General features: G+C 53.1%; 11 protein-coding genes across 24 annotated transcripts; 4 read left to right on the top strand and 7 right to left on the bottom strand.

The window, feature by feature from the left end:
* Nucleotides 1-2,299: 2,299 nt before the first annotated feature.
* Nucleotides 2,300-4,238, bottom strand: FOXA2 (forkhead box A2). The gene is made up of 2 exons (XM_071422558.1): nucleotides 4,050-4,238; nucleotides 2,300-3,547 (listed from the first exon to the last, which is right to left on the bottom strand). Exons 1-2 carry the CDS (start codon nucleotides 4,134-4,136, stop codon nucleotides 2,300-2,302), a joined length of 1,335 nt encoding a protein of 444 aa, XP_071278659.1. The 5' UTR covers nucleotides 4,137-4,238.
* Nucleotides 4,239-22,082: 17,844 nt separating this feature from the next.
* SSTR4 (somatostatin receptor 4) lies at nucleotides 22,083-24,587 on the top strand. 3 transcript variants are annotated; one of them, XM_071455023.1, is made up of 3 exons: nucleotides 22,083-22,193; nucleotides 22,572-22,712; nucleotides 23,179-24,587. In XM_071455023.1, exon 3 carries the CDS (start codon nucleotides 23,226-23,228, stop codon nucleotides 24,456-24,458), a length of 1,233 nt encoding a protein of 410 aa, XP_071311124.1. In that variant the 5' UTR covers nucleotides 22,083-22,193; nucleotides 22,572-22,712; nucleotides 23,179-23,225; the 3' UTR covers nucleotides 24,459-24,587. The 3 variants fall into 3 exon arrangements, with proteins under 3 accessions (XP_071311124.1, XP_071311061.1, XP_071311007.1); XM_071454960.1 differs by having other exon boundaries at nucleotides 22,103-22,254; XM_071454906.1 differs by lacking the exon at nucleotides 22,083-22,193 and having other exon boundaries at nucleotides 22,261-22,712.
* A 575-nt stretch (nucleotides 24,588-25,162) lies between these two features.
* On the bottom strand, nucleotides 25,163-28,882 carry THBD (thrombomodulin). The gene has a single exon (XM_071454795.1). The coding sequence runs from the start codon at nucleotides 28,651-28,653 to the stop codon at nucleotides 26,968-26,970; it is 1,686 nt and encodes a 561-aa protein (XP_071310896.1). The 5' UTR covers nucleotides 28,654-28,882; the 3' UTR covers nucleotides 25,163-26,967.
* Nucleotides 28,883-29,471: 589 nt separating this feature from the next.
* Nucleotides 29,472-36,280, bottom strand: CD93 (CD93 molecule). 3 transcript variants are annotated; one of them, XM_071454601.1, is made up of 4 exons: nucleotides 36,218-36,280; nucleotides 35,777-36,097; nucleotides 33,759-35,674; nucleotides 29,472-29,797 (listed from the first exon to the last, which is right to left on the bottom strand). In XM_071454601.1, exons 3-4 carry the CDS (start codon nucleotides 35,495-35,497, stop codon nucleotides 29,734-29,736), a joined length of 1,803 nt encoding a protein of 600 aa, XP_071310702.1. In that variant the 5' UTR covers nucleotides 35,498-35,674; nucleotides 35,777-36,097; nucleotides 36,218-36,280; the 3' UTR covers nucleotides 29,472-29,733. The 3 variants fall into 3 exon arrangements, with proteins under 3 accessions (XP_071310702.1, XP_071310645.1, XP_071310781.1); XM_071454544.1 differs by having other exon boundaries at nucleotides 35,810-36,097; XM_071454680.1 differs by lacking the exon at nucleotides 29,472-29,797 and having other exon boundaries at nucleotides 31,827-35,674; nucleotides 35,810-36,097; nucleotides 36,218-36,275.
* Nucleotides 36,281-53,868: 17,588 nt separating this feature from the next.
* LOC139603270 (GDNF-inducible zinc finger protein 1-like) lies at nucleotides 53,869-62,532 on the top strand. 3 transcript variants are annotated; one of them, XM_071453981.1, is made up of 8 exons: nucleotides 53,869-53,988; nucleotides 54,219-54,402; nucleotides 56,014-56,925; nucleotides 57,548-58,405; nucleotides 59,264-59,358; nucleotides 60,300-60,467; nucleotides 60,987-61,144; nucleotides 61,979-62,532. In XM_071453981.1, the coding sequence occupies exons 3-8, from the start codon at nucleotides 56,015-56,017 to the stop codon at nucleotides 62,219-62,221; spliced, it is 2,433 nt and encodes an 810-aa protein (XP_071310082.1). In that variant the 5' UTR covers nucleotides 53,869-53,988; nucleotides 54,219-54,402; nucleotide 56,014; the 3' UTR covers nucleotides 62,222-62,532. The 3 variants fall into 3 exon arrangements, with proteins under 3 accessions (XP_071310082.1, XP_071310258.1, XP_071310165.1); XM_071454064.1 differs by lacking the exon at nucleotides 53,869-53,988 and adding an exon at nucleotides 54,010-54,146; XM_071454157.1 differs by lacking the exon at nucleotides 53,869-53,988 and having other exon boundaries at nucleotides 54,009-54,402; nucleotides 57,548-58,353; nucleotides 61,979-62,158.
* Nucleotides 62,533-62,611: 79 nt separating this feature from the next.
* On the top strand, nucleotides 62,612-71,460 carry GZF1 (GDNF inducible zinc finger protein 1). Of its 2 annotated transcripts, none has more exons than XM_071454382.1 (6): nucleotides 62,612-62,770; nucleotides 63,930-65,226; nucleotides 67,650-67,744; nucleotides 68,209-68,376; nucleotides 69,025-69,182; nucleotides 69,906-71,460. In XM_071454382.1, exons 2-6 carry the CDS (start codon nucleotides 63,941-63,943, stop codon nucleotides 70,215-70,217), a joined length of 2,019 nt encoding a protein of 672 aa, XP_071310483.1. In that variant the 5' UTR covers nucleotides 62,612-62,770; nucleotides 63,930-63,940; the 3' UTR covers nucleotides 70,218-71,460. The 2 variants fall into 2 exon arrangements, with proteins under 2 accessions (XP_071310483.1, XP_071310385.1); XM_071454284.1 differs by having other exon boundaries at nucleotides 63,927-65,226.
* A 457-nt stretch (nucleotides 71,461-71,917) lies between these two features.
* NAPB (NSF attachment protein beta) lies at nucleotides 71,918-80,286 on the bottom strand. The gene is made up of 11 exons (XM_071454485.1): nucleotides 80,058-80,286; nucleotides 78,132-78,211; nucleotides 77,724-77,840; nucleotides 76,932-76,978; nucleotides 76,777-76,854; nucleotides 76,038-76,093; nucleotides 75,725-75,809; nucleotides 75,045-75,149; nucleotides 74,736-74,804; nucleotides 74,474-74,524; nucleotides 71,918-73,524 (listed from the first exon to the last, which is right to left on the bottom strand). The coding sequence occupies exons 1-11, from the start codon at nucleotides 80,153-80,155 to the stop codon at nucleotides 73,420-73,422; spliced, it is 891 nt and encodes a 296-aa protein (XP_071310586.1). The 5' UTR covers nucleotides 80,156-80,286; the 3' UTR covers nucleotides 71,918-73,419.
* Nucleotides 80,287-80,414: 128 nt separating this feature from the next.
* On the top strand, nucleotides 80,415-89,724 carry LOC139603010 (uncharacterized). The gene is made up of 8 exons (XM_071453420.1): nucleotides 80,415-81,024; nucleotides 81,167-81,382; nucleotides 81,512-81,692; nucleotides 81,834-85,016; nucleotides 85,536-85,778; nucleotides 86,043-86,215; nucleotides 86,459-86,576; nucleotides 87,509-89,724. The coding sequence occupies exons 1-8, from the start codon at nucleotides 80,942-80,944 to the stop codon at nucleotides 87,767-87,769; spliced, it is 4,458 nt and encodes a 1,485-aa protein (XP_071309521.1). The 5' UTR covers nucleotides 80,415-80,941; the 3' UTR covers nucleotides 87,770-89,724.
* Nucleotides 89,502-102,994, bottom strand: ZC3H6 (zinc finger CCCH-type containing 6). 5 transcript variants are annotated; one of them, XM_071453679.1, is made up of 13 exons: nucleotides 102,308-102,395; nucleotides 100,765-100,905; nucleotides 98,505-98,685; nucleotides 98,095-98,220; nucleotides 97,300-97,555; nucleotides 96,960-97,099; nucleotides 96,753-96,869; nucleotides 95,714-95,825; nucleotides 95,083-95,192; nucleotides 94,358-94,611; nucleotides 93,408-93,910; nucleotides 92,791-93,030; nucleotides 89,502-91,919 (listed from the first exon to the last, which is right to left on the bottom strand). In XM_071453679.1, exons 4-13 carry the CDS (start codon nucleotides 98,167-98,169, stop codon nucleotides 90,418-90,420), a joined length of 3,309 nt encoding a protein of 1,102 aa, XP_071309780.1. In that variant the 5' UTR covers nucleotides 98,170-98,220; nucleotides 98,505-98,685; nucleotides 100,765-100,905; nucleotides 102,308-102,395; the 3' UTR covers nucleotides 89,502-90,417. The 5 variants fall into 5 exon arrangements, with proteins under 5 accessions (XP_071309780.1, XP_071309863.1, XP_071309624.1 ...); XM_071453762.1 differs by lacking the exons at nucleotides 100,765-100,905; nucleotides 102,308-102,395 and adding an exon at nucleotides 102,602-102,994; XM_071453523.1 differs by lacking the exon at nucleotides 100,765-100,905 and having other exon boundaries at nucleotides 102,308-102,595.
* Nucleotides 102,995-105,353: 2,359 nt separating this feature from the next.
* FBLN7 (fibulin 7) lies at nucleotides 105,354-110,959 on the bottom strand. Its single transcript, XM_071453286.1, has 8 exons — nucleotides 110,826-110,959; nucleotides 109,471-109,630; nucleotides 109,201-109,371; nucleotides 108,749-108,874; nucleotides 108,528-108,665; nucleotides 108,009-108,146; nucleotides 106,873-107,011; nucleotides 105,354-106,477 (listed from the first exon to the last, which is right to left on the bottom strand). The coding sequence occupies exons 1-8, from the start codon at nucleotides 110,919-110,921 to the stop codon at nucleotides 106,105-106,107; spliced, it is 1,341 nt and encodes a 446-aa protein (XP_071309387.1). The 5' UTR covers nucleotides 110,922-110,959; the 3' UTR covers nucleotides 105,354-106,104.
* Nucleotides 110,960-112,427: 1,468 nt separating this feature from the next.
* On the bottom strand, nucleotides 112,428-129,837 carry MERTK (MER proto-oncogene, tyrosine kinase). Of its 3 annotated transcripts, none has more exons than XM_071453152.1 (19): nucleotides 129,486-129,837; nucleotides 125,577-125,910; nucleotides 125,363-125,463; nucleotides 125,094-125,267; nucleotides 123,854-123,940; nucleotides 123,159-123,274; nucleotides 120,788-120,971; nucleotides 120,191-120,342; nucleotides 117,601-117,754; nucleotides 117,184-117,304; nucleotides 116,003-116,088; nucleotides 115,812-115,907; nucleotides 115,535-115,615; nucleotides 115,330-115,422; nucleotides 115,118-115,236; nucleotides 114,798-114,907; nucleotides 114,497-114,656; nucleotides 114,066-114,202; nucleotides 112,428-112,958 (listed from the first exon to the last, which is right to left on the bottom strand). In XM_071453152.1, the coding sequence occupies exons 1-19, from the start codon at nucleotides 129,553-129,555 to the stop codon at nucleotides 112,484-112,486; spliced, it is 2,850 nt and encodes a 949-aa protein (XP_071309253.1). In that variant the 5' UTR covers nucleotides 129,556-129,837; the 3' UTR covers nucleotides 112,428-112,483. The 3 variants fall into 3 exon arrangements, with proteins under 3 accessions (XP_071309253.1, XP_071309100.1, XP_071309173.1); XM_071452999.1 differs by having other exon boundaries at nucleotides 117,184-117,337; nucleotides 129,486-129,836; XM_071453072.1 differs by having other exon boundaries at nucleotides 117,184-117,337; nucleotides 117,601-117,751; nucleotides 129,486-129,836.
* Between the last annotated feature and the right edge of the window lie 4,289 nt (nucleotides 129,838-134,126).

Raw genomic sequence — 134,126 nt, 5'->3', positions numbered from 1 at the left:
AAAAGGAGAAAATAAGAGGGGGGGTAAAAGGCGGAGGAAAATAAAAGGAAGTAAGGGGGGGGAAAGAGCGAGGAAAGTGAAAGGAGGAGAAGAAATAAAGGAGAAAATAGACAGGGAGAGAATGAAAGGGAGGAGAGGAAAATGAAAGGGCCGAGGGGAAAAAAAATGAAAGGAGAAAAAGTAAAACGGGAGGCAAATGCAAAGGGGTGAGGAAAAAAGAGGGGAAAAAAAACAAAAGGGGGAGAAAAAAAAACGAAAAGGGGAGAAGAAATAAAGGAGGGAAGAAGGAAGAAAAGGGGGGAAGAAGGAAGAAAAGGGGGGAAGAAGGAAGAAAAGGAGGGGAGAAGGAAGAAAAGGAGGGGAGAAGGAAGAAAAGGGGGGGAGTAGGAAGAAAAGGAGGGGAGAAGGAAGGAAAAAGAGGGGGAAAGGACGAAAGTAGAGGGGGAAAGGACGAAAAGAGAGGCGAAAGCTCCGCGGAGGGAGGGAGCGCGATGCGAGCGGACCCGAGCGGGGCCGGGCCGAGGCCGGGAGCGGGGGCGGGGGGGGGGGGGGGTGTCCTTGTCCCCAAAGCGGCGACACCCCCGCGCCCGTGCCCGCTGGCCGCGGGAGCCTTTTATGTGCTAATGCCACCCATTGCACGCCCCGCTTGCCATCGTGTGTGTCCTTGGAGAGATCCCGACACATTTCAGCCCCGTTTTGTTGTTTTTTTTTTTTGGGAAGGATCTTTTTTTTTTTTTTTGTCCCCCCTTCTCCTCTTTCCCCCTGCTCCCCCCTGCCCCCCTCGCCCCGCTCCTCCCCGCTCGTTCCCTTTCTCCCCTTTTCTCTCGCCGCGGACAATGCGGAATTTTAAGAAGGATTTGGATGTTAGTTGGGAAAGCAACATCGCGGCGTGGCCGGCGCCGCGTGGGAAAAACAACAAGTGGTTGGGAAGAGGGGGAAAAGGGAATGGAAGGATGCGGGAGGTGTTGAAAATAAAAAAAAAAATCTGCGCCTTTTCCACCGCCCGCGGAAAAACCGGGATGCTCTCCCGGGAAAGGCAGGGATGCGCTGCCCCTGCGAGTCCCAAATCCCTCCCGGTTAACGCAGCTGGGATGATTTTTCCAGGATCGCGGGGCTTTGGGAAAGGGGTCCCTGATTCCCACCTTGGGCGGGAGGTGCGGATTTTCCCTGCCCGCTGTGTCGGGGTGGGATGGGTGGGAATAGCGGGATCCTGGCGAGGATCCCGCGGGCATGAAGGTGTCGTGGGATCCTGGAAGGAATAGTGGGATCCTGCGGGGATGGGGGGATCCTGGAAGGGATGGAAGGGGTCCGGAGGGGACGGAAGGAGGGCGGCAGGGACATCGCAGATCCCAGCGGGGGCTGGAGGGGTTCCGGCGGGGGATTGGAGCGATCCCAGCCGGGCATGGAGCGATCCCAGCCGCGTTCGGAGCGGTCGCAGCCGGGGCGGCTGGCTCGCGGGGATCCCGGGAATGCCGGCAGGGAGAGCGGCGATGCCAGCCGGGAGCGGCGGGGGTCCCGTCGGGCGGCGGCGGCGGCGGCGGAACAGAGATGCAGGGGGAAAAGCACCGCCAATACGACTTTAATGGAGTTCTGCGGCAGCGGCGGCCGCTCGCTACCAGAATACACAGCTCGAAGCCATAAATAAAGCATACAGAAACGATAAATTAATCAGATCCAAGTAGTTTACTCTCCCGGGAACATCAAGCATTTGCTTCAATTACAACAATCTATCCTGCCTTTTTAAATTTTTTTTTTACGTATTTTTTTTCTTTTCTTTTTTTGCTTTCCCCCCGTTTCCCCCCCCCACCCCTTTTTTTCCTCTTTCTTCTTTTTTTTTTTTTTTTTTTTTTTTTACAACGTTGCAAGACTTTTGGTTCTCGGTTTCCGAACTAGGAGTATTCACAAGGAAGGAGGGGTTGGTTCTGCCTCGGTTGGGGGTTATTTTTCGCCCCCCTCACTCGCACACAAAAAAATAGATATATTTAGACCTCGTGGCGACAACGACAACGAAAAAAATCAAAACAAGCCCCGGAGAAACCCCCCCCCCCCCCATGCCCACCCCGCCAAACCAAACCACCCCACACGGAGGCCCCCCCCCCCGCCCCGGGTGGATTTGGGAAGGGGCCACACGGCTGCAGATTCCCGAATGGATGCAAACATCTGGAGCCAACAGAAAAAAAAATAAAATATATATATATATAGTTATATATATATACCGGATATGTACCGTGCTCAGAGTCCACTGCGAGGGGTATGGGGGGGGGAGGGTTTTCCCCGTTTTCTAGGAGCGTTTTCCTGCTTAGGAGGAGTTCATGATGGGCCGGGAATACACGCCTTGGTAGTAGGAAGTCTCTCCGGCCAAAGGCGAGGCCTCCAGGGTGCTTTTGTTCGTGACGGGCGCCATGGCCAGGCCCGCGGGCACGGGCGAGGCGTAGCCCGAGTAGTGCATCACCTGCTCGTAGGCCTTCAGGTCCATTTTGTGCGGGTGGTGGTGCTGGTGGTGCGGGTGGTGGTGCTGCTGCTCCGAGGAGGACATCAGGTTGTTGATGGAGAACGGGTGGTTGAAGGCGTAGTGGTGCTCGGGCTTCAGGTGCCCCTCGTGGGCCAGCCCGGCGTGCGGCGGCGCCAGCAGGTGCTGCCCCGGCGAGGCCGAAGGCTCCCCGGGGCTCAGCCCTTTGAGGTCAGCCAGGGTGCGCTTGTGGTCCTGGCAGGGCGAGGAGCTGGCCGGGGACTCAGCGCCCGCGGAGCCGTCGGAGCCCCCCGAGGAGCTGCCCTCGCCCAGGGGCTGGCTGGCGGCTTGGCCTGGGCCTTTCTTGCTGCCACCGCCGGCGCCGGCAGAGCCGTCCTTGGCCGCCAGCTGCTTCTCGCACTTGAAGCGCTTCTGGCGGCGCAGGTAGCAGCCGTTCTCGAACATGTTCCCCGAGTCCGGGTGCAGCGTCCAGAAGGAGCCCTTGCCCGGCTTGTCCGGCGAGCGCGGCACCTTGAGGAAGCAGTCGTTGAAGGAGAGCGAGTGGCGGATGCTGTTCTGCCAGCGCTGCTGGTTCTGGCGGTAGAAGGGGAACAGGTCCATGATCCACTGGTAGATCTCGCTGAGGGTCAGCATCTTGTTGGGGGACTGCTGGATGGCCATGGTGATGAGGGAGATGTAGGAGTAGGGCGGCTTGGCATGCGTGTAGCTGCGCCGGTAGGTCTTGGGGTCGCGCGAGCGGTTCAGGTTGGACTGGCCGTAGATGGGGCTCATGGAGTTCATGTTGGAGTAGGGCGCCAGGGCGTTCATGGAGCCCGCCTGGCCGCCCATGGGGCTCATGCTGGGGCTCAGGTGGGCGCCCATGCCCGGCACGCCGGCCGAGCCCATGGCCGGCATGGCCCCCGCGCCCGGGGACATGCCCGTCAGCGAGGGGCTCATGCCCGTGTTGGCGTAGGACATGTTCATGGAGGTGGCCGCCGCCGTCATGTTGGCCGTGCTGCTCATGGCCGACATGGTCATGTAGGTGTTCATGCTGTTCATGCCCAGCCCCGCGTTCATGTTGCTCACCGAGGAGTAGCCCTGCGGGGACAAGCGACACAGGGCACGGGGATGGCGCGGGGGGGAGCGCCAGACCCAGCCAAGCCCAGCCCAGCCAAGCCCAGCCCGGAGCCGGAGGCGCCGCAGCCGCGGGGCTCCGCGGAGGGCACGGGAGGAAAGGGTTAAATCCCGGCGCGGGGTGGTGGTGGGGGAGGCGAGGGGGGGTAGGGGGGGGGGTTGTTTTTCTTCTTAATGAAACCCAAATATATTTTGGTATCTATATTAAAAAAAAACCCGCGGTGGCAGCAGGAGCGGCGGAGCCGTCCCGGGAAGCGGAGTTGCAGAGGAAGGGAAAGGGAAAGGAACATCCCTGCCCGGAGAGAGAAAAATACCTGGAGGGGTGGGAGGGAAAACAGGGAAGAGTCGCCCGCACCCCCACCCGCACCTCGGGACCCCCGCCCGCAGCGCCGAGCCGGTGCCAAAGTTAATCCCGTGCGGGGCCCGGGACACCGCGGTGTTTTGGGGCTCCCGGCTCCGTCCATACCTCGGGCTCCCCGTAGTAGTTGCTCCAGTCCGTGTGCTCATGGCCTTCCATTTTCACCGCTCCCAGCATACTGGAAGTGGAGTGCATGGCAGTTTAAAATTTAACAGCCACAACAAACGACGGCGGAGAGCGACCCAAAAAAAAAAAAAAAAAAAAAAAGGAGGAAAAAAAAAAAAGGAAAAAAAAAAAGTCCCCAACCCTCCCTCCCCTCCGCCGGAGCCTCTGGAGGAGGAGGAAGAGGAGGGAGGGAGGAAGGGGGGGATGGAGCGGCGCTGGGGCTGGGGTGGGTTTGTTCCGCCGCCGCTCCTTGGGTGGGTTTTCGCAGCGCTCCGCGGCGAAGAGGCGCCCGGAGGCGATGGAGGAGCCGGAGGAGGAGGAGGAGGAGGGAGGAGGGAGGAAGAAGAGGAGGAGGAGGAAGAGGAGGACAAGTGCTGCAGTGACGTGGGTGCCCCAGTGATATAGCACGGAGCGGCCGGGCGAGCCTCCAATCCCCAGGTCCTCGGCTGCCCATTTGAATAATCAGCTCACACCTAGGCGGGAGCGGCTCCTCCGCGGCCCCGCGCACCTCTGCGCGCCTCCGCCACCGCCCCGCGCCGGGGGACACCGCTGCCACCCCATCCGCTCCCGGGGGACACCGCTGCCACCCCATCCGCTCCCGGGGGACACCGCTGCCACCCCGCTGCCCGGACAGCCCCGACGGCAGCATTCCCCCGCAGCATTCCCGCTGGGAACGGCCCCGCTGGAGTGGCCGAGTGTCCCCCCGAAGTCCCCGGTGCCCTCCCCACGCACCTTTGCTGCCCGCGGCGAACGGGCCCCGGGGCTCTGCCTGGCCGGCAGGTCGGGACGCGGCTCTTCCCGGCAGGAAAACCGGGAGTGAACGGAGCAGGGAGAGCAGGGAAAGGGGCGGGCAGCGCCGGCGGGGCCGCGGGGGCCGGCCCTGTGCGGATCCCGGTGCGGGTCCCGGTGCGCTCCGTCGGGGCAGCGCCGCTGCCGGAGCGCCCGGGAGCGGGGGAAAGCAGGAAAGGAGGAAAAGAGGGAAAGAGGAAGGAAGGAAGGAAGGACAGACGGGTGACCAAAATCACCCCCCCGCCGTGGGTCTAAATCCGCGGTCCTGGCGGCGGGGGGGGACCAAGGGCGGCAGGGAGGCACCGGGGGGCTTCCCCCCATTCCCACCGCCCCTTCCCGGTGCCCGCCTGGCTCCTCCGGGAGCATCCCCGCCGCTCCCGGGGAGTGTTCCATGAATTCCCACCTCGATCTGCCCACCGTCATTAAAAAAAAAACAAAAAAACAAAAAAAAAAAAAGAAAGAAACCAAAACCCCAAGCCAACCGCAAACCTGATTTATTTGTTTTTTATGATTATTTATTTATTAATCTATTTATTTAATTACTTATTTATTTATGGAGCTTGCGCTCCCCAGGGGGCTCCTCCTGCCCCACATCGCCGAGAGTTTTTAACCCCTCCCCAAAACCCCTCCAGGATTCTTTCCCTGCGCTCCCAAATCCCTCGGGATTCATGGCCAAAGCAAAACAACCCCGCTCGCCTGCTTCTATCGCGATAGCCGCGGCGATAGCCACAGCCCGCCTCCCTCCCAGCCACCCGCCGCCCCTTCCAGGCGTTTTCTGACGGGATTTGGGGGATTTTGGGAGCACGGCCCGGGAGGGAGATGCCCCCCCAGGAGGGGGGACACCCCAAAAAGAGGGAGGGGCGGCCCCAGCGCGGTGGCGGGGCGCCCTCTGTCGCCTGCTGTGCCTGCGGGGGGACGGGAGCGACACCCCGGGGTGGCAGCGAGGGACACCCAGGGACCCCCGTGGGGGCACCCCCTGCCCGCAGCCCCAGAGCGCCCGTCCCGGCTGGGGGGAGGTGCTGGTGCGCCCCAAGTGCCGGATCCCCACTCCCTGCGCTCCCAAGGAGTTTTCTGCTCGCCCGAAGGCTCGGGAAGGGGGGAATTCTGGGAGGATGGGGTGAAATTTGGGATGCGGCTGCCAGGCAAGCTCAAGGATCCTGCTCTCTGCTCCTGGCTGGATTCAGAGGTTTTGGATGAGACCCCTCTGGTTTTCCACCCCCTTTTCCCTCGGACAGTGAGGTTTGTTCTGATGGATTCCGGAGAGGCCGGGATGAGCCTTTCCTGGGCAATTCCCACCCTCAGGCCTGGGCCCTGCAGATGTTGGGGCAGATGTTGGCACAGATGTGAGCACGTCTGGCACCTCCACGTGAGGGTGGCCGGAGGTGACACCATCCCGAGCTCGGCAGCCTTTCCCAATTTCCTGCTTTTTCCTCTTTACCAGGCACCGCTTCCCTGCTTTGGCTCCACAGGACTTGGAATTTTGTCCCCACCAAAGGTGAGGATTTTCATCCAGGTGTGGACTGGGAGCTGTCCTTAATCCTTGGATTTTTGATCCTTCAGGACATTCCTACCATCCCAGACACTTAAATCCCGTTTTCCCTTTGTCTGTCCCACAATTCTCCCATCCTGCTCCACCCATGGAGCACATCCTGCCGGGAATGGTGGTGCCCATCCCATTCCATGTGCCCACAGGGACAACCACAGCCACCACATCCCACTCCTGCTCCTCAGACAAAGCCTTTGTCTCAGGAACACGAGGACACGGAGCAATTCCAACATTTGTATTCAGCAACGCGGGCCTGGAAAAGCGGCTGGATGTGGGATCGACTCCGGAGGCTCTGCTCCCACATCCAACCACTGCCCACTCCCTTCTCGCCTTCCACATGGATAAAATTCATCTCTCCCAAGGAAAAGAAGCAGGAAAATTGATATTTTTCCCATAAAAAAGAACATTTTTAGGAATACCAGGATGGCTAAAAAAGAAAAAATTTCTGTGGTGTCTTATTTAAACATTCCCGGTTGGAAAGAGCGAGTTCCGGGCCATCTCCACCTGATTTCTTCTCTTTAATATTTAACTAATATTTATTTTAAATTTAATTTTGAAATGATGCTCTTATTTGCATTGGGAGCCAAGGCTTGGGAGGCGGCTCCCACTTCCCAAGGGATGGCCAGAGACTGGATGGGCTCTTTCTGCATCCATCCCTTGCGGCAACGCCGGTGCCTTCCCTCCAAGCTGGATAATTATCCCTCTTCTCCTGATAATTATCATCATTAATCCAGGATAATGAACTCTCCCAGTTGTGCTGCTCCACTGAAAGAAAGGCAGGATTGGGTTTTTCCCTTGAAATCAGGAAATTGGGAGACGGTGTCTCCTGAAGAGCCGCCCTTCAGGAGGATTGCTGGAGACAAAAGGCAACTTGTCGGATTTATTGAGACCTTTCCCTGATAAGAGACGGAAATTATGGATGAATCAGTGCCTGGAAGTACTTCAGGAAGAGGTGAAGAGATGGGATTGAGGCGGGAAGAGGGAAGGGTGAAGGTGGAGCGGGATAGGAAAGCTCCCATTGGTCCTGTGCTGTGCTGCCTCTCACTGGGTTTATTCCAAATTTTTCCTGTAGGATCCATCCTTGTAAGGTCAAGAGCTCTGCTGGATTGAGAGCATTCCCAGCAGCTTCCATTCCAACAAGCAGAACAAACCACAGCAAGATGAGGATGAGGATGAGGATGAAGATGATTCACATTCCTGAAGCTGGGAATTAAGCTGAGCATTCCCACCAAAGCTCTCCAGGAAGAGCCAACAGCACATCCCAAGGTCACATCCAGCACCAATTTGGGACCACACGCCAGGATCCCGCTCCCGAGATCCCACGAATTCCATACACTGGGCAAACCTACTTGAAGGACTCAGATGGGGACCACCAAAATTCCCTCTTTTTCCCCACCCACGGAGCCTCAGCTCTGGAACAGGTGCCAGAATTCCACTGAGAATTCCCACAATTACACCGGCCAATATTGACTCAACTATTTGAGGAACTCTTCAACCAAGTCCCTCCTAATTAGATTCCATATTAAACGGGGCTGCTTAATTCCGGGAAAGATTTTCCAAGGCCTTAGGAAGGCTAACAAAGAAAAAGTCGGGAGTGTGCAAAAATTTTGTCTCTTTAATATCCCAAGGATATCCATCCTTTTAACTCTGGAATGATATCCTTCAATCCCAGGGGCAGGCAACTTGGCTTCATCCACAAGGATTCCTGAGGATCCAGACAGTCGGGATACATCCCTATTTCTGGCATTTTCACTCCCTGTTTTAACGCTCCTTCCTGCTCTGTAATTATCCAATGTGTCAATGAAGGGAAGGAACTGCTGGAATAAAATAAAACCCTGGAAAATCCCAATGGGAATAAAGCCTCATTATTAGGAATGGAGCACCAGCAGTTATCCCAATGGGAACAACAACTTCCTGGGACAGCATTCCTAATGCTCCCTGGGGACAACGCCGGCATGAGGTGGGGATCCTGGGATGGTGGGATGGGATCACAGTGGGAATGGGCAAAACCCTCTTGGAAGAACCCAGCAGCCTCTGGAAAAGCTCCGGAGCAAAATCAACAGAGGGCATCTGCCGGCTGTTTGCCGTGGGCCACGTGATGCCCATTCCCGGCTTTCCAGCAGCACGTTTTGCTGGATAAACAAGATGCGCAGGCATCTGGAATGACGGCCGGAGGAGCCGGCTGGCTGCGGAAAACCGGGAGTTAACGGATTCATCCCCAGCTCCCACGGCACAGGGAGAAGGATGGGAGCGGAGGGAGATGCCCAGATCAAGAAAGAAAGGAAAGAAAGTCTCCCTCACATCCCAGGAAAATCCTGCCGTGGATATTTTCTCCCAGCGGGCAGGGGAATTTTCACCTGACTGAAATATCCAGGGTTTGGGTTCATCCCGGGAATTATTTTTTATGTTTAATGATCAGTTGCTGAAAACCGAAATGTCCTTGGGTTCCCAAGAAGAAAACAAACAGGAAGAAAATGGAATCTGGAGCCTCCTCCCAAAACCCTGGGCTTTAATAGCTCCCTGTTATTTCCTAACAAAACCCCTGCGCTGCTGGAGAGCTTCCAGCCTGGCTGAGGTGCTTCCATTCCCACTGGGAATTTGCTGCTCAGGGCAGGGGGATGAGTGACCCCAAGGTCGGTCCAGCACATCATATAAGGAGCAGAATTAAGGGACCCAACTCCCAAATTCCTTACACATCCCACAAAAGCAGAGATGTGCCCAGTTCCACCAGTCCCAGCCATTCGGAATTGACGGGATTTGGAATGGGTGCCGGAGCAGGGAGACAGGAGCGTGTCCCAGCTTTCTCAGCACTCCGGGAGGCTGCTTTTCCAAGGAGATCCATCGGAGACAGCCTCTCCGAGGATTCTGACGGACATTTATAGCCCTGTGAGTCATTCCCGGCCTTGTTTAAACCAGTTAGACCTGGCCAAGACCTTGAAAATAGCTCCATTTATCCCGAGCGGCTCCATTCCCGCGTTCCGGGTATAAATAGCCGGCGGAGCTGCTCCGAGCTCGGCAATGCAGGCACCGCTCATTCCATGTCACCCTCCATGTCCCCTCCTGGCAGTCCGCTGCCAGGGCACCCCGTTTTCCTGGGAATGAGGTGTCCCTGGCAAGAGCCCGCAGCAAAACAGCCGGAGTGGAGATTTCTGCTTCCAAAAAAACCACGGGAGCTTGGGATCGGGCCCTGTCTGGGAGTCTGCGGTTCCGTGACCACTAATAGCAGGCCAGGATCACCCCATAAATCTGTTCGGGGTCGGCACAATCCCGGGTCTGTGCCTCGGGATGAGGCACCGGCGGCGCCGCGGTGACAGCAGGACACTCGGATCCCCCCGCCCTCCGCCCGGCCACGGAGGATCACGGTGGGAATTTCGGAGCCACCCCATCCCAGCACCGCCCTGCAGGTCGCTGCCACCTGCAAGGATGTTTTCATTCAGTTCCACTCTTTTCCAGGGGCAAAAAATATTCCATTTCAACTCAGGCTTTAAAATCCAGGGAAGCTTTGAGGGTGGGATCAGCTTAATTTTGCCAGGCAAATGGAAATCCTTTGTTTCCACCAAAAAAAATGATTTTCAGTTTGAGAAGGAGCCTTTGACACCTGCTCCTAGCCCTGGTAAAGGCAGAAAACAGGGAATTTCAGGCTGCCTGTCCTGAGTGGGATGGTTGTGGCTCCCACGGCCACAATCCAGAATATTTCCAAGACTTCTTCCCCTTCAAAAGATTTTCCCCCTAGATACAGTGATTCTCTCCCAGTAAAATTCAGAATTCCTGTGTCCTTGGGACCCCGTCCCCTGTGCTGGGGGCCCATGGCAGACAGATGAATCCAGAGGCTTTGGATGCTCCAGTGGGTTTGGACTACTAAATCCAGGGATTTTGGCCTTCAAAATCTAGTGGTGTTGGTTACTAAATCCAGTGCCTTTGGATTGGTAAATCCAATGTCTTTGGTTTCTGAATCCATTGCCTTCAGGCAACAAAATCCAGTGTTTTGGACTACAAAATCCAGTGCCTTTGGATTGGTGAATCCATTGCCTTTGGCTTGCTAAACCCGGTGCTTTTGGACTGCTAAATCCAATGCTTTTGAGCCTGCTAATTGCAGTGATTTTGGACTGTTTAATCCACTGGATCTGGCCTGCTTAATCCCATGCCTTTGGGCTCCTAAATCAAATTATTTGGTCTACTAAATCCAGTGATTTGGGCCTATTAAATCCAGTGCCTTTGGCTACCAAATCCAGCATTTCTGGGGCTACCAGATCCAATGCTTTTGGCCTGCTAAACCCACTGTTTTTAGCCTGTCAAATCCAGTGCTTTTGGCCTCTTAAATCCAGTGTCTTTGGGGCTACTGGATCCAGTGGTTTTGGCCTGCTAAATCCAGTGCTTTTGGCTTCTTAAATCCAATGTTTTTAGGGCTACTGGATCCAGTGCTTTTGGCCTGCTAAATCCAGTGCTTTTGGCCTGCTAAATCCAATGTTTTTGGGGCTACTGAATGCAGTGGTTTTGGCCTGCTAAATCCAGTGCTTTTGGCCTCTTAAATCCAGTGTCTTTGGGGCTACTGAATGCAGTGGTTTGGGCCTGCTAAATCTAGTGCTTTTGGCATCTTAAATCCAACATTTTTGGGGCTACTGGGCCGCTAAATCCAGTGCATTTCCAGGGGAGAGCTGTTCTGCAGAGGGATGGAAAAGCTCTGTGATGGCGGCAGCTCTGGCTCTCTCCAAACATTTCTCCCCCCTCACTCTGATTTTTTTTTCCCCTCAGAGGAAACAGTGCCCAAATCAACACCCGCCCCAGGAACGGTTTTCCGCGGATCGGACGGCACTTTCTGTCGGAAAAACTTCCAATCAGCTGCATTCCCGAGCTGGGCTTATTTTTCACAGTTTTCTGAGTGCGTTTTGTTTTGGTGCCAGAGTAAAGAGCTGCAGGGACGGACTCCAGCCCAACCTGCAGCAGCAGCAGCAGCAGCAGCAGCATCCTCGCTGGGTTTTGGGAAGGAGAGTGGGCTCTGACCTACATTCTCCACTTGGAAAAAGACAGGTTATCTCTTAACATCCCAAAGTGCTTCTCTCGGGATGTGAAGCTGTGATTTGGAGGCCGAAGGAAAACCGCCCTCTCCCCCAAAAGCAGCCTCCGGCTGTTTTGCAGCTCCGGCTGTTTTGCAGCTTCCCAATCCCTTTTCCAGAGGGTGGAACAGCCTTAACCAGAGCTTTTTAAAGCTCTCCCACCTTTGCCTCCTCTCTTCCTCCGGCTCGGTGTCCCGGCGGCGGCAGAACAAGACGGCTACAGAGCCCGCTGGAGCTGGTGGCGCGGAATACACTGGGAGGCCTTTTTTTTCCTTGGAAAATATTTCCCTGCCGCAGGCTGCGGTGACAGCAAACATTCCTGCCGGGGCTGGCGCGGGGAGGCATCACCCTGCGGGATGGCTGGGGCTCCCGGGGCGGCTCCAGCCCTTCCCTTCCCAGGGTGCCATCCCGCTGCCGCTCCCCAGGGATCCGGGCACAAAGGCTTTTTATGCTCCGGGCACCGGGGGTTGTTTTTCCAAGGGAGAAAAGAGGAGCTGGCGTGGCCCCCCGGGAATATCCAGGGGAGCCCTGGCCGCTCCGTGTGCCCTCGGCTCACCGGGAAAAAGGGAGGATTGTTAAAAAATAAAACACCTCGGATCCGGAGCAGGGAAGTCAGGGCTGTGGTTGTGAATCAACAGAGCTGCTGCTATTTCCAGCTTTTTGGGAGCAGGGATAGAGCCCCCCCTCCCCTGCCCTCCCTGGGCCAGGTGTGCACCGAGGGATTTCGGGAGCTGCCGGAATGGTGGCATGTGGCACACACGTGGATTTGGTCCTTCCCTGAGCTTCCACGGGCAATTCCGGTCCTATGGGAGAAAAGTCATGGGGCAGGACACCCTGGAATATCCATAAGCTTTTAATTGTATTTTTGTCATGGATCGTGGAATTCCAGAATGGTTTGGGTTGGAAGGGAGATTAAAGCTCCATTCCATTCCATCCTGCCATGGGCAGGGACACCTTCCACTGTCCCAGGGTGCTCCAACCTGGCCTTGGACATTTCCAGGGATAGGGCAGCCACAGGTCCTCTGGGAAAACCGTTCCAGGGCCTCATCACCCTCCCAGGGAAGGATTTTTCCCTCATATCCAACCCGAATCCACCCTCCTCCAGCTTTTCCCCTTGTCCTCTCACTCCATGCCCAAAGTCCCAAATGACCATGGAAAGGAGATATCCCGAAATCCCAGGAACTCTGCTGGTACCAATACAAGGGACTCAGCTGGACCACAGCAGGAGCTCCTGGTTTTCCTTCTCTTTCACGGCAAGGAAAAGCCATTCCCTGGGGCCATGCAATGATTCCAGTCCCACCCAGCCCTCATCCCACCGGGAAGCACCGAGGGCTGAGGGCTCTGCTTATCTGCAGGAGCAGCCTCCCTGTCTCCATTCCCAACATTTCCAGCCCCATATTTCAGCTGATTCAATCTCAGCCGAGGAGACAGCGCTTCCCGAGGTCTCCCACCAGGGATGAAATCCACTCTGGAGAGGACACAGCTCATCAGTCCCGGCTCCACTTGGGAATGGCGGGGCTGCTCCTTATCTCCAGAGATAGCAGCTGAGAGTGACCTCATCCACCGGGATTCACCTGATGGAGCACTCGGATTCTGGTTTATATTTTGGCGTTTATCCCAGCTTTCACTGGGACGCTGCAGGCATATCCCAACTTTCAGGGTGAGGGTGCCAGAGCATCCCAATTTCCACAGTGAGCATCCCAATTTCCGCAGCCAGCATCCCAATTCTCACGGCGAGCCTCCCAATTTCCACACTGAGCATCCCAACTTTCACTGGAGCACACAACTTTCACTCCCGCCCCTTTTCCCCCTCCACTTCCATCACAAAAGACCCCCTAACAGGACAACATTCCCAATCCACAGGCACCACCCCTGGCCCCTGAGGCATCCCTGCATCCCGAACTTCCACTCCACTCTTTGCCCTTTTAGGCTCGGGGCGGGGGGTTTCCCACTGCTTTTCCCAGCTGGCTGGGAAGCCGGGATGCAGCCGTGCCCCCCTGAGTGCCAATCCCAATCCCTGCTCCCATTAACACCTCATCAGCTCCCGGGGATCCCGACAAACACAGCGCCGCTATCCAAGGAAATACCGCGGGCCTTGTGATGCAGGGCCCCCGGAGCGGGAAGAGGATGAGGAGCGGGATATTTCCTGGCCCTTGGATGCGCAGCTGCTCCCAAGGCCAGCACCTCGGTGGGCAAACAGCACCTGGGAGCGCGGGGAAGCCAGGATGTGGATTCAGGAAGCATCCCTGCATCCCGCTGCTCCATGGAGATGTTAATGGGCTCCCCATTATCCCGGCTTCCCGCTGCTCCCGCCGAGGGATGCTCCCGCTGCTGGATTAGGAGCAGCGCGGGGGGCTCGGCTGGCACCCGGCCGCCGGCCTTGGGAAGGGAGGGAAGGAGGGATCCAGGATTTATTCCCGCGGTCAGGAACAAGGCGCTGACAAACAGCCGCCGCTGGCACCTCCTTTGTTGGGAATGCTGCAAGGAGCATCCGGAGGCTGCGGCGGAGATAAAGCAGCCTGGCAGCTCCAGGGAGGTCAGGGCTGGGAATTCAGGGTGCTCATCCATCCCTGCCCACCGGGAATGGGACAAAATTCGGGAGGGAACATCCGTTGGAGCGGCGGGAATGGGGAAAGGTACCCCCAGCTCATCCCGCTGCTGCTGGATCCATCCCGAAGGATTCAATCCCTGCAAACTGCTCCCACTTTCCTGTGCCATCACCTGCAGGGTCTCCCAGAAAATTCTGATCCACAGGGATCCTCAGCTCCCACTTCTGGACACCCCAGAATCCCACCCTGTACCTGAAGGGATTTTCCAAGCATTTCTTAACAGGATTTGCCTGTGGAAAAGCTTTGGTGACCCAAAAAGGGGATTTTTGGCAAGGAAAGTCCATGCCAAGGGCATGAAGCATAGGACACGCTTCCCATGCCAAGCTCCAAAACATCCCTATGGAATTTTATACCTCACTGTGCCAGAGCCTGTTCTATTTGGAAAACATTGGGAAAGGGGAATCAAACCTCAGGCTGGCCAGAGTGGGATGCTCAGAGTCCCTCAGGATTTATCCCTGATGGAGCTTGGGATGGGAGCCAGTGGCATCATTCCCATAATTCCCTAGGGATGTGGGTATTGCTCTCTGGAAGGCAAAAAGTCTGGCTCATGCACAGGACTTATCCAGAGGGAGACGTGGAAGCTCCAAAGGGAAAATCAACCCATTTGGAAGCAAACTGGGAGCAATCCCAGTTATCTCCCAGTGGCTCTGGCTGAGTGATGAAATCAGGGATAATCCTGAGCTTGGGGCAGATAACACCTTCCCAATCCCTCAGAATCAGCTCCCGCTGCTGGATTCTCCATGCTGGAATTTCAACAAAACTCCCAGAGCTGCCTTGTCCAAGAGCAGCTGTTTTTTTTGGGAAGAGCCAGTTTGGGAGCTTTGGGGTATTCCATAAGGTGGCAGGGATGGGAACACTGCCAGGATCAGCCCCATCCCCTCCCTCCTCCCAGGAGGAATTTTGTCATTCCAAATGCTGACATCATCAGGGGCGGCTCCCAGGACAAGGCAAATCCCAAGGCACATCCCAAGGGTTTCCCTGCCATCCCATTCTACGCCAGTCTCCTCCTGCAGCGCCTCCACATGGGAAGAGCGGCTCTGCCTGTGGGCCGGAGACTCCGGGGCTGGAAAACCCACATTCCATCCATCCCAGATCCTTTGGGATTCCAAGTCATGGATGAGCACAGGCCAAACTCCATCTCAAGCTGGGCCCTTCCATAAGGATCATTTTTCAGGAGCTTCCCAGGTTTCAGTTTAAAATATCCAGAAACATTCCCCGACCACAGAATCTGATGTTTCAGGAACAAATGGATGTGAAGCGTCGTTTTCCAAGGAAAATCATGGAATCTCAGCAGAGTAAAGGCTGGAAACATCCAACCATTCCCTCACCGCTAAACCACATTCCCAAGTTTTAAATCCCTCGAGGAACTGGGATACCTGGGCAGCTCTGCCAGGGTTTTCCAACCTTTTCCATGAGGAATTTTTCCCTAAAATCCATGGAAAAGAAAAGGTTGCACCCCATCCCTCCCTTAGACGTGGCCACACCTCCAGCGCTCCCCCACTTCCCCCAGTTTTGCCTCCCAAGGATTTATGCCAGAAAAAGAGATTCATTCCCTTCCCAGCATTCCCATTATCCCAGAATTCCACGCACACCCCGGCAGGCGGGAGCTGCTGGCGGCCGTGTTTGACTGAAATAATTTTATTTGAACACAATTCCCTGTTTCAACATTTTTAAGGAGCAGGGGGTTATTTAAGATGGATTCAGTTTTAATCAGTTTAATGGGATTTTCTGGTTTTTCATGGAAGAGCTTCCAAATGGTCCTGATTAACTTTTCCGAATCAATACGCTTAAGGGCAAAGCATACAATTATCCCAGCAAATGAGCCCCTCCATGGATCCTGCCGGAACTCCGCCTTGGATCTGGCCCTGGATTCCCTTCCCCGACTTGTATTCCATGAGGAAAAGGGGCAGCACCCCATGGATCCCCTTCCCAGCTCATATTCCATGAGGAAAAGGCATGGCACCCCATGGATCCCTTCCCAACTCATATTCCATGAGGAAAAGGGGCAGCATCCCATGGATCCCTTCCCAACTCATATTCCATGAGGAAAAGGGGCAGCACCCCATGGATCCTCTTCCCCAGCTCATTCTCCATGAGGAAAAGGGAGGGTCAGCCCCAGTTCTCCTTCCCCAGCTCACATTCCCTAAGGAAAAGGGGCAGCACAGGTGAGGCTCAGAGCCCGGATGCCCTTCCCCATATTCCCTGAGGAAAAGGAGCACCACAAGCACTGGAACTGGAATTCCAGAGGAAAACATCTGGCTCTTGCCTTCCTTTTCCCATCCCAGTTTTTAATTCCAACACATGAAACACCCCAAAAATGCCCAAACTCCTGGAAAAGCTGGGTTGGGATCAGCACTGGTGCTGGCACTGGGATAACCTCAAACTATCCCACGGGATCCCATATTCCCATTATCCCAATCCAACCACAGATGTGGGATCACATCTGTCTCCCATCCACCCACAGGCCATGGATCACATCCTGCTTCCCATTTACTCCTGCAGGATCCAATATCCCCTGGCTTTTGGCAAGGTGCAACGTTTGACCAAACTTCCCGAGGTGAAGAATTCTTTGGGAAATGTCAGAGTTCCTGGAGGATTAAGTGGGAGCCGGAGCAAACAGGAATGACATTATTGTAATTCCTGCTGTGCCGGGTCATTTTCCTGCAATATCACGGTTCCCATCCCAAATCCCATTCCTTGCATCATCCTTCCCATTCCCTGCTTCAAGGTTTTTATTTGTTCATCCCATAGATGAAAGCAAAGAGGAGAAAAAGAGAAATTCCTTCCTTTTTCCTTCCTTTTTCCTTCCTTTTTCCTTCCTTTTTCCTTCCTTCTTCCTTCTTTTTTCCTTCTTTTTTCCTTCCTTTTTCCTTCCTTTCTCCTTCCCTTTTCCTTCCTTTTTCCTTCCCTTTTCCTTCCTTTCTTCCTTGTATTTGGGCAAATACAAACACCACTGAAATTCAAGGGTTTTTTTAATCTCATTTTAGGAAGGCATTCTCAAACTTCCCCAGCACATCCTGCACTGATATAAAAATCCATGGCAGCGATTCCCAGCCATGGGATACAAGGATCTGAACATGGAATTGATATATGGAAAAGTCAGGCCCCTTGGCAGAGCTGGGACCATCCAATCCCTAAAATCCAGCCCTTCCCACCGCTCCAGGAACAGGGAACAGCCCCTACCAGGAAGGAATGGATTTGCTGCTTATTCAGGAACTTCTGGCTTCTTCCAGGATATTCCCAGCTTCCCTTTGGGGTTTATCCCTCTCCTTGTCCCACCAGCTGCTCCAATCCCCAAAACCAGCAGCAAATCCACCTTTTCCTGTTTTTTTTCTGTGGGATCAACCAGCTCACAGAGGACTCCACAGGTTTGGGATCCATCCCTCACATTCCCTCTTCCCACCGGTATCAGGTTTGGGGCTTGCAGGAACCACATTCCGGGGAATCAAAAGCTTGGGAATTGCTGCCCTTCCTGAGCCTCTGGCAGAGGATGATCACAGGGACACAGGAGGAAAATGCTCCTGGGCTGAATTCCATGGGATATCCAACAGGAGAGCGCCTCCTGAGGGACACTGGGATCCTGGGAAGGGACTGGGAGCACCGGGACATTTCCTTGGGAATGCTGCTCCAGCCCAGTTTGCACCAGGGAATTCTTTCCCACCCTGCGGGTGCAGGGGCAGAGCCAAGCGGGAAAAGCCAGATTTAAGGGAAAATCTCTCCTGAAAAAGTGGGGAAACCATGGAATGAGACAATTAGGAGCTGCTGCCAGGAAAAGGAATCGATTTTCCATGTTTTCCAGTGGTTTTTCCAGCTGTTTGCAGATGGGTTTGAGGAGGCCTTGGTGCCAGAATTTGGGAAGCACAGTGGGGGTTTCCTCATGGGATGAGCAGCTAGGGTTCCTGGGAAAAGCCTCTCCTCCACTCAGGAGCGATCCAGGCTGTGGGAATGGCTGGAAAAGGGCAGAATCCATGGATTTGAGTGGGAAAGGAAATCAATGTCTGAATTAGAAGAAGGAGCAAGTTCCCAGTGAGGGCGTATCTAAGATTTCCAGGTATTCCAGCCCATCCCAATGTCCCCATCCCAACTCTGGGAGCACAGGAAGCTTCCTGGCTCCCTGATTTCCTCCCTCTGGAGCTGCTCCAGCTTTTCTATTTTTGGACTCCATTCAACCCCAGCCGGCTTTCCATAAAAATTCCTGGTGCCTCTGGCCTGGAAGCCAGGAAAACCTCCAGGAGCCCATAGGAAGCAGCAAAGCCTCCGGATCCAGCGCTCCAAAATTATTATGGAATGAGGGAGTGTGTGTGGGGGGGGGTGATGTCAGCCTGGATTTAGGGTGGATAATGCATCCCTCTGTCCCGGCTCCATCCTGCTCTTCCCAAAAATTCACCGCAACCACAGAGGGAGAAACTTGGGAATATTCAGGGATTTCATATGGAGCTGTCGCTGCTTTCCCTCTATTCTGTATTCCCAGTTCTTTCCCTTTCCATCAGTTTTGGGATACAGAGCTCCCAGCAAGGAGAGCTACAGCTACACCTTACACTCAGCCCAAATTCCCATGGAGTTTGCTTCCCAGTGCTCCTTTGGTGTTTCCAAGTTGGAAATCCAAGCTCATCCACTGCTGTTGAATCCAGAAGGATTCAGGCAAATTCCAGGTGCTGTTTCAATGTTAATCAGGATTTCTCATCCCTCCGAATCTGGGAGGAACTTTTCAAGCAGATTTATGGAAAAGAGCCAGTGGGAATTGCCTCACCATCCCCAAATTCCTTGGGAGCTGATGATCTTGAGATTGGGATGAGATTGGAGAGGAACAAGGATAATTCATGGGAAGAGCCACTGGAGCTTCCCTGCATTCCTTGGTCACAGCCCCGCCCCACGGGGGCCGGATCCACTCCTGGTTCCTCTCCACAATCCCGGGATCCCCGAGCTTTGGGACACCACCACGGTTGTCCCCCATCCCTGCATCCCAATCCCCCATCCCACTGGGAATTTTTTGGAGGAGCAGACACAGGAGCATTGAGCGGGGCCTGGAATGTGGCAGCGGCTGCCAGAGCCCAGGAGCTCCCGGGAAAAGCGCCAGGCCGGGAATAAGGAGCTGCAGTGTGGATCCCAGACTGGATAAACACACCCCAGCTCCCACCTGGCATCGGGAATCAGGCTCTGACCTCCGGCTCCACTTCCCGCCGGGATAACGCCACCTCCTCTCCCACCGGGAAAGGGAAACGGAGGCCTTTACACGTTTTCCAGGTTTTCCAGGGAGAAAACAGCAGGGAAACACCCCGAGGAGCTGCCATGGATCCATAGAAGTGACATCCAGGATCCAAACATCACCAAAATTCCAGGCTTCCCAAATTTTTGGGGGATATTCACTTTATAAATTCCCAAAGTGGATAAATCCTTTTTAATTTTTTTTCCCCTTATCATTCATCCTGGGATTCTCCCAAATTTTTTCTCCAATATATTAATGAACTACATAGGAATTTTTGGGAATTCCTTTACTTCCCAAAACAAATTCTGATTCTTTTTTTCCCCAGGAAGGAGCAGAAAGCTCCGAGTTAAGAGGGAAAAAAAAGCTTGGGAAGTTTCAAGGTTCTTTCCTGGGAGACAAGGACAGATTTTGGCCAAGAACCTGTTCCCAATCCAGGTTTTCCCACAATTCCCCCCAAAAAATTGGAGGTTAAGGAGGGGAAAAAAATATTCAAATTTGTTTTTTCTGGAATTTGGGAAGGATCCTGTTGGCACCGTTCTTGTCATTCCTGGGAATACCTTGGAGATTTTAATTTTAAAAGCTTTAAAAAATTACAAACATTTCCAAGCATCCCAAATCCCAGGATTTGGCGGCTCCCAGGAGAGGGCAGCAAATCTCCATGTGTCGGGCTTTCCTCGGGAAAATCGGGAAGGAGGGAGGAGGGGGGGAGGAGGCGGGGAAATTTGGGAGCAGCCCATGGAAGTGGGGCTGGAACATCGTGTCTTTCAGGATCCCTTCCGAATATTCTGGGATTGTGTGGAATTCGTTAATTCCGAATTGTTGGAGGCTCAGGGAAGATCCAAGGGGAGGAAAACGGATTCCATAGGGGATTTACCTGGAAAAGGGGAACGGGACCCTTTAAATGGGAATTTCTCCAGGAAAATTCCACCCCATTCAGGGGTTCATTAATTCCCAGAACCACAGGCTCCTCTCCACTTTTCCCACTTTTCCAAGTCTTTGGGACCCAGCCCCGGTGAGAGAGCGGGACAGGGATCCCTGGACAGGGATAATGGGAAAAAAAAAAGGAAAATTAACTGGATTCCAGGATAAGGAGAGCTGAACAATTCCCTTGGACATCAGGAAAAACACATTCCACTAAACCCCAGGATGGTTTCCCTGGAATTCCTTGACTTAGACGCTCCCTACGAACCCCGGATTTTAAAATCCCAGAACTGCTGATCCCAAGATCCACACATTCCTTGGGATGCACCGAGCAAATTCCGCTTTTCCCTTGCCACCAGAGCAGGCTCCAAGGTTGGGATCTGGGGCAGCTCCTGAGGGTGGGATTGAGGAGAATCCCAGGATTTTTAGGAGTTGGGCTCTTTGTCCCTTCCTACCGGGGATATCCCAGGATTTTATGGATGCTCCTGAAATGGGAAGAAAGCCGAGACTTCCTAATCAGGGCATCCTTATCCCACAGCGAGGCTCCAATCACCTGGAATTGTCCCCCTGGAGCCAAAGTTATTCCTGCTCCTCCCAGTCCAGATCTTTCCATGGAATTCTGGGACCACCTTGTGGCTCAAATCCATGGCGGAGTTTCCTCCTTTACAGTAAAGGAGCATTTAAAGGTTTCCTGTTGCTCCAGGAGGTGGAGGGGGCCCATGGAATCCGTGGCCGCTTCCATTGTTTAATTCCATGTTTTCCGGTCTCCTGCTGCAACGGGAACGCCCAGAGCTCCTGAGCTGGCACCCGGGAATTTCTGTGTCAGCACTGTGGGATCCCATTGCCCTTTATCCCACTGGAACACCCCATGGAATTGGGAGTGGAGATGGGATGCCGGCACTCCCTGGATCCTGGATATTCCCAGCAGGATCAGTGCCAGCTGCACCATTAACCACGGTCACAGATTTAAGCAGTAAGGAGAAAATCCACCTGTTTTCCCAGGATTTCCAGGCACATTCCCAGGAGTATCACATGGACGTTTATCCCTATTTCCATCCTGGCAGTAGGGCCCCAAAATGGGCTCATTCAGCCAGCTCCAAATTCCCAAAAATTCCCAGTGCTGTGATTTTGGGATGACTGAGGCAAGTTTGCTTCATCGCTTCCTGGCCAGGGTTGGGATAAATCAGATAAGGAGGAGCTGAGGGGGAAGGGAATGTTGGAAAAAAGGAGGATCTGGGGGAATTTCATTCCCTACAAGTCTGTGATGGGAATTAGGTGGGAACTGGGCTCTGCTCCCAGGGAACAAAAGATGGGATAAAAGGGAACGGCCTCAGGGGACGTTTAGGTTGGATATCAGGAAAATTTCTCTCCCAGGGCAGTGGTGGACTCCTTATTCCAGGAGGGATCTAAATTCACGTGGATGTGACACTGGGGGACCTGGATCAGTGCTGGGTTAACACTGGATTCCATTATTTTAGAGGGCTTTTCCAACCTCAGTGATCCCTTTATTCCATGACGCTATTACTCTTTGATTCCACAATTCCGTGATTCTATGGAATTCCACGATTCTATGATTCCATGATCTGGGCTGAGCTGATGCCAGGGATAAGATTCCCTGGATCCCTCCCATCCAAAAAAAACCCCAAATCCAGCAACGGATTAAAAAAAAAACCCAAAAAAACAACAACAACAACAAAAAAAAAAAACACCAAAAAAGATGGAATTTCCTCCTATTTTTACTTCTTGCACCCTCAGTTCCAGCACAGACTGCGGAATGGGGTGGAATTCCCGGTGGGTTGGGATGTGGGGCCAGGCCGGGCTGGCCCTCACCTCTCCAAACGCGGAATCCTGGGATGCGGTGCCGCAGGGAAAGGGCTCTCGCGGGAAGGATCCGGGGGCCCTGCAGCGCTGGGAAGGCGGGAATGCGCGGCAGGAATGCGGGATGAGGGATGCGTTGCCAAGGCAACCATTCCTTCTCCATCTCCTGCCTCTCCCCGGAGCCACGGGGGGATGCGAGGGCGGGGTGCGGGATTTGGGATGCGGGATTTGGGATTCGGGATTTGGGATGCGGGCGGAGGGGGGGTTCGGGCTGCGGATCCCGCCCTCCGCAGCGCCGGGAAGGAGCCGCTGGAGCGGGAATGCTCCGGCCGGGAGCCGCAGGACAGCGCAGCCCGGCGGGAGAAGGGCGGAGGGCGCTGCGCTGTTTTCCAGAGGAAATCCTGGAGCAGAAAGTTGCGCCGCGTTTATTTTTTCACGGAAAGCCGATGCCTGCGGCATAGGGATGCGGGAGAGGGGGAAGATCCTGCGGGTCCATCCCTGCTTTGTCTTTCACTTTAAAAGGTCCGGATCTTCCCGGTCATCTGATCCAGGTCAAGTAGGACTTTCCGTTGGCGACGGATCCCACCGGAGCATCTTCCCACAGCGGCTTCTTCCCCACGGCAGGAAGTCGTGAGGCTCCTTCAATCCCTGGAATACTGAAAGGTAAAATATTCCCGGCGGACTTTCTCCTTGGCAGGGTGAATGAAATCCTCGAGATTTGCAGGGGCTCCTTAAGGTGGATGGCGTTGATTCCCAGGCAGGGTTGGGATTGATTCCCAGGCCGAGCTGGGATTGATTCCTAGGCCAGGTTGGGATTGGTTGCCGAGCCTGGTTGGGATTAATTCCTGGGCCAGGTTGGGATTGATTCCTGGACCAGGTTGGGATTCCCAGGCCATCCCACCTGGTTTGAGGAGCCCCACGGAGGGTTAATTCCCACCCCACCCCACAGCCTCTGAGATCCCAAAAAACCAGGATCCTCCGGCCTGAGGAATGACACGGAGGTGTCCAGGCAGGAAGGGGATTGATGGAGGGAGTCAGGGGGTGGTGGATGGAGGTTCCCAATCCAAGGGGAACGTGGCCACTGGGATTTCTGCGCCCCACAGCCCTCACCCCTGTGCCCCGCCCGCAGGTTGACCCCATCGCCGCTGCTCTCCCGTCCATGGATCACCTCCCGCCATGAGCACGGACGGCGAGCAGCTCCTGGCAGCCGGAATCCCCCTCTGGAGCGTTTCCAGCTGGGCCGGCTCTGAGCCGCCCCCCAACAGCAGCACAGTGGCAGCGGCAGTGGGAGATGCCAGCCGGCCCCCGGGAGCGCCGGAGCGTGGCGGGAGCGCGGCGGAGATCGCGGGCATGGTGGTGCTGCAGTGCATCTACGGCCTGGTGTGCCTGCTGGGGCTGCTGGGCAACGCGCTCGTCATCTTCGTCATCCTGCGCTACGCCAAGATGAAGACGGCCACCAACATCTACCTGCTCAACCTGGCCATCGCTGACGAGCTCTTCATGCTCAGCGTGCCCTTCGTGGCCACGGCGGCGGCGCTGCGGCGCTGGCCCTTTGGCCGGGCGCTCTGCCGGACCGTGCTGGGCGTGGACGGCCTCAACATGTTCAGCAGCGTCTTCTGCCTCACTGTGCTCAGCCTGGACCGCTACATCGCCGTGGTGCACCCGCTGCGCGCCGCCTCCTACCGCCGCCCGCGCGTCGCCAAGCTGGTCAATGGCGGCGTGTGGCTGCTGGCGCTGCTGGTGGCCTCGCCCATCCCGGTGTTCGCCGGCACGGCGGTCACCCGCGATGGCCGCGCCGTGGCCTGCGACCTGCTGTGGCCCAGCCCGGCGTGGGCGGCCGCCTTCGTGGTGTACAGCAGCGCGCTGGGCTTCGTGCTGCCCGTGGTGGCCATGGCGCTGTGCTACCTGCTGCTGGCCGGCAAGATGCGCGTGGTGGCGCAGGGCGTGGGCTGGCAGCAGCGGCGGCGCTCCGAGGGCAAGCTGACGCGGCTGGTGGTCACCGTGGTGGCCATGTTCGTGGTGTGCTGGCTGCCCTTCTACGTGGTGCAGCTGCTGGAGCTGCTGCTGCCCGGCCGCCTGGACGCCAGCGCGCACAACGCCTCGCTGCTGCTCAGCTACTCCAACAGCTGCGCCAACCCCATCCTCTATGGATTGCTCTCCGAGAATTTCCGCAACTCCTTCCACGGCGTGCTGCGCCGCTGCCGCGACGCCGGCCTGTGCTGCTGCCGCGCCGCCGACGGGGACGGGGCGGACAGCGAGGACGAGGAGGAGCCGCTGGATTACTGCGCCGCGCCCCGCGGGGACGCCAAGGGCTGCGTGTGTCCCCCCCTGCCCTGCCAGCAGGACCCCCTGCGCCCCCAGCCCTGCTGCGCGCCCGGGGCCCTCCTCCCCAAAACCACCCCCTTCTAGGGGGCCCCAAAATCGGGGGTGAAAGGGGATGCTGGATGGAGAGGGCCCGCGGTGCCGGGTCCGACTGGCGGGTGCGCTGCACCGCTCTCCGAAATAAAAAGCCATAAGACTGGCCTGGGATGGAGCAAATTCCATGGATTGAGTGGTTATTGCTGTTATTCCGGCATCCAGGAGCTTTCAGCAGGGATGGGGAGGATCCCAAAGTGTTAATCAGGAGCACATGGCCCTCCTGATTGATAAATGATAAATTCCCATTTCTTCCCAAGAGACAGGGAGACATCGGGAAAAATCCCAAAGCCCATCAGCTCTGCTGCATCTACAGCAGAATGAGATCCCATCGTACACATCTCCCTACCCAAAATTCCCAGGATTTTATCACACCCAGGACCAGATTTCCACCAAAAAAACCAATAAACCAGGATAACCAGATTTTGGTGGGCTTGGAACCCCAGGGTGAGGAACAGCACATGGAGGGCCCATGGAGTGAGCCACTTCCAGCTTTATTTGGGGTGCAACTTTGTCCTTGGAATGGGATCGGTGTTGTCCATTATTCATGGCTCATTCCTTCCATTTTAATCCCACTGGGGAAGTAACCAGCCGGGAACATTTTCATCCCTGTGCTGCCCTGAATGCTCCTGGGTTTTCCTGGATTTCTGGAGGGATTTTTGGGAAGGGGAGAAAGAACAGGCCCTGAGCAGTTCCTCTAAACCAGACTGGCAAAACTTTATTGGTGTCCACACAGGATCTCCATGAGACAATTCCATCAGACAGGGTAAAATTCCAATAAATAAATAAGGATTTACAAATGGGCCCGGGGAGAGGATAAAACAGGGAGTGCTGGGAATTCAGGACTCCGATGCACGATGCACCGTAAGGAAGGAATTTGTGATAAGATAAAACTCCGCAGTGGGAATATGAGATATGGGGGGAGGAGGAGATTTTGGGGGTGTGGTGGCAAAACCTTGGATCCACCCAGGAACGAGCAGGGGTTTGAGCTGGATAACAAGGAAAGATCCATGGGAAGCAGATCCTGCATATGAGATGATGCCTCAGCAAATTCTTTCCTCTCTCAAACCTTATCCTCTCTTTCCCTTCCTTTTCCTTGGATATTTTCCCAAGTGACACCTTTATATTTTGATATCTCTTTCTGGATAATTATGGATAATCACAACAGCTCCCTCCTTCCCACTGCAGCCAAACTGTCCTAAAATAAACCTGGCACATACACAGACTTACAGCCCTCACTCCATGTGGTTTCACTTTAATCCATCCCCAGGGATTCATGGACCCTCAGTTACGCAGCCTTCAGGATAACGACCTTTTAGGAAAACCACAATTCCTACAAATGCCTCATTTTGATTTTCCTGGGAATTTGCAGTGGAGGTTTAGCATTCCAGGGGGGATGCTGAGTGCTGGGAAGTTCATAGGGTGGGAGGGGGGAATGTGGGGGAACAGAACCCCTCTGTTCTGATCCCAGGCTTCCAAAACTTCTCTGGGATAATATTTCACGGGCATAAAGCTGCCAGTGGCCGCTCGGACAGCAGCCGGAGCAGGACCCCCCCTTTGGCTCCCCAGGGAAGGATGGAGCTGGAAAACCAGATTCTTCTCAGAATTCTCCCCCCAGGCCGTGGCTGGGAATGAGCGGCGCGCTGGAATCCCGCCCCCTGGGAATGTTTTGCCTCGGGCTAGAGTCAGCCCTGCACGAGGGAACAGGGAAAATCCCTGTGGGTAGCAGGGGTCAAATCCAAATCCAAAATCCAACAATCGAGTTTAAAGCAACAACAGCGGAAAGTCATGGAGGGACCTGGATGTGGCTCTGCAGCACCACAAACCTTTCCTACAAAATTCACCCCAGCAGCCTTCGTGTCCCTGTTTAACCTCCACATCCCGCAAAAAAATAAGGAGAGGGAATGGGAATCAGGAATTTCAGTCCCACCGAGCCGGGTCCCTGCTGTCACCAGTGGCTTAAGGTGACAAGTGCTCCCCACATCTTTGCTCCTCCTTCCCTCAGCTTAAAACAAACAAACCCCATCCCAAATAAAAGCAGGAGCTTCCCAGCTCGGGAAAAATATCCAGCCCGGGGGAGGGGGATTTCGGTCAAGGAGTCCTTCCAAAGCCCCCGCCTTGGTCACACCGTGCCCTCATCCCACGGATTTAGAGTCACTTGCACACGGAGCCGTCCCTCCTGGATTTTTCCTTGCGGTTTTCCCGACCGCCGGCTCGGGAAAAGGAGAGCTGAACGCCAAGGAAGCGGGAACAAGGAGCAGGAGCGGAGCAGCCTCGGGGTGTTCTGCTGTCCCCGCTCTCCTACGCCGGCATTCCAAGAGCCGGCTGGGAAGCAGCGGGTATTTCTGGGAGTGATGTGATCACAGCTTTTCCCGAGTTATCATTCAAAAATTCCAGCCGGGGCGCGAAAGGGCGGGGTGGGGGGCAGGGTAGCGGCGGATAAATGTCACCCAGTTCGGCCTCCCAGTGTCCAATGTCTGTCCGTCCGTCCTGCCCGCTGTCCCTACGGCTTCTGTGCGGAGGGGACGGGCTGAAGTCCCAGCTCCTTCTCGTGGGGGCCGCTGTACTTGTAATCCATGGAGCCGTGGGAGCGGCAGCGCTTCCTGGCCAGGTAGAATCCCAGAGCGGCCAGGGCCAGGAGGCTCAGCAGGGCACCCCCGGCGATGCCCACCAGCACCCCGGGGTGCAGCGGCTCCGCTTTCGGCGGGGGCCGGCTGGGGACGGGCGTGTGCGGTTCCAGCTCCAGATCCCCCGAGGACGTTTCGTCGCCATCCCCGTCCAGGAAGGGGATGCAGTCGATGCCGCTCAGGGGGTGGCCGTGGGGACAGTGGCACTGGAAGCTCCCGGGGGTGTTGGTGCAGTTGAACTCGCAGTGGCCGCTGTCGCACTCATCCACGTCGATGCACAGGTTGTCGTCCTCGTCCAGTATGAAGCCCTCGGGACACTTGCACTTCCCGTCGATTTCGCACAGGGCTGGGCACTCGGTGGTGTTACAGTGCGGGAGGCAGCGGGAGGGATCCTGCGGGTGCACGGCGTAGCCGGGGTGGCAGCCGCAGCGGTCGCCGTCGGGCAGCTCCTCGCAGCGCTGCTGGCACGACAGATTCCAGCAGGGCGGCAGGCGCTGGCAGCGCCCGCCCACCATCCTGTAGCCTTTGTGGCACCGGCACTCGAAGCCGCCCTTGGTGTTCTCGCACTTCTGCTCGCACGGGCCGGGCTCGCTGGCGCAGTCGTCGATGTCCTCGCAGCTGACGCCGTCGGCCGCCAGCTGGTACCCGACGGAGCACATGCACACGAAGGAGCCGTCGGCCACCACGCAGTGGTGCTGGCACTGCGCGCCCTCGCACGGCGAGCGGCACCCGCGCCCGTCCGGCGCCAGCACCGCGCCCTCGGAGCAGGAGCAGCGCGGCCGCCCGCGCTCCTCCGCGCACGTCCCCGCGCAGCCCCCGCCGCCCAGCTCGCACGGCCACGCTCCCGGCGTGTCGCGGCCCCAGCGCGGCCCCGCGCCGTCCCCGTCCTCGCAGCGCAGCCGCAGCCCGAGGTCAGCGATGTCCGCCACGCTGCCCGGAGGCAGCGCCAGGAAGTCCGCTCCGCGGGCGCCGAAAGGGGTGGTGTAGGTGACGGGGACGCCGCGCTGGGTGGCCAGGCGGGGACAGCTGCCTCCGTAGCTGTACTGGCAGAGGAAGCCGTCGGCCGGCTCCTCGCAGCTCCGCTCCTCCCAGCGCAGCTCCCGGGACACGGTCACGCAGCGTTCGCCGCAGCGCTGCCCCGACGGCGCCCAGTTGGTGTAATCGGTGCTGCGGTCGCCGGTGACCCAGCGGAAACCGCGGAGCCGCCGGCTGAGGTCGGTGCAGGACAAGGAGGGCGACAGCGACAGCCCGAGCCAGAGCCGCCCCTCGCGGTTCTGGAGCAGCAGCGCGATCGCCTCCTCGGCCACGGTGGAGCGCACGGTCATGAGGTGTCCCCCGCCCCGCTCGCAGCCCTCGCTGGCGGCGGAGAAGGAGCGGGACGCCCAGAACACGGCGAAACACTCGTGCTCCAGGCACTGCGCGCCCGCGGGGGACAGGTCCCGCGGCTGTGCCAGCGCCACCGTCCCCAGCAGCAGCAGCAGCAGCAGCAGCAGCGGCGGCGGCAGCAGCGGCGGCCGCATGTCCCGCGGAGGGGGCGGCCGGCGGCGCCCCGAGCTGAGCATGGCCCGCTCCTCCCGGCCGCCCCCTTTATAGCGGCCCCGGCGGGGGAAGGAAGCGCCCGCGGGGCCGGGAGGGAGCGCGGCGGTGAATCCCGGGCGGGCGCTGCCCCCGCCCCCGCCCCGCCGCCCCGGGCCCCCTCCCGCATCCTCCCGGCGGCTCCGCCCCGGCGGGGCCCGCCCGGCTGCGCGGGGGGAGCGGCAGCGGCCGGGGCGTCCCGCGGGAGCCGGGGAAAACAGGGTGAGCCTCGGGAAAAGGGGGAGACGGCAGCGGGATTTCACATGGCAGGAGAGGGCGTCGGGGTGGGAGCAGCGCCCACCGGGAATTGTCACCCCGCTGGGAATTGTCACCCCGCTGGGAATTGTCAGTCACTCAGTTGCTGTCACAGCGGACTGCGGAGGGCACAGCTCAAGCCCTGCGTCCAGCTCTGGATCCAGCACAGAGCATCTCTGTGTCCAGACATGGGAATGAAGCCGGGAAGGGGCGGCAGCACCAGGAGGGAGCTGGGAGAGGGGCTCAGCCCGGGGAAAAGGAGGCTCCAGGGGGGACCTTCTCCCTCTCGGCAATCCCCGACAGGAGGGTGGAGTCAGGTGGAATCGGGATCTGCTCCCGGGGAATAATGAACGGGATGAAGGGGAGCGGTTTAGGTTTAATTAAGGAAAACTTCTTTAATAGAAAATTAACATATAATTATGTGTTTCTATCTACAGTTATATATAATTTATATAGTTCTACTATTTGGTATTATTATTATTATTATTATTATTAAGCATTATTATGACCTTTCTTCCTATCCCCCCTATTCCCCACAGACACCTCTGAATGGATATCCCATTCCATCAGTTTATCCTTGGGGGATCCCCCTCTGCTGCCAGAACAGAGCCAAGAGCGACCTAAAAATGCAACCTAAATGTTCCAAGCTTCTCCACTCCACAAAAAGGCTGGTTTTTGCATGGAATTCCAACAGCCCCGGGCACTGCAATTGGCCTTTGGGATGAGCAGCAAATCCTAATTTCCTCGGATCATGGCAAGGAAGTTTCTTTATTAAATTCTAGTGAACTTTATTGAACTTTGTTTGTCCTTTCTTAAACCCTCGGGGTTTGTTTTGTCCTCTCACATCCCTGGGTGCTTCCTGTAAATCCCATGAGGCTGTGGGGAAAAGGGAAGTTTGGATTATTATTATTATTATTATTATTATTATTATTATTATTATTATTATTATTATTATTATTATTAAAAATAAACATAGATATAGCCATAGACATAAACATAGACATAAACATAAACATAACATAAACATAAACATAAACGTAAACATAAACATAAACATAAACATAAACAACTATTCTTTAATCCCATTGGACGTTTCGGATCTGCCCCAAATATTGAAAAAAAAATGTCCATGGAATTTAATTCCAGCAGCAGGCATGAACCTCAAGGAGAAAGTGCCCATGGAGGAGCTTGGAACAAAGAATTTATCCAAGCAGGATCATTCCCAGAAATCTCCTGGGAGCTGGATAACTCTGACCTTTACTGGCTTTAGGAACACCTGTTGCTCCCACAATTTTCACTTCACTATTTCCAATTCCTCCTCCACTTCTCCTTTTACTTCTGCTTCTGTTTTCTGGAGAAAACCACCTAGAGAAGGAGGAAAACATCCTGGCAAACCACAGGAAAAGAAGGAAAACAGAACGTGGTGGAGATAAAAAAAAAAACCCAAAACAATAAATTTCTGCTCCTGCTGTTATTTTTTTTTTCAGTAACTGCAAACCCAGATAAAAAATTCCTTGTCAAGGTTTTTTCCAGGAAAAAACAGAGCCTTCCCAAACAATGATCCCACTTCGCTGGCCTTGCCCGACTGACAAGTTTTGTCCCTAAAAGATAATCGGGATGGGGTGGGAGGAATGGGATTAATCACGCTTTCATAATTCCCTTTTATCCCACTGCTCTGCAGGCTGAGTCAGGGTGCCAGCACTGCCCTGCCTGCTGACAGGCTGCTTTTCCTCTTCCCCAGTCCCATTAATCATGTTTTCCCTGCCTTTCCCTTTGGCTCTGACTCATCCCGGCTGTCCCTGTCACTCTGCTCGGAGCGGGCACTTGGAATGCTTGTCCTGACCCCCCGAATCCGGGAGTTTACGTCAACAAGGGGGGGAATTTTTGGCTTCTTTGCAGGGTTTTGGGATGAGGTTGCTCTGTTGGAATGCTGGCAATTGGCCATGAAGGAATGGAAAGCAATGGAATGTAAAATAATATGAAATATCATGGGATAATAGGATCTAAAAGGGGTCTGTCCTATTATTTGATCCCGAAAAAGCCCTCGCGCAGAGAGGTGCTGAAATCAAAGGGACTGCATGTGGATTTGGGATCTTGGTCATGGGATTAGGGCCTTGGTCATGGGATTGGAACCTTGGTTGTGGGATTGGGACCTTGGCCATGGAATTAGGACTATGGCCATGGGATCAGGACCTTGGTCATGGAATCAGGACTTTGGTTATGGGATTGGGACCTTGGCCATGGACTCAGGACCTTGGTTATGGGATTGGGACCTTGGCCATGGACTCAGGACCTTGGTTATGGGATTGGGACCTTGGCCATGGAATTGGAATCTTGGTTGTGGGATTGGGACCTTGGCCATGGAATCAGGACCTTGGTTGTCAGACTGGGACCTTGGCCATGGAATCAGGACCTTGGACGTGGGATTGAGAACATGGTCATGGGATTGGGGCCTTGCTCACAGTTTTAGGAACTTGGTCATGGTCTTGGGACCTTGCCCGTGGGTTGAGGTCCTTCCTCATGGGGCTTCCTTGTGGTTTTAGGAACTTGGTCATGGGACTAGGATCTAGCTCATGGACTTGGGCCCTTCCTCCTGGCTTTAGGGCCTTGCTTGTGGGTTTGGGACCCTGTACATGGATTTAGGGCTTTTCTTGTGGCTTTGGGACCTTTTTTTATGGGTTTAGGACCTTCCTCGTGGATTTAGGACCTTCCTTGTGGTATTGGGATCCAACACAGCCCATCCCAGTGCTCCCACCCCATGGCCTCAGCAGGGATGAAGGGAATGGCCCCTGCCCAGGAGCACAGATCCTGGGAAAGGCTGAGATCATGGAAAAAGCCCTAGGAAAGGATTTGGGATCACCACCCACCCACCGTGGGGAACACAAAGATTAGGAGTACCAGACCATGGATTTTTAGGAATATCTTTATTAAAACCCACTGCAAACACATTTTTATTCAGGTTTTCTTGGAATTTCATCCAGAGAGAGGTGTTGGGATAACTTTATCCTGTAAATCCAAGAGTTTCATTCTGAGAAAGCAAAACACTCATGCACAACAAAAAATTCCAAGGAGCAGGATGAACATCCCATCTCCTGTGGAAGACAGGGCACCAAATTATCCTGCTCCAACTTGTGGGACTCACCAGTCCCTGGACAACTCCCTAAGGAGGCCACGGATCAAGATGTGGCAGGAAAAATGAGAGACATGAGGCTGGATCCAGGTGGAATTGCACCAGGAGGGAGGATGCTACAGCAGGAAATATTCCATTAAGGAGAATCCAATGTAAACCTTGGCACAAATTCCTGTCTTCCCTTAGATCCATCATCATTCCCCAATGGAATACACAAAGGTTGCAACAGAAATCAGGATTTTGATTTTTGGGGAATAAACAACTCACCTCAGGTATTTCCCACCTCTGGTTCCACCCTCACCTTTTCTTTTCTTTTTTTTTATAGCCTTATATCCCATAAAAAACCCCAAGGCTGTCACTTCCCACAGACCCCAATCCAGCATAATTACATGGGATTCCCTTCATTGATCCAGCTATTTCCAATGCTCTGCTGACTTGGGATTTGGGAATTTTCGGCAGGATTTCCGAGAATCCTGCTGCTGCATTCCCTCCCTTTCTCCCAACTCAAGCAGCACATGGAAAACGTTCCTATCAGCTCCATTTTTCCTGTTTGCAGCTCACAATGGAGCCCCAAGACAAGAAAAAAAGCAGGAAAGGGTTTTGCTCAGCACATGGAATGACAGGATGCAGCTCCCTGCCCACCACAAACTCCTTTGTGTTCTATTCCCATTCCTGGAGCAATTCAGCTCCAGGGACAAAATAACTCCAACAGAAACTTCAGGAACCTGCTGGACCCTTCAAATCCCGTGGCTGATCTTTTCCAGCCCTTCATAGCATGGATAAACCATGGAGGAGGTGCTGCTGGGTGTGCCCTTCAGGATTTTGGGCAGAATTCCCGCTGGAAAGGCTGGAAGAGGCTCAAGGAGTTTTGGGAAGTACCTGGGGAGCAACTTGGCCCAGAGAGTTTTTTTGGGAGTTACAAGTTTTACACAGAATAATCAGCAAATATTCCCATTCCAGCGTGTTCCTTACACAGGGAGAGAGGGAAAACATGCTCAGCCTGGAGCCGGGAAGGATCCTTCCCAAAACAAATGATCCAACAGGAAAAGCCCAGCCTCTCATGTGGCTGATGGGAAGGAGAGCATTGTTTTCTCTGTTTAGAAGTGGATTTAGGCAGGATACTCAGGAAATGAGGAGGTGGTTATTCCAAACACAGCTTTTCCTACCTTTATGCCATTCCTTGGCTCCATGATGAGCAGTTTTCCCTGGTTTCAGGTGATAGATTTTTAACATAACCCCAAAACCCCACCCTGGCTGTGCCTGCAGGGGCCTGTTCAAGCTCTGCTGAGGCACATCCCAGTTTCAAACCCTTTTCCATCCTAATTTCAAACCCTTTTCCATCCTAATTTCAAACCCTTTTCCATCCCAGCTTCAAACCCTTTCCCATCCCAATTTCAAACCCTTTTCCATCCCAACTTCAAACCCTTTTCCAGGGGAACGAGGCAAATCCAGAGGGAGCAGTGCACAAGGGGCTGCAGGAGAATTCCAAGTGAGCAGTTTTCCTTTAGGAACGCGATCCAACAATTCCGAATTTGCCTTTTGGAGCAGAGCTGAGGAGACAAATTCCACCCCATTCCCTCTCCCCTCTCGTTAACCCTTGGAGCAGCAGGACTGCAAATCCCACTGGAACAAACAGCCCGAGGAGCTCGCTTTGGGCACAAAGCATTCCCTCCCACCCTTTCATTGGGATTTTTAACCCTCTCCTACCTGCGCTCCCCGCGGCTCTCGGGCTGCTCGGGCACCCAGCAATAATTATCGGCCGCGTTTTTGGCCGGAGGTTTCTCCCTCTTGGCCGCCCTTTTCCTGCAAGCCACGAGCGCCAGGGCGAACGCCAGCAGGAGCAGGATGGCCACCAGGCTGCCCACGATGTAATAGAGCAGCAGCCGCGGGCCGTCGGCGCTGTGCTCGTCCGAGCCGGCCCCCAGTCCCGCGGTGGGCATTCCCAGAGAACGCGGGATGCTCGTGGTCCATGGGATGCGCGTGCTGCGGGGGATGCTGGAGCTCTGTGGGATGCCCGAGCTCTGTGGGATGCTGCCGGAGCTCTGTGTGATGCTGCCGGAGCTCCGCGGGATGACGGTGGAGCTCTCTGGGATGCTGCTGGAGCTGTGTGGGATGCTGGAGCTCTGCGGGATGCTGTTTGGGATCGCCTCTCCGGGGCTGCAGCCGTGGCCATCCGCGTCCCGGAGGGAGCCAGGCGGGCACAGGCACTCGTAGCCGCCGGGGAAGTTGCGGCAGGCGCCGGGACACGGATCCCGCAGGCACTCATCCACATCCAGGCAGGACTCTCCCCCCGGCTGCCGCTGGAAGCCGGGCCGGCAGGCGCAGCGGAAGGAGCCGGGAATGTTGATGCAGAGCTGCGGGCACGCGTGGGGCTGGGCACACTCGTCCACGTCGTGGCAGTGGTGGCCAGCGGGCCCCGCGGGGCGGTAGCCGGGCGGGCAGAGGCACTGGAAGCCGCCGGGAATGTTGTGGCACTGGTGCTGGCACGGCCCCGACTCGCACTCATCCACATCCGAGCACCCGCGGCCGTCGGCTGCCAGGGCGTAGCCGGGCTCGCAGCCGCACTCGAAGCCGCCGGGCAGCGGGCGGCAGGATCCCTGGCAGGGGTTGGGATGGCAGGAATCCTCGGCAAGGCAGGAGGCCATGTCGGCGGCCAGCACGAAGCCGGGGTGGCAGGCGCAGCGCGGGGGCTCGCCGGGCGCGTCCAGGCAGCGCTGCTGGCAGCCCCCGTTGTGGTGCCCGCAGTCCACCGGGCACAGGGGACCCGGCGGGTGCCAGGCGAAGCCACCGCCGGCCAGCGGCCCCTTGCAGACGGCGAAGGCCGAGGCCCGGCCGCTGTCGCACTGCACCTCGGCCAGCGTGCCGAAGGGAGCGGCGGCCAGGCGGGCGCTGCGCACCCCGAACGGCGTGGCGTAGGTGACCTCGCCGCGGCCGGCCAGCGGCAGGAGCCCGCACATTCCCTGGAAGCTGAACTTGCAGAGGAAAGCCGGGAGCGTGCTCCGGCAGGCTCGGTCGGCCCAGCCGCCGGGGCCGTGCGGGCCGGGCGGCCGCAGGGCCACACAGCGGGCGCTCACGCAGGTGACGGCCGGCTCGGATGCCCACTGCGAGAAGTTGCCCGGCTCGCCTCCGGCCACCCAGGAGAAGCCTCGCAGCGGCTCCTGCGGCCTCACGCAGTGACCGCGGGGCAGGGCGAGCCCGAGCCAGGCCGGGCCGGCCCAGCCGGCGCTGGCCAGCAGCTCCCGCAGCCGCTCGGCCTCGCCCGCGCTGCCCACTGGCGCCAGGTTGCCTCCGTTATCCTCGCAGCGCTCCTGGGCGCTTTTCCAGTTGCTCTCATCCCGGTGCAGGGTGTAGCAGGCGCTGTCGGCGCACAGCACCTCCGCGTCCTCCCCTCCGCAGCGCCAGGCCAGCAGCAGCAGCAGCAGCAGGAGCGGCCGGAGCGTGGCCATGCCGCCGGACAAGTGGACAAATGACCAGCGGAGTCACATCCCGCTGTCCCGCCGAGCTCTCCCGAAACACATCCTGTGCTCCAGGCTTTCCTATTTATCACCGGAGGCCGCGGCTTCCTGTAGCGTGCACCCCGTTGTGCTTCCCGGCTTCCCTTTGTAAGAAACACGTTTGCTCTCCTGTGAAAATGCAGAAAGTTTAATAAAGGGCAGCAGGAGACAAAGCAAAGCGAGGATTATGGCTGGGCGCATCCTGGCACTCAGCCAAGGGCACCCCCTCACCTTCGGGGGTATGGAAAACACCTTTTCCATTACCTCGGTCCTTTGCATCTTCACAGAGCCTTGTGCATATCCACAGGGCAGTTTACATATCCCGGGAACTGTTTTGCACGGCCTCTCCTCGGGTCCGCCTCTCCAGAGCACGCGTGTCCCTCGGGTGTGGTTTGGGCTCCTCTTTATCGCTGCCAATGCGGGGCCTTGGTCCGTACTTCCCTCAGGGCGCAGATGCTGATAGCTGGCGTATCAGCAGCGGGGTCCCCATGGCACGTCTGCTGGGTGTTATCCCCGCCAAACAGAGAATTCATTCACTCACAGCCACCGCCACTGCCATGTCCGAGGTTTTGTTAATTGCAGAAATAAAAACAAAGCTATTTTAACATCATACGTACAGCATTCACGCTAATATTTGCAAAAAGCCAACAGTACAATATGTATTTATAGCACCTTTCCCGCCGGCTCCGTGCTCCCATCCCAAAGTTTTGGGTAAGACACGCTGCGTTCCTGCTTTTATGCTCTTATTTTTGTGGTGTTCCTGCTTATTTTTCCCCCCCCCCCCTCCAAGAATTTGATTTATTCCCTCCGGCAGCAGCTGAGTTTTCCAAGCCCTAATAGGGGCCGAGATTTTTCAGGCACGTGTTGCTAAAAGGGGAAGGAAAACATCCCGGCTAAAAAGCCGTGGGATCTGTGGATAGCAGCCTCTAAAAAAGAGGGAATATTTGACGCGGCCTCTCCCGCGCATGCTCAAAGATTCCAGCACATTTTCCCCTTTCCTTAAATAGATGGAAGAGCCCTGAAATAGGAGCTGGGTCGTGGGAAGGTCCTGGGAATACCGGGATGGAGCCAAGCTCGGGCGGGCTCCGGTGCCATCCCAAGCAGCTCTGTCCTGGCATCCCATGGATGAGGATTCCTCACAGAACTCGAGGTGTGGGCTGGAAAAGCTCATCCATGAGCAGGGCAGGGACAATTCCACTGGAATGGGCCGTCCCAGGGCAGGGACAATTCCACTGGAATGGGCCGTTCCAGAGTGATGCTGGGATGCTCTGTGGTAACAACTAGGCTAATCCCAGTTCCCTCCCTGCATTCCCAGGATTTCTCCTGAAGCATCACTTCGGCAGCAGCAGATCCAGGATTTAACCCTGGGAGTCTGGATTTAACCCTGGGAGTCTGGGGAGCCTTTTCCTGCTTGGCACAGCCATGGATCCACTGTCCATTCCAAGATTTCTCAGGTTAGGTGGGTTTGGAATTCCTGAGGGAATGGCTGTGATCCAACAGAGAAATTAAAATCAGGAATCTGCTCCTTCACTTCCCTCCTAAATTAAAAAACTGCCAAAAATCCCAATAAAAACTGTGGGTTATTCCCAGACCTGCTCATGCACAGCATTCCTGGGAAAGCCCTGACTGCTGGGATATCTTCTGGAATCTCCCATCTGAGTGAAGGTTCAGGGAACCACAGCCAATGCTCCCAAACCAGAGCATTGAGGAAAAACAGCTTTCCAAAAAAAAAAAAAAAAAAGGGAGGGAGAAACCCCACCTGGATGCTGTTTCTAATTGGATTTATCCAGAATTCCAGGAGTGGGGGAATTTTTTGGGCTTGGAATGAGAGAGCTCAGCACAGAAGCAGTTCCCTGCTGCCAGCCCAGGACATGGCCCCACTGTTGGAAAAACATGGATCATGGTTTGTCCGCCCAGCTGATCCCACAATTTTCCAACACACAACTTCTTCCCACAGCCCAACCTGGCCTTTTTTATCCAACCAAGTTTTCCTGGACAAAAATCTGTGAGTTTTTAAGTAAAGCTCCTCTGGATATTCCCAAACTGGGGGAAATCCCAAAATATTTGAATATCATATAAATATTAAAAGTCATTCCAGGATAATCAAGGAATTGATGGGAATGTTCTTTCTTAGGGTGTGTAGGATGTCCAATCAGGAATCCTGTCCCAGGGAAGAACTTCCTTTTCAAAACCATGGAATATTCATGGAATGTTTGCAAAAATAAAGCTAAAAACATTTTCCAGTGGTTTGGGTTTGGTGTTTAAAAAAAAAAAAATAAATAAAGGTTTATCCTTGTTTCCAAGAGTTTCATGGATAAGAAAGCTCCCTCCCATCACTTTTGGTAAGATCTCCATGTTCCAAGCTTACGTGGGAATATTTTTGAGAATTTTTGGTGCTTCTTTGATTTTTATTGACTATTCCACACTCCTTAAATTTTCTTGGATGTTCCCATTGAAAATCCAAGTCCTGGCTCCAAACTTTAGAAGGATTTTCTCTCCCAGCCCCCTTTGGCTGAACACATAACCATATCCATAACGCCCCATTTTCCTTAGGAATCCAATCCCAATGATCTCCTGGAGACCGGAACCCCCACCAAAGGGAATATCTAATATGGTTAACTAAAAGCAATAAAAAAAAAAAATCGGGAATTGCTGAAAATTAAGGAATTGGTTTAAAAGTGTCTCTTGGAGGTTAAAGAAGGAAAGGGGCGTGGAATGTGTGACGTCAGCGGCGGCAAATCCCAGGACTGGGATGAGGGACAATGGAGCCGGAGTCGGGGACACCTGGGCGGGGGAAAAGAATTGGAGGAACTCGGCTCCCTCTGGAGACATCACAAGGACACGGAGCCGGGGTTGGGAAACTCCGGGAAGGCTCTTGGAATGGGGGACCTCCTGTTACACTAAATTTTGGGAATTTGGGCAATGTAGAGGAGCAGGAATTAGAAGGGGTTTAATGGGAACAGAATTCCAAGCACCAGGAAAAGGAATTGCTTTGTTTGGGTTTTCACATCCCTTCTCCTGTGCTCCGGGGAAGTCCCACCTGGAATTCTGCATCCAGGTCTGGCTCCCAGCACAGGAAGGACGTGGAGCTGTTGGAGCAAATCCAGAGGAGGCACCGGAATAATCAGAGGGATGGAGCATCTCTGCTGGGAGTAAAAACTAGGAGAATTGGAATTGCTCAGCCTGGCAAAGAACAGCTTCAGGATAATCAAATTGTGGCATCCCAGGAGCTGAAGAAGACGAGGAGGAAAGCAGGGAGAGATTATTCCCAAGGGATAGAGTGACAGGAGAAGGGGAATGGCTTCCCACTGCCAGGGAGCAGGCTTAGATGGAATATTGGGAATAAATCCTTCCCTGGGAGGGTGGGGAGGCCCTGGCACAGACTCCCAGAGAAGCTGTGGCTGCTCCATCCCTGGAAGTCTCCAAGGCCAGCTTGGAGCACCCTGGGATAGTGGGAGGTGTCCCTGCCCATGGAATGAGATGAGGAACTAAGATCCCTTCCCACTGAAACCATTCCATGATTTTTTTCATGGAGTGGCTGAATGCCCACCTAGATGGAAATGAAGAAAGGAAGGAGTAGTTCCCATCCCAAATATTCTGTTCCTTCCAGGCATCTCCCTCCTTTTCATGGAATCAGGGAATTGGTTCCTTGGAGTCCAGACTCCATGCTGGCATTTTTGATTCTTCCCTCCCTTTATCCTGTCCACGATTTTCCAACGTTGGACCAACTTCCAGGAATTCTGTATCTCTCCAGATAAAATCCGAGACAAAACTCCAGGAGCTCCATGGGGTCTCTGCCAGCTGGGAGGGAGCTGCTCCAGGTGTTTTGAGCAGCTCCAAGGAATTTGATGGATGCCAAGTCAGGACATGATTCTTGAATTTTGTCCCATTTTTCCGGCCCACCTTGTGCTTAAAACCAGGAATTCCATTTCTGTTTCCATTTGGAAGCTGTCGCTGCGATTCCAGGGAGGAGAAATCCCACTGGCCCCCAGCAGATCCATGCTTGGAAATTTCTTTGGGATAGAAGTGGGGCACTCTTCCCAAACTCTTTTCTCCTGGAATTGGAAGGAGTGGAGCACAGCTGGAATATTAGGCTGGATAGCAGCTGGAAAAGTGGGAATCTTGCGTCTGGAAGCCTTCCATGCAAGAAGGACAAGATTCTCAGATCCCAGTGGGAACAGGACAAACACCCTGAGGAAAATCCTCACTCCAAGGGATGTTTTCCCTCTTCCTTTGTTATCTGAGGGATCCATTTATTATTCTTGAATTTTTCATGTGTTCAGAGCCTTGGAATTGCTGACTGGACTGTCCTGGGTGGTCCAGGGTGGGAATGTGGGCTGGGAACAACCTCTCCTCCAGATGGAGCCAGTTTAGGAAAAAACAGGAATTCAATCAGAGGCTTCCATGGGGACGGACCCCTCCTCTCACCAGGAGATTCTCCAAGGAATATTTCTGGGGCAGCTCTGGAAAAGCAGGGGGGAAGATGAAGGGGAGGACGGAGATTAAATCCCAACCCAAATTCGCTGCCTTCATTCCAGCGGGAGATTTGGGGATATTAATGTTGGAATGCCACCAGGACACCTGGAGAGCACACACACAAATAAACTCCAGGATTTCTCCAAACAATCCAACCCATCCGGAGGGGCTGCATTGGGATTTGGAGCTCAGACCAGCCAGAGTGGGGGAAATGCTGCAGCTCTGCAAAATTCCCTCTTATTCCCAAATTTCCTGGTCATCCAGAATGAGCCATCAGGGAATTTGTCAGCTCCCGCTGTTCCTGAGGGAATTACAACTCACCTCCCTAAACAGGGATTGCCTAAGGAAAGGAAAATTGGGAAATTTTCTCCCCCAAAATACAAAGAAAGTGGAGAACTCACTAAGGATGGGGAATTCCTGTGTGGTTTTTTCTGGGATTTGTGTGCCTGTTCCTTGTGGGAAACTGGAGGCAAGAGGGAACATCTTTAGGATATTTGGGAGGGGTTTTTTGGCATAAACTGGGGTTTTCTGCTGGGCATTCCCTCTTTTAGCTCATCCCGTTTGGTGGCAGGATTGGTTTTCCAGGTGGAATAATCAAGGATTAAATAAAAATTTAAAAAATTAAAAAACAAACAAAAAAAATTAAAAACAACCTAAAACTAAAACTAAAACTAAAAATAAAATACAAAATAAACTTAAACTAAAACTAAAACTAAAACTAAAATACAAAATAAACTAAAAGTAAAAGTAAAAGTAAAAGTAAAAATAAAAAATAAAAATAAAAATAAAAATAAAAATAAAAAGGAGTGTATCCATAGGCAGGTGCTGCCTGAATAAACATGGAATTACCATGGGAAGGAACCATTCCAGGGGATCCATGAGGAGTTGATTCCTTCTTTTCTCCCCCTCTATCTCACACTTTTTTCCCCATTGAAAACAGGTTTTCCCTGCCCACAAGAGCTCTGGGGAACAGAATTCTCAATTTCCACCTAAAATCAGGATCAGGGGATCCAAGGTGATCCCTGTATTCCCACGTGGTGCCAGAGGGAGAATTCCAAAGGAAGCAGTTTAAGATGCAGCCTCATGATCCCAGAAATGGGGACAGGCAGGTCTGGAAAAGGCACTGGGATCCTGGATGGAGGATTTGGGTAATCCCATTTTTCTTTGGGATGTTTAGGACAACGATCAAGGAAGGTGCATCCATAGATCCATTTTTTTTTTTTCCTGGAGCAGAGGCTGGGCTCTCTTATTACATATTCATTTTCCCCCTTTGCACATCCCACAGAATTCCCTGCCTGTGTTCCCTCCCCCTCTTGTTGGAATTCCCACATTTGTGGCACAATCCAGACTTCCAGTCCTTCCCAAATTCCCGCAAGCAGCAAAGACCAAGGATGGGGTTAAAGCGGGATCTGGGCTGGCTCCGGCTGCTCCAGCTCCACCTTGCGCTGAGCCAATCGGGATTTGCTGCCATTCCCAAATGTCGTTCCCGGCCGGAGAGGCTGGGAGGGCCGGGAATGACTCAGCCCTGGCACGATCCCAGAGTTTCCAACACCCCCAGCTGGATTGCTCCCTGTTTTCCCATTTTCCTCCCGCTTTTTTAACGCTGTCCCAGCCCAGCTGCGCTGAATCGCTTTCCCCGCTGATGTGCCAAATCCTGGGAACGAGGTGGCTCTGGAATGTGAAGGGAAAGGCAGGGTTGGAAACCCACCCGAGGCTCGGGAAGTGCCGGGTGTTGCCCGGCAAGGGCGGCAACAACTGGAAGGAAAAGCAGGGTGGGATTCTCCAAAGGGATGAGCGGCTCCTCCAGACCCTGCCCAGCTTTCCCGGGATCACGGCAGCGGCGTGGGATGGGCTCGGAGAGGGGGATAAAAGTGAAGACATCCCAAAAAAACAGGGATGTGGCTCCACAAAAGGGCAAATCCAACCTGCAGGGGAAGCAGGATAATCAATTCCTTGTTTTCCAATGGGGCTGGGAATGACATGGGCTTTAAAGTCATTCCCAACCCAGCCCAGCCTGGGATTATTGTTCTCCTGATCCCGATCTTTCCAGAATCTTCTCCCCCCAGATGATCCTGTTTGGAATGTGGGATCCCTTTGCTGGATCATGTCGCAGAATAAATTCCATTTAAAAAAGGGAATTATAAATATTGGCATCCACCGGGAAATCCAGAGCCCCCCCACATTGGGATGTGGCCGCTCCAGCCCCTCTCTCCATCCAAGGAGAGATCCCAAAATTCAGAAGGGAGAGGAGCTGAAAGTTCAAATATTCCTTAAAATTGGCAGGAAAATGGCCTGAAGCACCTGAAAACATCGAGGTCATTCCTGGCAGGAGCCGATCCCAGCAAAGCCCAGACTGATCCCGCCAGAAGCGTCACCATTCCTGCTTCCCACACTGGGCTCTTTTCCAGGTTTTTCCTTCTATCCCACAACTCTTCCTCCTTGGAGAGGAGGAGGAAGAGGGACAGGCTCCGGCAGGGCCTTGGATTTGCCCTGGGAATGGGGTAGCACTCATGATTCCAGGGATAGGAGGGGAATCCTGAGGGAAAAATCATCTGTTTTCCTTTCTGCTGATGGAGTTTGTGGCTGGGAGGTGAGGAAAATGGGATATTCCCACTGGAATTTTATGGTTGGATTTAAAGATTATCTCAGCAGGATAATCCCTGTGGCAGGATCAGAAGTATCCCACCTCCTTCTGGGAGGTGCTGGAATGACAGAATTCCCAAAGAATTCCCATTTTACCCTCTTTAAGCCCAGGCAAGTGTGACCTTGGTTCCCACCGTTTGTGTGGAACAGATGGATTGAAAATCCATGGCAAACAGGAGGGAAGAAAAGCCCTCTGCTGTTCCCAGCTGTTGGTGCACCAATTCCATGATTTGGATTGGGAAAAACACCAAAATTCCTTTTTTTCATGGAAAAGATTCCTTGAAAAGTCTTGAGCAAAGCCTGGTGGGATTTCCAGAGCAATTCCAAGATGCTTTTCCTTTTGCTCCAAGTTTTCTTCCCCTTGGTTTTGTCCACTTTAACTCTTTTCACTCTTCCTCCTCCTATTTATCCAAGGAAATGGGGCTGCTTGGGAAATCAATGGGAGGAAGGCAGGAGCTGCTGGCTCCACATCTGGAGGCTGCTGGGGGGATCCTACTTTTTAATGGGATTGAGGAATAATCTCCTATCAACCCCACTGGAAAACTGATAGAAAAACAAGATCCCAAAAGCTGGAGCCAGGGCAAACCAACTGTTAGGGAATTGGGAAGTTTGGGAAAGGGGGAAAACAAAACAAGCTCTACAATTCCCAGGAAAAGTCAAGCAAGGTTTTAATTCCTTGCTTGGGCTCTGGGAAGAAGCAAATCCTGCCCTTTTTGCAGCATCACAGGATCTCAGGTTTTCCTGGAATGGGATGGCCTTTGCTCTGTGCTGGTGATTTATGTGGGAATCAATCCCTGCTCCTGACCTTGGGATATCTGGGGTCACTGAGCTGGGAGTGAGCTGGGAAGTTGGGAAGTGGCTGGGATTCAATCCCAAATGTATTCCCAATCCCTCTGGTGTTGGGACAGGGCTCAGTGGCCCAGGGGAATGTCCCCAGATCTTCCCAGAATCCCAGAATCCCAGACTGGATTCCAGCCAGAGGTCACCACTGCTCGGGCAGCACCTGCAGCTCCCTTTGGATTCACTTCATTTGAACAGAGGCTGGATTAACAGAATTTAGGGATCAAATCCCTGCCTTAAACTGGGTTCTAAACCCCCTCCCAAGGTTTTCTTGGAGCTGCTTTGGGAAGCCAGAGCGTCACTCCATGGGCAAGGCAAGAGCTCCCAGCCCATGGTGGAGCAGGACACGGATCCTGGCAGGATTTGTCCGGAAAACTCCGCGCTCCCAGTACAATGCCCAATTTCCTGCAGGGAGGGTCCCAGCAAGGCAGGAAAACATCAGCACTTTTCCAGGGGCTCCGAGCTCTGCCTCCCTGCTCCCAGCTGCCTTCAGGGCAGGGAGGATCAATCCTATGGTTTTTGCTGGAATTGCACTGCTGTCAATCCTCACCTTGGATCCAGCCCATGGATGCGCCAGAGCTTCTCATAACCTTGGGGATGAGAGCTCTGTAAATAAAACTTGGGATTGTCAGGAATGTGGGCAATAAAGATAAGGGCTGGGAAGGCTGGGCAGAGCTTTCTGGCTGGAGAACGTGTCCCAAGGCTGCTCTTTTCCCTCCTTATCGCGGCTCCACAGGAGGTGGGTGCTACTGCCAAGGGATGTGCCGGAGCTGGGACTGCCTCGGCTGGAATTTCCCTGCCTCAGCAAGGGAAAAAAAAAGGGAATACGAAGTGAAAATTCCCTGGGCTGCTGGGCAGGGAATCACAGCCGGAGGAAAATCTTCCCTTGATTCCACACCAAGCTCTAAGGTGGTTTCTTTAACCCTGAAAACAGGGAAGAAAATGCTTCCTCAGAGTTTTAAAAGGACTTTTCCCTCTTTTCCAGCATTATTTATTGGTGCTTCCACAGGATCCTCCTCCATGTCATGGCTGTGGGCATACAATGCTGGATTTGCCTATGGAAAGGGAATGGATGGAGCAAAGGGAATTCTGAGGCTTTGGTGCAGCGCTGGGAAAATGGAAACAGCCACAAAAAAACATGGATTGGGACCCATTCTCCAGCTCCCGAGATGGGGTTTCACTGGTTAATTACGATCACATTCCCATGTTGGAAAGGAATTAGGGATCATGTTCCAGGTGCTCCCTGCCCTGTTGTGATTCCAAGGGTTTTACCTTTCCCGGGGAGCCAGCCCAGCTTGCCGGGTTATCTATGGCTGCTTCCGGACCTCCCCATGGAATTTGGTGAAGGCCAGCGTGGAAATGGGAAGAGCCCTGTGGATAAGCATCTGGATCCTGCCATTGTTATCCTGAAAGGAGCGGCTGGAGAAAGGTGGGGAGGAACCAGAGATGCTCTGAGGGGGGCTGATGTTTCCAAAGGGATAAAATCCTTGGATTCTTGTCCCTCCCGGCCACCTGCAGGCCAGATCCCAGCTGGAGGCAGCTTTTCACTGACCTCACTGGGTAAACATTCCCTCCTCCCTGGTTTTGCAGGGAATGAGACACTGGATGCAAAAGATTGAAGGAAAAATCCATGGCAAAAAACAGGAGCCTGTTCCTAAAGGCTGAGCCCATTCCCAAATCCTCCTGGGATTTTCTGAGGGCTTCAACTGAAATCCAAGCTGGATGCCTTCAGCTCCAGGAGGTCTTTTTCCCAAGGAATGTGCTGTGCCAAGGCCAAGCTTCCCATTAATTCATCCTGCTGGAGCCGATTCATTTCCCAGCTAAACATCCCAGGTTTGGTGTGGTTTTTCCAAACTTCCCCGGAAAAGCTGGAAAAGCCTTATCAGGCAGCTGAGATATCCCAACAGGGCAGCCAGAGCTGGGTAGAGCCAATATTATCCCTAGGGAAGTGGGAAGCATGAACTGGAAGTGGGGCAACTTGGAAAATAATGGGAATGTCATTCTCATCTTGCAAAGAAACAGAGGGAAAAGAGATGGGATGGATTTGATCCCAAACAAATGGAATTGGTTGGTTTATTGCTGGCATTGCCACAGCATCCATGGCTCCTCTTCCCACTGTGTTACCTTGGATATGGGAATTCCCAGCAGCTAACCAGGATTGCTCCCTTTGAACTATGCCTTGGCAGGATTGGAACCGGGCACAATCTCCAGGATTTTTAACAGGAAGGGATGGAAAAGTGGCATCCACTGGCTCAGCCAATGATTTTAGGAATGTGCAGTGCTGGCACTGCCTTTCCTCAGAGTTTTTCCCTGCCTGATTTCCCAATCTTTATTTCCAAATCTGTAGCATTCCACACTGATCTCCTATGGAATTCAGACTATAAATTTCCCTGTCAGTTCTGGCTCCGAGTGGGAATGCTGATGTTGAAACACTCCCACCTGGATTCCAAATGCCATTCCCTAAAGGTGGAGAATCCACCCTATCCTGGGGTGATCCATCCAGGATCAAACAGCCACGGCTCCAGGGATGAGGAGTGAGTGGTTTCTTTTGGTGGGATCTGTTTTCCCCCCTGGAACTGCTCTCCAGGCATTCCAGCTGTTTCCTGGGAATAGCAGCTAATTGTTCTTCTTAATTCTGTGGGATTTTAGGGATTGTACTTCCCACTTCATTCCCTCCTCCTCTAGAGGTCTTGGTGCCAAACTGGGGAGCCCAAACTCCCCGTGGGAATAGCCTGGAATGTACCCGGAGCAGCTGGAAAAATCCCAAGTTGTGGTCCCAGCTCTGTTGCCATGGAAAGGAGCTCTTGGATTCCATGAGCACAGTGGGGTGGGGTCATTCCCAGTTCTCCTGCTTGCCCCAACCAGGATCCCAGCAAGAACAGGGCTCCTTACCATGAGCTCCACATCCTTATTTTGCTTTTCCAAAGGGAACTGTTCCAGCTTCTGCGGCTGGACACAGCAGGATCTGGCGGTCATTCCCTGCTTGGAATGCCCTGGGATGGCCGGAGCAGTTTCTTGGGAAAGGGGGATTAGAGGGAACAGCCTCTTTCCGTCAGAGCAAACTCTGGCTCCTGCCAACATTTCACTGGGAACAGCGTGAAAGAATTGGAAAAGCCCCAGGGAACACAGATCCCCAGAAGAGATTGGCCTCCTCCGTCACGGCACACGTGATCCACCGTCACTTCCCGCCGGGATGCGAATTTGGGATTACTCAGGGGTGAGGTGATGAATCCATGAGTGTCCCAGATGTGAACCCCCGGGATGGGATGTGTCAGCACACATTCCCAAGAATTCCCAAGAAGTGCTATCCAGCTGGGATGAACTTTACTTTTCCAAAGCCTGGATAAGGAGGGGCTATCCTGGGACACGTGGAGCTGCCAGGCTTGGAATAAGCAGCCCCTGAGGAAGGAGCAAGGTGTGGAGATCCTCTTGGAATTCTGTTCCCAGCAAAATAACCGAAGTGGCTTTTCCACCTTTATTGGGATTGTTGAGAAGAAGGGAGAGGTGCCAAGGCACCCTCCTGTGCTCCATTCCCAGCCGCTCCATGCCAGGGGCAGCTCCTGCCCATTGTCCTTGGAATTCTGGAGTTCTGAGCTTCTACTTCCTTCCCATACACTCCCATTTTCCAGAGGAACAAAGTTCTCCCCTGATCCTTGTGGCTCAGCCCTCAGTGATCTTGTCCCAGCTCTGGGAAAAGGCAGGAAAGCTCAGATGTTGGCATTGCAGTTGGGAATTCTGGGCCTATAAAGGGCTCCCTGCTCCTGTCCCAGCTCCAGGTGCGTGTCCGGAATTCCCAGTTTTTCCTCCGGAAAGGAAAGTGCTTGTGGAGTCACACGGATCCACTCCTGAATTTCTCCACAGCCTGTTCCTTTGGGAAGTTGGAAATGTGCATCCACAGCATCTCCTGGAAGAGCATGGATCCTTGGAACCAGGTCCATGGACCTAAAAATGACGTTTAAGGAATTTGGGATCTTTTTTCCCTTCCTTTTGGCTTCCTTCCCTTGTCTCTCCCACATTTTTCCCTGACACTTTCAGGCTCCAACCTGTTTTCCTATTTTTATATTTTCTAAGGATGGGCTTCCATGCGTTCACATGCCTGGGAGTAGTTAGGCAGTAAAAACACAGATCCATCATATTTTGGGATGTTCTTCCAGCTTCCAATGCAAGCCTAGGCTTGGCAACCCCACTGCAGCCATCCCGCTGCTCCCAGATTTTTGGGATAACCTGGAGCCAACTCTCCAGCTGCTGGTAAACCTCCTGACTCCATGGATCCCTCTGAGCTATAAAAACAGATCCATAAAATCACCAGCCTTTGGAATGTTGGTGGGTACCCAGTATCTGATGTTGTGATTTCCATGTGGAAAAATAAAGGAATTTTAGACAGAATTAGGTGCCACATCATGTCCAGCTCCCAGGTTTTTGTTTGTTATAATTCCCTACGGAATGTGTTTTCCCTGAGGAGAAGGTTCCAGAGGTTTGATCCATCCCTTTCAGTGCTGGAGTTTGCCTTGCCTGTGGGTATCCCAGAAAATTCCTCCGCCTTCTCCGTGCTTGCAGCAACATTTTCCTATTTCCCTGCAATCCCAGTTTATAAGGGATAATGAATCCAGATGGGAAAAATTGGGGCAGGACATTCTGGGGTCTGGAACTCCAGCTCCATCCAAAGGGATACTTTTCCTTTATCCACCTTGGCATTCCTCCATCCCTGGAATTCCTGGCAATCATTAAATATCCCAGAGTAAAAGCAGATGCTTTAACAAAGAGTTCATGGCCTGACCCAAAGCCATTCCTGCTGCTTTTCCAAAGGTTACCCAGCCATTCCCAACCCCACTGCTCCCAATGAATATGAATTTTTTAATCCCAGTTGGGAAAATATTCCTTTAAAGACGAGTGGTCGGTCTGGGAACACTTCTGGAGATGGATTTTTGTATATTTGAAGGCGGACATGGTTCCAAAAGCCATTCCTGAAATTAATTGGGATAATTATTGTGATCCTTATTAGGGATAAGCGCAAAGCTGGGAAATTAGCGGTGGGAAAACTCAGCAAATCCTTCTCCTCCTCCAGAAATCCCTAATCCACACTTTTATCCCGAAGGCTGGCATGACCCTCATGGTCATTCAAGTCTCACTCTGCAGTTTGAAGCTTAGCGACCGTGCCTAATGACCGTGCCGGGGGCGATGGGGATGGATCAGAAGGGATTAATTGGGATTTTAATGATCTTGGACACTTGGCCTGGGATGAGTCCCTGGTGTTCCGTCGGCTTTGCGGGGATGGATCTTGGCATAGACCTTCTCCAGGCGGGAGAGCCGAAACGAGAAAAGATGGAATAAGATGAAGGCAGATGGGAGTTTCTTAATGGAATGGGGTGTTAGCATTGGAGTTGCTCGGGGAATTTTGGAGTTCCTATCCCTGGAGCGTTTCTGGAACGGGATAAAAGCAGATGGGAATTTTGTGATGGAATGGGTTGTCAGGCTTTGGAATTGCCCGGGGAGGTTTGGAAGCTCACTCCTGGAAGTGTCCTTGAATTCCTAGAGATGAAGGAGATGGGAATTTCTTCATGGAATGGGATGTTAGGATTGGAATTACCCAGGGACATTTGGAACCCTGGAACAGTCCTGGATGGAATAAGAGATGAAGGCAGATGGGAATTTCTTCATGGAATGGGTTGTTAAGGATTGGAATAGCGCAGAAAGGAGTGGAATTCCCACCCCTGGAGGAGTCCAAGGAATACCTGGACGTGGCACTCCTGGGCTGGGTGACAGGTTGGACACGATAATCCCGGAGGTCTTTTCCATCCTCAGTAATTCCATGGGATTCTGTGGAACTAAAGGCAACCTCCCGAGCTGCAGCTGGGGCCGAGCTTCCCCAGCAAGGCCCAGGATGACTCATCCTGAAATTCCCCAAAATATTTTGCCAGGTGTTTGTTTCTCCAGGCAGCTGCTCCTTCCATGTTTAGTCATTCCTGTGCCAAGATTCCACACCCAAACTTGGACTAAAAAAGGGCATTTTCTCATCCTTGCAGGAGCACCTGGAGGCAGGAGTACTCTCCCTGAAAACACTCAGGCTCAGGGCGCAGATATAAACTGAGATTCCTGCTTTTCCCCCAAATAATTTGGATTTGCAAACCACGGTGAGCGCTCAGCACCAAGGAAAAATAAACACTGAGGGAAAAATATTATTGCTGGGAAGCCAGATATTTACATTAAAAAAAAAAAAATTGGGATAATTCTGGTGGCTAAAAGTCAAGAGGCTTCTGTAGGAGGACATGAAGTTTGGGATCTTGGGAGGGAATGCTGCTTTCTGGGGAACAGCAGAAAAACACAGCCAGCTGTTGGAAAAACACCACTTAATCTGATGTATTTAGATTTATTTTCCTTATAATTTTCCCTGGTGAACAGCTGTGATCAGCTGGAATTTGTCTGGAATCACCTCCATGAAATCAGCAGCTCTTTTAATCGGAGTCTTGGAACACCAGGAGAGTAAATCTGGCAGGAATTCCCTCTTTTCTTGCCATTAGGAATAACTCTGGGGGTTGTTTTGCTGGATTTCTTCTGGCTGGCAGCAAGGTGCGAATCTGAATTTACTCCCTGGGATCCTCTGCATTCCGTACAGCTTTATCGCAGAACATTGAGTTGGAAGGAACCCTGTGGAGAAGAGGGGGGAGGGAAAAAAGGGATTTTCCTCCCCACCTCCTATTGCTAATGGAATATTTGTTTTATATTGAGCTGTAACTAAACAGGAGGCAGCTCCTTTCCAAGCGGGAAAAGCATTAACATCCTGTCCATTAGCTTGGGACTAAACATTATCCACCTGTTTTCCAGACCCCAGATGGGGAAACGGGATCTTTAGGATATTCCATAACCCCCAGACTCACCTATTTCAAAATTCAACCAGAACTCAGCTATTTAAAGATCAATTAAAACAATTTCAATTTCGGCTTGACTGGGAGTGTTAAGGAGTTAAAAATACATGGATCGGGCCTTCAATATCCATGGAATGTGATGGAAGATCCTTTGCTTCCAGAGGCAACTTCTGGGTTGGATGCCCACGGTTTAGCAGGGGTTAAAATATTTGGGAGAAGAAGGAAAAGCAGTTTGCAAAGTGCCAAGAGCTTAAAAACGTGTGATAAACAAGTAAATGAGCTGTGCCGAGGATTTATTTTGTGCCAGAAGGAAAACATCATAGATACACTCCCAGAGTTTGGATTTCCATCGCCCTAACACATCACTTGTCAGGAGTGTAGGGTCAGGATTGCAGGGAATGAATCCCAAAGCAGCCCCACTCCTTCTTCTCCTGAAGCTGTGGGAATACATCCTATCACAAACACCGCCACACAGGAATGAGCTCCCGAGAAAAATTAGAGGGAACGTCCGGAATTCACAGCCCAGAGCCAAAATCCTGTGTGCCTTCATGCCCAGGGTGCTGCTAAGCTGGCTCCAAGTTCATCCCAGAGAAACCTTCCCAAACTGGGCTCTTGACCTTGGTGGGAGCCCTTCCAGTGACTCCTGGATGTGTCCCCACATCAGGGACACAGAATTGGCATCCAAAGTGTTCGCTCCATAACTCCAGGGAACACAGAAGGGAGAAAAGGGCTTTTAACTGATTTGTTATTTATTTTTTATTTAATTATATTTTATTTAATTCATTTATTGCCTTGATCTGTAAAAGTCATTGGTTTCCCAGAGCTCCAAGTGTTCAGCCTGAAGAAGAGAAGCTTTGGGATGACCCAAATGTGGCATTCCAGGACCTGAAGGAGCTACAAGAAACATGGATTATTTCCACAGGCCTGGAATGACGGGACAAGAGGAAATGGTTTCCCTCTGCCAGACAGCAGGGATAGATGGGATATTGGGAAGAAATCCTTCTCTGTGAGGGTGGGGAGGCCCTGGCAAAGGTTTCCCAAGAGAAACTGTGGCTGCTCCATCCCTGGAAGTGTCCGAGGCCAGGTTAGAGCACCCTGGGATAGTGGAAGGTGTCCCATGGCAGGGGGTGGGACTGGATCATCTTTAATCTGATCCCTTCCAACGCAAACCATTCCATGATCTTGGAATTTGGTGGCTGGACTTGATGATATTAAGTTATTCTCCTATTCCACCTTGGTTTGCTCTGGTGTTCAGGTTTTTTCCCACCAGAACCTTGGTGGGAAATGAACTTTGCTGGTTTTTAGGATTCTAAAATCTTCCTTTTCAGACAAAACACACACAGACTTCCCTCAATTGCCGTGTTTTCCAAGTGACACTGGTATCTTGGAAGCATTCTGCCAGGATATACAGAACTCCTTCTCCATGAGACTGAACATGACGGGGAGAATGCATGGGAGGTTTGATTTGTAGCATGATCCCATGCCAAGATTTCTTATGGAGAACAGGACAAGAGGCTAAGCAGCACTCAATGCTGACACACGGAGAAAGGGCTGCTCTGTGCTTTCCATCAGGATTTTCTCTGGAATTTGCATTTTTAGCCCATGCTGAAAGCTCTGTCCCTGTTTCATGGATGATCTGGAGGTTTGCTTGGCTCCTGAGAAAAGGCTTTTGGAAGCTTTCTCTGCAGTGCCATGGTTGATATCCATGGTCGGATTCCTCTGGATTAAGGGGATGAGCAGGGCTACAGTGCGGGCAGCTCTTTCCGAAGCCTGCAGCATCCTCTGGTGGAGCTGTAAGGAAGGGATATCCACCCAGGGAAAACAGACAAGGATGCTTCATGGGGGGCTCCAAAATGTCCCCCAGTTTTGCTGGGAAGAGCCAAAATTACCAATGCCCCAGCGCCACTTCCTGCTGTATCCGGGGGGAAGGAACGTGGGATTTGGGAACACTTCCATCCCTTGCTTTGCTGGAGATGTCCTGGCTGACCTCGAGCCACAAACACCCCATGGATCAGGAGCAGAACCTGACTGGCAGAGCCAACTCCCAATTTTTCCCCTTTTCCTGGTTTATTCACCATGATCAAAACCCGTGGTATTTCTCCACTCCCAACCAAGGGAAGTGCCCAGATAAAATCTGAGTTCCCAGGCTCCAGTTCTTTCCTGGATTTTGTTGTTTTGGCTTAACAGGTTGTTTTATTTCGCCATCCCAGCGCCTGGAATTCTTCACCCACCACAGGACACCTGGGACTGGCATCTCTCACAGCTGCCTCCCACGTGTTTCATCCCTTCTGTTAAAATTGCAAAATTAGGGATTGGGAAAGAGCAGCTATGATGCTCTTCCTTCTCTCTCCCCACAGGAGAGACATGGAGAATTCCATGGGTTCTAGAGAGCCCATGGAAACACATCCAAGTGCACAGAACATTTGGAGAATCAAATGAATCTCCTGAGAAACAAAACTGGTGGCAAAGAGCAGAGCGAAATCCAGCCTTGGGAAAATCCCTCCTGGGATGGACAGACGGATACAGCCCAGCAGTGTATCCAGAAATTCCCTCCATCCTTGTGGAATTCAGACTAAATTGGCTGGGAGCTTCCCAACTCCTCTGGGTGAGAGCTGCCGAGCACGCCAGTTTTCCGATAAAGGAAAAGCAAACACCATTCCCTCGTGCGAAGATACAGGAATATTATCCTGACATTTTCAACACGGATCACTCATATTGCTGCTCGTTCTTCCCGCTCCGAGAGCTGTGTCTGGACAATAGAAACATTCCCTGGCTACAAACAAAATAATCAGGATTGAAAACGTGGATAACACAGATGTCTGCCTTTCCTGATTTATGTTTTTATGAAGTAATTTATTTTATATTTCCTCAGAGAATTACAGTCATCCAACATTTTTACAAACTGTTTAAATGTGAAGATTTTAAAACGTGCTCTTAAGTGGGGAAAAAATGTTTCGAAAGAGGTATCTATCTTTGAAAAAAGATTGGAAGTGCTTGGTAGCCCACCTCGAAATTATTTTATGTGATAACAGACAGGAATATGGGCTCACCAGTGGGAAGAAACAGGGAGACCCTGTGTTTGTCCTAATCCCAGATTTATCCCGCTAAAGTTCAGAGCTTTATAGTGGTTTATACAAACACCTCTCTTAACTCTGGCATTGTGAAAAAATGTGTATTTTATGATTGGCTCTTTGCAAATATTAAAATGAATATTATATGTGCTATGTTAGAAAGTTATGCGGGCGTTTTTCACAGGCACTGATCTCCCAGTATCCGCAATGGATATCCCAGTACCCTCATGGATATCCCAGTATCCACACTGGGAGAGCCTGAGGAGCTGCCCCAGCAAACTGAGGCACGCATCACTGAGGTCATTTAACCTCATAAAACCCGGCTTTTTGACAGCGTGGAAACAAATTGTTTCTAAAACGGGTCGTTTTAGGAATGGGGTTTTTTTTTGGCGGGGGGATTCGGTTCGATTTAAGGCGCGGTTTAAAGGGTTTTTCCCCAGCTGTGTGGGAACGCCCTGCCCTCACTCAAAATGGCGGCGGCGCTGCGGCGCTGAGGCCGCGGCCGCCATGGTGCTTTCGGGCGAGAGCCGCCGGAGGAGGCGGCGGCGGGGTAAGGGCGGGCCGGGGCCGGGGCCGGGGCCGGGAGGGACCCTCGGGATGGAGCCCGGGAGCGCCGGGAATCACCCCCGGGAGCGGCGGGAGCGATTTGGGCTGCTCGTGCCGGGCGGGAGGCGATTCCCGGCTGCTGCCGCCTCCGGAGGCGCACAGGTGACCCCTCATGTCCCGGAGCGCTGAGCCTGCCGCTGGGATAAACATTCCCTATCTCTGCTTTCCTCGCAGCGCTTCTCAGACATCTACGGATAAAAATCTTGTGGCTGCATTCAAAATCCAGAAAATGATCCCGGCTGTGCCAGTAAGAAAAGGACCAACACGGCACGGCGGCGTTCCCGAAGGATGGTGAGCGCCGGTGCTGGGCCAGCCTTGAATTCCTCGGGGGAGGAGCTTTTCCGGGGGTGTCCCGAAGGTAACGTGGTTAGGGAGAAATCGAAGTGATCTGCCTCAAAAAAAACCCCAAACTTTAGGACTTTTAGAAGAATTTGGCCAGCAGTTTGCTGGAGAGAGAATGGAAATTCTCTGGAGCATAAATGGAGGTTTTTTCTGGAGCGCAAATTGAGTGGTGTTTTTTTTTTGTTGTTGTTGTTTGGTTTTTTTTTTTTTTTTTGTGTGTGTGTGTGGGTTTGGTTTTTTGGTTTGTTTTTTTTGTGTGTGTGTGTGTGTGTGTGTGGTTTTTTTTTTGGTTTGGTTTGATTTCTTTCCTGGAGCATAAATAGGGATTTTCCTGGAGAATAAATAGAGATCGGAGGGTTAAATGGAGATTGATCCTGAACGATAAATAGGGATGCTCTGGAACATCATAAATGAAGATTTATCTTCATAAATGAAGATTTCAGGTGGATAAAATAGAATTTTTTCCAGCAGGTAAATGGAGATTATAAAAATATACAAATATAAATATTTTCTCGGAGATTCAGGCCACTGCTGGGCTTTATTTTTTAAAGGAGTTGTACCAGTTCCAGTTGTGCTGCTTCCAATTCCTCATCAGGAACTCTGTAATTGAATTGAAATATGGTTTGAGTTTTGCATCAGTTCTGATGCAATTAAAGCGTCTTTGCAAATAATCTCTTGGATTAATTATGCTTTCTGCAAATCTTGCACACGTGTGCATATTTTTTAAGTATTTACTCACGAACTGCCAGGGAAAAAACTGGAAAGAAGTTACAAACAAACCCATAAAATGAGGAGGAAATGGGGATTTTGTTTAAATCCTTGGAGTGAGTGTTTTGGAGACTTAAGGATTCAGCAGCACTTTGGAAAACTAAAGATCAGCTTCCAAATGGGAGCAGAAAATACAAATCTCAGGGTTTTTTCTGAAGGAAAAAATGGTGGGAATTGGTGGATTTATGGAAGGATGCCTCAGTTGCTGGGGAGGTTTAATCCAGAAGCAGCTGAACTCAGAGATGATCTTGGAATTCATCTCTCCCATCGGGCTCCATGTCAGATCCTGCTGTTAGAGGAGCTCTCATGGGAGCACGGATCGGGATCTTATCGCAGATGGGAATCTCGCAAAGGAGCAGCAGGAAATTAGCACGTGCTGCTCTCATTGATTTCTCTAAGCACTGCACACACACCAGGATTTCCTGCTGGAAAACACTGAGGCAGCAGATGGGCTGGAAGCTCCTGTGGATTTTGGAGCTGAACCTCGGGATATGCACTGCTTCCAGTGTGCTGGGGTTGTGTCTCCATGTGGGAATGGTTGGCAGGTGTGTTGGGTCGGGAGCATTGCAGAGATCCCTGCTGGCTGTGGGAATTGCCCAGTAGGAATCTGGATGTGAGCAATCCTTTTCCAGCAGCATTTAGGAAGCACTCTTTTGCCCATATTGCTTCAATTTCCTGCTCCTGGGAGATGGTTTAGTTCAGGTGGTGGCGCTCCATCAAAGGTTGGAGGTCTTTTCCAATCTCAGTGGTTCTACAATTCCACCTGTGAAGGGTGAACAAGGAATTAGGGCATGGAATTCCACTGGGCTTGAACGGAAAGATAGGAAGAATCATTCCCTTTTTCTGTTTCTTCTGGCAGGATGGAGAAGAAGAAAATCCTGATGAAGTCCAAGGTTGCTGCTCCCAACCTCCTGAGGGCTCTGCATTCCCTGTACCGGCTCGGGCACCTCTGCGACGTGACAGTCCTCACCCAACATCTGGGAATTCAGGAGGAATTCCTGGCTCATAAAGCCGTCCTGGCAGCTTCCAGCAACTACTTCAAGGGGCTTTTCCTGCACCAGGAGATGCTGGACACCCAGAAGTGCACGGTGACTCTGCAGGACATCTACACAGAGGAGTTCACCTCCTTCCTGGAGTTTGTGTACACAGCAGAGGTGGAGATCGAGGCGGGAAAACTCCAGAGGATGAAGGAAATAGCAGAAAGGCTGGAATGCAAGGATTTGCTTGATATCTGTGAGGAAGTGAAGGCAGAGGGCAGGAAGGGCTTGGATTTGAGCCTCCACCTGAAAGGGCAGAGGGGTGAAAATAGGGGATCGCAGTGGCCTTGTATCCAGCAAGAGGAGAACCCCAGGAACTCTTCCCAGGTCGTGGCAATTCCCATGCAGAGGAGACTTTGGGACAGGCAGAAACATAAGGAGCTGCTGCCGGGCTATGAGCTCATTGGAGGCCAAGGAGGAAGCCTGGAGCAGGAGGCCACAGCTTTTCCAGCCCCAAAATCCAGGCCGGCAAAGCTGCCCGAGTGCAACAAGCCACATTCGCCAGCCAGACTGGGTGTGGATATCACCAGCCTGGAAAGCAAGGATGGCCATTCCCTGCGCGGGGGGCGGGAGCGGAAGCGGGAGTCCCAGGCGTGTCCCTACTGTGACAAGGCCATCAGCTCCAAGTGCGGCCTGGCCGTGCACATCCGGACGCACACCGGGGACGGGCCCTTCCGCTGCCAGCGCTGCCCCGCCAGCTTCGCCCACAGGGCTGCCTACACCTCCCACCTCAGGTACGGCATTCCTGGCAATGCCCTTCCCTGGGATTCCGGGATAGATCATTCCCGGAGTCCTCCCTGCCTCAGTTCCAGAATTCCTTGGATCTGACTCGAAGCGTGTTGAGATAGGGATTTTTCACTTGGCCTTGCGGTGCGGATGAGTGGATTGAGGTCTCCTAGATGGGCAATTTCCCATTGGGAAATTGTGTGTGCAACCAGATTTCCTTGGAAATTCTGTGTGCATTTTCCTTGAAAATTCTGTGTGCAACCAGATTTCCTTGGAATCCTCAGATTTGGGGTTTTAAGTAGGAATTTTGTGTCTCTATCTGGGCATTTAACTTCCATTTCCTTTGATTTAAATCTATAATTTCATGGCCTTGGAGGAAAAGTCCATCCTACATTCCTGGTCAGGTGAGAAATACAGATCTTAAGGCATTTTAATTTTCTTTAATTATCTGGTCCAACTTTTCCCAAAATCTCCCTATTTTTAGGCTTTCCAAACACGCTGGGAATTTCTTAAATGGTGCAAGGAACAATTCAAAGAAAAGGACTCTTCCCCCAAGGCCTGAATTGGAACAATTAAACAATTAATACGTTTCAATTAAACCTAATGGAAGTTGTCCTCCATTTTTAACAGGAAAATCCATGAGTCTGGGCAAGAGAGGAAACTCCTGCCTGTCTATTGGATGGTGGTTCCACCCACACATGGCCCAAACCCCACGAGCCGTGACAAAGATCCCGATGGAGAGACTTGGGATAGGACACCGGAAACCCCAGGGTGTGAGGAAGATGCTGGGAATTCATCCGTTGCTGAAGCAGAAAGGAGCAAGGAGCAAGAGGAATCCCAGGAAGCTGAAGGAGGGAATGAAGATGAAGGTGGAATGAGTGTGAAGGGTGAGGAGCAGGGAGACTATAACACGGGATACTCGGAAGTTGAAGGAAGCAGGGACAACGAGGAATGTTCTGAGGAGGAGGAGGAGGATGAAGCCTCCGCAGAGAAGGACAGCAGAGAACCTGAACCAGGGTTTAAACTAAAGAAGGCCAGCAAAAGTGTGGCCAACAAGAAATCCATCTACGTGATCCAGTGTGACAAGTGCCAGGAGCAGTTTGTCTCCCGGAAGAAATACGTGGATCACTGCCGGGACGTACACCAGAGCCTGCCTGGCAAGGTGTACCACTGCGAGGTGTGCAGCAAGGCCTTCGCCAGCTACACCAGCTGGAAGGAGCACCGCGCCTGCGTGCACAGCGAGGAGAGGAGGTTCTCCTGCAGCCTCTGCCAGGCCACCTTCAAGAGGAAGCGGGATGTGAGGACTCACTCCGTGCGGAAGCACGAGGGCAGGGCCAAGCGGCCGCTGTGCTCCGTGTGCGGCAAGATCCTGAGCTCCCGCACGGCGCTGGTGTTCCACATGCGGACACACACCGGGGAGAAGCCCTACGAGTGTGGTGTGTGTCACTCCAGGTTTGCTCAGCCTTCCCAGCTCAAGATCCATACCAGGTCAGATTCCAGGCATGCACATTCCTTGCCCCTTAGAGCAGGAACAGCGGGATACCGGGTTCAGTGGGGTCCGTGATTAATTCCCTTACGCAAAGGCTTTGGCTCCACATCGCGTCTCCCATGGTCGGGATTTCGACATGGATACCCTGTCCAAACTTGCAGGGAATATCCGTCATTTGGGACAGGCTCTAAAATCGCACGATGGCCCTCAGTGATGAAGAGTGAGTCAGGGATTTTGGAGAAACAGATCCTGAGCCGTGCTTGCTCTCAGAGCAAGGAATTGCCATGGGATTTCATCTCCATGTGCGACTCCAAATCCGCACCGCTCAGCTGGAGCTTGACGGGATGAGTTGCTCCCTGGTGGTGTCTGTGTGGATGTGCCCTTTCCCAGGAGAGGGTGAATCATCCCATGGAATTTCCCATCTTTCTCCAGAGCAAGATTGATGATAATGCTTTGTCCTGACAGCTCAAAATCAGGAATGATTTTGGACATCATACTGTTTGGGTTGGAATAAGTTAAGATTGCACTCAGATTATTCTGATTCTGTGTCATTTTCTGTTATTTTCCCTTTTTTCTCCTTTCCCATGCTCTGAGCTGTCTGGGAAAAAAAAAAAAGATGGATTTTTTAGGGCCTGAAAGCGAGGAAAAGGTAAATTTTAAATGGGAACTTTGAATTTCAAAAGGTAAATTTTAAATGGGAGTTTTACTCCTGGAGTGTACCTGGAAACACTCACTTTTCTGAGGGAGCAGAATTTCCTTTTCCCACTACATTTAAAACCCAAACATTGTTTCAAATCCAGTATTTTAGGCATCGAAACCTAATTAATTACTGATCTTTGGTGTTTTCTCTCCATTAGATCCCACACTGGGGAGAAGCCCTACATTTGTGAGGACTGCGGCGCTTCCTTTGCTGACAAAGGAAAACTCACCGGCCACAAAAGGACGCACACAGGTGGGAATTCAATATTCAGGTGGTTTTCCCATGCCTTTCCTGTTTTATTGCTGAAATATGAAATAAATGCCCTCACCCCCTTTTTTTTTTTTTTGTAACTCATGCAAGAGTGTCCAAGTACCAGGAAGGAATTCTTAGGGATAGAAGGACTTCTAGCCTGGCAAAAAGAACAATCACTCTGGAGGGACTTTGTTGCTTTCCACAATTCCCTGATGGGAGCCAGGGGGAATTTGGCTCTGCTCCCAAAGAACAAGTGATAGGATGAGAGGAATGTCCTTGAGTGGTGCCAGGGGAGGTTCAGGTTGGATATCAGGAAGAATTCCTTCATGGAAAGGGTTATCAGGCATTGGAATGGGATGGAGTCTGTGGTGGTGTTCACAGGGGTCCCAGGACGAGAGAAGAGACAAAAGTCTTGACTCCATGTTTCAGAAGGCTGATTTATTATTTTCGGATATATACGTTATATTAAAATTATACTTAAAGAATAGAAGAAAGGATTTCATCAGAAGGCTTGAAAGCAAAGGAAGGAATGGGATGATAACAAAAGCCTGTGACTCTCGGAGAGTCTGAGACATCTGGACTGTGATTGGCCGTTAATTAGAAACAACTAACATGAGACCAATCACAGATGCACCTGTTGCGTTCCACAGCAGCAGATAACCATTGTTTACATTTTGTTCCTGAGGCCTCTCAGCTTTTCAGGAGATAAATCCTGGCAAAGGGATTTTTCAGAAAATATCATGGCTACAGGAGTCCCCGTGCCTGGATGTGCTCAGGGGACAGCTGGATGTGTCCCTGGTTGCCGAGGTGGGGATTGGGCACAGGTTGGACTCGATGACCTTGGAGGTCTTTTCCAGCCTGGGTTCCGTGATTTGCAGACTGACTCTGAAGGACAAAATTCCACTGGGATGATTCCCAATGTCCAGTTTCTCTTTCCTCAGGAGAGCGGCTGTTCAGGTGTGACGTGTGCGGCAAGCACTTTGCCACCAACGAGTACCTCAAGTGCCACAAGCGCTGTCACCTGGGAGCCAAACCCTACAGGTGTGAGGTCTGTGGCAAAGCCTTCGGACTCAGAGCCTCCCTGGCCCAGCACAGCAACGTCCATGCAGGTAATTCCAAGGCTGGGAAAAGGAATGGTGGCTTTGTGGTGCTTCCCAGTGTGGATGGGGACATTCCAGCCCCTTGCTGAATTAGGGGATCCCAGAATCATTAAGGTTGGAAAAGAGCTCCAAGGTCATCGAGTCCAAGCTGTGCCCAATTCCCACTTTGTCACCAGCCCAGAGCACTGAGTGCAGGCATTCCTTGGACACCTCCAAGGATGGAAATTCCGTTGGGAAGCAGGGCTCATGGGAGCGTTGCGTGGTGTCCTAGAAAACTGAGGCTTGGATTGTACCGCTGAAGGAATTTGGAGTAGAGGATGGAGTAGAGTAGCCTTGGCAGGTATTGGGAAATATTTATCAAGGAATGGTTGGGATTGGTAGGGACCTTAGGGGTCATCTCATTCCACCCGCTGCCATGGACACCTTCCACTCTCCCAGGTTGCTCCAAGCCCCATCCAGCCTTCCAGGGAAGAGCCAGCTGCTCTCTCCTAAGTGCCCCTAACCCTTTGCTGTCACTGTTATTCCCAGAGACCCGTCCCTATTTCTGTGAGCAGTGTGGCAAGGCCTTCACTCAGCAGGGAGCTCTGCGGCGCCACCAGCGCATCCACACCGGCGAGAAGCCCTACAAATGCCGCGCCTGCGACAGGCCCTTCACCGACATGTCCACCCTGCGCCGGCACGTGGCGGTAGGACATCCCCCCACGGCACCTTCCCCGCCCTCAGTGCCACCTCCAGCCTGCCAGTGCCACCCTGGCAGCGGGAATGTCCAGCCCTCCGGCGGGGCTGTGCTAGGGATGAGTTTCAGGGCAGGGCGGGGAGCCGCCATCTTAAAGCCACCATCTTAGAGCCACCATCTTCTGAACTTGGTGGGATTTTGCTCCAACAGCATGGCAGCTCCCACTGCTGGATTGGAGGTCACCAATCCTGTCACTTCCCAGCCCTAGGGGAAGGGTCACCATCCCTGGGAGTGACTGGATACAGCACTTCCTGATGGTCGTCATCTCTGAGATCTTTTCCTCTAAAAGATTCCATTAAAATGTTGCAGGAGGGACTCGGGATTTTAGATTTTTTTATGGATTAACTTCAGAGTCTCCAATGCTTTAACCCTCATTCCAGCCTCATAACACGATGGTTTATTCAACCTCATGCCTCACATTAACAAGAATTCACACATTCCCAGCGTTCCGCTGGAAAACGCTGAGCTCTGCTCTTCCCAGCGACCTCCAGGTCCTGGAAGTGACAGCACAGACAGAACAGGAGGTTCCCTTCCAGCTCCAAGTCAATATTTTGCCTGTGTGCTGAAATTCAGCTGATTTTGGATGTATTCCATGGCAGCAGAGCCAGAAATTCAACACGGATTTGGCAAAAGAGCCTTGTTTGTGTTTGAGTTGAGACTTGGAGCACGGGATCATGGAGTTATCCCAGAATTGTTGGATTTAGCTCTGGATGAAGTTAAACATTTGGCAGTTAAAAATCAGATCTAATTGTTTTCCTGTCCCACTCCCTTTTGTTTTTCCCAGATCCATGACCGGAATGCTCACTGGAGAAGCTTCTTGATCGACCTCACACAAAAAAAAGACCACAACTGGTCCAAAATAGAGACTTTAGTGGAAGCACATCCAGGAGGAGATCCCGTGCCGGAAATTTGGTCGGTTGACCACGGGAAACTTTATAAACCAGGAAGTGCTAAAACAGCAGCAGCACATGTGACACCTGGGCTTGGGAACACCGGGGACACTGACCCCTCCCTTTTGTACTTATAAAGTCAGGTTTAAAACAAAAAACGGTTGGAGGCAGAATGGTGGGAGTTATCCTTTGGAATGCAGGGAATCATTCCCAATGGTCACTGCAGCTGCCTCGTGAGCTGCGTTGCTGGTGGTAAAGGGGTAATTCCTCATGAGGGTATTTATTCCACTGAAATATTTGCATCTGTCCAGAGATTTATTTTCCCCAAAGCGGTGGGATGATCCGATTGGGAATGGGCAGGGCGGGGTGCGTGTTGATACAAACACAGCGCGGTGCCGCCCCTGTAAATCACCAATTCCTCCTTTAATAAAGCTGCCAGAGCCGCCCAGCCCGTCCCTCCTTCATTCGCCCGCATTTCCCAGGGGAAAACGCCGGGATTTGGGAATGCCAAAGCCGGGGTCGGGATATGCCGCGTTGCCTAGCAACACCCGGCGCCCTACGTGACGTCATTTCCGGCGCGCCTCCGCTGGGGTCGTGGCGCGTCAGCGCTTCCGGCCGCGCCCGGGGCTGAGCGGGAGCAGCGGCCGGGAAGGGGCCAGGAACAAACCGGGAACGGGCCGGCAGCCGTGAGTGCAGGGGCCAGGGCGGGTTGGCCCCGCCTGCCTTCTCTTTCCCCCTTATTCCCACCCCCCCTCTTTTTCCCCTTTTTCCCCTCCTCTTTCTCTCCCTTCTTTTCCCTTCCCTTTTCTTCTCCTCGCTTCCCCTCCTTGTTTCCGCCCTTTTCTCATCCCTTTTTCCCCCCGTCTTTTCCCCCACCCCAGCATTCCCATGTGATCCAGGGTCCTTTGCAAATGGGGTTGGAAGTGGGCACTGTGGGCTTCTCCATGACTTCAGCAGCAGCTGCCTGGGAATCCTTTCCCCACTCCCCTTTTTGTCTCTTTCCAGCCAGTTTTGCCTCTGGAAGGGGAAGTATTCCTGAGAAATGGACAGTGCTCAAATGGAATTAGAGGGGTAGTTGTGAAATAACACGAGAAGTAGTTAAAAATCATTTTATTGGGGTAAAAAAGGTGGCACTTTGGTATCACTGATTGTTTATAAAGCATTGGGTGAGACATCACTTAATTCCCAGGTCGTGGAAAGAAATTCCTCAGATTCTGGTAGGAACAGGGTTAGACTCAACAGATTCCTCAGAGCACCTTTAAATCCATAGAGACCTGGTTTGTTCTGGGGTTAGATATTTGGGAAAGCACCCCAAAACTTCCACTCTTTTTACAAGCTTTGGAGCAGCTTCAAACATTCCTGAGAAATAGGGCCTGATGGAAGGTTGGAAATGGGCCTTCAAAATCTGCAGGCTGTGAGTCCATTTTGAGGAATTCCCATCATTTTGGGGATTTTCAGTGTGTGAATACGATTATCCATCACATAAGAGCTTAGAATTTTATGTGGAAGGCATTTTTAGGCAGCTATTTAGGATTGCAGTGAACTTTTTGCTTAATTCTGCCTTCCTTTTATTATTGTCTGGTGAGGCCAAGAATCATTCTGTAATTCCAGGTGCCAGCTCTGCTTGCTCTGTCTCAAAGGGTAGGTTCTGACAGCCCAAAGGGTTTCATGGAAAACTAGGGTTGGGATTGCAGCTCGGATTCACTCCATGGTTTTCCTGAGGAGCTGGACTTGGATTATACAACCTCGGAGTTCTTCCCAACCCCAGTGATTCCACGAAACCCCGACCCCAGCTGCCCCAAACCCTTGGAATCCTGCTGGCTGATGTGGAGGTATCTTTAGCAGGGAGAAGGAAGATGGAAAGCAACCCCGTCCTGCTGGAATCCAAGTCCTCCCCCATCAACCTGCTGAACGAGATGCAGCAGCTGCGGCTGCTGGGCCACCTGTGCGACGTCACCGTCAGCGTGGAGTACCAGGGCGTGCGCGCCGAGTTCCCGGCGCACAAGGCCGTGCTGGCCGCCACCAGCAAGTTCTTCAAGGAGGTTTTCCTCAACGAGGAGCCCGTGGACGGCCCCCACAGCAACGTGTTCCTCAACGAGGTGCAGGTGGCGGATTTCGCCTCCTTCCTGGAGTTCGTCTACACGGCGCGCGTGGAGGTGGAGGAGGACAGGGTGCAGCGCATGCTGGAGATTGCCGAGAAGCTCAAGTGCCTGGATCTCTCCGAGACTTGCTTCCAGCTGAAGAGGCAGATGCTGGAGTCTGTGCTGCTGGAGCTGCAGAACTTCTCGGAGTCGCAGAATTCCGAGGAGGAGAGCGCCGCCCGCCCCAGCGCTGTGCCTGCGGCCAAGGCCGAGCGGGACTCTCCGGAGTGTTCCGTAGCTGCGCCCGGCCGCGGAGCGTCTCCCGAGGGGCCGGCTGCCAAGTCCAAGGAGAAGGTGAACAAAAAGAAGGAAGTGCTGAAGGCTCCTTACACCAAGATCCGCAGGGCGAGCGGGCGGCTGGCCGGCAGGAAGGTGTTCGTGGAGATCCCCAAGAAGAAATACACCCGGAGGCTGCGGGAGCAGCAGCGGAACGCCGAGGAAGAAAAGCAGCCCAAGGACTCTCCCGAGGAGGGAGAGCGGGAGCAGGAGGAGAACTCCGGCAAACCCGAGGGGGCCTCCCCGGAAAACCCCGCCAAGGGCGAGGAGGAGGAGGAGGAGGAGGACAAGAAGAAGCGCGGCGGCGCCTTCAAGTGCGGCACGTGCCAGAAGGAGTTCCTGTACGAGAAGAGCTTCCTGAAGCACATCCAGCAGAGCCACGGGATCGCCTCGGCGCTGGAGTTCCGCTGCGAGACGTGCGCGCAGACCTTCGCCAACCGCTGCAACCTGCGCAGCCACCAGCGGCACGTGCACAGCAGCGAGCGCCGCTTCCCCTGCGAGCTCTGCGCCAAGCGCTTCAAGAGGAAGAAGGACGTCAAGAGGCACGTGCTGCAGGTGCACGAGGGCGGCGGCGAGCGCCACCAGTGCCACCAGTGCGGCAAGGGGCTCAGCTCCCGCACGGCCCTGCGGCTGCACGAGCGGACGCACACGGGGCACAAGCCCTACGGCTGCCCCGAGTGCCAGGCCAAGTTCTCCCAGCCCTCGGCGCTGAAAACGCACATGAGGTAGGAGCGGCTCTCCCCGCGCGCGAGGTGCAGCCCTCGGGACCTCCCAAATCTCCGTTTTCTCCTGATACGGGATCCAGTCCTCAGGGCCTCCCAAATCCCTGTTTCCTCTTTCAGGGCCTCCCAAATCAGTTTTCTCCTCATATGGAGTGCAGCCCTCAGGGCCTCCCAAATCCTCGTTTTCTCTTTCAGGATCTCCCAAATCCCTGTTTTTTCCTCAAATGGGGTGCAGCCCTCAGGGCCTCCCAAATCCCTGTTTTCTCCTCAAATGCAGTCCAGTTCTCAGGGCCTTCTAAATCCCTGTTTTCTCCTGCTATGGGGTGCAGCCCTCAGAGCCTCCCAAATCCCTGTTTTCACTGTAGAGTGCAGGCCTCAGGGCCTTCCAAATCCCTGTCTTCTGCTTCACGGCCTCCCAAATCCCTGTTATGGGGTGTAGCCCTCAGGGCCTCCCAAATCCCTGTTTTCATGTGGGGTGCACCAATCCTTGTTTTTTCTTTTAAGGCCTCCCAAATTCCTGTTTTCTCCTCATACAGGGTTCAGCCCTCAGGGCCTCCCAAATCCCTGTTTTCATGTAGGGTGCAGCCCTCAGAGCCTCCCCAGTCCCTGTTTTCTCTCTCAGGGCCTCCCAAATCTCTGTTTTCGACTCATATGGGGTGCAGCCTTCAGAGCCTCCCAGATCCCCGTTTTGTCCTCAAATAGGGTCCAGTCCTCAGGGCCTTCCAAATCCCTGTTTTCTCCTGATATTGGCTGCAGCCCTCAGGGTCTCCCAAATCCCTGTTTTCACATGGGGTGCAGCCCTCAGAGCCTCCCCAGTCTGTGTTCTCTCTTTCAGGGCCTCCCAAATCCCTGTTTTTTTCTTTAAATGCAGTCCAGTCCTCAGGGCCTCCCAAATCCCTGTTTTCATGTGGGGTGCACCAATCCTTGTTTTTTCTTTCGGGGCCTCCCAAATCCCTGTTTTCTCCTAGTACAGGGTTCAGCCCTCAGGGTCTCCCAAATCCCTGTTTTTTCTTTCAGGGCCTCCCAAATCCTGGTTTTCATGTGGGGTTCAGCCCTGAGGGTCTCCCAAATCCTGGTTTTCATAGGGGGTGCACCTCAAATCCCTGTTTTCTCCTCAAATGGGGTCCAGTCCTCAGGGCCCTCCCAAATCCCTGTTTTCTCCTCATATCCCGCATGGGCCAGGCCTGTGCTGCAGGGAAATCCAGGTGGGATTCCTCCAGCACATCCTCAGACTCAATACAAAGACAAGTGTGGAAATATTTGGGAAGCATTTTGCAGGGTTTTCAATGGGAAAATGACGGATTTGGGGGCGAAGTAGGGAAAACAGTGGATCTGGGAACAGGAGGAGGTGGTGCGTCACCGATGTCACCCACACGGAGCTGATCCGGCACCCGCTGGGTTTTATCTGTCCCAGGCTGTTTTTATCAGGGAAAAAAATCACCTCTGAGGGGTTCTAACCTGATTTTGTCAGTCTTTTATCTACCTCAGGGCATTTTGGTAAGGGAAAAATCATCCCTGAAGGGTTTTAACCCGATTTTATCAATTTTATCTTCTGAGGGCATTTTGCTCAGGGCAGAAGTTGATTCTGAGGGGTTTAACGTAATTTTATCCCTTTTCTTAATCTGTCTCAGGGCAGAGTCCTTTTCATGAGGGCAAAAATAATCTCTGAGGGGGTTAACTTGATTTTCTCTGTTATTTCATCTGTCCCACGGTGTTTTTATCAGGGTAAAAATCATTTCTGAGGGACTTTAACCAGATTTTATCAGTTATTTCATGTGTCTCAGAGCAGACATTTTGATCAGGGCAAAAATTCCTCTCTGAGGGGTTGAGCCTGATTTTATCAGTTTTATTTTCCTGAAGCTGTTTTTATCAGAGCAGAAATTAACTCTGAGGGGCTTGAACCTGATCTTATCAGTCATTTTACCTTGTCTCATGATAGAGACCATTTTATCAGAGTAAGAATCTTCTCTGAGGGGTTTAACCTGATTTTATCAGTCATTTTATCTGTCTTCAGACAGAGACATTTTTATGAGGGAAAAAATCCTCTCTGAGGGTTTAGACCTGATTTTTTTCCGTTCCCAGAGCCCTTTCAGGAATTTTGGACACTGGAAACTCAACGCTGCCTTAATTTGGGTGTGGTGGTAGCCGGTGGTGGGGATTTCTCATCCTTGGGGATGTATTTTGCCACGTGGATGTGCCTCTCCAGGAACAGCAGCCATCCCAACCCCCCAAGAATCTTTCCCTCACATCCCAAAGGATTTGGCACCACAACCTGGAGAGAATTTTCTGAATTTGGCTGCATTTCACCTTGAAAAATTCGCTTTTACCATAACATTTTTGGATGTGTGCGTTTACCCAGCAGTGAGGATCAATGGGAATGAGGGAAAGGCTCATCCTGGAGTTCCAACATTCCTTTTTCCTTGCAGGATCCACACGGGGGAGAAGCCCTTTGTGTGTGACGAGTGTGGGGCCCGCTTCACCCAGAACCACATGCTCATCTACCACAGGCGCTGCCACACAGGTGAGGCTGGAAAACTGGGAAAACCCAATCCCAACCATTCCAGGGAAAATGCTGCCTTCAGAAAATGCTTTTTGTCTGCATTTTTTATGGATAAAACGAGATATTGTCATCTCTTAGGTGGGATTTGCCTGAGAAAGGTTCCCAAGGATATCTCGTGGTTTGAAGCTGAGGGAGGGTTGATTTAAATTGGATTTTGGGAAGAATTTCCTCCCTGTGAGAGTGGTGAGGCCCTGGAACAGTTTTCCTAAAGAAGCTGTGGATTCCCATCCCTGGAATTGTTCCAGGCCAGGTTGTGAGGGGCTTGGAGCAACCTGGGATAGGGGAAGGTGTCCCTGCCCATGGAATGGTTTGGAATTGGCCTTTAAATATCCCCACAGTGAGGACATGCTCCAGAATTTCTGTGGGATTTTAACAGCATTCCCAAAGCTCTGCTGGTTTAATCCTCCTTTTCCCCCCTTTTTTAGGGGAAAGGCCATTCATGTGTGAAACCTGTGGGAAGAGCTTTGCCTCCAAGGAATACTTGAAACACCACAACCGGATCCACACGGGATCCAAGCCCTTCAAATGTGAGGTTTGCTTCCGGACCTTTGCCCAGAGGAATTCCCTGTACCAGCACATCAAAGTCCACACAGGTAGGATGTGTCCCTTTTCTTGGATACACAGGTAGGATGTGCTCCTTTCCTTGCATACACACCCCTCACCGCTGCAATATTCCAGCAAGGAATTCTCAGCCAGGTTTTTCCCCGTGTGCACTGCTTGATGTCTCGTGTTCTCCCCTTCTCCCACTAGTCCTGAGTGACAGCAATTCCCTGGAATGCTTCCACAGGCTGTGGAGATACCTTAATAACCTGCCAGGATCATTGGTGATGGAGAGCTCTGGTATAGCTCCGAAGGTTTATCTAGGGAAGGAGGAAAATGGGATCTCTTTCCAAACAGGGAGTTTGTGGCGTGATCAGTTGTGGCGAGTTCAGGGTGATCCCAGGGCTGGGAGTGGCTCAGGGGTTCTTGCTCAGAGAAGAGTGAACAAGGGGGATGAAATACTTGGATTATGGGCAGGACTTGAGTCTCTAATGGAAAATCCATGGAAAACCAGAGTGGCAGCACATCTGTACGGGCTGGGAGGAGCTTGCTGCCTGCAGACGGGTTGCAGTGTGACATTGGAACCCCCAGGATGTTTTCCCTGAGCACTCCCTGTCAGCCAGGGGTAGCTGGGCACTCCCGGGGCACAGCAGCCGTGCTTTGCCCGTGTTCCCAGCCTGTCTCCCATGCCGCATTCCCAGGGGAGCGGCCGTACTGCTGTGACCAGTGTGGGAAGCAGTTCACGCAGCTGAACGCGCTGCAGCGGCACCACCGCATCCACACCGGAGAGAAGCCCTTCATGTGCAACGCCTGCGGCAGGACCTTCACCGACAAATCCACCCTGCGCCGCCACACCTCGGTACGGCCCGTCCCACAGCTAGGGGGAATGTTGGGGAGGAACTGTTCCCTGGGAGGTTGGGATGGCCCTGGCAAGGTTTTCCCAGAAAAGCTGTGGGTGCAGGACCTTCACCGACAAATCCACCCTCCGCCGCCACACCTCAGTACAATCCCACAGTCCTGGCGTGCCTGGAGCACATTCCAGCTCCTCCGAGCCACGTTCCATGGGACTGGCGGATCAAGCCCAGAGCAGACTTCCAGTTCAAGCGGATGGAAGTTGGGGTTAAGTGGGACGCTGGGAAGGAATTGTTCCCTGGGAGGTTGGGAAGGCCCTGGCAAGGTTTTTCCAGAAAAGCTGTGGGTGCAGGACCTTCACCAACAAATCCACGCTGCGCCGGCACACCTCAGTACAACCTCACAGTCACGGGGGATGTTGGGAAGGAATTGTTCCCTGGGAGGTTGGGAAGGCCCTGGCATGGTTTTCCCAGAAAACCTGTGGGTGCTGCATTCCTAGAACTGTTCAAAACCCAGCTGGACAGGGCTTGGAACAACTGGGATAGGGGAAGGTGTCCGTGTCCATGGCAGCGGGTGGGACTGGATCATCTTCATGATTATCTTTATCTTCCAATCCATAGCATTCCATGACTCCAGAAACCTTTTCTACCAACATCAAATACAAGCTTGATCCAAACTTTTCCTTGTCATCCCGTATCCAGCCTTCTCTGTCCTGGTTATTCCTTTGCAGATCCATGATAAAAACACCCCCTGGAAGTCCTTCCTCGTCATCGTGGAAGGAGCCGCAAAGAATGACGAGGGGCACAAAACGGAGCTTCCTGATGAGGAATACGAGGTGTCCCCCAAAATCCCGGAAAAGCTCCTGTCCTTCCCAGAGAACAGCCCCTACCAGAGCCTGGCAGCAGTCCCGGGAAGTGGGAATTCCAGCACGGACTGTAAGGCCTCTGGAGCACAGGAGTCCCTGCTGGGAGAACTCACCGTGCTCCACACGCAGACGGACTCTGGGCAGCCCCAGCTCCATGCCCTGGTGAACATGGAATAATTTGGGATTGCCTCCTGCTCTTTAGGCTGCACCCCTTGTACAGTCCTTGGCCTGAGGGAGGCTGGTGGTGGGAAGCTGGGAAAGAGTGGGTTTCCAGCTTTCCTCTGGAAATTCCTTCCCCAGCTCCATCTCCTGATGGTCGGGCAGGGTGGCACCACAGCAGGGAATTTGTGGGAGTTGATCCCCTGCGAATTCAGGGGGTGGCTCAGGTACCTTGGTGGTGCAGGTTTGTTTTCCAGGGAATTCAATGCCACATGGACAATCAGGAGAACTGATGTTTCTCTATGACATTTGCTGCGTTTTCCCCAGTGGAATTTCATCCAGGAGAAGTCTGGCTAAATTTGCTTTTCAGGAAATGTTGGTTTCTCTCTGCTTTTGCCAAAGATCCCAACGAGTGGGAGCAGCTTTGGAGTTTCATTCCAGGAGTTTGGAGTCTCTGAGCAGCAAAAAGGGGCAGGTGGCAGCCAAGTGCTACTTCCTTGGTTTTACAGTTGCAGGGAAACTGGAGCAGTCTGGCACTTGGATCCTGTCAGTTCTCACCTTCCAGCTGTTCCAGCTCCCATGGATTTGGGCACTAACTTAGGAGAACAGAACATCTCCTAGAAGAGAGTCTGTGAAAAGGAGCTGTGCTGGAAGGGGTTCAGTTCAGAGGCTTTTCCTGCTCCATTTTTAGTGGAATAGGATTTGAGGGATTTCCCCTGGGCAAGGAGGGAGCCTTGGAGTGTTGTTCCAGCTGAGCTGACTCCTCTTTTTTCACAACAGCAGCTCACTGTGCTATGGTTTAATGCTTCAAACCTTGGGATGGGCTTCCCAGTGTAAAAACCCACAGCTTTTCCCATTCTTTTTCCCATTTCTTTGCCTGTTCTTGTAGTATTCCCACAGCAGTTCCTCAGCTGAAGCTGTGAGCAGAACTTTGGGAAAGGTAAGCACAATCCAGCCTGGTGAGATCCAGCAATAAAGACACCCCCCACCCCCACCTGTGGCACAGAGCTATTTTTTGGGATAAAGGGATGGCGGAGGCGTTCTCATGGAACTTTAAGATAGAAAAAAGGGAATTTTTGTACCAGAGGACATTTCCAAGAGGTTATATTTGAGATATTTATTCCCAATGGAAGGAAAGGGGTTGTAGATATATTTAAGGGCTGAGCACTTGGATCTGGAGCCGGGGAATGTTTTGTACTCTGTGAACACATGGAACTGAGTTACTTGTTTGAGCTGTTCCTATTAAAATATGGAATATGGAGACCTCCCAGTGACTCAGTCGTATCCAGTGGGACACTTTGGGATATTGACAGGCTTGGAAAGTTCACCTGAAGAAGGGAAGGTTCCCTGGAAACCTCAGAAGGGGCCTGCAAGGGAAAGTGTGAGGGATTCTTCATCAGGAATTATAGTGACAGGACAAGAGGGAGGGAATGGCTTCCCAGTGACAGAGGGGGAATTCAGGTGGGTTATTGGGAAGGAATTCTTCCCTGTGAGGATGGGGAGGCCCTGGAAGAGTTTTCCCAGAGAATCTGTGGCTGCCCCATCCCTGGAAGCTGGGATAGCAGGTGTCCCTGGACCAGGATGAGCTTTAAGGTCCCTTCCCACCCATACCATTCCCAGATTCCAAACAGGACCTGAAGGAATCACACCCCCCCAGCCTCCATCATCCCACCATGCTCCACGCTTTTGAGTTTTTCAGAAGAACCACTTCTCCCTCCTTCCATCCATGATTTTCACTTTATTCATGTACAGAGTCACACCAAACATGATATTCTTGCTAAGGCCATTTCCTTAAATAAGTTTTCCAAGTAGAGAGTGATGGAGGTGGGGCGGGAATACAGCGGGAGTGGCGGAATTGTCACCTGGGAACCGTCACAATTCACCATGGATACAGCAGAGGACATGCTGGAGCTACTCACACACAACTACCAGGTGTAGGGATGGAGTAACAGCCCTCCTGCTCCTCCTGTCCTACAACACCGACACGGGGAACGGCAACAGAACCGAAAAAACACCGGGAAAAGTGGAGCCTTCCAAGCTGTGCTTCCCCTCATCCCGGCTCTCACAGTGCTGGACGCCTGATAAAGCCATTCCTAAGGGTGGGAATGGATGAATTCTGTGTGCTTCCAAGCCTGGAGCTGGGAGACCCCACCCCCACTGCCTCCCAACTTATCCATCTGGTTGGGATGTTTGGGATGAACACAAGGACCTGTGGGAAACGGAGATCGGGAAGGGTGGGAAAACACCAAACCAAGGAGAATTTGGCATGGATCAGGATTTTTGGTTTTCAGAACTTTAGAGCCCAACGAGCCAAGCTCCATCCAAAGCCCAACATTCCAACCTGACTTCTTCCAGAGGAAAGAGGGGCTGGGGCTGCCTGGAGCCTCCAGAGCAGCCCTCAATTAATGACTTCACTCTTCCCAAAGAGTGACAAATTGCACAGGCTCCCGACGCCTCCGACGCATCCTGGAAAAACCAGGCAGCTCAATCCTCTCTCCTTAACCACACACCCGTCAATTCCTGCAGGAATTTTTCAACTTTTCCCAAGCAAACTGTGCCCCCCTGCCACCCGAATTCCAGCAAGGCTCCCGTGGGATCCACGTCAGAATTTAGGGATTGTGCCCGGCACACGCAGAGGGTGAGGTACAAAAATAGATCCTTCCTCGGGTGGAATTATTTGGAAGTGGAGGGATGGGATGCACCATGAACTAAAGTGGAAAATCAATCCAAGAAAGATGGAAACCAACCAGGACCTAGGGCCGACATAGATCCTAGGCTCCTGGAATGCCTGTGGCGTGGTGGGGGTGTGCGGGATATTCCCAATTCCCAAAGCCTCTGCCTAGCACCATTTCCAGACCCCCAAATCCAAGTGTATCCAACACTTGAGAACGGGAAAACGGGAACACAACGGGCTGGAAGCGCTTATTGGTACTGTGCTGGCCCGGATGGAATATTTACATGCTGGAATCAACGGAACAGCAGGAAAACCGGGAGCTGCGAGTGCAGGCACCGGGATGGGCGGGACCAAACCCGAGGAGGAGAAGGAGGAATTCCGCTCCAAGGGCTTCTCCCGCCTGGCATCCGCCCGGAGCGTCACCACAGAGCGGGGGCTAAAGAAACACAGTGAGCCATGGGAGTGGGAAGCGACGAAAGAAAGCGCGGGATTGGGTCGGGAATTCCCGAAAAGTCCTCGGCTGGAGGCGGGAAGGGCCCGCGGGCGTCACTTGAGGTCGCCGTCGCCCTCGCCCTGGATGGTTTTCTTGATGCGCAGCAGCATCGTGGTGAGCCACTGATCCAGCCGCGAGATGGAGTCGAATTCCTTCACCTGGCACCGGCAAAAACGTGGATCAGGGAGTGGACGGGAAAGGGAACGAGGCGGGAATGCGACAGGGATGGGAGGGGGGGAGTGGCACACGTGGGCTCGTCCTGGGAATGCCCAAGGGAAGGGGGAAAGGAGAGAAAAGGGAGAGGGGGAATGCAAAGAACAATAAAGGGAAAGGGATGGGGGGAAACAAGGGGAAAGGGAGGGAAAAAATAAGTGGAAAAGGGAATAAAGGCAAACAAAGGCAAAGGGGAAGCAAGGGCAAAGGTGAAACAAGGGCAAAACAAGGAGAAGGGTGGAAAAGGGGAAGAGAGGATAAAGGGGAAGATGAGGAAAAGAGGAAGAGGAGAAAGAGAAAGAACCAAGGGGAAGGGGGGGCAGGAAACGAGGGGGGAAAAAACAAGAGGGAAAAAAACAAGGAGAAAGGGGGGGAAAACGCAAGGGGAAAGTGGGGAAAAACAAGGGAAAGGAAAAACAGTAAGGGGAAAAAGGAAAAGAAAAAAAGGGAAAGGAAAGGAAAGGAAAGGAAAGGAAAGGAAAGGAAAGGGCAGTAGAAAGGAGGAAGGGAAAGAAAGAGGGGAGAGGGAAAAAGGGAAGGGGCTGAAAAAGAGGAAGGGCAAAAAAAAAGAAGTGGGGGGGGAACAATGGAAAGCAGTGGAAGAAAAGGGAATGGAGGAAAAAAAAAAGGGAAAAAGGGAAAAGGCACAGGGCCACAGTCCAGAGAAAAGTCTCTCCAAACCCAACCCGAGCTCTTTAAGCTCCTGTCAAACACCAAGGGAGTCAGACCAAAACCCAGGCAGGATCTGAACTCTCCATGAAAACCCAGGAATGTCACAGGAGGAAGCTGGGACCTTGCTGGAGCAGCTGTCCCCAGCCCCTCTCTGCAGGGCACAGGCATCCCAAAAAAGAGAAGGGAGAAGCAGCATTCCCAAGTGCACCCATGAGTACTCACAGCCTCGGTGTAGGCCTCACTGTTCTGCTCCTCATGAGCTTCCAGCAGTTTCTGGGAAAACACCAGGAAAAATTAGGGAATGCTCTATTACTGCATGTTCCTGCTCTGGCATCTCATCCCAGGGAACAGAGACCCATGAAAAGCACCCACCACAAACAGGAATCTGGGCCAAACCCAGGGAAAAGTGAGGCTGATGTCCTTTAAAATGCTGGGATAAAGGAGAAAACCCCTGGAAAAGTGGGAAATCCCCCTGGATACTCACTTTCAATAGCTTGCATTCCCGGGAATCTGTGAAAGCCGGGAACATTTCTTCGTATTTCTCCAGCGCAAGCTGGAAGAGAGAAGAGGTCCCTTCGCACACCATTCCTATTTTTTTTCCTCAGGATTTGCCTTCCCATCCTCAAACTTAGGAAAGTATCCACCAGAATCCAACCTGACAGTGGCACATCAAGAATTCCAGCCACTGCTGAGGAGGGATCAGGGATTTGGGGGTAATAGCTGTGAGCCCATCAAGCTTCTCCCGGCCAGCTGAGGCTGGTGAGGAGGAATTGGGAATTCTGGGATAACTGACCTTGGCATTCAGCTCATCCACGATGAAGTGGCACAGGGCAGCTTTGAAGAAATATTCTTTGGCGCTGTACTTGAGCAAAGGGTTATCCATGGTGTTTGTTCCCACCTGGACAAAAAAAAGCCATGGAAAAAGGGGGCAGGAAAAGAAAGCCTGGATTAAACCGATTCATATTCCACCCGAGACACAGGGCTGGAAAAAAGGGCATGGAAAAAATGTCAAAAAGCTGTTGGAAAGCAGGGAGGTTTTGAACTCATCCCAAGGGAAGTCAGATCCCACCAGGCTGATCCTTGGTTGATGAGGAAATGGAAAAACAAATCCATCTGGGAAAAAGGTGCTCCAGGATTAACCCTCTGGATGCACCAAGCAGCACTGTTGGTATTTGCAGGTAAATATCCAACAAAAGACAGAGTTGATAAATCCAGGAGGGAATTTTCTGCCAAAGGGAGTTGAAAATACATTCAAAGGGAAATTTTTAGGGATTTCTCCCAACCTTTTCCTGGAAACACTGAAAATCATGGATGTGGCACATAGGGACACTTGGCCATGCGGAGGGAACAGTGGGACTCTGACCTCAGAGAGCTTCTCCAGCCTAAACAATTCCCTGATTCTGGCACTTTTGCCAACCCCTGGGCCCTTTTCCTTGGGAAGAGGTGCAATTCCCATGGGATTTGGCTCCTGACCTGCTCGTAGATCTCGATGGCTTTCTGGTACTGCTCCAGCTGCGCCGCGTAGGCCGCCACCTTCAGCAGACACTTGTTGGCTGAGCTGCAACCACATCCCAAAAATCAGGCCCTGAATCCCAGGAATTCACCAGCCCATGCCCCCAGCACCCCTTCCCAGAGAGAGAAGTGGGAACCCACAGCTGGGATATAGAGGAATTCTCTTGTAACAGCCCAAATTAGAAGTGTGCTGGTTGTGGGAGTGTCTGGGATGGATCCCTGTTCCAGGGATGGATCCCTGTTCCAGCCCTTCCCGCTGATCCCAAGGACTTGCCTGTTGGATTCCTCTCCCTTGTAGTAATCCGCAGCCTGCTCGTAGTGTGCAATGGCCTGGGGACAGAAATGTGGGATCAGTCACCCCGGGATAAAGCAGCCCAGGGAACAGCACCAACATTCAGGGAGAGAGATGGGATCCAATGGAGCGGAGCTGAGGAAGGAAATCCTTGCCTGGAAAATAACCCCTAAATCTCATCCAGTTTTATCCCGCGAAATTCCAGCTGGAGATCCGCAGCGGGATTCCTGCTCAGGGAGTTTGGAAGTGGGAACGAGGGATCAGTGCTGATGTGGGAACTAAAAGTGACTAAAATGGCTCCATGACACTCCCAAAGAGCTTTTCCAGTGGGAAACACCAAGATGGATTCTCACTGGCGCGTTCGGCCAGTGCTGCTGGCACAGGGACACACCAGAGACTTGGGATTGCTCCATGAAAGCCTCCAGGCTGGGAAAACCACTAACTCCAACTCAGGGCTGGACTGCACCTACCCCAAGAATTCTAGTGCTGGATGGGAGAAGGGAATTGTTGAGCTCAGAGCAAGGAAATCCCAGAGTGGTTTGGGCTGGAAGTGACCTCAACTGTGATCTCCTTCCACTGGGGGGAACGACTTCCACCATCCCAGCCTGCTCCAGCTTGGCCTTGGACACTTCCCCGGATGTGGCAACCACAAGTTTTCTGGGAAAGCCGTGCCAGGGCCGCCGGTGACGTCACTGATGCTGTCACCACCGTGTCCCCTCACCTTCTCAATGTCCACCAGCTCGGCCTCGTAGATCTCAGCGATGGTGATGTGGTGCTTGGCGGCGATGGTGAAGCGGCCCTGGGGATGGGAGGGGAGCGGGATGAGGCGCGGCGTTCCCGGGAAGCCGCGCGGCGTTCCCGGGAGCGGGGCCTTACCATGTCCGTGTAGATATCGATGGCTGCGTTTAAGCAGTTGATGGCCTCTGCAGCGTGTGTGAGAGACAACAGCGTCAGCCACCTCCCGTTCCCAAACCCACCCGGCACCTGCTCCAGGGAATAGCTGCCCACAGAGCAGGGCTCTGCAGTGACCTCAGCCCCAGCACCCCCAGAAATTCCCAAAGGGAACAAACACCAGGATGACCCAACCCCGAGTTTGCTGTCTGCATCACCCAGTGGAGCAAACTTGAAGGGATCAACTCCAAAACGCTGCTGTTTTCCAGGGAATTTGGGAGTTTCGCCACTCTAAAAGGGTGTTATCCAGCCTGAGTTTGTTCCCATGTGTCCTGGGATAATGCTGGTGGGAGGTGGGGGGTTTGCTTCCAGACCTAGCTAGGGAAAAGTGGATTGGAGACCTTCCCAAAAATCACAGCCTGGTTGAAAGAATCCCAAATCCTTTATTCTCATCCCAACAAAGGCCAGGACTGGGGAAAGCCTCGGAAACATGGCAGGGCTCCTCCTGCAATCCAGCCCAGTGAGTGCCTGAAGCCATTCCTCAGGAAGCCATTCCCTAAAGCCAAGCCAAACCAGGATGGAAGCTGCCAAAAGTCCCAACACCCTGCAGCATCCCAAATCCCAACAAACACCAAGAGGAGACGCCAGGCTAGCGCTGACCTCCTGCATCATCCCAAAGCACCTTCTGGAAAAGCAGGAATGCGGCTGTGCCAGCAGCGAGCGTTTGGCTGGGAGCAATCCCGCATCCCTGGCTGCTGCCGGGTCCCGCTGCCTTACCTTGCGGATCTGCTTTTTTGTAGGCATTCCCAGCATCCACAAAGCTGGTGGCTGAGTCGTGCTTGCTCTGGAGCTGCATGTGCAGCTTGGCTGCCTGGCAAAAGGCATTTCCTGCCGCTGGAAAAGAGGGAATACCCATCCCGTGAATCCCAAGAGTGAGCGGGAATGCGCTGCTTCCAGGACCTGGGGAGACTCAGGGATGAGGGCTTCCCTCAGGAAGCAGGATCACCAGCTGGCACCTTAAAATTCCTCCAAGATCCTTCAGCTCATTCCCTTTGCCCACTCTCCCAGTATTTAAATAGGAGTTGCATGGACACAGAGATCATTCCCCATGGAAAAATTCACAGGAAGACGTTTGGGCGCTCTGGGATCACCCACGCCCCCCAGATCCCAGGATTTGGGACTCACCACTCCAGTTTTTGGCGATCTTGAACATGTTGGCAGCCCTGGTGTACATCTCACAGGCCTCCTCCACCCGGGTGTTGCCCCTGGAATGCAGCGGGAATGCTCCTGAGGCCAGGCGGGGAGGGAATGGCTCCAGAGCCAAAACTGGGATTGGGAATTGGGAATCTTGGCCTCTTCAGGCTCTGTGAGGCTGATCCCATCCCTATGTGAGAACACTGAAAGGGGAATGCTGGATTTGGGGGCTCTCCCAGAATTCCAAGATGCCAAAGGTCAGATTTTTGGAAAGGAAATGCAGATTTTTCATGGAAACTCTGGGGGAAAAATTAAGCTCTGGGGAGATCTCCTTGGTCTCCATAACTCCCTGACAGGAGCCAGGTGGGATCAGGCTCTGCTCCCACAGAAAAAAAGGAATCCCAGAATCCTTAAGGTTGGAAAATCCCTCAAGCCCATGAGTCCAACATTCCCCCAAATCCATGTCCCCAGGTGCCACACTGCTCTTAAATCGACCCCACAACAGGGATTATTCAATATTCTTTTCCATCCCCTGGGAATTCTGGCACTTTTCTCCCCTCACTCTCTCTCTCTGGCAGCCAAGCACGGTCAGTTTGGAAGCACAGGAGGGATTTTTGGATCCCTCCTCGCCCTTGGAAGGCACCTCTGGCATGAGCCAAAGCCAATGGAGGCAGCACTGAGGAATGCTACACTCGGAAAGGCCCCTGGAACAGGGCAGGTCCCAGCCTTTTAATCCCAAAAAATTAGAAATAAAGGAGTAACAGCTCTTGTGCAAGGTGATGGAGCAATTCCAGGAAGAGCCCAAGTGGGAAGAAGGCATTTGGCCGGCACTGGGAATCCTGGACATCCCGTTTGCAGGGAAGATGCCAAGAGCCGAGTCACCCCCACCCCCTGACCTTTCCTTCCTCTTTTTTTTCCCTCCATCTGTTTTTAGCCCTGAAAATTAAAAATTCCTCTCTCAAAATCTCTGCCTGTTCCCTCCAAGGATTTTCAGGAATTTGCCACCCGGATTACGCTCCTGGAGCAGGCCCTGACTGATTAATCTGCCGGAGGCCAGAGAGAAATTTCTATTTAAAACTTGTGGATTTTCGGGCGGCTGCAGCCGATTTTTCCGGGCTGATGGATAAAAACCTCCCGGCCTCCACAGAGCATCGCTCCGGGAATGTTCTTTCCTTAAAAAAAAAAAAAAATAAACGGAAGAAAAGCAGGAGCGAGGTGGCCAAACCACCCCGTTTCCAGGCACACCCCCAGGAACAGCGAGCCCGGAGCAGCCAGGCCCAGGGAAAAGGACGCTCTGCCATTTTCTGGGATAACGCCGGCCGTAGTATTGGGGTTCCGGGGTTCCCTGGGGTTTCGGGAGAGCCCATCCGTGCCAGGGCGAGCCCCGGGGATGCCGGGAGATGATTCCCCCCGGGATAAGGCCGGGATGAGCGCGGGGAGGGGACAGGAGCCGCAGAGGCCGAGCGCGCCCGTCACATCCCTGTGGCCAGGAATGGCCAGGAGGGGCTGATCCAGGGGAATCCGCGTTTGGATCGGGATGGGAGCGCTCCGTGTGCCCCCGCTCCGTGCTCTGGCAGGGATAAGGAAGACTCTCACCCACAGTGGGGGGCAGGAGTTGGGAAAAAGGAGGAAGAAGTCGGGAAGGGGAGGATGGAGGAGAAGGGAAAGGGGGGCAGGAAATAGGGAAGGGGGCGGATGTAGGAGACGGGGAAGGAAGGGATGCAGGAGATGGGAGGGGGGCCGGGGGCTCAGGGGGTGATTCAGGAGCTGGGAATGGGGGTGTGAAGGGGGGCAAGAGCTGGAGAGGGGGATCCAGAGCCGGGGAAGGGGGGGGAGATGCAGGAGGTGGGAAGGGGAATGCAGGAGGTGGGAAAGGGAATGCGGGATCCGGGCGGGGGGGGATGCGGGGCCGCTCACCCGAAGAGCCCCCGCAGGAAGGAGTGCGAGCCCTTGACCCGCTTCTCGGCCTCCGCCATGAGCTGCACGGCCTCCCGCTCCTTGCCGGCGCTGTCCATCGCTCCCGCTTTTCCTGCTCTCCTTCCTTCCTCCTCCTCCTCCTCCTCCGCCGCGGCACCGGGAGCGCGCCGGGCGCGTACGCGGGGCGGGGCGCGCGCAGGATGCGGGATGCGGGATCCGGCCGGGATCGGGGATGAGCGGCTCCTCCCGGCGGGTGGGACCCGCGCAGCCGCGGCCCTCGGGCTGTTCCCAAAGCGGGATTCCTTCGGGAGCCAACTCGAAAGATGGCTGTGGGAATGGGAGCGGGATCCCAGCTGGAGGTGGGATCTGTGGCAGCAGATCAGTCCTTATCCTGAAGGTCATTTATGTCACTCTCCGAGTTTCCAGGGAATTACCTCACCTGTAAACTCAGATTCCCGGGAGGGAGGCTACACTTTCCTGGGAATATTCCACACTAAGGATAATCAGAAGAAGGGTCACCTGTGTCCTGCCCCCCCTTACATGAGCGCACATTTGAGTTGTTCAAAAAGGCTCCTGGAAGGAGTGAGCCCTGTACGGGGAAAACTGGGATGGATATTCCTGCCTGATCCCTGCCCTGCGCACCCGGGTCGAGGGAATCCCGTAACGCCAACAACCGGTCGAACTACAACTCCCGGCGTGCCCCGCGGCCGGCGCGCAGCGTGACGACATCGCCCCGCGCCCGCTGTCTCCATGGCGACACTGGCGCATCCCGGCGTCGCTCCCATGGGAACGTCTCGCATGGCGTCCCGGAACCGCGGGAACTGGCCAGGAAAGACCTCGCGCTCTCCCCGGCTCCGCTGTCCCGAATCCCTCCCTGTGAGGGAATGCCGGCTCTGCAGTGCCGGGAACAACCTGTGATGCTCCCCCGGGAAAGGAAATCCCGGTTCCGGTGTCCCAGGAATTCCAGGTGAGTGACCTGGTTTCAGGGCTGAGCGAAATTAAAGCCGGGAGCGTTTCCCAAGCCAGGAACTGCCATCCCCATCCAAGCTTGCTGGAAAACTGTTCCACGCTGGATCCAAATTAACCCCAGGTTTTTTTCCCTTTTCCAGGCAGGACGACATGGAACCTTTTTCTCTCTCTGAGCTTGGGCTCCCAACAGAAAACAAAGCTATCCAGGGAATTCTCTGCCCCATGGCTGTGGAGCTCTGCCACCTCCTCCTCGCCCTGCAACGGGAAGATGGGCTTTGTCCGACCTTTCCCACTTTGGGGGAAAAGGCAGGAAAATTAGCCAAAGCTATGGAAGAACTCGCTGCTGTGGCAAGGAGGTGAGCTGGATGGGAGTCTCCCGGGTGGATTTGGGGGCTGGGAAGAGGTGGAAAGAGGGAGCCTGCATCCTCCTGGAGAGGCAGGATTGGGAGTGGGGATTAGTGCTGAGCCCAGTCCTTTTATTCCAGGCTGTCCGAGGATTCCAGCGAGGAAGGGAGCACGGAGATGTGTCCTGTGGGTGAATCCCTGTTCCAGGCTGGGAGGGACGTGGTGCTGGCAGCATTCCAGCTCCAGGAGCATCCGGACAGCCCTCGGCACCGAGAGCACCTGGCAGCGGCCGCCAGGAGGAGTCTGATGGAGACAGCAAAGGTGAGGGGACACCGGGAAGGGACACGAGCAGGGGGAAGCTCCAGCAGATCCATGGAGCAAACCACTCCTTCCCCCTCCAGGAATGGAAAGGGAATGAGAATTCCTGACCTGAGCGTCTTTTCTGCCTTGTTTCCTGGTTAGATCCTTCAGCTGGAAGAGGCTGCAGGGATGAGGAGGATCAGTGGTGCTGCCAGCTGGCTCCTGGAATGCCTGAGCATGCTGCGGGATGCCCGGGACACTCCAGGGCTGCTGGCTGCATTCCAGCCCTTTTCTGAGGCCGTGCTCCTGCTGAGCTGCCTGACAGCCAAGCGCCTCCAGGAACTCGGGGATTGTCCTGCAGGGAAGAGCTTGGCCCAGACCCTGCAGCTGCTCCACAAGTGCGTCTCACTCATCCACACGGCCCTGACACGTTCCAGGGATAGCCAAGCTGACCTCTCCCAGGATTCTGTTTTCCAGCTGACGGAGAGGACCATCAGGGAGCTCCTCTCCATGCTCACGGAGCCCCAGGACAGGAGTGGGATCTTCTCCCAGCAGGTGAGCAGGCTCCAGGCTCTCCTCTCCCACCCTGACCCCCTGAGCCTCTCTGAGGGCCGGTTCAGCTCCCACTTGGAAGTGGTCATTCTCCATGGAATGCTGCTGGCAGAGTTATCCAGGCCGGATCTGCAGCTGGAGCTGGTGGAACATTGCTGGGCCCTGCTGCAGCTGAGGAGGAGCATCTGCAGCCACCTGAGCCAGAGGGAGGGCAAGGGAGAACAGGCACTGGAGCGGGAATGTCACAGCTTGAGGGAGGAGCTGGAAAACCTGGACCGAGCAGTGCTCAGGGCCACGCTGTGCCAAATCCTGGATGGATTCTTCGAGGAGAAGGAGCCCCTGAGGCAGCTGGTTGAAGGTGCCCTTAGCCTTGCCCATTCAGGATGTTGTCCAGCAGGACCAGGAGGAATTTTAAGGAAGCTCCAGCCCCTCATTGCCGCCTTCTTCGCTCAGGCCCAGCGGATACTCCGAGCGGCCGATCTGCTCCTGGCCAGGTGTGCCAAGGCCCAAACTGCCAGGGAAATCCGGGAGGGCGTGGAGCACTTGCGGAGCCTCCTGGCCAGTCTCCCTTCCCTGCTCATGGAAACAAGTGGGAATACCAAGGAGCAACTCCAGGCCCTGTGCTATGCCTGGGCCAGAGCCACCAACAGCCTCCTGTGCTGCTTTGAGGAGACCATCGGCATGAGGGAATTCCTTGAGTTATCCATCCTGGAGCTGGCCAAGCAAAAGGAATGGTGTGAGGCAGCACTGGAACGCTGGGATCCCGAGGGATTCTCCTGGCACAGCGCTCGCCTCATGGGCTGGGCGCGCTGGGTGGTGGGAGCCTCCACCCGGCACGTGGACAGGACCACAGATCCCATCTTCAGGAATGGTTTGCTGGTGTGGGTGGAGCAATTGGCCAAATCCATCCTGGAGCTGGGAGCAGTCACGGCCCTCATCCCAGGAAGGTTTTCCTGCCTCCAAAGCCGGGGTGCTTTTTCCCAGGCAGCCAGCTCCCTGATGGACTCTGCTCTCTGTGTCCAAGCAGGGCTGGATGGGTCCAACCACCCGGAGATCCTCAGCCCGCTCCGGGAGCAAGTGCGGAGCACCAGGGTGGAAAAGGGGCTGGAGCTCAGCCCATCCCACGCTGGGACACGAACCAGCACGGATGAGGCAGCGTTCCAAGGAGATATCCAAAGTCATCCATCTTCACCACCAGCTAACCTCCACCTGGATCCATGGAAAGGGGATACACACCCTGTCATCACAGCTCTCCTGGGAGCATCCCAGGCTGGTGACATGGACACTGTCCGTGCTGCCTGCTCCATCCTGCTGGAGCTCTCCGATGGATATGTGGAAGCAGCACGGGAAGCGCTGCCTGTGGCTGAACCCCCCCAGCTCCAGGTGCTGGAGCAGCACTGGGATATCAAGGCACTTACCCCAAGGATCATCAGCCTGGCCACAGAAACAGCCCCTGGGCAGCTCCCTGCTCCAGGCAGGCTTCTCCAAATGGCACTCAGGCTCTCGGGAAGGATCCAGGAGACTCGGGAGTGCCTGGCAGCTGTGGCAGGCTCTTGGAATGGTCTGGCCCAGCAAGTGCTTGGATTTATCCTGTCAGGTGACTTTCCAAGAGGGAAGCAGGCTTTGGATGAGACCCTGCTGGGTTTAGCGGGAGCAGTGCAGGCGGCAGGAGGCATTGCAGGCACAGCCTGCAGTAGGGGAAATCCCAATCCCTCTCGTGTCCCGGAGAGCTTTCTGCAGCTCCAAGCCAAGTTTTCCCATGCTCAGCTGAACACCAAAGGGTTTCTGGAGAAGTCAGTGTCCTTTGGGGAATCCTGTGGGATGGAAAAGGCCATCCTGGAGCTGCATGGTGTCCGGTGGGCCATTGGCATGCGTGTCCTGCTGGATGCCATGGATCAGTTCGTGGGCAGGGATGTCCTGTTCCTGAGGGAGCTGAGCAGGGCCGTGAGGAACAAGGCTGGCCCACGGAGCCTCCTGGCTGCTGTGGCTGAGAATTCCCTCAGGTTGCAGGAGGCTGCCCGACTCTCCTACTTATCCTGCCCTGGAGATCACGGTGCCAGAGAAATCCTGGTGCTCCGGGAGGAGATCCAGGTGCTCATGGAAGCGCTGCTGGATGTGTCCAACACCCTCCTGCTCTCCCCACTGCCTACTGCCAGCTTGGCCACACGCTTCGAGCTCCTGCAGAGGGATGTGGCCCTCAGGGCCAAGGCGTTGTTGCTCCACATGGAAAGGGTCAACAAGGAACAGCTGCAGCTCATCCAAGATGTGGTTGGAGCAGCTCTGTCCAACCTCCCCCAAGAGGAGAGGCAGAGGAGCAAAGAAGGTTTTGAGGAGAAGGCAAATCAGCTCATGGCTCATGTCCAGAGGGTCAGAAACACCCTCCAGGGTGCTCTGGGGTCCGGTGCTCAACTGGCATCACAGCCCGACCTGCTATCCATGGCTGACCACCTCCTGCTCCTCACGGCTGACGTGGTGGGAAGTGCCTGGCAGCACTTCCAGAGCCACCAGGACACTGGGGACCCCTGCCAGGACCATGGGGATCCCCACCTGGAAGGCATGGTGTGGTACTGGTCGGCCAAGGCACACTACCTTGTCACACAGCTCTGGGTTATCCCTGGAATTGACAGGGACATCCTGAGGTGCCTCACAGAATGCCTGCAGCAGGAACGCTTCCCAGGATCACCCAGCAGCACAGCTGGACTCTCCCCAGCCCCAGAGCCCCCTGAGGCAGCAGGAATTCATCCATGCAGGAGCAGAGGAGCAAGTGGAGCCGTGCGGGAAGCGCATGAACTGGTACGGGAGCTCTTTTCCCTGGCAGGGTGTTGGTCTGGGCTGTCCATCATTCCTGGTGCTCCCAACATGGAGCAGGAATGCAGGCAGGGCCTCTGGAGGTCAGCAGGCTGACCCTGGGCCACTCAGGCAGCTCAGGTTGCTGGCAGCCCTGGATTCCTGGATATCTGATCGGCCAGGCTCTCCTACATCCATCCCAGTCCATTACAGAGGCAGAGAGGCTGTAACACTCTCCCTCACGTCCACACATTCCCTCTGGGAATACCAACAGCTCCATTCCCATGGGTGTCAGGAGCTGGGAAAGGCTTTGGCACAGACCCAGGTCCCTCAGCAAAGTGCTTTAGAGCTCTCATTGTGCTGGGAATTAATTACAAACTGTCAGCTTGCAGGACACCCCATTCCCATTTTGAGATGGCTCCAAGGGCTTTGGATTTAGGGAGAAGGGCTGGTGGGAAGGTAGAGTGGACCCAGAAGGGGGTAGGCAGCTCTCCCACCAACCTTACTCACCAAAATCTCCTTCAGAAACATCCAGGTGGAGGAGACCACTCGGCATCGCTGTGTCCACGCATTCCAGGTCTGGAATCTGCTCCATTACTGCCCCGACAGCACCAGGATGGCCCTTCCAGCACCTCCCCTGCAAAGCAGGAGAGAGGAAACTGTGACAAGTGGCAAGGTGGCCCCAGCAAGGTGTCCCAGGTGACCCAGGACATGGCCACAAGGAGGCTCCACATGGCTCAGTTCCTGCGGAGGAAGGGCCCCATTGCGGTAAGGCAGCTTTTCATCCCTCCAGTTTTCCCTTAGGATCATGGCAACTCCATCCCAAATCCCTGTGTCACCCAGCTCTTGGCAGAGTGGCACCAGTTCTATTTATGCAAAATACTCCAAATTCCTTCCTCCTGGTTGGATGTGAGCTTGGCATCCTGTCCTTTCCTCAGGATGTATCTGAGCCTCCTGGACCTTCCCTGTTCTGCAGGAAAAGCTTTTTTTTCCCTTCTCTCCCCAATCCCATTGATTTTTATCCCATTCCAGAGCAAGGAGCAGTTTGTTGCCTGTGCCAGGCAAATGGTTTCCGATGGGCAGGTGGTTGTTAAGTTTGGGAACATCCTCGCCAAGCACTGCCTGGACCAGAGGTGCTCCATGGAGCTGCTCCGTGCCACTGAGCACACCCAATCCATCAGCAGCCAGCTCGGCATCGTGGCCAGGTGAGCTGCCAGCAGCTGGGATCACCTCTCCCAAGGTCATCCAAGAGGGATCCCTTCTCCAAGGAATGTGGGTGGTGGTCCCCAGAGGTCCTAGGGGTGGTGGGTATTGTCCAAGAGTTGAGAACAATTTGGAGGCCTCCCTTCCCTCCATGGGTTTCCCTGGGAACAAGCTGGGTTTGGAATAACAACACTGTCAGGATGTCCAATGTCCTTCCAATGAAATCCTTTGGAATGTCTTTGAAGGGTGAAAGCAGTGACTGGGGAGAGCAGGGCCTCCTCTGAGCTGCTGCTCAGCAACGTGCAGAACCTCATTCAAGCAGTCCAGCACGTCCTGAGGGCGGCCGAGGCGGCGTGTGTCAAAGTGAGTCCATCGTGGAATCCATCCTGGAATTGCTTGGGTGGGAAGGGCTGCTCCAAGCCCCATCCAGCTTTGAGCAGTTCCAGGGATGGGGCAGCCACAGCTTCTCTGTGCCAGGGCAATTCCATGCTGTGGGAGTTTCTCATCCAGGTCCTTCTATGGGAGCTGGGATCTGGCTGCTGTGGGGCTCCAGCTGGAGCAAATATTCCTCATGGAATACTTTCATTCATCCCAGGCATTGACTGTCCTTGAAGTCACCTTTACCTGGTCCATTCCCCACTTAAATTTTGGATCATAGAGCACCCTTATTTGGAATTAGTCCATGCTATCCTCTTTATTCCCAAAAGCCAAGTTCCCAAGAGTTTCCCATCCAGCTGCCATCTACAGCCACCTGGTCTGACTGTAAAGTCCATGGGAGCAGATTTCTCCTGAAAACAACTGGAAAACAAGTGCAAACATCACCAGCCTCTCCCTGAGGCAGCATTTCCATCTGGATCCCATCCTCCTCTATAATCCTACTGCTTTTCCTGGGATCAGCATCTCTTTTTGAAGGAAACACAGATTTTTCAGAATCACATTTGCTGAACAATCAGCCCCAAGGGTGACAAAGCTCCTCCTGTGCTTAATTAAACTTAGCACTTCCTCTATTTGCCCATTTTTCACTTTGCTGATGCTGAATTAATTAATTCATTAATTTTGACTATGCAGATCCCAAAGCCCTTATGACCTGGAAATTTCCCTTTGGAAAATTCCCAGCTTATCAACAAACTGCCCTCCTTTCCTCTCCCTGTAAGAAGCTTTTGAAGCATTCTGAAGCATTCTGAAGCATTAAGAGATAGCGATGCCATGTGGATCATGCACACATTGGCACATCCAGACTTTTCCATAATTTAGGATGCACAGGGATATATTAAACCAATTCCTTCGTCCAACAGGGTTTGGGACAACCCCCAGCAGACCCTGAAGAAGAAGAAGTTGCTGCTTTCTGCCAGCAGTGGAGGAAAACCCTGACACAGCACAGAGCCAAGGAGGCTTTAAATTCCGCCCGGGATGAATTGGGGCTCCGGAAAACTCGAGGGGCAAAGGCTGAGCCCACCCTGATGTCTCTGGTGCAAGAGCAACCCCCTTGGAGCAGGAATATCCCAAAGCATCCCAATCCTAGGAAAGGACACACAGTTATGGACAGACATCTGTAAATCCAGAGGGGCTCCTTGTCCCAGTGCTGTTGGAAGCAGAGGGATACTTTGCAGTGTGAAGGATTCATGCTGGAGTTTTTCATTGTGGCAGGAAAATCTTGGAACAGGCTCCGTGGGGAGGCCAGGAATCTTCTGGTGAGTGTTTTACCCCCAGGTGGTGAGATGGGATGGATGGGGCTCTGGAGAATCCTGATCCAGTGGGAGGTGTTGGAGGTATCCCTGCCCATGGCAGGGGTTGGAATGGGATGAGTTTAAGGTCCCTTCCCACCCAAACTATTCCAGGATTCTATGATCCAGGGATGCTCAGGCTTTGTGCCATCTTTCAGCCTTTCCTCTTTCACATATCCAGGGATACAGCAGTGGGGAGTGCTTTGTCTCACCTGCTGCCCCTGAGCCTGCAGATTTCTTCCCAAAATCCCACTCAGCCCCAGGATTCTCTCCTATCCAGAGTAAACATTCAATCCCCAGGATCACCTACCTCACAGCTTCCAGAGCATCCTAGACTGGTGACACTGCTGCTTCTGTATCCTGGCTCTCCACATCCATCCTTCCGGTCTCAGGATCGTGAATTGTCCGATGGAAACACTGCTCCATGTTGGAATTCTGCAGGAGAGGTGGAAGGGAGCCTCCTCTGTGGAATACACAATCCAACACCACAGCAGATCACAACTGGCTCCATGGTGGCTGCAGCCCATTCCAGCCCACCTTGGTGTCCCACCTGCATCCCAACCACCTTCCTCAGACCAGGAATTCCATTACGGGCATGGCAGCGAGGAATCTCCTCCATATTGCAAGAAAAAGCAGCAGCAGGCACACTGGAGACTCTGGGAAGCTATCTGCAATGGATAAAGCAGGGGAGGGAAGGAGGGAGGAAGGCAGGAAGGAAATACACATGGAGACAACAGGCTGTGAGGACTCACAGGCCTTTGTATCCATGCCCTATTTCCACACTATTTTTCCCTGCTGGCTTGGTTTTTTGAGGAAAACCTCAACCAGCCACACCAGTGAGTAGATGAAGAAACAACAGATTACTAATAAGGACTAATGGGTTACTCCAAAATCACAACCCAGTGCCATGTCTATTCTCTACTTCTGCTACACAAAAAAAAAAATCATAAAATTAATGGAATTCATGCTCTGGCAAACCAGGAAGACAAAATGAAACCACGACTGTCTTCGGAGATGCCTCCTCTGCTGTGCAAGAATCACAAGCTTCCCTTGGCTCACCCATGCAAGGCAAAACCTCAGAATCTGGGATAAACACTCTGTTGTCCCAATGGAAACACCACTTGGCCAACAAAAAAAGAGGAAAAGGTCCATGACCATCACTTGGCCAAGGGAAAAACAAGAGGAAAAGGTCCACCAAGGAAGAGACTTAAAGCAGAGAAAGCTTCCAAAGGGGTGGGAAGCAGATGATTGACTGAGAGGCTGGCACATTTTGATTGGAAAAGCAGCTGCCTAGGAATGACTGCACTCCCTCTGGAGAAAAAGCAGCCCCAAAGGCTGGACGGGAGGTCTGGAGGACACAGTTGTGCTCTCCCATACAAAACCTGGGGAACTGATGACATGCAGGATGTTCCATGATGGAAAATGGCAACTCTCTCTCCATGAGACCTAGGGATCAGGTACAAGGTTATGTTAAAACCCCACGAACCATCCCAAAAAAAAAAGCCCAGCTTTGGTCCCCCTCCTCCCAGCTGCCACCATATGTGCACGGAGTCATCACCAGGAATTAACTGTACCCTTTTTAATTGTTTTGTTAAAAATGTCGTCGAGACACCATGAATACAAGTACTGCAGTTACAGCCATACAAAAAAAGCAATACAAATTAAGCAGCTGAATACAAAAATACGTTGAAATACATGAACACCACAATGGAACTCGGAGCACTAAATCCCAATCGTGTAGGCGTGGAAAAAAATTAAATAAAAACCTTTTTTTTCGTATTAGACAATGTAGTTTTCTCCACTTTGAACAGTTACTTTTGCTAGTTATGTACTTCACAATTTCTTCTATGTACAGCATAGAATAAAATACTTTTAAAAGATATGACATTTTTCATCCTCAATATGTGATATAGTCTCTTTTACACTAATATTGACTGCAGGAATAAAAACTGTCCGTGTCTTACATCAACTCATTGGAAAAGGAGGAGCGACGCTTTCCTTTGAAATCATTTCCGTGAGGTTTTCCATCAGTTCAGGGGTTTGGCAGTCCTGGAACGGCATCTCTCCCGGGAATTCATGTACATAATATTGCTTGGATCTATACAAATGTGGCAATCGGATCTAAGTGGTGGTTGGGAAAGAGGCAGCTCACACATATACAGCTCTGGGAATTTTCCATGACTTATTTACAATGAAAGTGCTTTTCTCAGCTCTAACACGATCCGGGGGGATTGGTTTCCTTTCTACAGGTCAATTATTAGTCTCCCTGAAATTGGAAAGAAAAAAGGATTCTCTAGAAAATACCACAGCTTTGCAAACACTCGAGCGTACTGGAGAACTGCGTGTGGTTCGGAGATTAGCAGCTGAAAAGTGGTGGGAATTATAATTTAAAAATAAATAAAGCCAAAAGAGGTAACCCAGGTACAAAACAGCAGAGAACTGCAATACCCACAACGGTAAAAAGACTCCAAAGCCATCTGCTAACAAAACGGGGAAGCAGTTGGATCAAAAGTCTTGAAAACATCTTTTAAGGATTTATCATCCGACTCCCCGTTGGGATCGCTCTCCGGGGCCTGCGTTACCTGTCCGGGCTGCCTCACCTGCCTGGGGTCGCTGTACTGTGGCCGGATTAACCCCGACAGAGCCTGGATTGGGAGATTATGGACGGCAGGGGCAGCGCTGGAGTGTTTAGCCTGAGATTTACTGGTGCTGTTTGCCTTGTCTGAAGCAGCTTCCGCTGATCCTTCCGTGGGTTTTTCCGTGTTGGAGGCAGCCTTCTGCTGGGACGCATCTTCCGCAAGACTCGGCTCATTTTTACTGGAATTTTTCAAAATGCTTTTTTTCTGGTTCTCTCCATTCTCTCCCGAACTGGCTGGAGCCATGTCCGAGGATGAGCTGTGTTCCCTGGGATCGTACAAACTGATCCCGCTCAGGATGGAGCCGGGAGTTCCCAGCCTAACACCACTGGATGATAATTTGGGTGCATAGGGAGGCAGAGCATCGGGGTCGGATTTTGGAGTCGTGGCTTCTGAGGGCTGGGATGAGCTGGCAGCAGCTCTGGCAAGCCGGGGGTCAAACTTGGGAGGGTGGGAATCCTTCCCGACTCCGTGGTGAGTGTCTGCACTTGACAGTCTGTGGAGTCTGGGATCAACGTTCTTTTGCAAGCGAGGATCCCCCAGTTTGCTGGAGCTACTGGCATGGGAATCTGTGGATGGATCCAAGTAGCCACCCCGGCCCACAAGGCTGTTTTTGGCCTTGGCAGCGAGCCGAGGATCAGCTGGCATCGCGTTGGGGTGTGGATCGTTCTTCAAATTCCGCAGTTTATTCAGTCTCTGGTCAGCAATGAGTGGAGGGAGAGGTAAATTGATGGAAGAGACGGGGTCGGGTTTAGGCAGAGGGATTGGGAGCAAGTCCTCAGGGGCCCACACAATGTGCTTGGCAAAGTTGGGTTTCATCAGGGTCACATCCATCTTAATGTGGCTGAACTGCCGCAGCTGGGAGCGGGGATCCCGTAACGTGACGCCCGGCAGCGGCTCCAAGGGAATGAGGAAAGCTCGTTCCCTCAGCTCCCTCTCCGAGTCCTCCTCATCATCATCCAGCCCTTTCTGCTTGACCTTCACTCCGGCGTGGGCGTGGTGCAAATCCAGCTTGGCCCCGGGCAGGGAGGGGCCGGGATGGCCGCCCTCGCTGACCTTGTGCATCCGCGGATCGCGGGCCAGCCGGGGATCCAGGGACGCCGACTCCGAAGGTTTCCTGGGATTGGGCCTTGGAGACGCCCGGAGTCTCGGGTCAGCAGCCTGAGGCCCCACACCTTTGTCTTTTGCCAGCCTGGGATCTGTCGGCATCCCAAGCATGTGCTGCTCCGTGGAATGTTGTTGCCGATTCCTAAAGTTTTCGCTTTGTTTCTTTAAGGTTTTGAGGATTGATTTAACACTGCTCCCCTCTTCCTCCTCACTACTGGAATACCAGTTGACATTGTCATCTAAAAATCAAAGAAATGCCACAAAATTTAGATTATTCCAGCAAATAATTCTTAGAGAATCCAACACCCCTTATGGGAGTAAATTCAAACTGAAAAGATCTGATATGAAATCACTCCCAGTGTCATAAAAATCACAACCTCAAATGACCAAAATCCATGTAATTAAAGAAATGCCATTACACAAAAACCTGGAGATAGTGGAGGTAGAATACAACACAGCCTGGGAGTGTCTCCATATCCATCAATATTAATTTGGGAAAGTAACCTGCTTTCAAACAATCCTTACGGGTACTAGTAAAAAAAAACATATCTAAAATCTGAGTCTTGACAGGAGAAGGAAAAGTAAAATGGCTCCTTGCAGTGGTCTTTAATCCAATTACAAATTTAATTACAAATTTGCTGCCTTACTTAATCCAAATCCCAAAGTTTGTAGGAGAGGTTGAGATTCAGGAAGGGAAGAAATTACAGTATTTTATTTTAAAGGATATCAGAGAAGGAAAAATGCTGCTCTAGAGAAAACAGATCAAGAAGGGCACCTGAAGAAACAGGACAGAGAATGCACTTCCAGTCCTGGCAGCGAGAAACAGCCCCTCTGGTGCAACAAGGGATTTTCTTGTAATTACCAACCAAAAGTAATTATCAACCAAAAGGCCTTTTAAAAGTGCAACTAGATTCAGAAATTATTCACTGGAGCCAGGATGGACTGAAGCTACACTAAGATCCTCGAGCAAGCTGGGAAGAAGAGCTGAAGACACTGAGCTGCTGCTGCTTCCAATAACAGTGAGCAGTGACATGAGGCGAGCCAACGCCAGCCGACCTGCTGACCACCAGCCTTTCGGTATGATGAGAATTCCACCCAAACCCTGCTCACCCTCATCTTTGCTCATGGCCCGCTGGCCCTGGCTGCTGGCAGAGTCTCCATCCCGCTGGTGCTTCTGGCTGAGCCTCGCATACAGGGCCTTCTGCATGGCCGGCAGGAAGTCGGGCACGTTGATGCCCTGGTTGTGGCCCATGTGCCCACCCATGCAGTCCGACTCGCTCCCACCCGGATGCGACTCTGGAGCCATGAGGTGAGCCTGGTGATCCGTAAATTCTCCGTGCCATGCTCCGTCTGCAAGACAAAACTCCAGTTAGCAGTTATCCTAGAGAAATGTTGATAGCTATAAACATGGAATCATGAAATGGACTGGGTTGGAAAGGAGCTTAAAGGACATCCAGTTCCATGCCATGGCAGGGACACCTTCCCCTATCCCAAGCTGTTCCAAGCCACATCCAGCCTGGCCTGGAACACTTCCAGGGATGGGGCAGCCACAGCTTCTCTGGGAAAACTCTGCCAGGGCCTCCCCACCCTCACAGGGAAGGATTTCTTCCCAATATCCCGTTTTACCCTAAAGCATAACATGACTTAACAACACAACCGAGAAAGCCAGAACACTGAAGACATTCCTGGAAGCTTCTATCCAAAATTCATCCAGCAGATGTCCTTACCTCCAGAATTATTGGCTGGCTGGAAGTTGTGTACAGCTTGGTGGGAATAATAGTTGTCATAGAAGTCAGCCGGGTTCTGCATGGGCTCGTACTCGCCGGGCATCTGCTGGTACTGTGGCCCCGGGGGGCAGTGATTGTCCCTTGGCATGTTCACCATGTGTCCCTGCACTCCAGGGGAATTGTAGGATCCTCCCATCCCTGGCGGGGTGAGGGGTGGCCCACCCTGCTGCCCCTGCATGGGCATTCCAGTCTGGTTCTGCGGGCCCATGTACCCCGGGGGAACGCCCTGCATGGGGGGGCTCTGCGGCATTCCCGGCCCTTGGGGGCCTCCGCAGGGATGGTGCCCAGGAGAACCGGGGTGCATGGGGGGCCCGTTGTGTCCCTGGGACATGCCAGGACCTGGCCCTGGACTCGAGCCTGGATTGTACATGTGCTGGGAATGGGGGTCGTTGCCCTGGAACGGCGGCCGCGGGGGGGACGCGCTGTTGTAGAAGGTCGGTGGCCTGGAAGCAGAAGAAAATCAAGGAATCAAATTTTGGACCTACAAACACCAACAGTTGGCTCTCTTCACCCCCTCCCACTCTTAATTGATCTGACATTGGATAAAATTCCCAAAGGAGCATTAATTTCCAACTACACCCATTCCACATTCCTTAACTTGGCCAAAACCACATTTTTTCCAATATTTGCTCATCTCCATCAGTTCTGCCCAAAAAAAAGCCAACTACAAAAAGACTGGAGCAGGGAACAAACTGCTCCACCTGCAGATGGAGATGCAAACCAAGAGTCAACTTCTGGAAGGTCAGGCCTAAGCTCCTTTCTATGGAAAACATGAAATAATCCTGGTATCAACTATCTGGCAGATCCTCAACTTAGCCCAGAATCCTGACAGGAACAATGATTAAATGATAAATATCCAGGAGAGTTCTCCCCAGAATTCCAACACCTACTTCTTCCCAATTTTGTGTGCCAGATCCACAGTGGGCTTCACAACGATTTCAAAAAGCGATGGGATTTTCTTATAATCTCCTGAAGGATCTTGGTAATTTTCCATGTCGGACTCGGAGAAGGGATATTGCTCTGGGGGGGTTGGCAGGAGGCCGACCCCCGGCGGAGGTTTGGGAAGGGGAACAATGCCCCGCTTCCGGAGTTCCTCCAGCTCCTTCTCATCTTCATTCTGGGGCTCCTCCTCATTATTCAAAACCTGGAACAAAGCCACGTGGCAAACATTTAATCACTTTTTCAGTATTCCAGTTCAATTTAGTCTCGTGCCTTTTATTGAAATATTATTTCCATATTTAGATAAACAACTTTCCTGTTATTTGCTACAATACTGCTGGATATTGACATCCAATTCAAAGGAATTCTAAACCCATTTTGGGAGTTGTTTTTCAGGGTACCAAATCCCAGCCAAGAAAATACTTCTCTATTTCAGGAAGGAACAATTTCCCACAAGTCCACTTAGTTCAAACAGGAGCGGAAGGAGTTATCCCTCATATTTTTAGTGTTGGATTTACACCCCTTTTCTTTTAAGGCCTGGTGGGCAGTGACTGGAGAGGGAGTATCCCAATAAACCAGAGCTCAGGGTCTCCCAGAGCACAAGGAAAAGGCTCCTCCATCCCTTCCCCACTCTGAGTGTAGCAATCCCAATATTCCCAGTATCTGGATCACTCACCTTGTCCAACAGCTCCTTGGTTTCTGCAGTCAGGGGCGCATGAGAGAATTTGCATTTATCTCCTTGATAACACTTTGCTCCTGTGTGGTAGAACTTGCAGGGGAATTCATGTGAGGAAGGAATTAAGGATTTATAACAGTTTGGGAAGGTTGGAAAATCCAGCTGGCAGCTATCCCTCAATTCTTCATCAGGAAGTCATCATTATGGTAGGAATTTTGGAACCTAACAACCAACTTACCGCTTACTTCCATTTAAAATTCTCCTAAAAATGGCATTTCTGTGGCCTTCAGATTTAATTTTCCAATTGTGATTAAAAAGGGAAAGGTCTCAATTTTAGAGGAAAACACCAAAATAATGAGAAATAGGAAGAGATCAGGATCTTAAAAGTGTGGATAAATGTATCTAAAATTCCTGAGATTTTATTTTCAAAAATGTTACAAATCAGTAATTTTGTATTTATTTTTTCCTCTGAAGTATTTGAGAAAAAGAATCTTGTAATTAATCTATACAGTAGATAGTAGAGTCTCTTAAAAAACATTCACCTTTACAAATCCTTTATATCAAAATAAATAGAAATAAAAGAATAGAAATTAACATTTCAGATAAATTTAGAAGTACTTTTAAAGGATATTGTGCAAATAAATGCAGTTCTCTCCTTTGGTGCAGTAACCCTGGATGTAAAACTTACAGATTTCCTTTTTCTTTTCAATCTCTGCATCATGATCAAATTTACACTGTTCTCCCTATAAATAAATTGGAAAAAAAACAAAACAAGGAAAAACCATTATCCATCTGAAATGCTGAGTAATTTAATTCCATAGTAAAAAGAACATCCTCCTCAGCTGAATTTAGATTTTTCATCGTTACCAACATTAAATTCCATTATAAATGGTAAAAACTGTAAATAGAGGGGATCTGAACATAGAGAAAACTCCTGGATTGGAATTCAAAGGAATAGATGGAATGGTGACAGAAAACAATCCCTGTTCCCTGCTTTCACCTAGGAATTTGCATTAAAAAGGCACTGGAATAATATTTTACTGAATTACTTTAATATATTCTGTTATTCTTTAGAAATATTTTGCCGGATGGAGGTTTGTGTATTTTTTTAGGATTTATTTTCCTGAAAAAGACACCAAGTGCTCTTTCAGTCCCTTCTAAAACTGAAGGTGGCAGCAAATAGTCATCTGAGCCAAAGGTACTGAAAGACAGCAAGAAACACAACATTTCACTTTTATTTTTACCATTTGGGTTAGAAACAGAAAATTCCACTGCTAAATCCCAGGGAACCAAATAAAAATGAAAAGCATTCAGTGGTTGTGTTTTCTACCAATCCCACTTTTTAAAGTTTAGCACCACAAAGCAATTCCTTCAAAGTTCCCAAATCAGCAGGAAATAATTTAATATATTCAGGAATTGTTGCCTATTTAGATTCCAGACCTGTGAGAAATGATGTCAGTAGTACCTTATCATTCTCAGGGTAAGTTTAGGATGCTTTTATTAATAAAAATATTAATTTTTATTAGAATTTAAATCAAAGTGTGTAATGGAAGGGGATGTTTTTCCACAAATAATTCCATCTAGAAATCTTCAGCACATCAGAAATCAAAATACTGAGTTTCAACACCCAAGTTTGCTAAAAATTTATTTTAAAAAAGAATTACATTTACCTTAATGCACCTCCCTTCGAGGAAGTATTTACAGATCTGTTTGCCCTTGTGCTCCACTGTGTGCTGGTTGATGAACTCCTGGCTCATATTAACCCATTTCTTCACTGGTTTGCCATCCTGGGAAAAAAAAAAATCCACATTTCATCAGCTCCTTTTTGGAGCACTGGTGATGCAGACACTGGGAATAAGGACTGGAATTGCAGGTACCTCGTGGAAGCCATCGGATCCTTTATTGCCGCCTCTGCCCCTGCCACGATCTTTGCGCTTCAGTTTCTTTTGCATTCCACGCCCTCTTCCGACGTTGTAGTTGTTCCCTCGTTGGGAAATGCCTGGAAAACAGGAATAACCTCTTAAAAGGATCACAGAAATTAAGGGAAAATGGTTCTTTCATGGCATCAAAGAAAGACAAATGGAATAAGTTAAATCACTCTCTTTTTACTATTGGAAATGTTATTTCTGACCAGCCAGAATATCCCAGGAAAACCATTCCTGGCAGCTTCCCTCATCCAGGTCTCCACCCCAAAAATGCCACCAAAACTCCCCTTACCTTTCTGGATCCCTTTCATGCCCTGTTTCTTCACTGGTTCCTTTGAGAACGGAGGTCCCAAATCCCCACTGGAAGTCTCTTTAGCTTGTCTGTACTGTTTGAGCTGGTCAGCAAAATCCTCATCCTTTTCCTCCTCATTGTAGTTGCCAAAGTTTTCATCACTGTAATGACTGTAGTTGTCATATTCCTTACTTTTGACATTTTTTTTATGCTGCATTTTCTGGGAACTCATGTAATTCCCTGACACGTGTCCATGCTGTAAGGAAAGGGATTGCATTAGGAAGAAATTCCATATTTCCAAACCCCAGCCCTCCAAACTGCTCTAAAAATCTATTTATGGGGCTGTTTTATCATTAGCAGATTTGCCAAAAAAAAGCATCAGTAAGTATTCAGGAAAAATTAATAATTTTAATTCACCAGCTGAGAAAAGCCAAGAAGATTGGGCTCCCAAAAAGCAGAATCAACTTTAGATACTGAAAAGTGGCTTTTCAAGAGTGTTTTTCTTTGAGGCCAGCCTAAATCCAGTGCAGGGAATAAAAAGATTCCTTAATAATAAAGATTCCTTAATTCCTGATGCCTGATGGAAGAAAAATTTGTATCAGGCTTATTTTCTACCACAGATCCTGCTTTACATCTGGGAATCTCCTCAGGGAGATGAGAACTGGATGTGCTTCCAGAAATCCAGGAGAACAGGCACAGGGATGGAGCCAAACTTCCAAACCCACACTGTTTATATTTGTATTTTTGGAATGTCACCTCAATAAGCACATGAGGAATGAGTTTGAAACTTCCTACCTGACTGAAGGAGGAATCATAATCCCTGTAGGAAGAGCTGCTGCTTTTTTTGTGGGGCCTTTCCGTGCGCTCCATGTCAGAGTCGTGGCTGTAGTCGGAGCTGTCATCGCTGGAAGGGGAGTTATGCTAGAAAACAGAATTAAAAAGCTGGGAATTTTGAAGAAATCATCTTCTTCCCATTAATATAATGAGCACAAAAGTGATACATTTACATTGTGCATCTTATCCTAAAAACTCTCCAATCCCTCTGGTTCAGCTTCCAAGTCCTGTGCTTAACTTGAACATTTAAGACCAGTTTAAGTCTTAATGGTAATAAAACCATTTTAATTCCTTTGCCAATTTCTTGGATCCTTGTCCTGGACACCCATGAATCAAATCAGAACTTCCAAAATGTTGGGTTTTTTCCTAACCTTATGCTTGTCCCGTCTTCTCCTTTTGGATTTTTTCTTTTCCTTCTCTTTTTTGCGTTTTTTCCGGGATTTCCGGTGGCCTTTCTCATTTTTCTGTTTATCATCCCCTTTTGAGCCGTGTTCCTTCACATCTTCATAGGCTGCATCATCTATTTCCCCATCTTCCAGCTCTCCATCTTCCCTGAAAGAGGGATACCAGGAAGACAATAAAATTCCATGTTATCATCCAGCTCACCTGTCACTGGAAAAAAACAGTTAAAAAGTCTGAAGTAACCCAAAGCTGTGATTTTTGGGATAAATGGATATGCCAGGGAGAAGACATGACTACTTTATGACCTGGAATTTCTTGGAATTACATTAATGAAATAAAACTGGAACATTATTATCCCTGAAACACCTGCAGCTATCCCAAAAATCCAATTATGTTTTGATTATATCAGTTAAACTCATTCCCTCAAGGATCAATTAAAATATCCTCTTCCATGAAATACCTATGGGAAAATGCTCCTTGGGAACAAAGTTGCTCCCATGTCTCAATTCCTATGGGAATTAAACTCATGGATTTCCAATTTTGGGATGCATCCAGGACTGGAATAACTTTCCAGGTAAACCAGTCTCAGTAACACAATCCCTTGGATTGCATGGCAGAGGGAAGATTATAAAAGCCCTCTAATCTCTAAATTCTTTCCACAACATCCAAGCATTTTCCAAGGACTGAGCTTCAAGAGTGTAAAAAAGGGGATGGGGAAAGGAAAAAGAAGGAAAAATCCAACAACTGGATAAATATGGATTGAAAAGATAATGGTCAAATAGACCATTTCTTGGAAATTAAGTTATTTTTCAAGGAAGTGCCAAGGCAGGAATGCTTTTCTGGTTCAGCTGCTTTTATTCCCATTTAAATCCCAAACTGGAGCTGTGTAGAAGGTTCTACAAAGGAAGGGAGAGCAGAACCTCCTTTTCAGGAGTTCTCCCCTCTCCCACAGCCTCCAGATACTTGGAGCTAGATGTGAAAACAATCCCAGAAAACATTCCCACTGTCTGAGTGCATTCCTAGAGCAGCCCTCAAATGGATCAGAAAGGCACAGAAGCCAAATGACCTTCCAGGGAAAAGCAACCTGATGAAATCCCTGAGCAGTTCACAAATATTTGAGAAGGGAGAATCAAAAAAACCTAATTCTGGTATTTTAATTTCATTTCTAACCTTTAAACCTGGATTTTAGCACCCCTTCCTTGACCTTATTTCGGGTCATCCTTAAAAATAGACTTCTTTATGCCCAAAGCAGATTTACTCCAGAAGCTCCTTAAGTCCAAGATCCAAACCCAGAATGCATTTTCTGAAATATTCTGGGAATCTTTACCCTCAAACATTATTGAGGATTTCATTCCCCATCATTTCATCTAAAAAATTTACTTTAGGTTAAAATTCCCTGATGGCTAAAATTCCCCAAATGTTGATACTAAGGTGCTGCTTAAGAAATTAGGAATTAATACGGAAAATAACTCCAAATAGCAGAGAATTTTCACTGGGAAAATCAAATAAAAGCAGAGGGTGGCTGGGAGCAGTAAAAAGTGAAAGTAAATTAATTTCAAGCTATTTTCTGGGAAATCTGGCATTGATTTGAGTGTAAATAAACTTGCCTCCAATTTATTCCTTACCCTGCCATGGATTTACCCACACAGAACCAGGAAATCCTCACAAAATCCTTGCAGGAAAAATCTGTCCAGGACCCCTGTGCTGGAAGGCTCAGACCCTTCATCACCAAAATATTGTCAACAACAGGAATTAAACTAATTAAAGGACATTCCTGTCTTGAGAAAACTGCATTAAAACCTTCCAAATTGGAATATTCAAAGTGTGGACAGACAGGGTTTTTAAAATTATTTTTTACTAATTAGTAAAAGTAATTACTTTATCATTCAACAGAGCAGCTCAAATCAAACTATTAACAGAATTCCTGCTGCACAAATTGATTGGGAATCATGAGGTTGCCAGTATGGGTGTTCCCTGCACTAGACTGGTTTTACTGGTCCTACAGTTGCACACCTGATGTAACACAAAAACTTTGAAGTTGGGCCTTTTTTTAAGTGAATGAACTCATTTTACAGAGCTGAAGTTTTAGAAAAAGTACAAGTTATGATCTCCCAGGTCGCGTGTATTGTTGCTCTTCACCTCATAAATTAAAACATTATAAAGCAACACTTGTAAATTAAAATTAATTAGGTTGTTAGGTGGCACTTATTGGCTCTATTTCACAATTACCAGTGTCACAACTGGTTGTACTGGTGGGAACAGCTGGTGAGAGGATGAGAACTCCAAGCTGGAAAAACTCTGCTCCCAGCACTACCCGGAGTCACTCGGGCTTGTCCTCAAGGATTTGAGAACTCCAGATATTTTCAATCCCTGAAACAGTGAAAAGTCACAGCCTGATTGCAGGAACTCCACAGCACAGCTCTGCCCCAGCTCCAGAGATCCCAGTGGATTCCTGGTGTGCACTCCGCTCGGAAAACAGAGCATGACACAACTTCCACCCTTGCCCAAGGACAAGCAGGAAGGGGAAAACAAGAACGGGGAGCTCTGGGCTCTGCCTTGGACTTGCACTAAAGCCCAGGCCCATTTTAGGGATCACTTCCCGAGGACAAGCAGGAAGTGGAAAACAAGCACCAGCAGCTCTGGGCTCTGCCCTGACCCTTGCACTCAATCCCAGGAGCATTTCCCAAGGACAAGCAGAAAGGGGAAAACAAGAACCAGCAGCTCTGGGCTCTGCCCTGACCCTTGCACTAAACCCGAGGAGCATTTTGGGACCATTTCCCAATTTATAACACAGAACTCGGGACTCTTTTCTCCAACAAGGAAACAGTTTTGCATTTACCCACAAGCCTTTTTTTTGTTTGTTTTTTTGTCTGTTTGTTTTTTTTCCCAGTGTTTCCTGGTCCTCTGAAGTACCACAAATGGTTGTGGAGGTGTGTGGGGGGAGGCCAAGCTCTGGGAATGGCAAAACCTCGGCGTTTTTAACTCCTGCAGCTTTGTCAGGAACGCTCAGAGTAGGTGTAGGCTCAAGCACTGGTAACTGCCACCCTGGCACAGTATTTTTGGAACTAGTTAGGAAGGCCAGAGCTGCCTGGAGAAAGGATTTGAATTTCCAGCAGCTGCAGGAGAGAAAAGGAGGGAGGGAAGGAGGGAGGGAGCAACAGAGGTCCTTTCACCAGGAACAGGACTCTGGGTTTCTGCGCATGGGGATTGAGAGGTGGCAAAGATAACGTCAGTCAGCCCTTAATCTGCATAAAAAAGATCCAGTTAAATGTGTAAGGTGGAATCTGGCAAGAAAATGACGTTAAATATGGCTCTAGTGAGAGATTGTGGTATCAACAAAAACAGCCAAAAATAAAAAACCCGCCCAACTCGGAGCACCCTTTCCTGCCTGAGACAGAGAACAATGGTGACATTCAACAGACACCCCCTGGAAAGTGCAATTTATGGAAAGAATGGCAAACAGCCCCCCTTCCCAGCCAGAATAAATCAATGAAGATGTAAAAACGCATGCATTCCAAAAGGAAAAATTAAAACCTTGCTAAAGAAATGCACTTTTAATGCAGTGACACCCCCCCTCCCCAATTTGCATTCCCCACCACCACCACCCCGCTCCAGCCTGAAGGTGACCTGCCCCCCAAAAACATCGTTAACCCCCTCAGGCACATTAACAGAGCATCATCATCATCAGCATCATCATCATCATCATTACCAGCATCACCCCACTAAGTACCACCATTATGAGAAGCGGAGAGAGAGAAGAATGTTACTCGACCTTTCGTCCCCTGCATGTTGCCTGTCAGAGTCGGGCATGTTTGGGTCAAGAACTGGGTTTGGGGGTTTGGAGAACAGGCTTTCAAAGGCCATTGTGCCTGGCTGTGGTGTGGTGAGGAGGAGGAGGAGGAGGGAGGTGGAGGAAGGCAGGGCCCCGCCGCTGCCCGCGGTGCGGAGCGGCGGGAGGAGGCGGCGGCGGCGGCGGCGCGCACGGCCGCGCTGGGGGCGGCTCGGTGAGGAGGAGGAGGAGGGCCGGGCCCCTCAGTGAGGAGAGATGATGAAGGTTTGCACTCACGGTTACTTAGTGAGACACTAACGGGCACTCAGCGCCCGGGCCCGGCCGCCCCGCGCGGGCGCTGCGGGGAGGCGGTGGCGGCGGCGGCGGCTCGAGCGGCAGCCCCGGGGCACAGGAGAGCGGGAGGACACACACACGGGGGGAGGGAGGTGCTGCTGGCCGGAGATGGCGGCCCTAATTCTTCCTTACAAACATGGCGCCCGCGCGAGGCACTCGCACAAAATGGCGGCGGCGGCTGAGGGAAGAGAAGGAGGAGGAGGAGAACGGCGGCAGCAGCAGCGGCGGCAGCGGCCCCCGGCGCTTTGCCGCACACGCTCGCTCAGCGCCCGCGGCCCGCACGCGCCGCCGCCGCCGCCACAGCGTCTTCCGCGCCCGCCGGGGCCGCGATGTCGTCGCGTCCCCTCACGCCGCCGCCGCCGCCCGCCGCGCTCCTCCTCCTCCTCCGCCGCGGTTCTGGGCCCGCCCTCCCCGCGCGCCGCCATTGGCCGCGGCCGCCGCGTCTCGCGCGCCCATTGGCTTTTCGCCACGCCCGTCAAGCTCTCAGTGACGTCACGAGCGGGCCCCGCCCTCCTCCGCTTCCCCTCGGCCGCCGCCGCCGCCGTGCGCGCGCTAAGGGGGCGGGGCCTCGCCGCGCGTGCTGTCACGTGCCCCGCGCCCGTCACGTGGCGGTGGCGTCCCCCCGGGAATGGTGGGGAAAAAGGGGGGAAAAGGGAGGGAAAGGGGGAAAAGGGCGGTGGCTTCCGCCTGGCGAGAACCGGGACGGGCACCGGGAGCGGGAACGGGCCTCCCCTCCCGCCGCTGCGTCATTGCCGCCGCCCACCCCCACCTCCTCACGCAGTGTGGGCAGCGCCCCCTGGCGGCCGGTGCGTGTGAGGGGAACCGGCCCGTGCGTCATTAATTAGTGACGCTCGTAATTAAACAGAGAGTGTGTGGCCCCAGGGCGGCACAGAAGCGGTGCCTGGAGTCGCTCTCGGGGTCAGGGCGTGACAAAACCCGGGATAAAGCGGTTCCAAGACAGTCACTTAATAAAAATGTGGTGGGCGAAGGGAAGACGTGTTTGTCAGAGGCACTTCAATAACGTTTAATCAAACGTTCCCGGGAAAAGTTATATTTGTATCCTGTCCAGCTGCCTCCCTGCCTTTCAGGGCTTTTCAGGACGCGGGACTCGGCTTTTTTCAGTGCTAGCAACCGAATAAATTTTATAAAAACAAAGCAGAACACTCGCATGGATTCCCATGGGATGCTGAGCGGGAGGAGCCTCAGATCCTTCAGGGAAGAATCATTTCCCTTGGGCGTCACACACCTGAGCAAGGCAAGCAGGACCCAGGGTCCTGATCATCGGGGAAATCAGGCAAATCCAAGGAAAAGGCTGGAAAACAGCATTCCTACAGGGGATAAGGTAGTGGTGGCTGGGGAGCGTCATTAGAACTACTTAGGACTAATTAGCCCCATTGGCACAGATGGAGCCCCCCATCATCTCCCTAGGCCGTAGGCAAGGAAAAAAGGGATTCTAAATCTGAACTCGAAGGAAGAATCCTAAATTTTTGGTTAAATATTCTGGGGGTGAGAAATGGTGGTTTTGGGACAGCACATCTGGGGCCAGCTATGCCCACCAAAGGGAAGCAGAAGCATTCCTGCTATTTTTTCAGCTCCCAAATATTATTATCCCAAATGAAAGTTGTATTTCAAGACCGGAAGAGCCTCTCTCTTCAAATTCCAACCTCAGGAAGTCTGAAAGATGCCGGAGCGGCTGCTCTGGGAAGGGAAAAAAAATCTCCTTTAGTCAACTGGAATGGCAGCCAGAGGTTGAGAAAGGCAAAGAGCCGAACTTAAACTTTTCCAGGGCTGGAAGGGAGAAACCAGCTCACCCTGGCCTCGGGAATTAGGAAAATGTTGTCAGTTTGGGATGGTGCCGCAAGGAAAAGCCTCCGGAGCGTGGTCCAGGCGCCCGTCTCCAGCTGTGTTATCCGGAGAAAGCAGCAGATGGAAACTATTCTGCCCTGTCAGGAGCTTGTCCTCTCCCAAATTCCTGGTGTTCAGCTCCCAGATTTTGTTATCATCCCAAAATAGGGTCATGGCCTGTTGGAGGAGCATGGCCAGCCAGGCTGGGAAGCGGCAGGGAGAGGAGCAGCCGTGCTTCTAGAAAAGCATTTTCTCCTAATTTTTGGGGGTATTTTTGAAGCACTCTGGAGTTTTCCCTTCCCTCCCCCAGCACAACCCTGGGATGCATTTCCCTGCCCAGCTCCACGTCCAGCCGGAGCTCCTGCCAATCCAAACATCCTCCATCCGCCGACAACAGCCCTGAATGTCCCTTCTTGTTCTGCTGGAGAGATCCAACCCCTTCCCAGGCTCCTATAGCCCCCAAAAATCCAGGAGCTCGATCCCCCAGAGGAGACAGATCCATCTTGGGGAGTCTCTTTCCCTGGGACAAGGAGTGGGAATGGTTTTAGTGGGTGCAGCTCAGCAGGATGTAAGGGAGCGAGGGTTCCCAAGGGAAAGGATGCTCAGGGATGAGGATTCCCAGGGTGAGGATTCCTTGGGGGGAAGGATGCTGCAGGCTGAAAATGCTCAGGGATGCTCTGGTGGGAATGAGCCCCCTGCTATCAGCCAGCCCCTCCCAAACAAAACAAAGCAGGAAAATAAAACCATGGATAATGGGTTCTTGCCCTCCCAGACCCCGATTCCCCTTGGACTGCTCCAGGTGAGCATTCCCCCCATCCACACATCCATCAGATGTTTCACTCCCGTGACATCCTTTACATCATCCTTTAATTGTACTAAATCCAGTGGGATGAGGGAACATGCAGAACATGCATAAGCAGGAGGGTGAATCCCTCTGGGAAAAGCCGAATCCCTGCTCTTCCCAGCGTTCCTATGCCAGGATGGAGGCTCTGACTGATGGAGCAGGGAATATTCTCACCTCCACATGCAGCTGAAGCTCTGCTGTGAGGAGGATCCATGGGGGATCCCCATTTGAGAGGTTAAAGGAGCAGGGATAGCCCTGGAATTCCTCCTTTGCCCCATTTGCCAAGGAGGGCACCCAAGTGGATGTTCATGGAGTGTTCCAGCCCTGATCAATCCCAGGGGATAGAGGCACCAGACCTCAATCCCTACAGGCTGCCAGGGGGATTCTCAGCATCCAGAGGGAAGTGGAGGAGTGTTTTTAGGGAGCAGGACCGGGCGCAACAAGGGAGGGGAGCAGGAAAGGCCATGAGCCTCCCTCTTCCCACACACTTGGCTTCACTGCTTCCTAAAGGAAAAATCAGGAATTCAAAGGAAATCAGGGCTGTGGTTTCCATCTGCTGTTGCAGGACATCATCTCTCTGGAGCTGGGATGAGGATGGGGATGAGGATGAGCTTGTCCACCTCATTTGGTGGCGTAAATCCACATGGGAAGAAGAACTTTGGGACAGAGCAGGGGGAGGCCGGATGTCTGCAGAGCAGCTCCAGCCCGGACATTCCCTGTGAGCCATGGGATGCCGAGCAGGGAGCAGGATCCACCCCTAAAACTCATAAGCCGAGACAAAGAGAGTGATTTTGGACAGGTGCTTGGCCTGGAACGCCCGGTCCAGGTACTCGGCCATGTCCACGTCCACGTGGACGGTGCGGGGCCCGCGCAGGCTCTGCAGCAGCAGCAGCTCCCCGGTGTGCCGGTCCGAGCGCTGCACCACAAAGTGCCCGCGCTCATTGCCGCCCGCGATGCCGAAGCGGAGGCTGTCAGGGCCCGGCCGGCCCGGAGCCGCCGCCGTGGCCATGCGGAACAGCGGCGCCGGGGTCTGCAGCTTGGAGGGAAGGGGCAGGTAGTGGAAGGAGATGGTTTTGGGCGCCTGGTGGCACGAGCGGCTCTCCATGGGGCACGGGTTGCGCTCGCACTGGCTGCGGAAGGAAAAGCAACGGGAGGTTTCTGGGGGGATGCGGCATCCACGCACCCCGCCTCGTTGGATCCATAGGGATGCCATGCCGTGGATTCTGTGCCCTGCACTTTCAAGGAGGAGGTTTTGGATTCTGTGCCCCTCACTTACAAGGGGGAGGTTTTGGATTCTGTGCCCCGCACTTACAAGGGGGAGGTTTTGGATTCTGTGCCCCGCACTTACAAGGGGGAGGTTTTGGATTTTGTGCCCTGCACTTACAAGGGGGAGGTTTTGGATTTTGTGCCCTGCACTTACAAGGGGAGGTTTGGATTTTGTGCCCCGCACTTTCAAGGGGGAGGTTTGGATTCTGTGCCCCACACTTACAAGGGGGAGGTTTTGGATTCTGTGCCCCACACTTACAAGGGGGAGGTTTTGACGTAGGAGACGTTGCCGGCGGCCGGGGGACACTGAGGGGTGACGCACTGGAATCCCCCCCCGGTGTTGATGCAGGTGCTCCCGCTTGTGCAGTTATCCTGGGATAGGGAGCACTCGTCAATATCTGGAAAACAAGTGGGGAGGAAAGCAGCGTCAGGGTCTGGAAGCCTCCAACTGAGCTCACCTTTCCATCAGAAAATAGGCTAAACCACAGGTTAAACACAATCCAAACAATATGGGAGTATCCCAGAATTCCATCCCCGCTCCCCAAGCTCTGCCCCAGGCCAGCATGGGTTAAGAGCAGCCCTCTGCCAGCAGGAAGGCAGCTGTTTTTCCAAACTTTCTGCTTGATTGTTTGGAAACACCGTCCCTTTTTATTTACTGAACACCCGTGGGATGCCTGGCAGGAGCTGGAATGCAGAGGATTTGCTGGGAGTGAGATGCCATGGAACACAGGAAAAACAGGGAGGAATGGGGAAATAGGGATTTTCTCACCCTGAACTGCAGCAGTCAACACTTCAGGGCACAAAAAATTCCCTGTTTTTCAAGAGGCTTTTGGCGGTTTTGGCCTCCCACCATTCCCACCCACTGCCTTCCACCTGCACCCCAATTCCCCTGGATTGGGAGAGATGCTGCCACTCTCTGAACTGATCATGGAGTTCTGGAGGGTTTAACATTACTTTTGGCTCTTCCCAGGAATTCTCTGCTCCAGGAACATCCCCCACAGCCACAGTGGGGTCATCTTCAAGGAGGTGCAGACCCAAAGTGTTGCTCCATCATCCAGAGAGGTAAAGGAGGGGGAGAGGGAAAGGGAGAGGAGGAGAGGGAGAGGAGCAGCCATGCTTCCAGAGAAGCATTTTATTTTCATTTTTAGGGATTCTTTTGAAGCACTCTGGTAGAGTTTTCTCTTCTCCAGCACAACCCCGGGATTCATTTCCCCACCCAGCTCCGCATCCAGCTGGAACTCCTGCCAATCCAAACATCCTCCATCCGCTGCCATCCTGCAAAGCATCCCTCCATCATCCCCCTCCCCTCTACACCAGCCTTTCCCTCGGATATGGAGAAAAAAGTGGAGGGAAATGGCAGAGCACTTGGGACCAAGTGGATTCCAGCCTCCTCACCTTCGCAGCTCTTGCCATCGCCCAGCAGGACGTATCCGGCGGGGCAGGAGCAGCGGAAGGAGCCGGGAATGTTGACACAGGCGTGGGCACAGAGCCGGGGTCCCCCTTGCTGCCGGTACACCTCGCACTCGTTGAGGTCTGCGGAGACAGGGATTCACCAAGATCTCACTCCATCCTCCTGGGAAAGCCCAGCGAGCGAGCGAGGGCTGGAGGAGCGGGCACGAGGTGGGTTGGGAAGGGGCCGAGGGCAGATTCCAGGGAATGGGAGCACAGCTTGAGGGCTGTGACCAGCGGTGTCCCGCAGAGGGCGACACTGGGCCCCGTTTGAGCTCAGCCATCCATGGATGGAGGGCTTGGAGCCTCCTGAAGGAGCTTGGAGCAGCCGCCGATCGCTGGAGATATTCCAGAACCAGCTGGGCACAATGCCGTGCTGTGTGCTCTGGGATGGTGGGGCTGAGCCGCTGTGGTCCCTTCCAGTGTGACTCCGTGACCCTGCAGCCCTCCCGCATCCCGGCTCACCCTGGCAGATCCCGTTGGAAGCCGTGCCGCTCATGTGGAAGCCGGGATCGCAGCTGCACTGCTGGGTCTGGGCGATCTGGGCACAGCGGGGCTGCCGGCTGAAGGCCGGGTCATCCGTCACACTCCACGTGGGAGGAGCTGCGGGAAAACAGCGGGATGGGCAGTTGGGATGAGGTGGGAGGTGAAATACTCCCATTTATCCCCCAGCAAGGGTCACCCACCAGTCTGAGCCTGGTACTGGCAGGTGGTTCCGGTCCACTGCGGGGGACAGAGGCATTTGAAGTGGTTGAGACCCTCCAGGCACGTCCCACCATTCTGGCAGGGGCTGCTCGAGCACTCTCTGATCTCTGCGGGAAGAGCAGGCGCGTTCCACGTTATCTCCTTTTGGGAAGCAAGGCTCAGGAATGCTGCACACACTGGGATGCTTTGGCACCCTACACCAGGCACGTCATAGCCATGATAGTTTCCCCTCATTTCTCCTGCTGAGCTGCTCCAGCTGTAATTCCCAGTTTTCCTTAAGACAGAGAAACCCCAAAACCATGGGAGCTGCAGCATCCCTGGAACTTTGAGGGGCAGCTGCGATGCCTCCCCCCCTTGAGCGACCCAATATCCCCCCATGTTTATATAAATCCACTTTTCCAAAGGACATTCCAGGGCAGGCAATGAGCGGTACCTGCACAGAGGGCCTCCTGCCCCGTCCAGCTGCCGTTGGCCTGGCATATCCGTGTGCTGGAGCCCAGGAGCTGGAATCCTGGGTCGCAGGCAAAGTGAACCTCGTGATCCACCAAATATTTGGTGCCAAACTTCCTCCCATCCGCGGGGGCTTGGAGGGCAGGACAGGCAGCTGCGAGACCATGGAAAGGGGATGAGTTTGGAGAGGTGCCTATCCTTCCAAGCCACCCTTTACCTGCGATTTCCCCGGAATGCTGTCCCAGGGACTCACCGGCGGGCGGCTCCGGGGCGGCCTTGGCCAGAGAGGCATGGATGGTGCTCAGGCGGCTCCTGACAGCGCGCAGCCCCTCGGAGAACCGCGTCTCCTGCCCCTTCAGCAGCTGCTGCATCTGCCGGATGGCAGCCAGGAGCTGCTGCCTGCTGAGGCAGCTCTGCGGGACACAGGGATAGGGACAGGGATGGGGACCTCCCTGTGCTGCCACTCCTCCCAGGAGCCAACCTGCTGCCCATGGGAGGAGGCTGGCGCAGGAGCTCCGCAGCATCTGATGTTCCCTGAGCGCCCTGACTTTGTATTTTCCCCTGCATTTACCCAGATCCAGGAGTTTTTTCCACCTAGGCCTGCACTCCAGGCAGGGCTGGGATCGCTTTGTGGGAGAGATGCTATAACTCATGTTTCATCCTGCAGGAGCTCCAGCCCTGTCCCACTTCCACATGACAAAAGAAGAGGAAAACAGCTGTCTTGTGAGCTCTGCCGGGGCCAGGAACGCTGGTGGGACTCCTGCCTGCAAACCGATCGCTCCCACGGGACTGACTCATGCCGGAGACGGGCATCGTTATTATGGGATTCCTGCGGAATTGACTTGAAACCGAGGAAAAAGAGCAAAGCCGTTCCCAGAGCTCAGAAATCTGGGGAGTGCAGTGAGGAGAGAGCGCACAGGGACTGGCCTGGGGGCTATGGAATTCCAGGAAAGCGAGCAGAGGTGGTGGGCTCTGTCCCACCTGGTCGAAGGGATTTCTTCCCTCCTTTCCATAACCGCACTGTGGAAAGATTCCCATTTCCAAAGAGCTGCTGAGGGTTGGGAGAGGACAAACACAGCAGCCCAAGCAATGCACTCGGTGTCCTCTGCTTCCCCGGGAGCGGCTTCGGGGGTCCCGGGCTGCCGGAGGGGATGAGCCGGGCTGTGCTGGCAGCTCTGGGATACCCCGAGCCCAGAGGAAGGGAGGCAAAAGCAAATAGATGCTGGCGCGTCGCTGGCTTTAATAAACAGCTCTTTGTTAGGGCTGGGTTTAACTCCGAGAGCCAGCGCGAGCTCCGGCGGGATGCTGAGCCTTCGCAAAGCTGGAAAATCCCCCCCCCCTCCCCAAAGGCCCCGAACGGGGATTCTTTGCTCGGGGGCAGCTTCAGGTGTGGGGTAAGAAGTGCGAAAAGAGCCCAGAAGAAGCCGCGCGCGCTTTAAGCGCGGCTCATGTGCAGTTTAAGCGCGGGTTGGGGCTTTGCCCACCTGTTTGCCGGGGCAGGAGCGCGGGCAGCGCTGCGGGGCTGTCGGGGCGCACGGCAGCGGGGAGCGAGCGGGAAGCGGAGAGGAGCCCCCCAAAGCCCCTCCCGGGGTCCCGGTTCCCCCTCACCTGGGCGGCCGGCGCGGCCGGGAGCGGCAGCAGCAGCGGCAGCAGCAGCAGCAGCAGCGGCGGGAGGCGGCCCCGCGCCCCCCGCGGCCCCGCCATGGTGCGGTGCGGCCCCGCCGCTCTCCGGGACCGGCTGCCCCGCGCTCTCCCCGCCCCGCCCGCGCCGCCCCCGCGCTGCCCCGTGCAGGGGACGCGGCGCTTCCCCGCCCCGGCGCCGGGCCGGCCCCGCGCATCCCCCGGGACACCGGCCGGGCTCCGAGGGCATCCATCCCCCGAGACACCGGCCGGGCTCCGAGGGCATCCATCCCCCGGGACACCGGCCGGGCTCCGTGGGCACCCATCCCCTGAGACACCGGCCGGGCTCCGAGGGCATCCATCCCCCGGGACACCGGCCGGGCTCCGTGGGCACCCATCCCCTGAGACACCGGCCGGGCTCCGAGGGCATCCATCCCCCGAGACACCGGCCGGGCTCCGTGGGCATCCATCCCCCGGGACACCGGCCGGGCTCCGAGGGCATCCATCCCCCGGGACACCGGCCGGGCTCCGTGGGCATCCATCCCCTGAGACACCGGCCGGGCTCCGAGGGCATCCATCCCCCGAGACACCGGCGGGGCTCCGTGGGCATCCATCCCCCGGGACATCAGCGGGGCTCCGAGGGCATCCATCCCCAGCAAAAGGGAAAAAAAATCCCTCTGGGGTGCCAGAGGGTGGCTTTTCCCCCAGCAAAGCTGTTTCTGGCGCTGCCGGGACGAGCGGGCACCGTGCCGGAGCCCCTGTCAGCCCCCCCCGCTCCGGCGGGGCCGGGACCACCCGTGCCGGGCAGGGAAAGCCTTTCCCAGCCCTGCAGCCCCTCCTCAGCTCGGCACCCCGTTTTCCAGCTCCTGCACCCCATCTCAGTCACTGCATCCCTTTCCCCTGTCCCAAAATGCCTTCCCCCTCCTGCAACCCCCTGCCCCCAGTTCAGTACCCCCTTCTCCAACTCCTGCACCCCCTCCCCAGCTTGGTACCCCCATTTCCAGCCCAGTCTCCCCCAAGGAGAGGCAAAAGGTGCTGGGTCCGGTTCTGGTTGCTGCCGAGCAGCTCCAGCCATGGAAGCAGCAGAATTCCCCCCAAAAGGAGAAGGGGCAGCAGGGAAGGGCCAGGCCGTGTCCGGGGGCTCCAGCCCTCCTGGGACCCCCTCAGGCTCTTGTTTCCCTGGTGCTGCAGCAGGAGCAATGGTTCCTCAGCATGTGGAACCCATCAGGGAGAAGGGAATGTGGGAGCACCCGCTGTTCCCACTGGGGCTCCCGTTGCTGTTTTCCACGGGGATCTCTTGCAGTGTGAAATCCCCCAGCAGGCTGTAGAGCTGGAGCACTCATCATCCAGGGGGATGCCCATCCCACAAACCTTAACACAGGATGGAAAAGGGGGAAAACACCAGGCCCTGCAAGGCCAGCTGCCCCCTCAGCACCATCCACCCCACCCTGCCCTGCTCCTTCTGGAGAAGATGAATAATTACAGCAAAATAATTCCACTGTTAATTCCAAACCCCTGGGACTTCAGCCCAGGAAAAAGCTCCTGGGGAGAGCCAGCCTCCACCAGGCAAACCGTGCAGGAGATAATAAATAAAAGAGATGACTGTTTATTAAAATATTCCCTCTGTGTCCTTGCCATGGTGCCGCTCACACCATTCCCAGCGGCCCTTCCGAGTCCTCCCCGCAGCTCCCGGCACGCGGCCGCTCCGACGCCGGCAAAGTGCTGGCCTGGCTCCATCGGCTCCCCGGCTCCAAGGCCTGGCAGGGCAGCAGGGGCACGTAGGGCTCCTCCACGGGGCCAGCCAGCTGCTCCTCCACAATGTACCTGGTGTCCCACAGCTCGCTGGGATGCACATCCACAGCCACCAGCGCCCCCTCCGCGCCGGGGGAGCCGGGCTCCGACGCCTCCCCGGCGTCCAGATCCGAGTCCGCTTGCGGGAAGCCGGAATCCTGCGTGGAGTCCGGGCTCTGCTCGGGAAGGCCGGTGTTGATGTAGATGATGTCCCTGCACGCCTTGGAGCTGGGCAGGTTTTCCAGCAGCTTCTCCAGCTGGACTTTGAGCTGGGAGAAGGTGGGGCGAGTGGCAGGGTCGGCTCTCCAGCACTCAGACATTATTTCATACCTGGAAATTGGGAGAGGAGAGTGGTTAACAGAGGATCCCAGCATCCCAGAATGGTTTGGTTTGGAAGGGACCTTAAAGCTCATCCAGTCCCACCCTGCAGGCATGGGCAGGGGCACCTTCCACCACCCCAGGTAGCTCCAAGCTGTCCTTGAACACTTTCAGGGATGGAGCAGCCACAGCTTCTCTGGGCAGCCTGCACTTCTCTGCATTAGGGGAGGTATGGGGGTTAATTCCCAGTTTCCCTCCAAGCTGGGCAAGCCTTGAAATTCCCATTAAATCAAAGTGAAACCAACTCCCTCTGCTTAGGCTGTTTCCCAAGGGCATGGATTTATCAGCCCAAGCTGTTGTTAGAAATGTGAGAAGTCTCTTCCAGTGCAGCCCTGGGATCTGTTCCCTGGGAACATCCCAGCTCTGTGTGTGGGATGCCCAGTCCTTCCCTTGGCAGGTGCCTGCTCCCGGGCTGGATGTCAGGGAGCCCTGGAAGCTCCCAGCATGTCCCTGCCAGCCTCTCTGCCCTCCAGCAGGCTGGATTCTTAGAGGTTCCTGCACTGCTTCCTTCAGGAACAGGGAGTGGAGAGGAGCCTTTTAGGAAATGTACCACTCTGTTTATCCAGTTGAGATTCAAAGCTCTCAGCCATGGGGGGTTAAACATTCTCAGCTCTAACAGCACTGGAGAAAAACTCAGGAAAGAAGCTTGGGAGAAAGGCCTTTCTGAGCTGAGCTGCTCAGAAATCCAAAGGTTTGTGCATTTTCCATCTTCCCTTTCCAGGGGGACACAGATTTATAGATTTGAGGCAATGAAGGGACCTAGAGGGAGTTTTGTGGAACAAAGAGGAGCATCACCAGCCAGGACCTTTTTGGCCAAATCAAAAAATAAAGAAATAAAAATACTAAAAAGTCCAAGCACTGACTGTTCCTGGTGACCTTGCCAGCCCTACAAACCCATTACTTCCCCTGAGGATATTTGTTGGGATTTTTGCCTGCAGTTCAGCAGATGCTGGCACATGCTCTGCTCCAGGATCTGGCTTTCTTTAGGCACGTTGTGCAAACATTAAGGGGTTTGTTCCTAGGAAAATCCATTTTCCCAGCTGGCATCCCAGGACTCACAGCTCATCCAGGCAATCCTCGGGCTTCTTCAGGCGCTGCCCATGGAAGAGGTACTCGTAGATTTCGTGGTTCTGCACCCCTGGGTACGGCGTCATCCCGCGCGTGGCAATCTCCCACATGGTGACGCCAAATGCCCACTGCCGGCACAAAGGGAAAAGGCCAGGGCTGAAGGGGCATTTCCAGGAGGAATGAATGGAATGAGCCTTTTCATGGGGAAAGGTCACTGCCTGGCATCCAAGGGACAACGGGCAGAGCTATGGTGCTCCCAAAACTGGGAATGACCAGGATGGAGGCGAGGGGCCCACCCAAGGAACTGACTGCGCCAGCAGCAGAAGGGCTCCGGCAGCCTCCTGCACTTCCAGGGAATGACACCAACAGGAGCACGGCGTGGCTCAGCCCGGGGGACTGTCCCTCCAGGCACAGGGACCTACCACGTCGCTCTTGGTGGTGTAGACACGGTCAGCCAGGGACTCGAGGGCGATCCACTTGACGGGCATCTTGGCGATGCGGCCCTGCCGGTAGTAATCCCCGCTGTAGATCTTCTTGGAGAGCCCGAAGTCTGCCACGCACACCGTCATGTCATCCCGCAGCCTGGGGCAAAACAGGGATCAGGACAGCCTCAGTGCTGAGCTCTGGGTCTCAGAACCAAGGGAACTTTTGTGGAAAGGAGCAGAGCTGTGCTGTAAATCCACAGGGCTCATCCCGCGGGATGGAGCAGAGGAAAACACTCACATGCAGTTTCGAGCTGCCAAGTCCCTGTGGAGGAAGTTCCGACTGCTCAGGTATTCCATGCCCAGGGCGATGTCCACCATGAACTTCACCAGGGTCTGCAGGGGTACAAACTGGGGAGGGAAGGTGGAGGTTACACAGTGTTGATCCAAAAGGCTTCCCTATCCAGGGCTGCCATCCCAATGGATGAGCCCATGGCAGCAGACGAGCTCTCATCCCTCAGACCCTGCCATTCATTGACCCATGAGCCTGCAGGAGCTGCAGTGGGGGATTCCCTTCCCACCTTGATCCCACCCCACTCCTCTGCTCCTGGTGCTCCCTACCTGGGGGGCCATTTCCAGCCGGGAGCGGAGCAGGAAGCTGTGCAGGTCTCCGTACTTCATGAACGGCAGGATCACCATGGGCTTGGGCACCTGCAGGGAGCTGAGCTCGATGCACACCCCTGGGAAACATGGACAACTCACACAGTGCCCTGGGAAAAGGGATCCAGGTCCAGCCAAATCCCAGCTGGAGGGTGGGAAGGGACAGCCCATACCGAGGAGCTTGATGACATTGGGATGGTCGAAGTCCTTCATGCACGCTGCCTCACTGAGGAACTCTTCAATCTCCCTTTGGGAAAAGTTATCCACTGGGAAGCAGAGAGAAAGAAAGAGCTTTAAAACCCCAAAATAGTGCCAGGATGCCGTTCCTGAGAGAGGTACTGGGAATGCTGGTATCCAGTGGGCAGAGAGACAACTTACACTTCATGGTCTTCACAGCCACCTTCTGTGGGGGCCCTTCAGGCTGGCTGAGCCGTCCCTCCATCACGGATCCAAACTCCCCTGCACCACAGGAAAGAAGGAATCCCTTTATCCAAAGCAGCACCTTTCAGGACATCACCAGATCCCTAAGATCTGGAATGCTCCAAGATGGAGCCAAAAGGCTCGTTCCTCATCAGTGACAGAAGGAGGACAAGCTGGGCTCACGGAAGGTTCCCTGCCTGTGGCAGGAGGTTGGAATGAGATGGGCTTTACTCACCCTCTCCCAGGACCTTTCCCAGGCTCAGGGCATTTCTGTCCACAACAACATCCTGCAGCTTCTGCTGCAGCTCCCTGCTGACACCCAGGCTTCCCACTGCAAGAGAGGGGGACAGGAGGAGCTCAGGCACCTCCCACCTGCTGCCATTTCCCCCTCCAGCTCCTTCCAGAGGGACAAAAACGTATCCTTACGGGTCAGTTCCACAGCTCTCCGGCAGTAGGACTTCTTGGCTGTGTAGTTCACTACCAGCTCCGAGTCGTTCCTGCTGAAAGCATTCCTAAGGGAACACAAACACATCTGCTGTGGCTGCTTCACCTGGATGAAGGAATGAACAAGGCAGGGGAAGGAGCCCAGGGGATGCATAGGAAAAGGGGAAATGCACATTCCATTTCCTTTTTCCTGGATCAGCACCATTGCCTGCAACGTCTGAGCAAAACAACAGCTCCACAAACACTACTGAACCATCAAGGAGTGAGTCACAAAGCTTTTGGGGAGGAAATAGGATACTCATTTCCTACTCAAGGAGCAGAAATGCTGCTGGAGCCCTGCAGAGTCCAGCTTTGGGAAACAAAACCAGGGCAGGATGCTCCAGAAGTGGGAAAGCAGGGAAAGAGTGACAATAACCAGTTAGGAAAGGGATCCTTACTCGGTACCAGCTCCCAAACTGGGGGCACAGGGCAGTTAAACAGCACTTGGGAAGTCACGAGGGTGAGTGAGGAGTGTTGGGTTATTGCAGGAGAAAACAGCCCTTTGTCTGTGTTTTTAAACAATGCTGGGCCATTGAACCCGGGCGTGGGATGAGGCAGGAGGGTTTCTCCAGGACATGGGATGCGATGGAATCATGGAGTTGAAAGGAACCCACAAGGATCATCCAGTCCAGCTCCTGGCCCTGCACAGACACCTCAACAATCCCACCCAGTGCATCCCTGGGAGCATTGTCCAAATGCTCCTGGAGCTCTGGCAGCCTTGGAGCTGTGACCATTCCCTGGGGAGCCTGTTCAGTTCCTTCCGGGGGAAGGATCTTTTCCTAAAATCCAGCCTAACCTCTCCTGATACAGCTCCAGCCACTCCCTTGGGTCCGGGTCACCCTCTGGTGCCCAGTGACACCCTCTGCTCTCTCATTTCCGTGACAAAACACGTCCCCCACCAAGTTGCACAAGTTCACTTCCCTTTGAAAATAGGAATAGTGAGCAAAAGGTGAACTGCTGAGCTAAGGAAGGGAGGGGAAGGAAAAACCCACTTAAAAATGGGATAAAAAAATGTCATTTGTGGTAACAACATCACTCCTGGAGACAGAACCCTCATCCCCAAATCCAGCACGGGCTGCTGGCCCCCCATCCCTTTGGAGCCACCCTGTTTTCCATCCCCTTACCCATATTTTGTCTCCACACATCGTTTGTGGATGACCACGGACAAGCAGAGGATGACTCCGACGGCAATTGTCCCGCAGATAAATCCCAGGACTACGACAAAGGAGTCGGCATTCCCGGAGGCTGGAGTCGAAGAGGGGGCTGAGGTTATTAATCCTAAGAAAATATCCTGTTAATGGAGCCGGTGAAAGAGTCAGCCTGCAGCACCTGGGGCTTGGGGCAGGGATTCCCTGGGGTTTTCAGCAGGGCCCAGAGGGTTACACGGGAATAAGGAAAAAAGGGAATGAGGAGTGAGGCTGCCCTGCTCCCAGATCAGGATCCTTGGCTGACAGGGAAAGCATCTGAAGGAGTGATGCCAAACGGCCTCATGGAAAGCACACCCTGGGCTATTCCCAGCATCCAGCCCTGCACCTCCTTACCACTGGCAGGGATGAAGACCTCCATGGGAAGGCTGAAAGGTCCCACTCCCCCCTTGGTGACAGCAGCCACACGGATGGAGAAGGTGGCGTTGGTGGCCACCACGGGCAGCACGGCCACGCTGCCGTTCAGCCGGACCTCGTCGGACACGATCTGCTGGAGAGAGGAAGGGAAGGAAATCCTGGGCTGGGGAAGGCAGGGAAACCTGGGGATTTACTGAGAACTGTCCCCTTGGCAACCTCGGGAGCTGCTTTGCTCTCCCAGCTCAGAGGAAGTGCAGCACCCGGCTATTTAGAGAGAAGAATGGCCCTGTGTGCAAGGGCCGGATGGGATCGGGAGCGGAGCTGAGCAGCGCTTCCCGTTCAATCCGAGCATTCCTGGCCCTCTCTGCTTCACAACAGCAGCAGCCAGAGCCAGAAAAGAGGCAGGGAAGGAGCTGGCAAGGAATGGAATGGAAAGGCTCTGGTGACATGGATTGCGACCCTCAGCCTTCGTTGTGGCCAGTTTGGCCACTGGAGCCCTGTGAGCACCCACAGGATCCGTGCACTCCTGGTAGGATTGTCCAAGTGCTCTGGAAGTAGATCCTAGGCTCAAAAACCTCTCCTTCTGTGGCTTTTGTGTCCAGCTAATTATAGTCCCATGTATTTTATGCATATTTTTATGTATATTTTTATGTATTTCCTTGACTGGTGCCATGGCTTAGTAAAAACATAGGAAAACTAAAACTAAAAACTAGAATGGCTTAGTAAAAACATAGGAGCCTTTCCCTGCAAATTCCATCCTTTCCTGGTCATTTCCAGCTGAGAAAGTGCTGCTGCTGCTCCCTGCCGATTTCCAACTGCAAAACATCTGCCCAGCTGCAGCCAAAACATCTGGCAGGCTACTGTGCCCAGCAGTGCCTGGCTCCTTCCTGAACATTCCCACAAAAAAAAAGCAGGAGCTGAGGGGGATCAGTGGGCCAGGAGAGGGAATGGAGCTGAGAGGGATCAGTGGGTGAGGAAATGGAATGGAGCTAAGGGGGATCAGTGGGTGAGGAAATGGAGCTAAGGGGGATCAGTGGGGGAGGAAATGGAGCTGAGGGGGATCAGTGGGTGAGGAAATGGAGCTAAGGGGGATCAGTGGGGGAGGAAATGGAGCTAAGGGGGATCAGTGGGTGAGGAGAGAGATGGGGAGAGGGATTCAGAGCTTCTCAGAGGAAACCAGTTTCTGTTCCCTGTCCCAAAAAAGCCACGGAAACAGATGTGAAGCACCCATGCCCTGGGAATGCGCGGGCACCTACTGGCAGTGACAGGAGCTGGGACCTGTTGTCACCTCTGCTCCCACATTCCTGCCTTCCTCCTCCTGGTATCCACATGGGATCCTTTCCCTACCACCAGCTTGAAACTGGGATTTTTCCCTGTCCTAAAGGGCTCTGCTGTATCATCTGAGGACAGGCCCAGACTGTGAGCACAAAGCAGGGCTGACCTGCCAAATTTAATGGGATTTTATGAGTTTTGTGGTAGTTGAGGAATTTCTTCCCGTCCCAACTCAGGCAGCCTTGGCTCCAACAAGGACTGCTAGTTAAGGAGGAAAATAAACCAACTTTTGGGAATTTTCTGGTCGTTGAGAGGCCTGCAGGTGGCCCTGTGTCACCAAAATCCAGCTTCTTCCTGACTTCATCCTGCAAAAACTGGTGGTTATTTTGGGGCAGTCCAGATTTAGCCTGTGCAGGGCCACAACTCAGGGACTTTAGTTCATGGAATCAATCACACAGAATCATTTAGGTTGGAAAAGACCTCCGAGATTATCGAGTCCAACCTTAGAAGGAGCTTTCTGAGGAGTCAGAACTCCAGTCTCGTGTCTCACACTCATGGAAAAATTGAGAACTGGAAAAAATTTCACTCCATAAGCTGGAAAAATGGACAAAAATTAACAAACAACAACAGCAACAATAAATCTCTCAGGGCTTAAAGGGCAAGGCCTGGGTTTGGCCTTTTGCTGGAGAGAGACAGCTCCTGTCAGCACTATTTTTCCGAGTCACAAGACCATGGTTTTGTTTCCCTGGCTTCATTCAGGCTGGATCTATACGGGGGAGCAAAAGGGGAACAGAAAGTGCAGCATCTGACAAAAAAAGGGGATGAGTCACTGTTTCCAGCTGGGGTCACTCTGCCAGCCTGGCACAGAGGAACCCAAACCACAGCTGGATCCATTCCTGCTGTTATCCACAGGCTCTGGATGGGATCTTTTGCCCAGAGCCCGGGCCAACCTTGCCCTAGCAAATTCCTGCAGCTGCTTCCCAAATCCTAGAAAAGGCAAGCAGGGTGTGCCAGGTGATTTCATGCACTCTCAGAGAGGCCTTTGGGCCAAAGAGTTCCTCGAGCTCTGAAATTCTGTGCTGTGGGGCTAAGGAAGGGAAAAATCCCATCTGAGTAAGGAACAGCTCAAAATCCAGGGAATGCAAGGCCACGAGTGGTTTGAAGCCCACATGAAAGCCCAAGACAGCAAAGAAATGAACTCCAAAAGAATCTGTGGAAGCACCAAAACCCATCTGGACATCCCTGCTGGGATTTTTCCAGGATTTTATCCATTCTTCCCCATTTCCTGCTGACTCACCATGCCCTCGGAGTTGTGCCACCTGTACCAGATGAGGTAGCCCTGGAGCTCCCCATGGATCCTCTCCAGGGGTGGCTTCACCCAGTGGATCTCCAGCAAGGAGCTGGATTTGTTGAAGGACACCGAGATGTTCAGGGGTGGCGTGGTTGGAGCTGTGGGAATCAATGAGAAAGGAGGTGAGGGAAGCTGAGAGAACTGGGAGAAGGGGTGCAGAGATGTGGGAATCAATGGAAAAGGAGGTGAGGGAAGCTGGAGGAATGGGTGCAGAGACGTGGGAATCAATGGAAAAGGAGGTGAGGGAAGCTGGGAGAAGGGGTGCAGAGATGTGGGAATCAATGGGAAAGGAGGTGAGGGAAGCTGGGAGAAGGGGTGCAGGGATGTGGGAATCAATGGGAAAGGAGGTGAGGGAAGCTGGGGGAAGGGGTGCAGGGATGTGGGAATCTGATGGAAAACGAGCTGGAGCTCAACCATAAAGCCCATGAAAAAGGGGGAAGTTTCCTTTCCCACCCTGGGAGCAACCAGGACTCCGGAGGTGCCTCTCACCCAGAGGGATTGAGGCAGGGAAACCCTTCTCAGTCCTCACTCCCTGTTTCCTACCTCCCTCCGTGGTGCTGGCTGTTATCCAGGAGCTAAATGCCGACCAGCCGACCTCATTCCCGCAGGAAACACGGATGTTGTACTCTTCCATGGGCTCCAGCTGCTGGATGTGATACGCGTGGGGAGGCACCGAGGTGTGGAAGGCCTGGAGGGAGACGTTGCCTCTTGGAACAACTTCCCTGACCTTTAATTGGAAAATCAGTCCACAAACAGGGATTAGTCAGCAACAACCTGCAGGGAGAGATGTTGGAAAACAGGATCCAGAGCCCTGCCTCCCATTTGAACTCTGCAGGGGAAAGCTCCTGCAGGGAAAGCTCATGGCAGGACATTCACAGGGCACAGGGAGAGGGCTCCAGCACGTGTGGAGCTGGGAACATTACAGGGATGTTGGGAAGGAGGGAGGGATGATTTGCTGTTTCTTGTGGCATGGAGCAGAAGGAGCCCCGAATAAAATAACCAGGCAGCACATCCCAAGTAAACAAAATAAAGCTCCTTTTTTGTGCAGCACATCATTGGAAAACAGGATTTGTCTCCACAGGATGTAACGGGACTAATCCCAATCCTTGTCGCATTTAGCAGCATGGATGAATTCAACATCCCAAAAACAAGTCCTGCTTTTCACAGAAAGACAAATTTATGGACATGGAGCCCTTATGGAGCGGCCCAAAGAGCCACTGCAGCTTTCTAGGAAACATCTCATTTTATGGGAAGCACTTCCTGGATTGGGACAGAGGGAGGAAAGAGGGAAGAGCAAGAACAAGAACAAGGAGAACCCAGCCCATGTGCCCAGGGCTGTGCACTCCTCTGAGAAACCTCCATCTGTGATTTTGGGGTGGCAGGACACCTATCCTTGTGCTCAGTCAAAAGAGCCTCCCATGGTATCCCAGGATGGTCTCAGCATCTGTTTTACAGCCAAAATATAAAGGAACAGCCCTCATCCTCAGGTTTTCATGGAGAAATTCACAGAAATGCTCCAAGTAGTTCTCTGGAAGACTCTGCAAGCCTGGGCTTGCTGCAGCCACACACCTGTCCTGGTCACACACTTCCCAGCCAAGCAGCATTCCCAAAGTCAGGATTTGGAGGGGCAGGTTTCCCTCAGCTTCCCATTCCTTACAAATAACGGGAAGGAGCTGAGGGGTTGCCTGTCTCCTGAAAAAGTCAGGGAATGCCACCTCCATCCCCAAGCTGTCACAAGATGCTCTGAGCAAGGTGAGCAGTGACCAGAGGAACACACACAACGCTTCCAGGACCAGACATCCTGAGCATCCAGTCCAATCCTCAATTGTCTAAGAATAACCCATCAAATCCATGGATTCTGGGAGGAAATCCAGGATGTTTGCAAACTGCAACAGTTGGAACTGGCAGGTGGGCCAGCTGCAGCCCTCGGGAATGAGTCACTGGCTCGGTGGGCCCAGGGACTATCCAAGGGGACAGCAGCAAAAGGGCTGAGTCACTGCTGTGTTTTTGCCAGAAACCCTCTCCTGTTTTCCACTTTCAAAGGCTATTTCCTACAGACAGACCATGAATGTTAAGTCATAGGAAATTCCTTGGCTCTCCACCCAAGCTTCCCAAGCTCCGGCTGGAAGGCAGCAGCAGGACATGGTGCTAATATTAGCCCTGGTACCTTTCTTCCCCGAAATTCCTTTCACTTTTACCTGGCTTCAAAGGTCTCCTCTCTCCACGTGTTATCCCAGCTGGAGTGGAGATTTTCCAGGATAAAAATCATATCCATGAGACAGCAAGATGGGCTTGGACTGGCAAAGCCAGCCACGTGCAGCAGGTGGAAAATGCCTGCAGGCTCTACCCATGGAGGTGGTGTTCCCTGAGTTCTCCAGGAACACAGGCGATCCCTCAGCTCCTTCCCAGGAGTGGGGAGCTGAGGGAAATCTGCCCCTCCAAATCCTGACTTTGGGAATGCTGCTTGGTTGGGAAAGGTTTGACCAGGTCCATAAAATACATGACAACCTGACTGTGTTGCCCAATGGAAAGGGGTTCCAAGAGAGCTGGAGAGGGACTGAGGACAAGGGCATGGAGTGGCAGGACAAGGGTGAATGACTTCCCACTGCCAGAGGGCAGGGATAGATGGGATATTGGGAAGAAAATGTTTTCTGTGAGGCCATGGCACAAGCTACCCGGAGAGGCTGTGGCTGTCCCATCCCTGGAAGTTCCCAAGGCCAGGTTGGAGCAACCTGGGATAGTGGAAGGTGTTGGAAGGGAGTTGGAACTGGATAGTCTTTAAGGTCCTTCCAACCCAAACCATTCCAGGATTCCATGAAATCTGTGCAGCTCATGCCAAACACCACCAGCTTCCACCTGCCTCAGAACATCCATGTGGGGGAGTTGCAGGGATATGGGAATTCTGGATGTTTACCTGGACGCTGCAGTTGTTCAAAGCAGAGAAGGCATCAAAGCCTGGCACCCAGGATATCCTGATTCCACGGGCTGTCCTGTTGAGGACCTGCACACTGACGGGAGCTGATGGAATTCCTGCAGGGAGAAGCCAAGGGCAGTCAGTCAGCTGGAAGCCTAAACACAAACCTGGCACGGTGGCTTTTCCCTGGAGCTCCCAGGGCTCAGTGTGTGACCCCACATCCGAATTCTGCGGATGTGCCGGACCACCGGATAGGGAAGCACAAAAATGTCACTTTCAGAACTATTTTGGCAATTTCTATATTTGTGACCACTCTGGGCAGCTTAAAGACCATGACCTATTTCGGGGAACACCCTCCTTACATTGCTGGAGTGGCTCCCATCAGGAATGTCAGCAATTTCCACTGTTTCCTATGGAAAATTCCTATGGAGCACCGCCCTGGTTATGAAGGAAGGAAAGGAGCGATGCAGCCCTTCCGAATCCTGCTTTGAAGCTGACAGTTTTGCTTTCAAATTTACATTTTGGTGCTCCCTCCCCCATCCCGGTGCTGGGATGACCAAGCCAGGATGACCACATTACAATAATCAGACCCCGCTGGATTTTAATTACAGGATTGAAGGGATCTCCCTCAGCTTGTGAAGGATGGGTGCTGGGATGTGTGGGACACAGGGGTTTAACGGGGAACGAGAGCTGACCTTTGATGTTGACCTGGCCCGGGCTGGATGCAGTCAGGCCTTTGCTGTTGTGGGCCTCGCAGCTGAACAGCGTCGGCTTGATGAGTCCTGCCGGGAAAACACAGCCCTGTTCGCTGGATATCCCAAAACCATCCCAACCCCACCACCAAACACTCGAGGTTTCCTTTCTTAGCCCGTTTTCACTTCCCTCTGTGACACTTTTGGTGCCAGTGCCCGGGGGTGACCCCAGGCTCCAGCTGCCCCACTCCCACAGCAGGGGCACACGCGTGCCATCCCTGCCGGACCCGGTGCGGACGGGATGTTCCTACGGAGCCCTTGCACAAGCTCCTGAGCAAGGGATTGCTTTCCCTCCAAAAGGGGAAAGGCAGAAAGCAGAAGAGCCCCTGCCACGGCCTGGTCAGATGATTTAGTGCTGGTCAAGGATTGCTCAAATCCTCCAGCTGATGGCAGGGAAGGACCGCTGGAAATACCCGAGGGCAGATTCTCCCGGCCTGGGTGAGGTGACCCCGGGCTCGGGACGCCTGTCCCATGCCAAGGTGGACGTGGGGAGTGCTGGCTCATCCCAGCAGTGCCTCAGGGAGCCAGGGCTCCTGGGCCAGGAGAAGCTCTGCTCCAATGACCCATCCTAGCGGGTGCCAGGCGGATGTGAGGACATCCAAGAGGAATGAGTCACTTCTTCCGGCTTTCACTGCCCTTTAAAGGCCACCTGCCGCTGGAAGCCAAGACCAGGCAATTATAGCCCAGCTCTTAATTAACCATCAGCCTCCTCCTCTCCTCGTGAGCAAAGCAAGAAATACCCCATCTTTTGCCTCTGCAGCAAACCAGAGTGGGGGTTTATGGGACACCAAGGATTTTTCTCCCTGAGTCACAGCAGCTGTCATGGACACACAACACAGGGGGGCATCCCAAACTCTTCCAGGGACACAAAGTGGGGACCAGAATTCCAGCAGCCCAGGAGAGCAGCCAGGTTCCTGTTGGCACAGCCAGAGGCTGGCGGAAAAATCTGCTGCTTGCTCAGGAAAGAGTCGGCAGAGTATCCTGCCTCTTTCAAGGAAGGGATTTCTGGTAGCAGCCAGAGGGGGCCAGATGGGGCTTCCTGCCCCAGAGGGGCCCCAGGACTGTGCATGGCATGGGAACAGCCCCTCCTGGCAGGGAGCAGCTCTGGGACAGCACAAGGCACATTCCCAGCTGTGGTGTCCCACAGCAGGGACACTCCATGGCAGGGACACTCCCAGCTCACCTGGCACAGTCAGGACCGACGGGGAGATGTAGGGTTTCTGGTTGACCTGGATGTTGTTCTGGAACCAGTAGATCTCCACGGGCTCTGGAGGCCCCACAGCGTGGCACGTCAGGTTGAAGGAGCTGTTCCTGGTGACATTCAGCTGCTCAGGCTGATGGATGAAGTGTGGGAGACCTGGAGGGACACAGGGAAGCAAAGGATTCCCCATTTTTGGCTCCCAGCTCCTGGTCACTCAGCCAGGACACAACCCCACAGCTGCCCCAGCTCACCTTCCAGCAGCACCAGGATGGGATCAGACACCACCTCCACGCCGGAGATGTTGAGTTTGCAGACGTAGGAGCCGTTATCCGAGCGCTGGGCGCCGAGGATGCTGCCGGACAGGAGGGACACCACCTCAGGCCTTGTGGCTTCCCATCTTCCCTGGGAGCCAGCCCTCAGGGCACCCCTCATCCCCACCTGCTCTGAAAGGCCAGCAGCACTCACCTGAAGGTGGAGGTCATGTCCACCTTCTCCTCATCGGGGATCTCAAAGTGGCTGCTGGCGATGCGATCCAGCACGTGCAGCTCCCTCCCGTCCTTCCAGAGGGAAATTCCCGGGGCATCGGCCCGGAGCAGCTCCTGAGGCACTCGGATGGAGCAGTTGAAGGTGACGTCCTTGTGCTCGTTGATGACCACGCGTGGCACCGTGGGGTTGAACCTGAGCTGTCCAACAGAGCTGCCTGGGGGCTCCTCCGTGGTGCTCCAGAGCAGGCTCCGCTGGGAACGCCGGGAATGCGCCAACAGGTACGGCCTCACGCCTCCTTCTCCGTCAGCCTCCTCTGCAAGGGGACACTTGAGGTTTGTCACCACCACCAGCAAGTTTGGGAGACCTCGTGGCAAAACAACCCCACTGCTTCCAAGAATAATTAAAGGCAGCTCGTTTCCATTTCCTAAAATGTTGTCCCAGGATTCTGTACAGGTAGCAGCTCTAAAAAAGTCCTTTTTAAAACAAACAGGAGCAGCCCAAGCTAAAGAAAACACTCAGCCACGTTTCTTTGGGAAGGGGAGAGGCAGGAGCTATTCCTGCTGCATTACACCCCCGGGACTGGAACATAAAAGGATCCCTGGGCAGCAGGAATTTGGGACTTTACGGGACTTTGGGACTTTACTCCAGCAAACCCCTTGCGGGGCCTCATCTGAAGCATTTTCAGCTGGGGCAGAGGAAGAGCTCCCGGCTGGAATTTTGCTGATTTTAGGCTCTGCCAGGAGCCTGTCCCTTCCCAGGACAGGGAGACTGGGACATGCTCTGAGTCAACTTTTGCTAAGTGCCTCCACTCACTGCCTTTCCCAGGAAAAGAGCTGCAGACAGATGAAGAAATGCCTTCGGACAGAGTATAGGAGCCAGCTGCTGTTCAGTGTTGCTCTCCCAGGGTCTTCTCCCACATTTTTTTTCCCAAGGGAAAGCTCTTTTTGAGGACTTCATACCCCCACCTCCAAGTCAGCAAATGGCATTTTCCCCCTCCCTCCCAGCACTTCCCACCCAGCCATGGCTGAGATAAAGAGCAGCTCCACTTCAAGCAATTCCCTTCCAAAAATGTGTGTATTTTTGAGATCAGATCTAGGGGATCCACCACGTGGAGGCTGGTTTTCCTGGACCACTTCTGAGCTTCCTGAGGCTTTCCCAGCCATCAGCAATCCCGTGCCGAGTGGTAAATCTCCCTTTCAGCAAGCAAAGGCATTGTGCCAGACAGGAATTTCAACTAAATTAATTCCCTTTACCAAGAAAGAAAAGCCAAACAACCACTCACAGTTTAAAAGATAAAGAAAGCACAGTTCTTATTGAACCTGAGCTCAGCTGAGTTTGTTTTTGGGCAGGTTTTAGCCCTCAAACATCAAACAACAAGTTTTTAAAGCTACGTCATCACTGTTGTGAGTAATGGGGCACGAGCCTGGTGTGTTTTTCCCAGAGCCAAGAAACACAGCCCAATTTTGAGGTTGGATATATCCCTTTGCTAAACCTCTTCCTATTTTTAACCCTCAAGAAATGCTGCTTGAGGACAGAATGCCAGCAGGGTTTTTCAGTCTAGAGGGAAGGGGGAGGCTCTCCCTGCCTCTCCCGCAGCACAATGGGTTTCCCTTTCAGAAAAAAAAAAACCAAAACAACAAAACAAAAAGAGCTGCAGCTTTTCCAACCTGCGTCCCTGAGCCTCCCAAAGCAACACAGACAGAGCCCATGTGACTGCTGCAAAGCTGCAGGGACAGCCATGGATGTGCAGCCACGTCTCCAGAGCTCCCAAAGGATCTGCCAAATGCAAACAAGCAGCGACCCCAAATTCCCTTCCCTCCCCTGCTCCTCCCGGAGGTCACTCAGGCTGGAGCTGCTCCCTGCCTGGCACAATCCAGGCTCCAGCTGCTTTTTTCAGGCTCCATTTGAAGGGGTCTGGCTCTGGCCAGAGCAGCTCCCCCGGCACAGACCCCTGCCTGGGGAGGACATGGATTTGTGCTGTGTCCTGGGATGCTTTCTGCTTCCCTGGGCTGCCTCAAGCTTAAAGGCAAAGAGCAAGGAGGATCTCAGCCTTGTTTTCACACTAATTAAGTGGGAAGAGGTGTTTGCTGGCCGGGGAATGAAATACTTTCCTCTCTGACTCATGAGGGTACAGGAATTCCTCATCTCCAGCACCGCCTTTGGGTACCCCAGAAGTTTGGGATGGGGATATCCTCCCAGCAGTTTGGAAGGGACTCGCCCTGTGTGGCAGGACAGCTCTTCCTTGAGTCCAGAGCAGTTAGGCTGGCTCTAAAATCCCAGGCTAAAGCCAGGGAGCTGCAAGCCTGACGTGCCTCTGTGGGTGCAGGAGCAGCTCCCGTCCTAACCACAGCCAGGCCTGAGGCAAAATCCGGCGTGGAAATGAAACCACTTGCAAGGGCACTGCTGCTCTCCTGGAACACCTGGAACTGCAGCAAAACTCCAGGGCCAACAGAGGCTGATCTTGCTGCACAGGTCCTGTGTGCCTTTCTCCCTGGATGGGAGAAATTTTCCTGCACAAATTTTAGCAGGAAAATCGGGCAGAACCACGACTGAAACAAGGTCTTTTCTGCAGTCATGATGCATCCAGGTCTGCCAAAACACTGGCTGCATCCCCAGCCCTGGAATTCCCACTGCTGGGAGTAATTCACCTGCTGACAGGAGCTTCTGCTCACTGAACAGGAGGAATGAGGAGCCCCTGCCTGTGGGGTATCCAGCCTCCCATCCCCTGGGAGATGTGGTAGACCTGGAAGTGTCAGGTTAACGTTGCACTCGATGATCTTTTCCAAGCCAAACAATTCTATGATTGTAAGAAATTAATTTTCCCCGGGGCCACACCTGAATCCAAAGAAATCTTCCTTATTCAAACACCTTTTGTGCAAACCAGCCCAGAATTCCTGGTTACATCCACAGAGAGTCCCCCTCACTGCAGGCTCCTGCTGTGACAATCAGGACTTTAACTCCTCCCTGCCCAAAGCAAACACTCACATTCCTTTCTTCCCTGCTAAATTCCATCGGCACAGAGACTCTTGAGACCCCCCAGCAGCCCTGAGGTCCCGCAGCAGCTCCCAAAGGTCGGGCAGCCCTGATCACAGGATTTTTGAAAGTCCAAAAATTATTTTATCTCCTCATTTCTTTCTGCAACTGTAGTTGAAAAGCCACCAAGCTGCCTGCACTACAAAGCACCACAAACCGTGGTGATTCCCGAGGATTTTTCTCAGCATCGCTACGTAGCTGGCTCATGACTAATGGGGCAAATGCCACACCGATCTGCCACAATTTGTGGTCCCTGCTTGTCGTGGTATCCCCGGCAAGCAGAGGCACATCAGGCAGTGAAGTACCGGGGCAGGACCACGCTGCGGAGGCAGAGCTTTGTCCTGGGACAGCCAGACTGTGTCCCAGGACATCCAAATCACGTCCCAGAAGAGCCAGACCCTGTGCTCCAGGGCAACAAAATCCCGTGTAGCAGGATAGCCGGACCGTGGGTCCGAGGACAGACAAACCATGTGTCCCGGGACAGACAGACCGTGGGTCCGAGGACAGACAAACCATGTGTCCTGGGACAGCCAGTTCCTGCGTCCTGGCACAGCCAAACCGCGTGTCCCGGGACAGCCAGACCCTGTGTCGCAGGACAGCCACACTGCGCGTCCCGGGACAGCCAAACCCCGTGTACCCGAGCAGCCAGACCCGCTGCGGGTTGCGATGCGGCCAGAATCCCCTCGGGCCATCCCTGCGCAGCTTCTCCCCGGGACCCACCGGGCGCCCGTGCTGCCCCCGCCACAGCCCGGCCCGGAGCAGCCCTCGTGGGGAAAGCGCTCCCCGGCCAAGCTCCGCTCGCCGCCCCCGTCCCGGGGCCGTCCCCGGTTCCCTCCGTGCCCGCTGCGGACTCACCGGCCCCTCCGCGGGGCGGGCGCAGGGCCGCCAGCAGCGCCCAGAGCAGCGCCCAGCGCCCGCCGCCCATCGCCCGCCGGCACCGCCAGCGCCGCCGCCGCGCTCCGCCACCGCCACCGGCACCGCTCCGCCACCGACACCAGCGCCGCTCCGCCGCCGGCACCGCTCCGCCGCCGGGAACAAGGCTGGCAGCGGCAGCGCTCCGCCACCGGCACCAGGCAGGACTGGCAGCGGCCCCGGGAACGGGACGCGCTCGCTCCGCCGCTCCGCCGCTCCGCCGCGCTCGGGGGCCGCCGGCGCCGCCGCTCCGCCCCGGGCCTGCCCCGGCCCGCCTCCCGGCGGGGGAGGGAGCGGGCAGCACCGGCGCTGCCGGGCCGAGAGCGCTCCCCCAGGACTGCGGGGCCAGCGCTGAGCCCTGTCCCCAAGGGCCGCACGGCTCTTGCACCCCTCCGCGGTGGGGAGTCACCAGTTCCCTGCGCAGCTGGGCCAGTTCTTCCTGGACAGTCTGGACAGTCCTTTCTGTGAAGGAACTTTCCCAATGTCCAACCTAAACCTCTCCTGCCACAGCTTGAGGCAGACTCCTCTTGTCCTGTCACTTGTTACCTGGGAGCAGAGACCGACTCTCACCTGGCTACAACTTCCTCTGCCCCATCCCTGGCAGTGTCCCAGCTGGATGAAGCTTGCAGCAACTTGGGCTAGTGGAAGGTGTCCCTGCCCGTGGCAGGGAATGGGATGAGTTTTAAAGTCCTTCCAACCCAAAGCATTCCGTGATTCAGACACTTGTAGAGAGTGACAAGGTCCCCCCTGAACCTCCTTGTCTCCAAGCTAAGCCCCCCCAGCTCCCTCAGCTGCTCCTGGTGCTCCAGACCCTTCCCCACCTCCATTCCCATCTCTGGACACACTCCAGCTCCTCCAAGTTTTTCTTTTCATGCAGGGCCCAAAATCACCCCCAGGATTTGAGGTGAGGCCTCACCAGTGGTCACACAGGGAGGCGGTCACTGCCCTGGTCCTGTGGCACCACCAGTGCCATTGGCCTCCTTGGGCACACCTGGGCACAGCTGGGCACAGCTGGGCACACCTGGGCACAGCTGGGCTCGTGCTCAGGCACTGCACACCTCGGACCTTTCCCAGCCACTCACTCCCAGCCTGCAGCGCTCCATGGGATTGTTGTGACCCAAGCACAGGACCGGTCACTTCACCCTATGGAATCTCCCCCCATTGCCCTCTGGCTGGTCCAGCACGGGAATGCTGAGCTGAAGGCACTGCTCCTTCTCACCTGGCCCACACCAGCAGGACAGGAGGGGACAGGGACAAAGACAAGGAAAGGAGGGAGACCCGGGTGAAACCAACATGAGCTGTTAACACAAGGCAAACTGAACACATCTCCTGTGGCATGGGAAGGAAACAAGGGAGTTTCTGGATATTCAGAACCTGCCCCAACACTGGCCTTGCATGGGGACATTTGGGACCAAGGTGTATCAGGGCCATGAGTGTTTCCCCCACCACGGGAAGGGACTGGGATTTGGGGAACCAGCATCCTGATGATGTGGCTGAAAGGCACTGGAATTTCTCTGCACTAACCTCTCTGCTCCCTGAACCTGTGACACGAGTCACTGCCTGCTGCACTTTTCCCAAAGAATAGGACCATTCCTAATCCACTTTGAAGCCTTTTCCATCTGGGAAGAAAAACCTCCTTAAGCTCAGCAAAAAAACTCCAACAAATCACTCCCAGACTTCTTTGACTTGCAAAGCTGCTTATTCACTGCACATTCCCAGGCTTTGGTGACAGGGATTGAATTTTCCTCCCAGCTTCCCACATCTTGAAGCCATCAGCAGCCAAGGAAGGGCTCATGGAGTTGGAGGCCCCGAGGAAAGGGGAGAAGGAAAACGTTCTAAAACTGCTGCAAGAAGTTAGAGCATCTTCCATGCAGATCCAGCAGCACTGCTTTTCCTTCAGATCCATTCCCTGTGGATCCAGCATCCCTCAAGGAGCAGGACGAGACCAGGGACAGACATGTGTCCCATGCCTGTCATTTGTGGTCAGCCTTTGCCACACGAATGCACTTTGATCTGGCTGCTTTCCTGGCTGCTCCTGCTGGCTTTGCAATTTTTGGGAACAAAGCAATGGAAAAGCCTTTGGACTTTGTGGGCTGCAGAGTGGGAATGGCCCTTGCATCAGGATGCAGTCGCCCCACTAACACGGGGTGAGGAAGAGAAGCAGTTTGTGCAAAAGAGGAATTAAAGAAATAAACAAGAGCATGCAGGACCATAAAGAGGATTTCAGCAGCTCCCCAAAATCCCCTGATTTGGGTCATTTCTTTGCAGCAGGTTGGGTTCTGCTCCAGCTCCAGAGGGTTTGTTGCACAACCTGACGTGAGGAAGAGGCTGATGCCCGGAGAAGGAGGAAAAATTCAGAGAGGAGAAATCAGAGGAGAAGCTCTCAGGTGAGGTTTGTGATAGGAAAGGCCTGGAAGCAGCTGGCAGGAGCCAGTCTGACCCCTTTGGCTCTTGGATACCTCACTGCCATCCTCCTGCTCCTCACGGCATATGGAATACTGGAGTGGCCTTTTTTGGAGCAGGTGACAGATTTCCAACCTCAGAGCCCAAAAACTCAACAGTTTCTGGGGGTATCCACACAAACCACTCATGGTTTCTGGACCCTGACTCACCACATCTCCCCAGGCAGCATGCCGTGTTCCCGCTGCCCAGAGTTGGGAATTAGGTGGCATTTGGCCCTAAGAACACCTCCTGGGGCAGCAGGAGAGGGAAAAGGGAAAAACTGATGTCAAAGGAAGGAGGGACAACCTTTCCTGGACACAAAGCCTGCCTGTCTGAGCAGCCGGATCAGCCCTGAACCAGCTAAACCAGTCCCTATCCAAGGTTATCCAATCCATCACCAGCGAGCTGTCCATGTTTCCTGCTGTGTCCTGCCCCAGAGGGAGAGATCCTTATCCTCACAGCTTCTCCTGCCTGGGTGAGGGGGTCCCAGAGGATCCCTCTCCACAGGGATCCCCAGCTCTCTCTTGGCAGGATCCCAGCGATGCAGGTGCCTGAGTCTGACCCCTTTTTTGCAGTTTCACTTCAGAACACCGACTCAGTTTCCTCACCAGACTTTTGGGAGACCTCGGAGTCAACACAACCTTTGGGAAATCGGACTGTTTAGCAGAAATGGCACTTGGCAATCAGACTGGTGGGCTTTTGTCTGCTGATGTTTTTTTCCCCCTGGCTATTTCTGTGTTTTTATTTTCATTTTGCAAAATAATTCCTTTATTTCTGCTTCCTCTTTGGGCCTATTTTTATTTCAATTTGCAGGGGCTCCTGTTCATTCAAATGCCAAACTCCTTTGGCAACACGTCCTTCGCTGAGGGCAGCTGGCCCGTTTATGCTCAGTGCTAAACCCCAGGCACAGGATGCAGCTCCCAAACAATTTGCAGGGAAAAACTGAACATTTTGTGATGCCACTAAAATGCCTTTTTCTTGCTGTGCCTGCTCTGGGCACTGGGACACGCTGCAGCCTTACCGGGCACATCCTGTCCCTTGGCTCAGAACAATTTCTCCTGCTCTGCAATTCACTTTGCAAAAACAAAGGTTGGACATTGGCTTTTCCCATCCTGCTTCTCCTTTCTCAGAAGTGCTTCTGTCCCAGCTTAAACCAAAGAACCCCAAAATCCAGTTTCAAGTATGTTTTCGATTCATCCACAGCTTCTCCCTTCTTTGATTATTGTGAAACTCATGTCATGAAAATAAATCATTTGCCCTTTCAGTTCCCATCGAGCTACTTCATACAGGTTTTAGAGGAGGGTTAGATGGGATATTGGGAAGAAATCCTTCCCTGTGAGGGTGAGGAGGCCCTGGAACAGCTTGTCCAGAGATTCCGTGGCTGCCTCATCCCTGGAAGTGTCCAAGGCCAGGTTGAATGGGGCACAAATCCTATGAAAACAGAAAGGGTTGTAAAGCACTGCAAGAGGCTGCCAGGAAAGTGGTGGAATCATCATCCCTGGGACTGTTAAAAAAACTGTGGATGTGGCACTTGAGGACATGGTTTAGCAGTGAACATGGTGGTGGTGATGGCAGATGGTTGATGATCTGAAAGGTCTTTCCCAACCTTAACTCCCATCCAGGAGGGAGAGGGGATGGCACAATCTCCCTCTACTCCAGACAGAACAGCCCCTCCTGTGTGCCAGAAGCCAGGATTTTAGCTGGGATAAGTCAGCAGAGCCCAGACTCACACAGATTTATGCTAATCCATATCACGAGCATGTGGAATGTTGGGAACAGGGTTGTACCCACGCCCAGGGGTGGCTGCATCAGTCCCCATCAGTCCCACAAAGCAGTTTCTTAAGCACCATATCAGAGAATTCCAGAATCCCAGAATGTTTTGGGTCGTAAAGGACCTTACAGATGGTCCAGTCTCACCCCCTGCCATGGGCAGGGACACCTTCCACTATCCCAGGGTGCTCCAAGCCCTGTCACCTTGGCCTGGAACACTCCCAGGCATGGGGCATTCTCTGGGCTAATGCCCATGGCTCAAACACAGAGCCATGGAGCCAAATGGGGATTGCTGGGGACAACGGCCAAGGATCCTTGGTGCTAAAGGCCAGGGAAATGAATAAGATGTGACTGGAGAAGGGGCCATGCAGA

Source organism: Agelaius tricolor, unplaced genomic scaffold (genome assembly GCF_023055355.1).
Source record: "Agelaius tricolor isolate 1412-34295 unplaced genomic scaffold, bAgeTri1.0.p SCAF_1, whole genome shotgun sequence".
Lineage (NCBI taxonomy): Eukaryota > Metazoa > Chordata > Aves > Passeriformes > Icteridae > Agelaius > Agelaius tricolor.
This window is presented reverse-complemented; position numbering and strand designations above follow the sequence as displayed.

What these genes read in the sequence shown, in the direction of transcription:
- GZF1 (XM_071454382.1), top strand. Translation starts at nt 63,941, where the DNA reads ATGGAAAGCAACCCCGTCCTGCTGGAATCCAAGTCCTCCCCCATCAAC. An exon ending in GCGCTGAAAACGCACATGAG is followed by an intron (nt 65,227 to 67,649) that starts GTAGGAGCGGCT and finishes TTTTCCTTGCAG; the next exon opens with GATCCACACGGGGGAGAAGC. An exon ending in CCACAGGCGCTGCCACACAG is followed by an intron (nt 67,745 to 68,208) that starts GTGAGGCTGGAA and finishes CCCCTTTTTTAG; the next exon opens with GGGAAAGGCCATTCATGTGT.
- NAPB (XM_071454485.1), bottom strand. Translation starts at nt 80,155, where the DNA reads ATGGACAGCGCCGGCAAGGAGCGGGAGGCCGTGCAGCTCATGGCGGAG. An exon ending in CAAAAAAGCAGATCCGCAAG is followed by an intron (nt 76,979 to 77,723) that starts GTAAGGCAGCGG and finishes CACACGCTGCAG; the next exon opens with AGGCCATCAACTGCTTAAAC. An exon ending in CCATCGAGATCTACGAGCAG is followed by an intron (nt 75,150 to 75,724) that starts GTCAGGAGCCAA and finishes TTTTTTGTCCAG; the next exon opens with GTGGGAACAAACACCATGGA.
- FBLN7 (XM_071453286.1), bottom strand. Translation starts at nt 110,921, where the DNA reads ATGGCGGGGCCGCGGGGGGCGCGGGGCCGCCTCCCGCCGCTGCTGCTG. An exon ending in GCAGGAGGCCCTCTGTGCAG is followed by an intron (nt 108,875 to 109,200) that starts GTACCGCTCATT and finishes CTCTTCCCGCAG; the next exon opens with AGATCAGAGAGTGCTCGAGC. An exon ending in CCAGTACCAGGCTCAGACTG is followed by an intron (nt 108,666 to 108,748) that starts GTGGGTGACCCT and finishes GTTTTCCCGCAG; the next exon opens with CTCCTCCCACGTGGAGTGTG.
- ZC3H6 (XM_071453523.1), bottom strand. Translation starts at nt 102,399, where the DNA reads ATGGCCTTTGAAAGCCTGTTCTCCAAACCCCCAAACCCAGTTCTTGAC. An exon ending in CATGAAAGGGATCCAGAAAG is followed by an intron (nt 97,100 to 97,299) that starts GTAAGGGGAGTT and finishes TCCTTTTAAGAG; the next exon opens with GTTATTCCTGTTTTCCAGGC. An exon ending in TCGAAGGGAGGTGCATTAAG is followed by an intron (nt 95,826 to 96,752) that starts GTAAATGTAATT and finishes ATTTATTTATAG; the next exon opens with GGAGAACAGTGTAAATTTGA.
- LOC139603270 (XM_071453981.1), top strand. Translation starts at nt 56,015, where the DNA reads ATGGAGAAGAAGAAAATCCTGATGAAGTCCAAGGTTGCTGCTCCCAAC. An exon ending in CCACAAAAGGACGCACACAG is followed by an intron (nt 59,359 to 60,299) that starts GTGGGAATTCAA and finishes CTCTTTCCTCAG; the next exon opens with GAGAGCGGCTGTTCAGGTGT. An exon ending in GCACAGCAACGTCCATGCAG is followed by an intron (nt 60,468 to 60,986) that starts GTAATTCCAAGG and finishes TGTTATTCCCAG; the next exon opens with AGACCCGTCCCTATTTCTGT.
- THBD (XM_071454795.1), bottom strand. Translation starts at nt 28,653, where the DNA reads ATGCTCAGCTCGGGGCGCCGCCGGCCGCCCCCTCCGCGGGACATGCGG.
- LOC139603010 (XM_071453420.1), top strand. Translation starts at nt 80,942, where the DNA reads ATGCCGGCTCTGCAGTGCCGGGAACAACCTGTGATGCTCCCCCGGGAA. An exon ending in CGGTGTCCCAGGAATTCCAG is followed by an intron (nt 81,025 to 81,166) that starts GTGAGTGACCTG and finishes TCCCTTTTCCAG; the next exon opens with GCAGGACGACATGGAACCTT. An exon ending in CTCGCTGCTGTGGCAAGGAG is followed by an intron (nt 81,383 to 81,511) that starts GTGAGCTGGATG and finishes CTTTTATTCCAG; the next exon opens with GCTGTCCGAGGATTCCAGCG.
- SSTR4 (XM_071455023.1), top strand. Translation starts at nt 23,226, where the DNA reads ATGAGCACGGACGGCGAGCAGCTCCTGGCAGCCGGAATCCCCCTCTGG.
- CD93 (XM_071454601.1), bottom strand. Translation starts at nt 35,497, where the DNA reads ATGGCCACGCTCCGGCCGCTCCTGCTGCTGCTGCTGCTGCTGGCCTGG. An exon ending in GAGAGCCGCGGGGAGCGCAG is followed by an intron (nt 29,798 to 33,758) that starts GTAGGAGAGGGT and finishes TTTTCCCCACAG; the next exon opens with CCTCATGGGATTTACAGGAA.
- FOXA2 (XM_071422558.1), bottom strand. Translation starts at nt 4,136, where the DNA reads ATGCACTCCACTTCCAGTATGCTGGGAGCGGTGAAAATGGAAGGCCAT. An exon ending in ACTACTACGGGGAGCCCGAG is followed by an intron (nt 3,548 to 4,049) that starts GTATGGACGGAG and finishes TTGTCCCCGCAG; the next exon opens with GGCTACTCCTCGGTGAGCAA.
- MERTK (XM_071452999.1), bottom strand. Translation starts at nt 129,555, where the DNA reads ATGGGCGGCGGGCGCTGGGCGCTGCTCTGGGCGCTGCTGGCGGCCCTG. An exon ending in GACATGACCTCCACCTTCAG is followed by an intron (nt 125,464 to 125,576) that starts GTGAGTGCTGCT and finishes CCTGTCCGGCAG; the next exon opens with CATCCTCGGCGCCCAGCGCT. An exon ending in AGCCAGCACCACGGAGGGAG is followed by an intron (nt 120,343 to 120,787) that starts GTAGGAAACAGG and finishes TGATTCCCACAG; the next exon opens with CTCCAACCACGCCACCCCTG.